Source organism: Triturus cristatus, chromosome 7 (genome assembly GCF_964204655.1).
Source record: "Triturus cristatus chromosome 7, aTriCri1.1, whole genome shotgun sequence".
In the NCBI taxonomy this organism is placed as follows: Eukaryota; Metazoa; Chordata; class Amphibia; order Caudata; family Salamandridae; genus Triturus; species Triturus cristatus.
The window spans coordinates 39836805-39980983 of NC_140590.1; the positions used below are offsets into that span (position 1 = coordinate 39836805).

The following is a 144179-nucleotide window of genomic DNA, read 5'->3' on the forward strand; positions in this document are numbered from 1 at the left end:
CTGAGTGTTACCAGTTTGGAGACTCGTGCATGTGTTAAACATGCATGCGTGCACCTACAAAAGGTTACAGGCCAGACGCCACATCATAGCGTGTTTTCTAATGTTAGTGGCGTCCTGCTTTGGTTGCCTAGTCCAGCCCTGATGGGGCAGTAGGAGTTCATCCAGTGTGGGAGGGATGCCAGGAGGGTGCCCACTGCATGGATTGCCTGGTGCTGGCGGGGGTGGGGGTGTCTGCTCCAGTGCAGGATGCCTGTGCAGGTGGGGTGTGGTGCTGTGAGGTGTTCTGACGGTGTGGGAAAGATGCCAGAAGGGTTCCTGCTGCATGGATTGCTAGGAGCTGGGGGGAGGGGCTGCTCCAGTGCCGGATGCCCATGCAGGTGGGGTGGGAGATCTGTTCTGGTGAAGGATGGCCGTGCAGGTGGGGAAGGGGGCTGTGAGTTGTTCTGACGGTGTGGGATGCCCATGCAGGTGGGGCCATCAGGTGCATGAATTGCAAGGAGGCTGGCAGGTAGGCTGCTCAGGTGCAGGTGGAGTGGGGGGTCTGCTCTGGTGCAGGATGCCCATGCAGGTGAGGTGGATAAGCCATCAGGCATTGAGCCGGTGTGGGAGGGACACCAGAAGTGTTCTCGCTGCATGGATTGTCTGAAACTGGCAAGATGGGGCCCATGCAGGTGGGACAGGGGGTCTACTCTGGTGTAGGATGCCTGTTCAGGTGTGGCGGGGGGCTGTCAGGTGTTCTGACGGTGTGGGAGAGATGCCAGAAGGGTGCCCACTGCATAGATTGCCTGGAGCTGTGGGTGAGAGGGGGTCTGCTCCAGTACAGGATGCCTGTAAGACCTGGGGTCACCGGGCCCTAAGGGGGTAACGTGACTCGAGAGGGTGGGCACCCGAAGGCTTAAGTGTAAAGCGACCATACAACACACACATCCCCTGAAGCAGGAAACACACACAATAATGGACGCCACACAGTAGGTTCAATGAAAATCAATCAAGTTTATCTAAGCAGTTAGATGTAAATACAGTTCATGAGATGGCAATGGGCGTTACTGGAATACATTAGCGTTAGATTCACCAGCATGTCATTATGATGCAATAGGCAGTACCTGAATACATTAGCGTCAGATTCACCAGCAATTCATTATGATGCAATAGGCAGTACCTGAATACATTAGCGTCAGATTCACCAGCAATTCATTATGATGCAATAGGCAGTACCTGAATACCTTAGCGTCGGATTCACCAGCAATTCATCATAGTTCCCTTGGCAATACCTGGCGAACCTGGGGGAGCGGTAAACACAGCGGTTAACCAGCGCGCTGCGCCCCTCCCACCACTAGCATTTCAGGGCACCACCTGCGGGCTTACCGCTACTCATGACTCCGTTGGCGCTTCAGAGCAAAACTGGAGATCACAGCGCTACACGGGATAATCAAGCATTAAGCACTTCAGAGCAGAACGTGAGAACACAGCGCTACTCGTAATAATCAAGCATTGAGCACTTCAGAGCAGAACGTGAGAACACAGTGCTATTCGTAATAATCAAGCATTGAGCCCTTCAGAGCAGAACTTAAGAACACAGCGCTACTCGTAATAATCAGCATTAAGCACATGGTACCCTGTACGCGGCAGTCAAGAAGCAAGGGGGCAATCCCACGGAGGGGAATCAGAGTCTCAGAGTGCGGTGCCGCTCCCGATCGACAGGGGGCGCACCGGGTCCTCCACCAGCCTCCCGGGGAGCAGGGGGGTGAGTCCCAGGCCTCTGCACGGCCACGCTACCTCCCAGCCCCCGGGGGTTACCTTGATCTCGGCGTCCTTGGGGTCGGGCAGTCGCTCGGGGGTTCTTCACCTCGTCGGGTCCCGCAGACAGTGCGCTCAGTGGCTGGGGCGGCGACGCGCAGTCCACCCTCGTCACGTGGGTGCCGGAGCCGGCTTCACGGCCTCTCACGACTCCTGCAGACGCTGCGACGGCAGCGACGGGGCCCCGGGCTTCTCCGCGGGCCCCGGTTCAATGGGGGCAGGCTTCCGGTCCCCGCACCAGGGGGGGTGACAAAATTAAGCGGGGGCGATGGCGAGCTCAGCGCTCAGCGCCCGATGTGGGACTGACTCGGGGGGATCCCAGGCAAGGTCGGGGAGCACGGGGGTCACAGCGCTAGTACTTGGTTGATCCCCCAGCAGTCCAGCAGTTACTTTCAGCTTAGGTTTCAATAGGGAACTTCAGCCTTAGGTTTCAGCAGTCAGTTTCAGCATGAAGTTCCAGCGTTTAGTTTCAGCATTCAGTTTCAGCATGAAGTTCCAGCGTTTAGTTTCAGCATTCAGTTTCAGCATGAAGTTTCAGCAATCTAAATGGCGCAGATGTCTCTGGCGCCCTTAGGGGTTCTGTTTCTTGGGGGTAGGGATTGAGTTGGTGACTAGTTCCTTCCTAGTCAGGTTTGGCAGATGGCCCCTGGGTCCTCCTACCGCTGGGCTAGATCAGTGGGCTGTACAGGATCCCTCACTCAGTTAAAAGGCAGTACCTAAGTCCTGTCACTTTCAGAGGCATAAGTCCCTGTCTAGGCCCTACCGCCTAAAACTCCTGCATGGATCCTCCAGGTCTGCTTTACCCCAACTGGCCAACTGACTAGAAAATTTTCCCTCCCTCTGTTAAGTAGCCCTAGGTCAGGTGACCTCTATCCAAGGCGGCAAAAGTAAAAACCACACCTCCCTTCTAGAAGGTTCCAGCACATTCCAGGAGCTTCCCCATACTACCTATGGGCCAAAAAATGCGGGCTGGTGTCGCAACATTGTTGTGGGGTTCCAGCCAGCTCCTGGCAGCTAGGGTGCTACTAGAAAGACCACTCTGCAGTAGCAGGGGCCTATGGCAGCCATCTTGGGAGAAGGGAGCACCTGCACCTTAACATTGATTGGCAATGAAAAGGCGCCCGGAGACCTAAATCCAAAATAAAAATGAGGCTGGAAAAAAGGAGGCAAGATCAAAAATAGAAGGGGAGACCACCCTAGGGCTGACAGGTCTAACAATGCCCATTCAGGTGAGGCGGGGGTCTGCTCTGGTGCAGGATGCCCGTGCTGGTAGGGCAGGGAGGGTCTGCTCCAGTGCAGGATCCCCATTCAGGTGAGGCGGGGGTCTGCTCTGGTGCAGGATGCCCGTGCTGGTAGGACAGGGGGAGTCTGCTCCAGTGCAGGATGCCCGTGTAGGTGGTGCAGGGGGGTCTGCTCCAGTGCAGGATGCCCGTGTAGGTGGTGCAGGGGGGTCTGCTCTGGTACAGGATGCCTGTGTAGGTGGTGCAGGGGGGTCTGCTCTGGTACAGGATGCCTGCGCAGGTGAGGTGGTGGGTCTGCTCTAGTGAATGATTGCCCGTGCAGGTGGGGCTGGAGGGCGCAGGTTTTTTGCCAGTGTGGAAGGGACCCCAGCACTTTTTATTTCACTTTCGATAGAATCCAAGCACGCTACTGTCTCAACACTATGTGCGAGAGTGAAATCTGGACACCAGCCAGCACTAGTAGAAACCAGGGGGTGCATTCTTCAAATTTGGTTTCTTTTTGTTTATATCTGATTTTGGAAGGAATGTTGAGTAGGTGTTCAGTATGAATGGGTGGCCCTGGGGAGCAGGTGGGGTCATCGGCACTCCTTTCTCTGCATCAGACATTTAGTCCCTCACCAAGAGCGAAAGTAGAACTCTACAAGGGTGAGATGTAGAGTCCGGGGATGTCTGGTGGGAGAGTCAAGAGGCCTTTGTATACACTGAACAGTGCCAGCCGTGGGCTTATAGCAGAGCTTGGCCCTGTGTCTCGTCCTTTGACAAGTTAAGCCCTGGGTTGGACCAGTTTGAATTGTTTGGTTTCATCGGGTTTGTGGCTAGCAGCATTTGGAAGGTGTGTCAGGAGAGGCTGCTGTTAATTAAAACACATCCACCTTAATCAAGAAGCTGTCGGGCCTGCTCCCCAGCCCCTCAACATAGCACGTCCCACAGTTACTTATGATCAAGGCCAGTGGAATTATTATTCTACGGCTGTGGATTTCCCCCCGCATAGTTATGATTTGCTGCATTTGCCACTTAATCGTTTATCTGCTCCATAATCCTCTGATTTGAACAAAAAATGTGTTTCTAGCTCAAAGATTACTAAAAACGTGGTGATGTGTTCCTACCTAGTGCAAGACACTTCACAAAGGTTATCTGGTCAACTTTCAGTTACTGTCATGCCTGGTGGACGGACGGGTGCGCAGGTCCAGTATATAAGGACTTGAAACATGAACGAACGCGCTTAGCGTTCTAGCTCCAAGCCCTGTTTCCGTCTTTGACTCCCTTTGCCTGACTTCCGTTACGAGACTTCCTGTTCCCGTCCCGGAGGCGTTGTAGTCCTGGATTGTTTCTCTAGCGAGTAGAGAGCAAAGTTTCACCGGCGTTTTTGTGGGTGTTTGTGATGCCGTTTTCAGTCCGTTGCACTTGTGCCTTGAGCTGCAGAGTTTCCCCGGTGTCTCCAGTCTTTCATCTCCGGGTCTCGCCGTTGTTACGAATTGCCTGCAGCATCGTGAAGCCACTCACGTCCTCATCACCTGAGTGAGTGTATCTGCGCCATTCCAACTTGGCAGATTCCACCTTATCCTAGTTCCTTGTTTGGTCCCCATGTTTTGTGTTCTTTACCTGATTGTAGGCAGCACCCCTATCTTTCCTATAGTCTGGTTTTTCTTAGTTTGTCATTATCCGTTCCTATACTCATGGGTCCAGTTGGTTGGAGGTTGAAGTAGAGTTGGGGTAGCCCTTTCTTCCGCGCTGTCTCCTGGCAGTCTTCTGCTAGCTTGGTTCTGTCGCCCCCTGAGAAAAAGGGATAGCTAGCGTGAACCACCGTGCCACAGTCTTGTCAACAACAACAGAACGAAAACGGTAACAGCGCGGGGCGCTGCTTTCATTTGTTCTCATTTGGATGATTAAGAGGGGGAAGTGAATTGTTATGTTTCTTTCTTAGGATTACAAAATACTGCAACACTAGCCACACAACAACTCCACTCTTCTTAGGAGAACCTTTACGAAGAACATGTGAGTTTAGCAAACTGGGAAGAGGGACAATACATACATTGGGGTAGAAGTAGTATTAACTGTCTGCTGCCTGTGCTATAGAATGTTCCAGAGTGAAGTCATCTTTTAATCCTGGTCGACATTCGATGTGCCTAAGCCTTGCAGAGTGCTGCCCCGTCCTGATTCACATCAGAAGTAACTGTGCTTGGTAGGCAATGACACAGAATGTATTTCCTGAAGATATAAGGGGGCTGTATGTTGTTTTTGGTTAACCCACTCTTTATGTTACAGCTGAGTGTTGCCAAGTCTCGAAGACCTCTTCACCCATCCATAAACCGGACCCCCCTCCTTCCCTTGTTTTGTTTCCCTGTTTTCCCCTGTTGAGTCATCCGATACTCTAGTGTTTGATAGAGTCGGAGAACCACAGGGGAGGATTGAGGCATACTCTACTGATTCCTGACGCTCCTGCAGAAAGACCTCAGATTCTTTACAGAACGCTAAGCCCAAAGTGGAGTATTCTGCCCGAGCGTCATGGAATTAGGTACAGTCACTTTAGCAGATCTCGCTGGTATGTTAGGCAACATACAAGCTGAAACTCAAGCCTTAGCAGCTCGAGTAGACGCCCTTCAGATTAGACAGGGGGCGTCGTCCATGGGAGGAAGCGGCGAAAGTCAGTCAGCAGTGATACAGGTCACGACACCTCCTTCCATTCCCCTTGCTCCGCCTGAGCGATTCACCGGTGACGCGGCTAGATGCGCTGCATTCCTAAGCCAATGCCAGTTGCATTTTTCTTGCAAGGCACATTGTTTCCCTTCTGAGCAGTCCCGGGTGGCCTTTGTGATTTCCTATCTGGGTGGTTCTGCGGCAGACTGGGCCATACCCTTGGTGGATAGGGATGACCCTTTGTTATACAGGTATGAGGCCTTTAAAACAGAATTTCGTAAATTGTTTGACAGGCATGTTTACACGACTGCAGCTGATACAGAGTTATTGTCATTAAAACAAGGCAACCATGATTTGGTACAGTATATTACCTCTTTTAGGAGGTTAGTAGTAGAAGCCAATTGGCCAGAGGAAAAACGCAGCACGCTTTTCTATAGGGGATTGAGGGACGACTTGAAAGATGCTCTCTCCCATATTGTAGATTTACCTGCATCCTGCTCTGATCTCATAGATCTGGTAGTCCAAATTGAACACCGTCTCCGAGAGCGGAAACATGAAAGAGGAAGATTGGAACCCCGATATGTGTTTCCCAAAGAAAAGAAGAGTGACCCTCCAAAAAACTTAGATGAAAGTGAACCTATGCAAATAGGAGTAGTGAGAGGCCCACTAACTCCGGAAGAAAGACAGAGGAGAAGGACAGAGAGACTATGCATGTATTGTGGTAAGGAAGGCCAATTCCTGAGATCATGTCCTGTCAAACCTGTTCAAGGCTCTAAACAGGGAAACTAGAAAGCTCGAGGTCTTCCGAGACCGGACTTTCGGGCTGTTCAGGATGCACGGTCTCTTCTGTGACACCAGAAACATTTCCCACCTCACATCTCTATGTCCCTGCCTATATTACTTTAGCTCACCATGGACTTCACGTTAACATCATGATTGATTCCGGGGCGTCTGGGAATTTTATGGATTCCGAATGGGCTAAAACCAATCTGATCCCGGTGAAAGAAAAGGAGTTAATTAATAGGGTGACCACCATTGACGGTCGTCCTCTTATTTCAGGGCCCGTCACGCATCACACCTCGCCACTCCATTTGAAGATAGAACCTCAGCATCAGGAAGAATTATCTTTTGATCTAATTCACTCTCCTCAAATACCAGTCCTGTTAGGGATCCCATGGTTGAAGCTGCACAACCCTTTAATTGACTGGGAGAATTCCACCCTGGAATTCCGGTCTGCAAAGACACAAGAGACCACGATAGCAAGCATACAAGAGAGCCCTATATCCAACTCACAAAAAATCGAACCCGAGCTGCCCGATTGTTATATGGATCTAAAGGCGGTTTTTGATCCCAGAGAAGCAGAATCTCTACCACCACATAGAGTATACGACTGCCGTATAGACCTAGAGGCAGGAGCTAAGATTCCTTGTAGTAGAGTATATTCTCTCACTGAAAAAGAAAACGCCTACCTGAGGGAATATCTTGATGACATGCTGGACAAGGGATTTATTAGACCTTCGCGTTCCCCAGCCTCCTCTTCGTTATTTTTTATACCGAAGCGCGAAGGAGGGCTACGTTGTTGTATTGATTACAGGAAACTAAATCAAGTGACTATCAAGAATAGGTACCCGTTACCACTCATCACCTCCCTCCTTGACAGAGTACGTGGAGCGCAGTTTTTCACTAAGTTAGACCTTCGGGGCGCCTACCATTTAGTACGAGTCAAGGAGGGAGACGAGTGGAAGACGGCTTTTTGCACCAAATACGGGCTCTATGAATATCTCGTAATGCCCTTCGGTCTTTGTAATGCTCCTGCAGCATTTCAGTTCTTCATTAACGAGATACTGAGGGACATGCTTGACGAATACGTCATAGCGTATATTGACGATCTTCTGATATTTTCTCCTTCTATGACGGAACATACCTTCCATGTACGCAGTGTGTTAGAACGCCTTCAAGCAAATAGTCTATACTGTAAGTTGGACAAATGCACCTTCCACACACAAGAAGTACCCTTTCTGGGCTTTGTTGTATCACCATGGGGATTGGCGATGGATCCCGGTAAGGTGGCAGCAGTTCTTTCCTGGCCCGCACCCAGCACAGTTAAGGAATTACAAAGTTTTTTGGGGTTCGCCAACTTTTATAGGCGGTTTATTATGAATTTTTCAGATTTGGTTTCGCCCCTCACTGCCCTGCTAAAAAAGGGAATCATGTATACCTGGTCTCGAGAGGCAGAAGATGCATTTCAGCAACTGCGGCTTGCCTTCACCCGAGCTCCTGTCCTTAGCCATCCTGATCCTGCTTTACCCTTTGTTGTGGAGGTGGATGCCTCTCAAGTGGCAGTGGGAGGTGTCCTCAGTCAGACAGATCCTGTCAGCGGGTTGAGTCATCCGGTAGCTTACTTCTCCCACAAATTTACTCCGGCGGAATATAATTACGCTGTAGGAGAAAAAGAGCTTCTTGCCATAAAAAAGGCATTTGAGGAATGGCGGCAGTATCTATTGGGTGCACGACATCAAACAACGGTCTATACCGACCACCGCAACCTGCAATATTTGAAATCTGCCAAAGCCTTATCCATGCGACAATTGCGATGGTCACAATTCTTCTGCGAATACGATTTTACTATCCAATACCGTCCTGGAAGAAGGAACGGTAAGGCAGATACTCTCTCTCGTTTCGGTTTTCACCTACCCGAGGGTCCCCGGGAATCCCCTAACATAGTCTCTGGAGATGCCTTCATAGGTGGGGTGCTTACAGAAGCAGAATTCCTTACTCAGGTCAGACAGAGTCAGGCTTCAGTTGAGATGCATCAGGTAGTAGGTTCCCAAGCGACCACAGTCCAGGAAGGGTTGGTTTGTGTGCAGGGAGGTGTGGTAGTGCCCAACAAGGACTTACAGACCCGTGTGTTAGAGTGGTACCATTCCCATGCTGTAGCGGGACATCCTGGGATTAAGAAAACCATACAAACCATACGAGCCAGGTTCTGGTGGCCCAATATGCTTCACGACATCACAACTTATGTTAAAACTTGTCACGTTTGTGCTCAGACCAAAGTCCCTCGTCACAATCCAGTAGGCCTACTTCTACCTCTTCCCTCGCCACCTGGTCCTTGGCATACCGTGTCCCTTGATTTTGTTGTGGACTTACCAGTCACTGAGAATAAGAACGATACCTTGCTGGTGGTGGTGGATTTATTCACAAAAACCGCCCACTTTGTCCCTTTGAGGGGTTTACCTACTGCAGTTGTATTAGCTTCAGTGTTCTTACGGGAGGTGGTGCGTCTCCATGGGTTCCCTTCTGTCCTAATTTCAGATAGGGGTACTCAGTTCGTGTCTCGCTTCTGGAGGTGCTTATGCTCCCTGACCGGGATAGACGTTAGATTATCCTCCAGTCATCACCCTCAATCCGATGGCCAGACTGAGAGAGTCAATCAATGCTTCGAACAGTACATCCGAACACAAGTATTACACTCTCCAGGGGATTGGGATAAGTGGGTGTGGTTAGCGGAGATTGCCTATAACAACAGTCCACACACATCCACAGGCCATTCACCATTCTATTGTTCTAGTGGAGTTCAGCCCAAGTTGCTACCCGCAGGGGTTTCCCAAGAAAGCCCTATCCCTGCAGCTAATGACCTGGTAATAAAATTGTTGGACATACACAAGAGTACCTTAGACGCATTGGAAGCTGCTAAAGTGCGGTACAAAGAAGGGGCGGATCTCCACCGACGACTAGAACCCATTTATGAACCGGGGGATAAGGTTTGGCTTTCCACTAAACATCTGGCATTGAGTGGTTCACGCAAGTTTAATCCCAAATACATTGGCCCGTATAGGGTTCTGAAAGTGATCAACCCCGTAGCACTACGACTTGAATTGCCTGCTTCCTTTAAAATTCACCCAGTGTTCCATATTTCCCTGGTTAAACCGGTAGAACCTGGTACTCGACTCCCGAAGTGACCAGCTCCGATTCAGTTACAGGACACGGAAGAGTATGAAGTTGAAGCAATAGTGGACTCTCGTGTAGTACGGAACGTGCTCCAATATTTACTGCATTGGAAAGGATATGGGGTAGAGGAACGTACCTGGGAACCTGCCAGTGCTGTGCATGCACCTAAATTGATTCGGCTCTTCCACTTGACACATCCGGACAAACCCAGACTCCCTTTGCCTGACTTCCGTTACGAGACTTCCTGTTCCCGTCCCGGAGCCGTTGTAGTCCTGGATTGTTTCTCTAGCGAGTAGAGAGCAAAGTTTCACCGGCGTTTTTTGTGGGTGTTTGTGACGCCGTTTTCAGTCCGTTGCACTTGTGCCTTGAGCTGCAGAGTTTCCCCGGTGTCTCCAGTCTTTCATCTCCGGGTCTCGCCGTTGTTACGAATTGCCTGCAGCATCGTGAAGCCACTCACGTCCTCATCACCTGAGTGAGTGTATCTGCGCCATTCCAACTTGGCAGATTCCACCTTATCCTAGTTCCTTGTTTGGTCCCCTGTTTTGTGTTCTTTACCTGATTGTAGGCAGCACCCCTATCTTTCCTATAGTCTGGTTTTTCTTAGTTTGTCATTATCCGTTCCTATACTCATGGGTCCAGTTGGTTGGAGGTTGAAGTAGAGTTGGGGTAGCCCTTTCTTCCGCGCTGTCTCCTGGCAGTCTTCTGCTAGCTTGGTTCTGTCGCCCCCTGAGAAAAAGGGATAGCTAGCGTGAACCACCGTGCCACAGTCTTGTCAACAACAACAGAACGAAAACGGTAACAGCGCGGGGCGCTGCTTTCATTTGTTCTCATTTGGATGATTAAGAGGGGGAAGTGAATTGTTATGTTTCTTTCTTAGGATTACAAAATACTGCAACACTAGCCACACAACAACTCCACTCTTCTTAGGAGAACCTTTACGAAGAACATGTGAGTTTAGCAAACTGGGAAGAGGGACAATACATACATTGGGGTAGAAGTAGTATTAACTGTCTGCTGCCTGTGCTATAGAATGTTCCAGAGTGAAGTCATCTTTTAATCCTGGTCGACATTTGATGTGCCTAAGCCTTGCAGAGTGCTGCCCCGTCCTGATTCACATCAGAAGTAACTGTGCTTGGTAGGCAATGACACAGAATGTATTTCCTGAAGATATAAGGGGGCTGTATGTTGTTTTTGGTTAACCCACTCTTTATGTTACAGCGGAGTGTTGCCAAGTCTCGAAGACCTCTTCACCCATCCATAAACCGGACCCCCCTCCTTCCCTTGTTTTGTTTCCCTGTTTTCCCCTGTTGAGTCATCCGATACTCTAGTGTTTGATAGAGTCGGAGAACCACAGGGGAGGATTGAGGCATACTCTACTGATTCCTGACGCTCCTGCAGAAAGACCTCAGATTCTTTACAGTTACCTGGGGGCAGAGGAGCATGATGGAGGGACGAGTCAGGATCGGACTGGCCTAGAGGGCAACCAGACATTTCCCGCTGGACGTCTCTCCCAGATAAGTGTAAGGGCCTGTTTCTTGGCTGTTTTTGGCCTGTTCTACGGCGGGATGGGCCGGTTTTTACTGTTGAATTCCCTGATATTGCCACAAACATTGCTTACAACAACCTCAAATTTACACACATTCCATGCCTTGCAAAACACTTCGAAACTCCTCCAATTTACAGACATGTCATGTTTTTAGGTATCTCATTCCCTATTTGGGGGTCACTTTTTTGGGTGCCCGTGCCTATGCCTGTTCTCTCTCGCAGTCCGGCACTGTAGAGGCAAAAGGCGCTACATCATTTATTAGGAACGCTTGCTGCATAAGCAGTGCCTTATTTGAGCCCGGGGCTGCCGGTGGGGGCCACCAGCACTTATTTTTGGAGAATGGCCTTTGTATTTCACCATTGGACATTTTCCAGAAGGAAGACAATGAGAGCCGGAGGAAGAGAAAAACAAGGGTCAGGGAGTGCCTAGAAGTGGCTAAAAAGGCATGAGACGCATTGAGGGCTACGCAGCCTTGGTATTCGGCGTACGGACATTCGATTGCACCAGCAGCGGCTTCTGAGCAGGGCTCTGGCACCGGCACTTTCTTTTACAAGTTAAGCACCGTGTATATGGCGCTGTACTGTCGATGAGTAAAGCGAACCGGAGGTAGGAGTTACTCTGGTCATTGAGTCTGGCCATGAAGGGCCCTTGGAGGATTCTCGGACTGGAACCACGCATGAGCAGTTGCCAGGGGCTAGACTATTTGCGACCATTCATCCCATCACCATATGGGTTTGATTGCCAGAAGTGTGCCTTGAAACCTGAGGCTGGCGCCGCTGCACAAGCCTGCGACTGCCAAAGTTGGTGAATTCCAAAAAGTAGTACCTTTTCAGCTTTTCAAAAAGTAACTCTATCGGTGCAGATCTGCTACACTTTTGGTAAACTAGTCACTATATATCAGTTTCCTCTCACAAAAATTAAAGGTCAAAAGTGCTTAGTGAAATGAGAATGAAAAGAAAAAACGACAGACATAGCACAAATGGCAAATCTGGGAATGCGCCAAAATCCATGAGTGGATGCGTGGGAACAGCCACGCTGCACCCACGCTGCACCCACGCTCCACCCACGATCCACCCACAATCCACCTACGCTCCACCCATGGAACGCTGCTCGGGGCAGAGTAATACAAGGGTGCAATTTGTGCTGCCCTGCAATACTCCAGATTTACCAAGCCACACAAGGTCAGGCAAGTGGCCTTGCGTGTCTTGATAAATCTCATTTAGGTTTTGCATCGCCCTTGTGCTCCTTTACTTGCAGCGACGGCCCCTATAAGGCGTTTTACCGGGGCGGTGACGTTCGGCAGAGGAGGGGCAGAGTGGGGGTTGCAAAATGCGGCATACGGCCGATTGCAGGTAAATTACGAAAAATTCGTAACTTACCTGCAATCAGCCGTATGCCGCATTTTGCAACCCCCCACCCTTCCCCTCCTCTGCCCCACGTCACCGCCACGGTAACACGCCCTATACCGGCCGTCGCTGTTTACTTGGCTTGATAAATCTGGCGCTAAATTTCAGGGCCACCCAGAACAAAGACATTACACATGTACTTGATTCCTATTTTGTTAGATAAGTAATTTATGGGAACAGCATGCTATACACGAAACTTACCACAAGGCGGCAGCAACGCAAAGCCCACGTTTCTTTCCAATTCACTCAAAGCAATGTTTTATATTAAAAAAACAGAAAAGTAGGAAACAAAAGCACAGACAGGCAGGCTTAGACTGGCACAAAAAATCGACCAGGAAGCTAAAATAAAAGTGGCCCTAATTAGCGAACCAGGAAGCTAAAAAGTGGCCACCGTTTACAAAAGTTTGAACTTGTACATAATGCAAGGGCAGTGTTGGGGCGGCCTATAGGGCAGTCAAACAGTGCCTGATGGTCTCGTCTGACAGACCGGTCTGTTGGCCGGCTACATTTAGCAGTTTGTGGTCCGACCCAGAAAGCAGGAAGCACCGTACACAACAAAAGCACACGCCAGGAAACACCGCACACAACAAAAGCACACGCCAGGAAACACCGCACACAACAAAGGCACACGCCAGGAAACACCGCACACAACCAACCAAGTCCCAATTAGGGAGCCTTTTTAAATGAATAAAAAACTTCCATTGCGGACATTTTTCACAAAAGACACCCTCCCAAAACCACAAAACGATGTATCAAATGTTGCGTAATTCCAACACTGTTTTTAAGCTCTTGATTTCAGGCTTTGGGACAAGACTTATGTGCCTCTCACACAGCGCAGCACGGCACCCATAGGTGTTGCACCGCGCTGTCTGACAGGGAGAGAGGAGAAAAGCGCCAGATCGCCAGAGATCTAGCGCTCTCCTCCTATCACCCTAGCGCCGGGGCACACTCAGGCAGCCGAGCACCATGCACACACCTTTGAGATCTAGCGCTCTCCTCCTATCACCCTAGCGCCGGAGCACACTCAGGCAGCCGAGCACCATGCACACACTTTTGAGATCGAGCGCTCTCCTCCTATCACCCTAGCGCCGGAGCACACTCAGGCAGCCGAGCACCATGCACACACCTTTGAGATCTAGCGCTCTCCTCCTGTCACCCTAGCGCCGGGGCACACTCAGGCAGCCGAGCACCATGCACACACCTTTGAGATCTAGCGCTCTCCTCCTATCACCTTAGCACCGGGGCTACTTGTAGGGACAGAAAGAATATATATATGAGAGCACATATATATGGTGTGCATGTGTACATATATATGTGTGTTGGACTTGGCTTTGCTGGGTGCGCGCGCAAACGCTTTACACATCGCCTCAGGGATAAGCCTGACTGCTCGTGCCAAGCTACCAAGGGGGTGAGCAGGGGTTATCTTTGGCGTGTAACTCCCCAGCCCTGACTAGAGTGGTGGTTTCTGTCTGGCTTTGGCGCAAGCCCTAGCCAACCAGAAATCGCCATTTCTAACAATGTGTAAATACACATATATGAGGTGTGCAAATGCATGTATATATATATATATATATATATATATATATATAGTGAAGGATTTTGTGGACATAAATATCGGCTCGGTCCCGCCGAAAAGGACGCACCACCCGTCAAGAGCGCCACAATGCCCCGCCATGGACCAAAGTTGCTTGCAGTCGGTAGACACACAGGGGCATTGGCTGCCACCTCGGACCAGCCGAGGCAGGGGTCCGCGCAGCCTTCAAAGTGGGCTTGCGAGGGAACATGTTTGGAAAACAGCACTCGGACATCCGTAAATCATGCATTCACCCACTGGAGGGTTGGAAATTTGCAAACCACAAGTCCCACAATGCAGTGGAACCAACACCACCGAGGGGGTCCAATGGGGACCAACAATACAAAATCAGCTACTTGTAGGGACAGAAAGAATTTGCAACAACAGTAATGCCGGACTACAGCCTTTGAGAAAGGTCGCTGAGACTGAAACGCGTCAGGTGCGATGTCCGACGAAAATGCCAAATAAAAGATTTTAGCATTACCAACTTGTGAGTGCGCCCTCCTTCCTGAGTGAAGGATTTTGTGGACATAAATATCGGCTCGGTCCCGCCGAAAAGGACGCACCACCCGTCAAGAGCGCCACAATGCCCCACCATGGACCAAAGTTGCTTGCAGTCGGTAGACACACAGGGGCATTGGCTGCCACCTCGGTTCCTTCCCCCATTTGCTTAAGAAATGTTCTGGCTTTCAGAAATGTATCATATGTTATGCTGAAGTAACTACGGCTAACCGCAATACGCATTGTTTCTACCCAAGGGAACCATTGTTCTTTATATATCAAATACCCAGGTTCCTAGGGACACAGGGTCACCCCATTTTGTTAATATACTTACATAAGGTGCATCAATCAATCTATCAATCAGGATTTATAAAGCGCTGCTAATCACCCAACAGGGTATCTAGGTGCATGTGTACATATATATAAGTAAGTGTGGTGCAGATCAGAGCTTCCGAATCCCCTCTACTTCCACGGACGGAATGATTTCACAGTCACACACGCATACACACATCACACGCTGGTGGGGCCCATTACACCAACATTCACCCTAAATCACTCTATCCGTGCCCTGTAAAAGAGAAAACACCTTTCCCATATGCTCTATCTAATCTGCCTGTACTTTGAGGTCAATGCGACCAGCTGATTGCTGTGGATCTAGCAAAATACATTTAAAAGAATACACAATAAAATCAATAAACATAACCAGAAATAATCACCCGAGACAGTAATTCAAACAAATTGTTCATTTATCTAAAATTTCAAGAAAAGCCAATTAAATACAAAATTCATTTCTCTCATATTTACCTATTCTGTCTAAAAGTCAGATCCTAAGTCAGAACCGGTCCTCTGTAGAAGATTTAGAGTCTTCTGTCGTCATGTAGAGTCATCGTCCTCTCCGTCAGCATAGGGACCTCGCATCATCAGCTCGGGAAGAAGTGGCGCTAGACCTCTCTAGTCTACTTACATTTATACTGAATTTTACATTCTAAAAAGTATCATTTCTTTATTCAGAACGGATGAATGGCGGAAATAATGTCATCTCGGTACTTTTTCGATATATTACGGAAGGTTCTCACATAGATTGTCCCAACTAATGAATAGCAAAATTGAATGTTCATGACTAATTCGCAACATTCACGGATGTCTCTATTTAGTTGATTTTGTTGCAAAAATGGGTGCACTCTCAGTTCATATCAACTTTTCCGTCTTTCAGGGGCTTTTGGCTGTTGTCCCAGACTTGTCATCATTCTTATGGCTTTTCAGTTCACCGGAGGTGCAAGGTCACAGGCAGAGCGAAGCCTTTCTGTAAATTTCCAGCAACTCCAATGCAGGCTGCAGGTGGCGGCCATTTTGTGGCAGGCCACAATGGACAACTTAAAGTAAAATGAACATAAAACAGAATTACTGCATAGAAATGATTAAACAGTGTTATTCCCCTGCTAATACCCTTATGTGTGTGTATTTATCTAGCCATTTGAGACATCAGAAGCCATTAATGCATATTAATTATAAGCGCAAAACACCATAACATCACATAAGCAACATCGTTTTCTGTCAGTTTGCTCACCAACTTAGTTCACTTATTATTTAGCCATGCAATAGCATTCCCACGTGTAATTCTCTTGTTAATAAGGTTGATTTGTCAATATTCGACAAACTTTTAATACTTTAATAATTAATCAGTAGTACTTTTAGTTATAACATGCGAAAATGAAACAGGTATTCCGGTTTAGAGTAAAAACCCTGCTCCATCAAGTGCACATATATAAGGTGTACCTATGCACATATATATATATATGATTATTCAACAACCAGTCCAATAAAGTGCACACTCGGGAAAGGATTTTTCCTGTAACACGTTTCGACTGAAAACCAGTCTGGTGTGATCAAGACAGGTTTTCAGTCGAAACACATTGCAGGAAGAATTAAAATAATTTCCGGGTTGCAATCCTTTCCCGAGTGTGCGCTTTATTGGACTTGTTGTGGAAGTTGAAGTCTGGTCTGTCCGCCGGCCCAGCGAACCACCTTTTCTGGTCCCTGGGTGATGGAGGGGACGCTTTGCGTCGTTGATATATAAAAACTTTGAGTGCACATATATAATACATGTGTACATATACATACGTGAACACACATATATAAGGTGTACATGTGCATGTGTACATATGCATACATGAGTGCACATATATATATACATATGTGAGTGCCCATATATAAGGTGTACATGTGCATGTGTACATATGCATATGTGAGTGCACATATATATATTTGTTGTACATGTGTATACATATAAATATGTGAGTGCACATATATAAGGTGTACATGTGCATGTGTGCATATACATACGTGAGTGCACATATATAAGGTGTACATGTGCATGTGTACATATGCATATGTGAGTGCACATATATATCTTTGTTGTACATGCGTGTGTACATATACATATGTCAGTGCACTTATATAAGTTGTACATGTGTGTGTACATATACATACGTGAGTGTACAGCACGAATAATATCTTTGAACTGCCCTTTGATGGCTGCTTAGTTCCTTGTCTTCGGTTCTGGGGGGTGTTGCAGGGCTCAGGGGACCCTCATGTTTCTTTGCAGACGGACAGGCTTCAGGCTCTGGGGTTTCACACTCCCCACTGACCTCTGCAGGTGCCTGAGGTCACTGCCCCTTATCTCCGAAGTGACAGGCTCAGACACAGCGCACATATGAGAGCTTTATTGAAAGCATCAAACAGAAACCACCAGAGACTCGTCCAGCCTGTAATCTCCAGGCCCGAGGGCTGCTTGGCGACTCCCTGAGAGGGTGGGTGTTGGCGCCCGGTGGGTATATAATGTCACCTCCGAGGGCGCAGCAGAGAGGCAGCCAGGTTAGAAGAGCAGGTACCCAGCGTCTTCACAAGAGAGCAAGCCAAGAGCGCCCCCTGCAGGAGAGCACCGGCAGCACCCGACCTCGGCACAGCTGGTGAAGGCGCATCTTCCACAGGGACGGAAAACACAGAGGTGAGCGGGCTTTCAAGGGCAAAGGGGGGCCGGCTCGGCTCGGCTCGTAGAGCCCAGGCACGAGCCGAGCCCTGAAAAACATGAGAAAGTCTCTTCAAAATGCAACGAGGTGTCTGACATGTGGAAGCGAAGACATGAATAGGTCCCATTATCGGCCTGCACTGAGGAATACTTGATAAGAGGGGAAGATTTTAAACACGAGCATTAGAGAACCCAGAGGCAGGACGCTCTCCATGTAAACCCTGCACACGCCCAGCAACTCTGCGTCTATTCACCCAAACACAATGGGGCGGTGTAACTGGTAGCCTGACCGCCTGAGTGTGAAAGGCTTCATTGAGCGATAAGGAAGAAATAGCAGTTTTGCTGAATTGAAACATTTCCCTAAGTTTACCCAATTTAAGCGAAGAGCAGATATTAGTTCAAGTTTTCAACTTTCACTTTCGTAAAAATCAGCCACTAAATGGGTTTATATTTGTATTTCCTGCAGTTTTTATTAGAGCTGGGCGCGCCAACAAATGAACAGGGAGAGCCGAGCCAGAGCCGAGCCAAGGGTTTGGCTTGGCTCCTAGAGCCTGTGCACCAGCCGAGCCCTGAAATTGTTAGATATGTAAATCATACGGCATGCATCACATAACATATGATAAATTGTCTTCAAAATAAATTTAAAAAACGGTATTTCTTTAACACGTGGAAGTTTTGACATTAATATGTCACTTTAAATCACTGCACCAAGAAGTACCTATTAAAAGGGATAGTTTAGTAGAAGTGATAGATTTAGTGAACTAAGAGGCAAGCCACTTGTCATGTCAGATTATTTTAGAGCAAGTGTAGTCCATTAAATCAAACACAATAGGTGTGTGTACTTCGGTGCACTGAAATCACATATCTGAAATTGCTTTCATATGCCATAACGAAGAAAGCGGCGGTTTGGTGATAAAAAATATTTGCCCAAGATCTCACAAATTAAGTATGGAAACTGCTATTTATCCAGGTTTTCTGATCTCACTTTGTACAAATCAGCTACTCCATGGGTATCTATTTGTCTTTGCTTTTTAAGTTAACGCACAAAAATGCCCCAAAGGTATTGGAGCGCTTCACGTCAACAATGGCTCCATCACACAAGGTACAGTAGTTGTTTGATAAGCACTGGAAGATGTAAGGAGTTTACCAGAATCACTGAATGTTGAGTCAGTCAACGCTGAGACTCACACCTGGCATGCCAGTTACCAAAGCCGGTAGCTGTGACCGTAACGCCACACCTCTAGAGGGAGGACGGCGGGCAGAAGCCACATGAAAACCTGGCTCATTATGGACTCCGGGTTCTAAGAGGACCTGGAGCTGAGCTTGAGCCAGGCTTCAGACGCGAGCCAGGCTCGAGCTTTCCGTGGCTCGCCCACGTCTGGTTTTATATAGCTCAAACCCAAGGGTATCGGAGCTCCTAATGTGAGCACCAGTTACATTACACCAGGTCACTCATTAGGTTTCGCCTAGACAGCACTACTCTGCACCACTCTGCTCTGTGCCACTGCACTCTACTCTGCACCACACTGCTTAGCACCACTCCACACCACTGCACTTTACCCACTGCACTTCATGCCACTGCACTCTACGACACTCTACTCTGCACCACTCTGCTCTGTGCCACTGCACTCTACTCTGCACCACACTGCTTAGCACCACTCCACACCACTGCACTTTACCCACTGCACTTCATGCCACTGCACTCTACGACACTCTACTCTGCACCACTGCACTTTATGCCACTGCACTCTGCGCCATGCACTGCCCTCTACGCTACTCTACACAACTGCAATCTACGCCACTGAACCACTTCACTTTATGCCAATGCACTTTATGTGACAACTCTTTACTCTAGACCACTGCACTATATGCCAATACACTCTACATTACTCTACTCGACTCTCCAACACTCTACTCTATGCCACTGCACTCTACTCTACACTATAGCACTCTAGAGTGCAGTGGAACTCTCTACTCTAGACCACTGCACTATATGCCAATACACTCTACATTACTCTACTCGACTCTCCAACACTCTACTCTATGCCACTGCACTCTACTCTACACTATAGCACTCTAGAGTGCAGTGGAACTCTCTACTCTAGACCACTGCACTATATGCCAATACACTCTACATTACTCTACTCGACTCTCCAACACTCTACTCTATGCCACTGCACTCTACTCTACACTATAGCACTCTAGAGTGCAGTGGAACTCTCTACTCTAGACCACTGCACTATATGCCAATACACTCTACATTACTCTACTCTCCAACACTCTACTCTATGCCACTGCACTCTACTCTACACTATAGCACTCTAGAGTGCAGTGGAACTCTCTACTCTAGACCACTGCACTATATGCCAATACACTCTACATTACTCTACTCGACTCTCCAACACTCTACTCTATGCCACTGCACTCTACTCCACACTATAGCACTCTAGAGTGCAGTGGAACTCTCTACTCTAGACCACTGCACTATATGCCAATACACTCTACATTACTCTACTCGACTCTCCAACACTCTACTCTATGCCACTGCACTCTACTCTACACTATAGCACTCTAGAGTGCAGTGGAACTCTCTACTCTAGACCACTGCACTATATGCCAATACACTCTACATTACTCTACTCGACTCTCCAACACTCTACTCTATGCCACTGCATCTACTCTACACTATAGCACTCTAGAGTGCAGTGGAACTCTCTACTCTAGACCACTGCACTATATGCCAATACACTCTACATTACTCTACTCGACTCTCCAACACTCTACTCTATGCCACTGCACTCTACTCTACACTATAGCACTCTAGAGTGCAGTGGAACTCTCTACTCTAGACCACTGCACTATATGCCAATACACTCTACATTACTCTACTCGACTCTCCAACACTCTACTCTATGCCACTGCACTCTACTCTACACTATAGCACTCTAGAGTGCAGTGGAACTCTCTACTCTAGACCACTGCACTATATGCCAATACACTCTACATTACTCTACTCAACTCTCCAACACTCTACTCTATGCCACTGCACTCTACTCTACACTATAGCACTCTAGAGTGCAGTGGAACTCTCTACTCTAGACCACTGCACTATATGCCAATACACTCTACGTTACTCTACTCGACTCTCCAACACTCTACTCTATGCCAGTGCACTCTACTCTACACTATAGCACTCTAGAGTGCAGTGGAACTTTCTACTCTAGACCACTGCCTATATGCTGATACACTCTACGTTACTCTACTCGACTCTCCAACACTCTACTCTATGCCACTGCACTCTACTCTACACTATAGCACTCTAGAGTGCAGTGGAACTCTCTACTCTAGACCACTGCACTATATGCCAATACACTCTACGTTACTCTACTCGACTCTCCAACACTCTACTCTATGCCACTGCACTCTACTCTACACTATAGCACTCTAGAGTGCAGTGGAACTCTCTACTCTAGACCACTGCACTATATGCCAATACACTCTACAATACTCTACTCGACTCTCCAACACTCTATTCTATGCCACTGCACTCTACTCTACACTATAGCACTCTACAGTGCAGTGGAACTCTCTACTCTAGACCACTGCACTATATGCCAATACACTCTACATTACTCTACTCGACTCTCCAACACTCTACTCTATGCCACTGCACTCTACTCTACACTATAGCACTCTAGAGTGCAGTGGAACTCTCTACTCTAGACCACTGCACTATATGCCAATACACTCTACATTACTCTACTCGACTCTCCAACACTCTACTCTATGCCACTGCACTCTACTCTACACTATAGCACTCTAGAGTGCAGTGGAACTCTCTACTCTAGACCACTGCACTATATGCCAATACACTCTACATTACTCTACTCGACTCTCCAACACTCTACTCTATGCCACTGCACTCTACTCTACACTATAGCACTCTAGAGTGCAGTGGAACTCTCTACTCTAGACCACTGCACTATATGCCAATACACTCTACATTACTCTACTCGACTCTCCAACACTCTACTCTATGCCACTGCACTCTACTCTACACTATAGCACTCTAGAGTGCAGTGGAACTCTCTACTCTAGACCACTGCACTATATGCCAATACACTCTACATTACTCTACTCGACTCTCCAACACTTTACTCTATGCCACTGCACTCTACTCTACACTATAGCACTCTAGAGTGCAGTGGAACTCTCTACTCTAGACCACTGCACTATATGCCAATACACTCTACATTACTCTACTCGACTCTCCAACACTCTTTCTATGCCACTGCACTCTACTCTACACTATAGCACTCTAGAGTGCAGTGGAACTCTCTACTCTAGACCACTGCACTATATGCCAATACACTCTACATTACTCTACTCGACTCTCCAACACTTTACTCTATGCCACTGCACTCTACTCTACACTATAGCACTCTAGAGTGCAGTGGAACTCTCTACTCTAGACCACTGCACTATATGCCAATACACTCTACATTACTCTACTCGACTCTCCAACACTCTACTCTATGCCACTGCACTCTACTCTACACTATAGCACTCTAGAGTGCAGTGGAACTCTCTACTCTAGACCACTGCACTATATGCCAATACACTCTACATTACTCTACTCGACTCTCCAACACTCTACTCTATGCCACTGCACTCTACTCTACACTATAGCACTCTAGAGTGCAGTGGAACTCTCTACTCTAGACCACTGCACTATATGCCAATACACTCTACGTTACTCTACTCGACTCTCCAACACTCTACTCTATGCCACTGCACTCTACTCTACACAATAGCACTCTAGAGTGCAGTGGAACTCTCTACTCTAGACCACTGCACTATATGCCAATACACTCTACTTTACTCTACTCGACTCTCCAACACTATACTCTATGCCACTGCACTCTACTCTACACTATATCACTCTAGAGTGCAGTGGAACTCTCTACTCTAGACCACTGCACTATATGCCAATACACTCTACATTACTCTACTCGACTCTCCAACACTTTACTCTATGCCACTGCACTCTACTCTACACTATAGCACTCTAGAGTGCAGTGGAACTCTCTACTCTAGACCACTGCACTATATGCCAATACACTCTACATTACTCTACTCGACTCTCCAACACTCTTTCTATGCCACTGCACTCTACTCTACACTATAGCACTCAAGAGTGCAGTGGAACTCTCTACTCTAGACCACTGCACTATATGCCAATACACTCTACATTACTCTACTCGACTCTCCAACACTCTACTCTATGCCACTGCACTCTACTCTACACTATAGCACTCTAGAGTGCAGTGGAACTCTCTACTCTAGACCACTGCACTGTATGCCAATACACTCTACATTACTCTACTCGACTCTCCAACACTCTACTCTATGCCACTGCACTCTACTCTACACTATAGCACTCTAGAGTGCAGTGGAACTCTCTACTCTAGACCACTGCACTATATGCCAATACACTCTACATTACTCTACTCGACTCTCCAACACTCTACTCTATGCCACTGCACTCTACTCTACACTATAGCACTCTAGAGTGCAGTGGAACTCTCTACTCTAGACCACTGCACTATATGCCAATACACTCTACATTACTCTACTCGACTCTCCAACACTCTACTCTATGCCACTGCACTCTACTCTACACTATAGCACTCTAGAGTGCAGTGGAACTCTCTACTCTAGACCACTGCACTATATGCCAATACACTCTACATTACTCTACTCGACTCTCCAACACTCTACTCTATGCCACTGCACTCTACTCTACACTATAGCACTCTAGAGTGCAGTGGAACTCTCTACTCTAGACCACTGCACTATATGCCAATACACTCTACATTACTCTACTCAACTCTTCAACACTCTACTCTATGCCACTGCACTCTACTCTACACTATAGCACTCTAGAGTGCAGTGGAACTCTCTACTCTAGACCACTGCACTATATGCCAATACACTCTACATTACTCTACTCGACTCTCCAACACTCTACTCTATGCCACTGCACTCTACTCTACACTATAGCACTCTAGAGTGCAGTGGAACTCTCTACTCTAGACCACTGCACTATATGCCAATACACTCTACATTACTCTACTCGACTCTCCAACACTCTACTCTATGCCACTGCACTCTACTCTACACTATAGCACTCTAGAGTGCAGTGGAACTCTCTACTCTAGACCACTGCACTATATGCCAATACACTCTACATTACTCTACTCGACTCTCCAACACTCTACTCTATGCCACTGCACTCTACTCTACACTATAGCACTCTAGAGTGCAGTGGAACTCTCTACTCTAGACCACTGCACTATATGCCAATACACTCTACATTACTCTAGTCGACTCTCCAACACTCTACTCTATGCCACTGCACTCTACTCTACACTATAGCACTCTAGAGTGCAGTGGAACTCTCTACTCTAGACCACTGCACTATCTGCCAATACACTCTACATTACTCTACTCGACTCTCCAACACTCTACTCTATGCCACTGTACTCTACTCTACACTATAGCACTCTAGAGTGCAGTGGAACTCTCTACTCTAGACCACTGCACTGTATGCCAATACACTCTACATTACTCTACTCGACTCTCCAACACTCTACTCTATGCCACTGCACTCTACTCTACACTATAGCACTCTAGAGTGCAGTGGAACTCTCTACTCTAGACCACTGCACTGTATGCCAATACACTCTACATTACTCTACTCGACTCTCCAACACTCTACTCTATGCCACTGCACTCTACTCTACACTATAGCACTCTAGAGTGCAGTGGAACTCTCTACTCTAGACCACTGCACTATATGCCAATACACTCTACATTACTCTACTCGACTCTCCAACACTCTACTCTATGCCACTGCACTCTACTCTACACTATAGCACTCTAGAGTGCAGTGGAACACTCTACTCTACACCACTGCAGTCTATGCCAGTGCAACATATACCACTCTACTGTGCACCAATGTACTGTACGGCGCCTATTGTACTCTGCACACTTCACTCTATGCCACTGCACTCTATGCTATTCAAAACTACTCTACACCACTCTAGTCTAAGCAACTGCACTCTATCCCACTGTACTCTACTGTGCACCCTTCTACTCTCTGCCACTGCACTCAAGAAAAAATGTGCTTCAGCAGTGTAGGCCTTAACATCGCACTAGTGTGTCATCCTCGCTCAATTTTCCCTAGTGCCACTGCCTCGAAGCCACAATCGATCAGAAATCCCCAAAGATATTGAAAAGGAACGTAATTATATCAGAAAACGTTTTTTTTCTATATATACTCTATTCCAAGCCCAAATTGTCAACAACATCCACCAAAAAGTCCAAAAATCAATCCTATATGTGGAATTTAACAGAATGAATCCTCCGGGAGTCTTGTGTATATGTCCAGAATCCAACTTTCATTTATGTTCAAGATAAACAGATTTTTCAATTAGCCCAAGCCAACACGTTTCAACCCTTTAGGGCTTAATCAGGGTTGAGTTTTCCATAGATTTTTTATTTGAGTAAAATTAAGCTTTAGCTTTTATTTCTTTAATTATCATCTATTCTTCTCCTGGGTGGTGTAGTACCCCCTATTTGATCTTGCCCATTCGTGTCCCAGACCTGAATGCCACAGGAAAAAGCACATATATGCCACTGCACTCTACACCACTGCACTCTATGCCGCTCTACTCTGTGCCACTCCATTCTACTCAATTCTACTCTGTCCCACTGAACCTATGCCACTTTACTCTTTGCCACTGCACTCTACGTCATTGCACTCTACGCTACTGCACTCTACTCTATGACACTGCACTCTAAGCTATTGCACTCTACACCACTGCACTCCATGCCACTCTACTCTGTGCCGTTGCATTCTACTCAATTCTACTCTATGCTACTGTACTCTATGTCACTCTACTCTATGCCTCTGCACTCTATGTCACTGCACTCTACACCACTGCACTCTACTCTGCACTACTCTGCTCTATGCCACTTCACTCTAAGCCACTTTACTCCACACCACTGCACTTGATGTCACTGCACTCTATGCAACTCTACTCTACTCTGCACCACTCTATCTACTCTGAACACTTTACTTTGTGCCACGGCACTCTACACCACTCTACTCTGCACCACTTTACTTTAAGCCTCTTCATTCTATGCCACACTCTTCTGCACCACTCTACTCTACACTACTGCACTCTACTCTGCACCATTCTATTCTACGCCACTGTTCTCTATGCCACTGCACTCTACATCACTCTACTCTGTACAACTGCACTTTACGCAGCTACAATGTATGCCAATGCACTCCACTCTGCTCCACTCTACTCTATGCCACTGCAATCTACACCACTGCACTATATGCCACTTTACTGTACTCTACACCACTGCACGCAACTCTACTCTATGCCACTCTACTCTACTCTGACCACTTCACTCTATGCCTTGCACATTACGCAACTTTGCTCTACTCTGCACCACTCTACTTTGCGCCACTGCACTCTATGCCACTCAACTCTGCACCTCTCAACTCTATCCACTATACTCTACTCTGCACCTCTCTACTAGAGGTCACTGCTCTCTATGCCACTGCTCTCTACACAACTCTACTGCACACTGCTCCACTGCACTCTATGCTACTGCACTCTATTCCACTGCACTCTACTCCACTCTAATCTACTCTGCACCACTCTAATCTATGGCACTGCCTTCTACTCCACTGTACTCAATACCACCACACTCTACTCTGTACCACTCTACACTATGCCACTGTACTCTACGCCACTGCACTCTACATCACTCTCCTCTGTACCACTGCACTCTATGCACTGCATTCTAGGCCACTCTACTCTGCACCACTGCACTCTATTCCACTCGATTCTGCACCACTCTTCTCTATGGTGCTGCACTCTATGGCACTGCACTCCGCACCACTACACTCTACTCTTTACAACTCCGTGCCACTCAACTCTATGCCACTGCACTGTACACCACTGCAATCTATGCCACAGCAATTTACACCACTCTACTCTGTGCCACTGCACTCTACTGAGCTCCGCACAACTGCGCCTATGCCACTCTGCTCTATTACACTGCACTCTTTATGATGCCGCCAGGTTATGGAACTCCCTTCCCCTCCAGATCCGTCTCGAGGCTAACCATCTGACCTTCCGAAAACAAATTATAACCTTATTGTTTCCCTAATGCTGTTCGGAGTTTTGAATGTACTGCTTTCAGCGCTAGGATGTTTTCAGGTAGCCACACACTTAAGAAATGCTGATTCATTCATTCATTCACTCTATGCTACTGCACTCTACATGACTGCACTCTACACCACTGCGCTGTATGCCACTTTACTCTACACCACTAAACTTGATGTCAGTGCACTCAATGCAACTCTACTCTACGCCACTCTACTCTACTCTGACCACTCCAATCTCTGCCACTGCACTCTACGCCACTCTACTCTACCCCCAGGACTAGTTCTCCTGTGCTTCTGCACCGCCCTGCTTCCTCCTCGTTTTTCTGATTGCTTTCTCCTACATTTGCCTTGTTATTTACTTTTTCTCCTTCCTATCCCCCGTTTCTGAGTGCTTTTTACTACTTTCTCCTTCCTCCCCATTTGTTTGAGTGCCGTTCCTGCTTTTGCCTCATTTTTACTGTGCTTTCTTCTGCCCTTTTCTATTTTTTACTGCTTTCTCCTTCCTTTCACCTGTTTTTCTGAGTGCTTCTCCTGCTTTTGCCTCATTTTTTTCTGCTTTCTCCTTCCTTCCCCCCCATTTTTCTGAGAGGTTTTACTGCTTTCCCCTCGTTTTTCACAGCTTCTCTTTGTTTTTTCCCTCATTTGTCATTCCGGCCTGTCGCCCATTTTCCCCGCATTCTGCCTAGCCCCGCCCACCCCCTCCCGGTATCTCTCCCTCCCCCCAGGGCCTACTTAATGGAGGCCGCAGCACCACCCCATTGAGTAGGCCTAGCTCTACCTTGCTGCTGCACCGCCCTGCTTCCTCCCCTTTTTCCTGAGTGCTTTTTCTGCGTTTTTTTCTTTGTTTTTTACTACTTTCTCTTTGCTTTTCCCCATTTATCTGAGTGCTTTTCCTGCTTGTGCCTCGTTTTTACTGCTTCCTCCTTCCTTTCACCTGTTTTTCTGAGTGCTTTCTTCTGCCCTTGTCTATTTTTTACTGCTTTCTCATTCCTTTCACCTGTTTTTCTGAGTGCTTTTCCTGCTTTTGCCTAATTTCTTTCTTCTTTCTCCTTCCTTTCCCCCCATTTTTCTGAGAGGTTTTACTGCTTTTTCCCTTGTTTTTCACAGCTTACCTTGTTTTTTCCCCTCATTTGTCACTCCCGCTTGCTGCCAATGTTCCCACCTCCTGCCTAGCCCCGCCCACCCCTCCCAGCATCCCTCCCTCCTACCATGTCCTACCTAATGGAATACGCAGTGCAACCCCGTTTGAGCAGGCCCCAGGACCTAGCTTTCCCGTGCTCTTGCCCCGTCCTGCTTCCTCCCCGTTTTTCTGGGGGCTTTTACTGCTTTCTTCTTCCTCCACCCCCCCATTTTTCAGTGTGCTCGTACTGTTTTTGCCTCGTTTTTTACTGCTTTCTCCTTCCTCCACCCACCCCCAGCACCCCTCCCTCCTCCAGGATCTACTGGATGGAGGCCGCAGCGTGACCCCATTGAGCAGGCCTACCCTTGCTGCTGCACTGTCCTGTTTCCACCCCTTTTTCTGAGTGCTTTCTCCTGCTTTTGCCTCGTTTTATTTGTACTTTTTACTTCATTTATACTTCCCTGCCTAATTTTTTACTGCTTTCTCCTTCCTCACCCACTTTTTTCTTCTGCTTTTGCCTCATTTTTCACTGCTTTCTCCGCAAAGCCACTAGCAAACCCAGCGCCTTGAGACTTTCAAGGGTGATATGCCCCGCTTTATAAATACGGATTGATTGATTGATTGACTTTACTCTGCATCACTGTACTTTATGCCACTGCAAGCTATACCACTCTACTCTACTCTGCACCTCTCTACTCTACTCTGCACCTCTCTACTCTATGCCAGTGCTCCCTATGCCACTGCACTCTACGCCATTCTACTGTACACTGCACCACTGAAATTTATGCTACTGCACTCTATGCCACTGCACTCTACGCTGCTCTAATTTACTCTGCACCAGTCTACCCGATGCCGTTGCCTTCTGCTCCAGTGCACTCAACGCCACTGAAATCTACTCTGCACCATTCTACTCTGCGCTGCTGTACTCTATGCCAATGCACTCTATTCTGCTCCACTGTACTCTACACACTACTCTACTCTGCACCATTCAATTCTATGCCACTGCACTCTATGCCACTGCACTCTATGCCACTCTACTATGTGCTATTCTACTCTATGCCACTCTACGTTTTGCTACTACACTCTACCCCATTGCACTCAACTTTACACCACTACACTTTACATCATACCGCTCTACTCTAGGCTACTGCACTCTATGTCACTGCACTGCACTCCACGTCACTCTACTCCCCTCTTCACCACACTATTCTATGTCCCTGCACTGTATCCAGTCTACTCTGCACCACTTTACTCTACATCACTGCACTCTACTCCACTGAACTCTACACTCTAGACCGCTCCACAACACGGTGTAGAGTGCAGTGACATACTCTACTCTGTGCCACTGCACTCTATAAAAACTGCACCCTATGCCAGTGCATTATACAACACTCTACTTTGCACAACTGCACTCTATGCAACTGCAGTATACAACACTCTACTGTACTCTGCAGCACTGCACTCTATGCCAGTGCACTTTGCTCTGCACCATGCTACTTCACACCACTGTACTCTACGCCACTCTACTCTGCACCACATCAGCCACTGCACCTTACATCACTGCACTTCATGCCACTGCACTGTACAACACTATTGTGCACCACTCTACTCTATGCTGCTGCATTCTGTGCCACTGCACTCTGTGCCAGACTACTCTAGGCCACTGCACTCTACGCTACTCTACTCTGCACCACTGTACTCTATGCCACTGCACTTTATGCCAATGCACTTTACGTGGCACCACTCTACTCTAGGCCACTGCATTGTATGCCACTGCATTCTATGTTACTCTACTCTGCACCACTCTACTCCACCCCACTTCACTCTACTCCACTGCACTCTACACTCTACTCTGCACCACTGCACTCTATACCACTGTACTCTATGCCAATGCACTATACTCTACTGCGCACCACACTACTCTACATTCCTAAAAGATCCATGTGCTCCTCTTCTACATCCAAACTTGTAATACCCAAGGTCAGAAGAGCTTATTTGGGAGGCAGAAGCTTTGTAGCTTGCACAACTAGGCTGTGGAATTCCATGCCGCTGTTCTTCGTGACTTTATTCCCCTTCTCCTCTGTTTTCACAGGTTCTTTCTTCTTCCGAGTTTCCAGAGCCTACACATCTTTGGGTAGTACAGGTTTTACAAATCAAAATTTCACTTCAATTTCACATTACATTCTACTCTGCACCAGCACACTCTAAGACACTCTACTGAACTCTGCACCACAGTGCTCTGCGCAACTGCAGTCTATGCTACTCTAATATACTCTGCACCACTCTATTCTATGCCACTGCCCTCTATGCCACTACATTCTACTGTGCACCACTTTACTCTATCCCAACTCACTCTACACCACTGCACTCTACACAACTCTTCTCTGTGCCACAGCCCTCTAATCTACTTTCCTCTGTGCCCCTGCGCTCTACGCCTCTCTACTCTATGCCACTGCACTGTATGCCACTGCACTCTACACCACCCTCCTCTACTTTACTCCACTCTACTCTGAACCACTCTACTCTACGCCACTGTACTCTGCGTCACTATACTCTACTCTGCACCACTCTTCTCTATGCTACTGCTCTCTATGCACCTGATCTCTATGCCACTCTACTCTACACCACCCTACTCTATGCCACTGCACTCTATGCCCCCTACTGTACTCTGCACCACTGCACTCTACACCACTACACTCTATTCCACTGCACTCTATGGGCCCGATTCACAGAACTAACTTAAGACAAAATCCTAAACTTACTACCATTTTGGTATTCACAGAAGGCACTTACTCATTTTGGTATTCACAGAAGGCACTTACTCCTTTCGTTATTCACAGAAGTTAGGAGTCCTAACTTTAGGACTCCTAAATGCCTTCTGTGAATACCGAAAGCCTGAAAATTAGGATTGTTCTCAGTTTAGTAGTAGTAAATTTAGGAGTCCTAACTTTAGGACTCCTAAACTGAGAAAAATCCTAATTTTAAGACTTTCGGTATTCACAGAAGGCATTTAAGAGTCCTAAAGTTAGGACTCCTAACTTCTGTGAATACCGAAGTGAGTAAGTGTCTTCTGTGAATACCAAAATGAGTAAGTGCATTCTGTGAATACGAAAATGGTAGTAAGTTTAGGATTTTGTCGTAAGTTATTTCTGTGAATCGGGCCCATAGTCTCTCTAATCTACTCTGCACCATGTTCCTCTATACCACTGCCCTCTACTCCACTGCACTCTATGCCACTGCACTATATTCTGCACCACTTTACTGTGCACCACTCTACTCTATGTCACTGCACTCTAGGCAACTGCCCTCTACGCCAATCTGTTCTACATCAATGCACTCTATGCCACTGTACTCTAGGCCACTCTAATCTACTCTGCACCACTCTTCTCTATGCCACTGCCCTCTACACCACTGGACTCTACTCTGCACCTCTCTACACCACTGCGCTTTAAGTCACTGCACTCTACAACTATCTACTGTACACCAGTCTATTCTACACTGCACTCTATGCCACTGCACTTTTCACCACTCTACTCCGCACCACTTAATGGCACTGCAGTTTATGAGACTGCAATTTATGCCACTGCACTCAACAACACTCTACTCTGCACAATTCTACTCTACACCACTGCACTCTACGCCTCTGTACTCTCTGCCAGGCTACTCAAGGCCACAGTACTCTACAGTACTCTACTCTACACCACTGCACTCTATGCCAATGCACTATATGCCACTCTACTCTGCACCAAAGCACTCTACGCCACTCTACTGTACTGTTTACCACTGAACTCTACGTCGCTGTACTCTATGCAGCAGCACTCTATGCCACTGCACTCTACTCTGCACCAACCTACTCTATGCCACTGCAATCTTCACCACTCTACTCTGTGCCACTGTAATTTATGCCACTGCTTTCTCCTTCCTTTCCTCCTGTTTTTCTGAGTGATGTATCCTCCTTTTCCCTCAGTTTGCATTGCTTCTACTTGTATTTTCCCTCCTTTGCTGCTCCCACCTGCCACCTGTTTCCCCCCAGCACCGCCCACTGCCTCCCAGCACCCCTCCCTCCTCACAGAACCTACTTGATGGAGGCAGCAGTGCGACCCCACTGAGCAGGCTCCAGGCCTGCTCTTACATGCTGCCGCACCGTCCTGCTTCCGCCCTGTTTTTCTCAGTGCTTTCTCCTGCCTCATTTTTAGGTCGAGCATTCGAGACCTCTTGTATATACTTTAGTATATACCTAGTATATACTTATATGTGTGTGTATTATGTGGGCTCTCGAGCTCAGCCCTAAGACTTGTCTGCTTCCGCTTAGGGACTTTTTTTTCTGCTCAGCTGCCTCTATTTAAATGTCTTGATTGAAAACGACCAGCAGAGGTCAGTAAAATACCAGAATCACTTTAGCATTCTCTAGATTCCAGTCCATAGAAATGGTCTTCCATGAGCACTCACGGACAATATTTTTTTCACATCTTGTATTTTCAGTGAAATGACCACCGAAGGCCCTGATTTTATATTAAAAACAGAGCTTTGGACTATACCATTTCCTGCAGAAAGGCAATATTTTTCTCCATGTGTTCCCATACCTGGCGTGTCACGCAGTTTGGTGCTTACTTTCCCTCCATGTTAAAGAACAGTAGATGTTTCAGCACCCAGGCGTATGTGCTGCATAGCTAAATACATATAAGGTCTCAAAGGCGAAACCAATTGCATTGCAAATGCTTCTTTTACTTCTTTCTACTTCCTTTCCACATTTTTCTGAGTGCTTTCCACTGCTTTTGCCTCGTTTTTTACTGCTTTCTCCTTACTCTCCACCTTTTTTCTGAGTGCTTTCTTCTGCTATTGCCTCGTTTTTCACTGCTTTCTCCACAAAGCAGCTAGAAACTCCAGTGCCTTGAGACCTTCACGGGTGATTTGCCCCACTTTATAAATACTGATTGATTGGCTTTACTCCACACCACTCTAATTTATTCCACTACAATCTATGCCACTCTACTCTGCATCACTCTACTATATGCCACTCTACTCTGGGTCACTGCATTATATGCCATTATATTCTGCACCACTCTACTCCATGCTACTGCACTCTACGCCACTGCATTTTACTCGGCACAACTGCACTCTATGCCATTGCACTCTACACCACTCTACTCTACGCCACTCTGCTCTATGCCACCCTGCTCCACCGCACTCTTCTCTACACCACTGCTTCGTACCACTCTACTCTATGCCACTGCACTGTACTCCACTGCACTCTACCCCAGTGAACCATACGCCACTCTACTCTACATCACTCTATGCCACTACACTCTACTCTGCACCATTATACTGTGCATCACTGCACTCTATGCCAGTCCACTCTACTCTATACCACTCGCCTCAAGCAACTCCATGCCCCTCTATGCCACTCTACTGTACCCCCACCTCCAAGCCCTTGCACCCTGCACACTCCCTACCCTTCCAGGATGTCACACTATGGGCTCATTTAGAAAGAATTGGCGTAGGGCAGCCTCGCAAGTCATTTTGCTGCACTGCCTTACACCAATTCAAAAGGGCAGAAATGCAGCTTATTTACAAGATACAGTCCACTTCAGTCCTTTCTACCTAGGCTGGCACACAATTTGCAGCCAAGCGTCAACGCGGCACCTTTGCACCATGGTGCAAGGGTGACTGTGTTGTCGGCAGGATTGTTTTTGTGCAGGAAGGGTTACCTTCCTGCACAAAAACAATTACGAGAAGCATTTTCCTTGTTCTATGTGTGCTGTAGAATGCAGCACATGTGGAAAATAGAAAAAAGGAGGATACATGTAAACATTTCTCCTAGTTATGCCTACTCTCCGGAGCCGCACGGTTTTGGCACTGCCCCAGGTTTACTCGATATTGTAAATCTGGGGCAGCGTCAAAGTCCATGGGTGTTGCGGGGGAACGCCATCTGCAACAACCATGGAACGCCTCTTTGGTGCAGAGTAAGGCAAGGCAGTGACTAATGCTGCTTTGCCTTACTCTATATCTATGAAGCCACGAAAAGCCACGCAAAGTGGCTTTTCGTGGCCTCGTAGATATGGGTTTGCACACTGCGCCTCTGGAGTGTCACAAAAGTGACAATCTGGCAGCACAAATGTGCCGCAGGGGGCTTGGAAATAAGCCTCCATATCTGTAGCCATCAAGGGGTCAGTCTACGCTGCCCCACCCTCCCTTGCACCCCTTCAGCCTGTCTCACGTCACGATCATCTTGCTGGCTCTGCTCATTTGCAAAAGGCCTGCGCCGCCAGAGCGTCACTTTTTATGAAGATCCAGTGGTGCCGGAGTCTCCATGATATCTTTGAGGCGACGCAAGGCCACCCTTCGTGGCTTTGCATGGCCTCATAGATATGGAGTAAGGCAAGGCAGTGCAAAGAGCCACCTTGCCTTAATCTACATGAAGGAGGCGTTCCATGGGCATTGCGGCGTGTTTTCCGATGCAACACCTATGGGTTTTGACACATTCCCAGATTTACAAGGATCTGCAAACCTGGGAATGCATCAAAATCATGCGCATACCAGGAGGGGCATTTTGCAGCACACATAGAAACAGGAGAATGCCTCCATTGGTTGTATGTGTGCAGGAAGGTGCCCCTTTCTGCACAAAAACAATTGTGTCAACAACACAGACACTCTTGCACCATGGTTCAAGGGTGCCTGCGCGAGGCACCTCTTTGTGCACCGGCGTAGGAAGGATGCGCTGGATTTCATTAACCCCTTCCCTGCTCATGACGGAACCACTCCGTCATGAGCCACGGTTGCGCTGTGCTCATGACGGAGTGGTTCCGTCATGCTGCTGCCGTTGGCCGCCGCTCCGCCCACGCGGCGCTAATTCCCCGCCTGTGCGGGCGATTAGCGCAGTGGGCGGAGACGTGACGGAACCACTCCGTCATGAGCACAGCTCAACTGTGGCTCGTGACGGAGCAGTTCCGTCACAAGCACAGCGCCACCGCGCTGCCCCCAAACCCCCCCCAGCGCCGCGGCGGAATTCCTGCCGCGGCGAAGGGGTTAATACAGCACACTCCTGCACTTTCCTTTTGACTCAGGGCAGTGCACCTAGTAGCCTTGCGGCTCTACCCTGCACCAAAAAGTTGTAAATGAGGCACTTACAGTCAAGCCAAGTGGCCCTCCCCTTACATTTCCTGGCTGGTCCACCACTAGCTGCCACATCCTGCTAAGCAGCTCACATCCACCTTACCTCCCTCTATTCCCCCACCCATATACTCTTCCTTCTAATCACACCAAAACTTCCTGTAACAACCTTTGCTAATCCCTCGCACCTCAACTCTGCTCCTTTTCCTCTTTCTTTCCCCTCTCCCTTCCCTTACTTATTTTGACTTAACCTTTTCTTTTGTCGCTACCACCCACAACCTTGTATGTCTTGTACACATGACTTACCAAACTCTGTGTAATTAACCCTTGCTGTAACACTGCCTATGTACAGCCCTGAGGAAGCCCTCGGCCTGATAGCCAATTAGGGGGCAAAACACGTGTTGGCTGTGCCATCCCTTTTCTTTTGTAGCAGACGAATAAAAGCACGAATATCTTACCATCATCATCTGATCTACTTGCATCAATTGGATATTTCATCCTAATTAACTTAAAACTTATACTCTTGCCCGGACACACCTACAAAATCCTACTTCCAATTAGGGGGATAGGGGCCTCTCCCCCTGGTTCTGGGCCAGAACCAGTACAAGAAGGATACATGCTTATTACATGACTAGTAAGGGATGAGGATCTTTTTCCCCTCACCTACATGCAACAACCCTTAAGGTCACATCCCCGAAAAATCAACAAGCTTTATTCAAACGACGGATTTCATCAGAAAACACAATTCTCCAATAAACACTAAAGACTAAAAAATTTAACTCTGATCACATGGCTTTCTGCCAAGATCGACGAGCACAACGTTCAACAAGGGTTGAGGAAACCTTTTCCACTGAACCAGTAACCAATAGAAGTACAAACCCAAAACCTAACTCAACATCGGCACGGAGTACATTCCAAAACTTGGAACGTGCAGTTAAGAGAGAAACTAGCAAATGGTGGGAAGCAGAATCCCTCAAAAAATATCTTGAAGCTGACCGAATCCCACGGGGACTTAGAATACTTATTTTTCCCCCATCTGACACCACTAACCCCCAATACATAAGCAAATGGGAAGAGAATCTCAAGGAATACTCTAATAATATGATTAGACAACTAATCAATCACTCACAAGAAGAATACAACCTTGCTAAAACTGAAGTAGACAATCTCAGCAAGCACATTGAAGATTCTAACTGGGGAGATCTCACAAGGAAGAACTACGAGATACTCAACCTAATAATTGACGAATTTGAAGAAGACATCATCAAAAGAAAGAATCGCAAATTCAGAAGGGACCAACTGGATTATCAATTTGGAAGAGTGTACACTTTCGCAAAAAAATACGACGCTAAACCTCAGGATACACCCAACACCAATACCGCGGAACAACCATCTGGAGCAACCACCAGCTCAGACATTGACTCACCAGCGCCAGCACCAGAGGGTGACAACTCAAGATGCAAGGTCAATTTTTTAGAGGAGGTACTACGCTATCGACTCGGTATCAAAACATCAAAACATCAAACACCACAAATATTTCAACCATGGGAGGTTCCCAACAATTTGGACGCCAACAGACGCCAACAATAGGCGTCACTACGAGATCAAGAAAAAAGGAGATGGAAAGAAGGACATAACACCACTAAACCTAGTTAAGAACCTATCCCACATTCAACTATCAAACCAGGAAGCAAATATTCTTAATAAAGGACTATCCTTCTGCCCAACGGCCCCATGGAATCTAACCATAACACGAATAGATCTGTTTAAATTCATCCGCAGATTGAAACTAAAAGTGTTCTTTGCAAACCAATATATGAGACATGAGCCCCCTGTAATAACAACAACATCTGAACTATCGATTCAAGAACTAGAACACGTGGACCTACTGACCCATCTCAGTGAGGCAAACGACGACCCAGATACATTGACCAGAACAGCACTTGAACTTGGAATTGACACGAATCTCTCAATTGACAGTAGATTAACCAAAAAATCTACCTTCTTACCACAACTACCCGCAGGTAACAGCTTTGATGCCTTCCATCTAGCAGTCACACATGATCTAGAACATGAATACACCAAATACCGAAGGAAATCAAAATATCTACCACAAAACATCACACAAGAAGAGAGGAAGGCTATTAAAAACCTTAAAGAAAGAAAAGACCTGATCGTTAAGGAGGCTGACAAAGGTGGAAACCCAGTAACACTCCATATTGATGACTACATCCAAGAGGCGAACCGACAACTTGCCAACAAGGCCTGTTACGAACTCCTCACCAAAGATCCCACGAAAGACATACTCAAATCAATCATCAGCATGCTTGACAAATGGTACGCCTCAGGACTCATATCACAATCAGAAAAACTATTCCTGTATATTCCATACCCCACCATGCCCACTCTATACCTCCTTCCAAAGATCCACAAGGGCATCTACCCTCCACCAGGAAGACCTCTCATAGCAGGTATTAACTCACCGTGCTCCAGGTTAGGGGAATATGTGGACAGAAAACTACAAGGACTCATGAAGGAGAGACCATCCTTTATCCAAGACACAAAAGATATCCTGGACAAACTTCAAGATATCACCTGGGAACCAGACTTCATATTGGTTTGCATAGACATTGTCAGCGTCTATACATCTATCCAACATCAGGACGGACTCAACGCAGTGCAACTATCACTATGGACACAATCGGCAAATCTACTAGAAAGTAACAAAATGACCCTGGAAATGCTTAACTTCTGTCTGAAAAACAATGTCTTCAGCTTCAATGGAAAAATATACCGACAGATACGCGGTACGGCCATGGGAGGCAAATTTGCGCCGCCGTACGCATGCATCCTAATGAGCCATGTGGAGAAATTCTGGCTGTGGGACCCAGAATTTGCAGAGTTCACCGCCCATATCGTAATGTGGCGGCGCTATATAGATGACATCCTATGTATCTGGCAAGGAGATGAGACATCGCTCAAAAGATTCTTGAAGCAACTAGACAAAAACCCATGGGGAATAAAAACAACCCACACCTTCTCTAAAGAAGAGATCAACTTTCTAGATGTAACACTTTATGTCAAAGACAACACCTTACAAAGTAAACTATATCGGAAAGAAACAGCAGCAAACTCCATTTTACGCGCTGACAGCTTCCACCCACGACATAACATAAGGAACATTCCAAAAGGAGAACTGCTAAGAACACGCAGAAACTGCAGTGAAGACGAAGTTTTTAAAACGAAAGGAGAAGAAATTGTATCAAGACTCACACAACGAGGATATGAACAATCAATGTTAAAAAACACAATGACCACAGTGGCCAAAATAGAGAGGAAACAGATGTTCAGAAAAAACAAAGGAGAAAAAAAGAACGACTCAGCAATACGCTTTGTAACTGACTACAACATCGGCCATCACCAAATCAGACAAAGCCTCAAAAAACATTGGCACTTGTTACAACAAACACCTAACCTCACTCAAGACCTCAAAACATACCCAGAAATCACATTTAGACGTGCACCAAACCTGAAGGACATGCTCTGTAAATCAGAATTTGAAGACAAACGGAACATAGTCACTACATTCTTAGACAGGCCTCCAGGATTCCACACCTGCAAAAATTGCAGCATCTGCAAACTAAGCTGCAACAAAACGACAAGAGTACCGATAACGCAAGGGAGAGAATTCATCATAAAAGAATGGATTGACTGTAATAGTAAATTCTGTATTTACGTGATAATCTGCCCCTGCAACCTTCCGTATATCGGCAGCACAATCAGACCATTACGGACCGGGATTCAGGAACACTACCGCAACATCCATAAACACACTTCAGGCCATCCACTCACCGAACATTTTGAAGACAGCCACCCTCACAAAAAGGACTTCCGCTTCTTTGGTTTGGAGATTGTACACCAAACTAAGAGAGGGGGAAATCGTGAACTCAAACTACGGAGACGCGAAAGTGAACTAATCATGAACTACAAAACCACAAATCTGGGGCTTAACAAGGATGCGGAAATGCATGTATGGTTAGGAGATGATTAGCTGCTCCTTGCTCCCCCATATTGGTTAAAGCGCCTCCCTTAGCCCAAGGGCACCATCACCTCACTTTCCCTCTTTGCCTCTCTTAACACCTTCTACCAGAGGCTCTCCCCATGTTACCAGAGAATACACAGCGTGCCTCTTTTGAAATGCCATTTATTCGAATATGGGTCCATGCCAAAGACGCAAACTATACGATTATTTGGCGTTATTATGCTCAACTGGATATTAATATGCCACTTTTTTTCACTTTTAGTGGTAACTGATATATGTCCTGAAAATACAGAACACTCGTAAAATTCTATATGTATTACATGTCTGACGCATCATTGTTTCTAAAGGTGCCATTTAGCTTAATATGTCTACCAGCATGCCTGTCTCTTCCAAACATTTTCCCCATTCTAACATGGCGGTCGATAAATACCGTCCCGCTCACCCCCCTGTTAATTTTTCTTTCAATAAACACCCCATTCCAATATGGCGCCCAGCGCAAGCACCTCGTCTCTTCCGGGTTATTACCCGGAAGCTCTTACACGCGACTCCCATATCACTGCCCGCTGCTACCGGCTTTACATCACTACCAAAGCCGCAGAAACCCACTGAACCTGGCATTAGCCGAGACCGGAGGTAAGAGATACATCACTACCCCCTTCATGTCCTACCAGACTTCAGCCCATATGGTACGATTTTACATTTTTGTTCTTCATTGTCCTTTTCCCCTTTTTAGAATCTTCGGGTTCACAAACCCTTTCCTCTTACAAAGATACCCCATTACATGACTACCCGGTAAGGGAATCTTGATCTCACTGTGCACTTTATACGATATTGCTCACTTATTCAGCAAAGTGCACTCATATGTTTTGCATTTCTCAAATACTCCCCAAATACATCCGAATTCCGCTAAGGTTTGGCATTCACGTCCTACTTCACGACTTACAGTTTGTCGAGCATCTAAGAGCACTTTCCACACTCTGGGATAGCTCCACTTTTCAAACCACGTGTTTTTTTCCGTGTTTTAGACCTACCACCTACCGATGGGTTTTTCACTTCATAATTACATTCCCAATTAGTTATTGCATGTTACTGCATTCATCCAACCTAAAAATCACGATGTATCTTGACCGATGACGCGCTTCTCCCTCGGCTCACACTAGTCACCGATTCCTAACTTTTGGCGCCACGCACCTATTTACCCGCGTTTTCGCTAACAACCCGTATTAGATGTAACTAATGTCAATTTCCTTTCTTTCATCTCATACCCGACCCGGCTACCTTGACGCTGCAATCCCATTCTTACTGTAAATATATGCTCACTTCTTACAATTGTATGCCGATTGACATCTTGCCTCTTACTTAACGTATACTCGTAACGCTGGATTCAATTGTGGCTATCTGTTTTTTTCACTCATTTCTATATAATTTGTTTTCTGAGTTTCATGATTGCGTCATCACTATATAACTTTTGGAACCCACAATGACTTGTCTTAAAACTGTTGACTCTCTCGACTACCCTGCTCTTATATGACATGCAATTCCTTTACTCTCCCTCCCTAAATGACCGCTTGACTTCTAATCTAAAAAATGTTTCGTTATTATGATGTTTTCGTAAATGTGCACCTTGTCAACCGGTAACTGTTTTGATTTTGTTCTGCATACGCGTGCTGCCCCGAATTGGGGCTCCTTGACATTTTACACTATATTACTTTCTTCAATCTCTGATGCCATTATGTTTCAATTTGACTGTGCTTAAACTATCGTGTTAATGCTAAAATTGTTTTGTATGACATGGATTCCTGTAAATGCCAACCTTCCCCGCTTAATATAACTATCTACTTTTCTTTTTCACCTTCAATACGATTAAATAACCGAATCACATCACCTATTCTTTCCTTGCTACTTAACTACATTTTGCACAATTGTTCTAATATACTCCTTTTAACCTCCACCTTACCTCCCTCTATTCCCCCACCCATATACTCTTCCTTCTAATCACACCAAAACTTCCTGTAACAACCTTTGCTAATCCCTCGCACCTCAACTCTGCTCCTTTTCCTCTTTCTTTCCCCTCTCCCTTCCCTTACTTATTTTGATTTACCCTTTTCTTCTGTCGCTACCACCCACAACCTTGTATGTCTTGTACACATGACTTACCAAACTCTGTGTAATTAACCCTTGCTGTAACACTGCCTATGTACAGCCCTGAGGAAGCCCTAGGCCTGATGGCCAATTAGGGGGCGAAACATGTGTTGGCTGTGCCATCCCTTTTCTTTTGTAGCAGACGAATAAAAGCACGAATATCTTACCATCATCATCTGATCTACTTGCATCAATTGGATATTTCATCCTAATTAACTTAAAACTTATACTCTTGCCCGGACACACCTACAAAATTCCACATCTGCAAGGCATCTAAACAGAAGGCGAGACTTCAGGTGACAACCAGCGCAGCGGCAAGAGGCCAAGTAAATGGGGAACCCGGCACTATGCAACGCAGTTAAAATAACAAGCTCCTTGAGGCAGGTCCGCTTCTGTCACTGGGTGATCTTTAGGCGCCGCAGTTTCATTCTTTTTGTAATAAGGTGGGGGCTGGCTTAGCTGGGGGGGAGGGGGCACCTTTTGTCGAGCTGCTAAAGGCTAACATTTGACGGTGGGCGCGGACACAGGCCCAGCAGGTTCTATGAGAGGACGTGGGTGTCGAGGGGGGGGCATGGAAAGTGCACTCGCAAATGTCAAACTGTATTAATTTTAAACAAACCTTTATTCGGTGCCGTTTGTTTAAAAGACTCAGCAATGACGTTGCAGAGGGTGTCATGATTGACGGGTCAGCATTGTGTACTGGAAGGGTGAGGGAGAGAAGAGGCTGGGGGTGTGGGGGCGTTGCTGGGATTGAGGGCGTCAGAGGTGGGGCACCTGGCCTCTCTCAGGGGGCTGGGTATGGGTTCGTCGCATCTGGCCTCTCTCTAGGGACTGGGAGTGGGGGGCCTCCACCTGGCCTCTCTCTAGGGACTGGGAGTGGGGGGCCTCCACCTGGCCTCTCTGTAGGGAGTGGGCGTGGGGGGCCTCCACCTGGCCTCTCTCTAGGGAGTGGGCGTGAGGGGCTGACACACCTTGCCTCTCTGAATGGAGTGTGGGACTGACACACCTGGCATCTCTGAAGGAGGAGGGGGTGTGAGGCCATCGCACGTACCTGGCCTCTTGGAAGGGGGGGCAGTGTGGGGCTGACACACCTGGCCTCTCTCTAGGGGCTAAAAGTGTGGGGCAACACACCTGACCTCTCTGAAAGGAGTGGACCGTGTGGGGCCTCTCTCAAGGGCGTGGGAGTGTAGGCTGACACACCTGGCCTTTCTGAAGGGAGTGAGGATGTGGAACTGACACACCTGGCCTCTCTGAAGGGAGTGGGCGTGTAGGGCTGGCACGCATGCCCTTTCTGGTGCTGACACCCTAGCCTCCTTGAAAGGGGCGTGAGCCTGACACACATAGCCTCTGTCAATGAACAGAGAGAGTGGGACTCACACAGATCTGGCCTCTCCGTAGGGGTTTTGAGTTTGGATCTGACACACGTGGCCTCTCTATGGGGCGGGGAGTGTGAGGTGGTGTAGAACGGAGTAAGGAGGAGGGGCATAGAGTGGAGTGCTGTAGAGTGGCATAGCGTGGAGTTCAGTAAAGTGTGGTAGAGTGGAGTAATTTGGCATGGCGTAGAGTGGTGTGCCGTATAGTGGAGCAGAGTGAACTGGCGTAGCATAAAGTGGAGTGAATTAAAGTGCAAAGTCTCACAGTGTAGAGTGGAGCGTGGAGAAGCATAAAGTGGATTCAAGTGGCATGGAGTGTCATAGAGTGGCATAGAGTGGCGTGTTGAGAGTGGAGTAGCATAGAGTATCATAAAGTGGAGTGTCCTAGAGTGTCACAGAGTGGCCTAGAGTGAAGTGCCATAGAATGGCCTAGAGTGAAGCTGCATAGCTAGTCGTAGAGTTGAGAGGAATACAGTGACATGGAGTGGAGTACAGTGTCATATAGTAGAGTGTTATACAGTGCAGTGGCATGGAGTGGGAGAGTATGGAGTAGCGTAGAGTGCACTGGCGTAGAGTTGAGTCGAGTAGCCAAGAGTTAAGTGGCATGGAATGTCATAGAGTGGAGTGGAGTGGAGTAGAGTGGCATGGAGTGGCGTAGAGTGAAGTGGTGTGGCATAAAGAGGAGTGGGGTAGGGTGGAGTGGATTGGCATAGAGTGGAGTGTTGTAGAGGGGACCGGCAAGATTAAGACGGATAGCAGTGAGCGTTGGGAAGCAGTTGTGCGTGTAGCGAGGGAGAGTGGAGAGCGGAGGTTCTGGCAGGGTGATCACGTAAACCGTCCCAGGAGTGTCCCAGGAGTGTGCTGGTGCATGGAAGCCCGCAGTGTGAGTGGTGAAGTTGCACAATGGCCCGGGGTATCCTGGAGAACTGCATTATGCCTCATGGCCCATGTGTTAACCGCGCCGGGTGAGAGCTAGAGAGAGGCCGGCTATACAGGTTGTGGCAATCAAAAGACAGCTGAGAATGACGCGCTGCCTGTGAGGCTCTCAAATAACTCACACGGATCAATATTAGCATTGAAAACAGGGTGATAATAGGCGGAAAAGTGACCGGATTGGGGTGACTGTTGAGACTGATGAGATAGTGCGCAGGTGGGATATAAGGCAGCATCATCAAGGTTCTGTGTTTCCTGCGTTTCCTGCGTGGGGGGGGCTGATAACATTGACGCTTTCTACCTGAAGGAGGTCTGTGTAGGACTTTTAGTCCCAGGAGCCCAGTGATTGCCTCACCTGAATTTGGGCCTCTCCAACGCCCACTGACTTCCAGTTGGGAGGCTGCTTTGTCGGCGCGCTGGAGAAAAAGTCCGGGGCAGGGGCGGGACCTTTTAAACGCAAGTTTGTGCCCCAGTGTTAGGGGTTGTGTGCATTACCATATTAGTATAATCTGTGCTCTTGCATTGTTTATTTGATTATGGCAGGTAGCCGCGAATCAATTGGGAGAAGCTCTAATGCTGGGCCATTAGATAACTTTATTATAAGAGTTACTGCGGTCCTGGAAAAAGAGATCGCATTAGTGGAACGCCGAGTGTCTCTTGAATTGGAGTATACTAAACGTTCCTCGCTGGGGAGATTGGCCAGAGTTCCCTCCCCGGTTCAACTTCCACCTGATGGCCTAATTCAGTCCCACCCGGTAGACTCAGTTCTGTCCCTATCTAATCAGATTGTTCATCCAGCAATTGAGGGACTACCACAGAGTTCTGCTTCAAACCCTGTGACATCACGGGTGTCAACGAGATCTACACCGCAGTTGTTACCAAATAAATCTGTGCCCTCCCCCCTAGGTGCTCATGCAGGTAAAAATAAAACGGGGTGGAGGCTTATTGAGACAGATAAATGCGAAAGCTGGTAAATCAAACAATGGTACCAAAATAGGGTAAGGGAAGTATAGTGACCCTCCTGATCCTCTACCAATAATGCCACCCCGAGCTTGGTGCAGATACCGCCACCCAATGAAACAAGGGATGTTCCATCTCCAAATTTAGGTGCTAGATTCTGGGAAGAAATGGAAAATGTGGTCTCTTCAATTGTCTCTCCTCTAAATGAGTGGCTTATGTGTATTGAAGAGCAACTTCGAGCCATTGATATGAGGGTGGGCTCAAATGTTGATGCGGTGAATATATTAACAACAAAGGTGGAGGGCCCGATTCACAGAACTAACTTAAGACAAAATCCTAAACTTACTACCCTTTTCATATTCACAGAATGCACTTACTCATTTTGGTATTCACAGAAGACACTTACTCACTTCGGTATTCACAGAAGTTAGGAGTCCTAACTTTAGGACTCCTAAATGCCTTCTGTGAATACCGAAAGTCTTAAAATTAGGATTTTCTCCGTTTAGGAGTCCTAAAGTTAGGACTCCTAACTTTACTACTACTAAACTGAGAAAAATCCTAATTTTAAGGCTTTCGGTATTCACAGAAGGCATTTAGGAGTCCTAAAGTTAGGAGTCCTAACTTTACTACTAGTAAATTGAGAAAAATCCTTATTTTAAGACTTTCGGTATTCACAGAAGGCATTTAGGAGTCCTAAAGTTAGGAGTCCTAACTATACTACTACTAAACTGAGAAAAATCCTAATTTTAAGGCTTTCGGTATTCACAGAAGGCATTTAGGAGTCCTAAAGTTAGGAGTCCTAACTGTACTACTACTAAACTGAGAAAAATCCTAATTTTAAGGCTTTCAGTATTCACAGAAGGCATTTAGGAGTCCTAAAGTTAGGCTTCTCAGTTGATCACAAGGGTGCACAGGGCCTCGCGGTGATCTCGACGGCACAGGGTCGCCAAGGCTCGGTGCTTGGACCAGGTAGGCAGGTCCTTGCGGTGCTCGTGGTAGTCCCAGGTGGCAGATGTCGCGGTGTAGAGAAAGGGGGAGAGGCACACAGGTTCTCTGGGGATCAGCGTCACGGAATTGCGTCCAGCTACTTCTCCTCTTCTGGGGGTAGGTTGCGCCCACTGTTCCTGGGGCGCAGTTCAGGAGGCAAGTTCTCTAGCAAGCCCTTGGAGATAGTTCAGCACAAGTTGAATCAAAGTCTTTTCTTTTAAGTCTTTTCCTCTCCTTCCAGCAGACAGGCACCCACTGCAGGCCAGTCTCTCAGGCAGAGAGACAGTATTCCTCCTTCAGCTTCTCCAGGTCCTTCTCCTTCAGGCAGAGGTTCGTCGTTGCGTAAACAGTTTCTGATTTCTTAGGAGCCAGGCTCCTACTTTTATAGTGCGATTCTTTTGTTCTTTAGCGCCAGGGGGCCTGGGCCTGGCTCAGTCCAGTTTTTGAGCACTTTGTTGTGGTGACTCTGCTCTTTTCCTTTCAGTAGCAGGGCAGAGACATCAGCCGCTCCACAGGGGGCGGAGCCGGCTTTGTGCTGTCAGAGCACAGGTCTATTCAGAGTCAAGGGTGGACTCCTCCCACCCATCCTGGTGTAATCTCTCTACCCACCACCTGGCAGCCAGCCTGTCTCTGGGGATTCCCCAACCCTGCTCCTTACTGTTGCTAGGTAGAACACACACACACAGCAGAGGCGGACTGAAATGGCCAGGTCAGTAAATACTAACTTTCTAAAAGTCGTATTTACAAACGCAGGATATTAAAATAAACTTTACTAAAAGAAGTATTTTATTATTCTGAGTTCAGGCATACTAAACATATCTTTCTACCATGCTCTATGAGTCCACTGGGATTATAGGGTGTAGTAATTCCAGTAGCCCATTCTGGCCTATGGAGAGCAGGTAGCCTTCAATAGTGAAAAACGAAAATGGCTGTAATTCACTATTAAGACATGCCACACACATCAGGGCATGCCCTGCCTTATGCCTACAATGCACCCTGCCCTTGGGCCTACCAGAGGGGTGACTAATATGTAGTTAAGGGAAGGTTTGAGGACTGGCAAGTGGGTGCACTTGCGCAGTCAGCGCGACAGTACCAGACTGCGCGCAGGTTCTGCAGTGGCAGATCCTAGACACATTTTACTAGGCTGCTTCTGTGGGTGGCACAACCAGTGCTTCAAGCCCACTAGCGGCATTTGTATTTACAAGCCCTGGCACTCCTGGTGCACTTTACTAGGGGCTGACAGTAAACTAAATAAGCCAATCATGGACACCAATCAATGTATACACTTTACAAAGGGAGCACTTGCACTGTGGCACTGATTAGCAGTGGCCCAGTGCCCTGAGCAGCTAACACCAACAAAACACAATGAGGCACATCAGCAAAAAGTGGAAGGGAAACTCACGCCAAGGTGCCAGGTCTAACACGTGTCCCCTCCAGCTGAAATGTGGGGGGAACTACCCTACCCCAGGGAGTTCCTCTTCACTAAGGCGGAAAAACCTGGACAGACCGTGAGCATTGGCGTGATCTGTGCCAGGGCGATGCTCCACCGTAAAGTCCATACCCTGTAGGGAGATGGACCACCTCAACAGTTTTGGGTTTTCACCCCTCATTTGCATCAACCATCTGAGGGGCCTGTGGTCGGTCTGAACCCGGAAGTGAGACCCAAACAAGTAGGGTCTTAGCTTCTTCAGCGCCCAGACCACAGCAAATGCTTCCCGCTCTATCGCACTCCACCTTTGTTCCCGTGGAAGTAACCTTCTACTAATAAAGGCTACAGGTTGGTCCCAGCCCTCCTCAGTCATCTGTGAGAGAACAGCCCCTACACCATGCTCTGATGCGTCTGTCTGCACAAGGAATTCTTTGGAGAAGTCAGGAGCCAAGAGCACGGGCGCCGTGCACATGGCAGTTTTCAGGGTGTCAAAGGCCTTCTGACAGGTGTCAGTCCATATCACTTTTCTGGGCTGCTGCTTCGAAGTCAGCTCTGTCAAGGGGGCAACGATGCTGCCATACCCCTTGACAAACCTCCTGTAGTACCCAGTGAGTCCTAAAAAGGCCCTCACCTCCGTCTGGGTCTTTGGGGGCTCCCAAGCCAGGATGGTTTCTATCTTGGGTTGTAGGGGCGCCACCTGGCCGCTCCCCACCTGGTGTCCCAAGTACACCACGGACCCCTGCCCGATCTGACACTTGCTTGCCTTGATCGTGAGGCCTGCCTTGCGCAGTGCCATCAACACTTCCCAGAGGTGGTGCAGGTGTTCTTCCCATGTGCCACTGAACACTGCGATGTCATCCAGGTATGCTGCGCTGAACTCGGTCAGTCCAGCCAACACCTGGTTGACCAACCTCTGGAAGGTGGCAGGGGCATTCTTCATCCCAAATGGAATAACCCGGAACTGGAAATGCCAATCTGGTGTGGAGAATGCGGACCTCTCTTTAGCCCCATCAGTCAAGGCGATCTGCCAGTACCCAGACGTTAAATCAAACGTGCTGAGGTACCGTGCAGCCCCTAACCGATCGATGAGCTCATCAGCTCTGGGGATGGGGTGCGCGTCAGTCTTCGTGACTGAATTGAGTCCTCGGTAGTCCACACAGAACCTGAGTTCAGGTGTGGCACCCGGCGCTGCAGCCTTCGGGACCAAGACCACTGGGCTGGCCCAAGGACTGCTGGGGGACTCAACCACCCCGAGAGCAAGCATCTTTGAGACCTCCTCTTTGATGCAGGCTCTGACCCTGTCAGTTACCCCGTAAGCCTTGTGCTTCATAGGTAAGCTGTCTCCTGTATCCACATCATGGACGCACCAATCTGTGATACCAGGAACCAGGGAGAACAGGTCAGGAAACTGCCCCAGCAGCTGGCGACAGTCATCCTGTTGCTCAGGGGTCAGGGTGGGTGAGAGGTTAACTCCATCCACTGACCCGTCCTGCTCTGAGGCTACCAAGAGGTCAGGAAGAGGTTCTGACTCCTCCTCCGTCCCATCATCGGTGGCCAAGAGCATGCCCACTTCGGACCTCTCCAAGTGGGGCTTAAGGCGATTGACACGTAGGACCCTTAAGGGGTTCCTAGGAGACTTCAAGTTCACCAGGTAGGTGACAGAACTCTTGCGCTCCACAATCTCAAAGGGTCCTGTCCACTTGTCCTGGAGTGCACAAGGCTCCACAGGGGCAAGCACCCATACCTTTTGACCAGGTTGAAGCTCAACCAGAGTGGCATTCTGGTCGTACCACTGCTTCATTTCCTCCTGGCTGGCTTCCAGATTTGCCTCAGCAAGTTGCCTGAAACGCCTAGTCTGGTTCCTGAAGGCCAGCATGTAACTAAATACATTCTGGGGAGGTTTCCTGGGAGATTGCTCCCAGCCTTCCTTGACCAGACTCAGAGGTCCACGTACAGGGTGGCCATACAGAAGCTCAAAGGGACTGAACCCCAGAGACTTCTGTGGCACCTCACGGTACGCAAAGAGAAGACATGGTAAGAGGACGTCCCACTTACGCCTCATTGGTCCTTCAAGGCCCATGATCATGCCCTTTAGGGTTCGGTTGAATCGCTCAACCAACCCATTTCCTTGTGGATGGTAAGGGGTGGTGAACTTGTATGTCACACCACACTCTTGCCAAAGGGATTTCATATATTTCGATATGAAATTGGGCCCCCTATCGGACACCACCTCTAGAGGGAATCCTACTCGTGAGAAAATTCCCATCAGTGCTCGTCCCACCACGGGGGCCGTCACTGTCCTCAGAGGGATGGCTTCAGGGTACCGGGTGGCATGGTCCACCAAGACCAGGATAAACCTGTTGCCCATGGCTGTCTTGGGGTACAGTGGCCCCACAATGTCAATCCCCACTCGCTGGAATGGGGTACTGACTACAGGGAAAGGTTGGAGTGGAGCTTTCAGCTTCCTTCCACTCTTACCACTTGCCTGGCAAGTCTGGCATGTCCTGCAGTGAGTATCAGAACTCCTGCGCATTTGGGGCCAATAGAAGTGGGTGACAAGCCTTTCAAAGGTCTTGTCCTGCCCCAAATGCCCTGCTAATGGCACATCGTGAGCCAGCCCCAGTAGGAAGGTTCTGAACTTCTGGGGTACCACCAGCGCACGGGCTGACCCAGGTTCAGCAACCTTAGGCTCTGAGTATAGGAGGTCGTTCTCCCAGTAGATCAAGTGAGTCCCGGACTGATCACCATTGGCCTGGGCTGCAGCCTGCTGCCGCATACCCTCTAGAGAGGGGCACTCTTTCTGCTCCCTGCAGAATTCCTCCCTGGAGGAGCCTCCTTCTTGCTGCCAATGGGTCAGCTCAGGCAGGTCCCCCAGTTCGGCTATCTGTTCCCCGGTAGGCTCCAGGGCATCCCCCTCAAGGTCTGCTTCCTCCTGGGCCGTGGGAACTTCAGGAGCCGGTTTCCCGTGCCTCCTGCGCCCTCTCCCTAAAGCCGGTTCCTGGGCCTCTCCCTCAGGCTCCAGGGTCCCTTCAACACCCCTACTGGCTGCCATTGACCGGGTCACGCACGCCCAATCAGGTAAGCCCACCATCCGCAGGTGAGCTGTCTTCTCCACCTTTTCCCAAGGGGAGCTCTCCAAGTCATTACCTAAGAGACAGTCTACAGGCATGGCAGTTCTCACAGAGACTTGCAGAGTACCAGAGACCCCCCCCCACTCGAATGGAACCTGAGCCATTGGACAACGACTCTCCGTGTTGTCAGCATTGACAACCCGACAATAGGCATGAGGTACGACCTGCTCTTGAGATACCAGGTGCTGCCGCACTGCAGTCACGCTGGCTCCTGTGTCTCTAAGAGCCTCCACCTTTCTACCATTGACGGTCACCACTTGCCCATATTTTTTAGTGTTAGAGGGCAAGACGGCTTGGGGGACCATCTCACTCTCTCCTAGCGAGTTTAAGGTCATTTGGACGGGGTCCCACCCACCTGTGACTTCTACCTCCTCCCCAAAGGCTACTGTAGTCACTTGTTTCGGTAGAGCACCAGTGGGTGCTGGTTTTACATACTGGCGACACTTGGGATCACTGGCAAAGTGACCTAGCTCACCACATTTATAACATTGAGGTGGCCCCTTTGGAACAGGTTTACCTGTCGGGGCCCCTGTTGGCTTCGGGGTCGGGGGAGGCTGAGAACCCTTCTGCTGGTTCCCTTGGGGATTACTTTGGGGGCCTTTTTGGAACCCTTTCTGTTTTCCCTTGTCCCCCCCACTCTTCTGCTGGGGACCCTGCCCACCCTTGGCGGAGTCTCCCACGGGACCCTTGTGGACCCTGGTGCTGAGCCAGCGGTCCGCCTCCTCTGCAAGCTTCCTAGGGTTAGTCAGCTTGCTATCTATCAGGTGTTGGCGTAGCTCCGGAAAAAAATTACTGGACAAGTGCTCCCATGCAATTAAATCAAAGAGACCTTGGTAATCATCTACTTTACTACCCTTCACCCAGCCATCCAGTGCTCTGCAGAAATACTCCACATACGTACCCCCCGCATTCTTGGTACACCCCCTGAACCTCTGTCTATACATTTCAGGAGTTAGCCCATATCTGGTCATTAAAGCTTCTTTCATGTGGGGGTAAGAATTCTGCATGTCTGAGGGCAAATCTAAAAGTGTGTCCCGCCCCTCACTGAGGAACCGTCCCCACAACCCCGCTCCCCAGTCTTTCTCAGGGACCCGGTGGGAGGACATGGCTACCTCATAGGCCCGGAACCATTGCCCTATGTCATCATTCCTGTAGAACTCTTTAACTACATCCTTTGGTATGTACACCCTTGACTCTACCTGCACCGGCGTTGCGCTGCCACCAGAGGGAGTGTTCTCCAAACTTTTCTCTTTTATCGCCAGTTCCCTCATTCTGGCGTCGTGCTCCATCTGTAGCTTTCTTTCTTCGAGAGCCATCTTCTTGCTCTCTAGCTCCATTTGGCCATTCAATTTCAACTTGGCCAAAGTAACCTCATGATCTCTGGCGGCTTGTCTGTCTGCCAGCTCCTCTGGCGACAGACCTCTGCCAGCACTGTGGATGCTCTCTGCTGGCTCCACTAGGTCAACTTCAGGTACAACATTCCCAGCTCCCTTCCTTGATTCCACCCAGGCTCTCAGTGCCGTCTGGAAGTGCACCTTGTTTGTGCATCCTTTGCGTGGAACTTTGAATTTCCTGCAGAAATGTTGGAGTTGGTCTCTTGTGTATTTTCCCAGTTGGGACTCGTCCCATTCCAATTCTGGCCTTTCAGAGGTTTCAGAGAGCGATTTCTCAATGCTGTTTGAACCCGGCATGGTTTCAAACACAAGGGATCTTCTTAGCAAGTGAAATTAAAATTAAAAAGTTCTGTGGCTCAAGCTACTGGACTGTCCCCTGTGCAATGGCTAGTAATCACTGCGCAGACACCAAGAACGCAAATCCGTAAATCCGCACCGCTGCCACCAATGTTAGAATCCGGGGTCTCTGGTTGGCGCAGGTATGCACTTGCGACAAGCAGGGACCCTTTCCTCTAAGTCAGGGCAAAGGATCACCTCTTTAAAAATAACCCCTGCTCACCCTCTAGGTAACGTGGCGCGAGCAGTCAGGCTAAATTTCCAGAGGGCATAAGGTTAAGCGTTCAGGTTGTCCCACACAATAATCACCACCCCACCACACAAAAGACACAAGGCTGTATTTATCAAAAATAGAAGTCTTTATATAAAAGGTTTTCTTTCAGGCAGGTTGCAAAAATACAGTTCTCTTGACGAAATAATCCAGTTACTCTTTAAATGCTTAAGGGCAGTCCACAGGTTTTAAAATGGCACAGTTCTACTTGAAATAAGTTCTTTGGGTGTTCTGCGCACTTCGTAACGCCTTTGGGATGCTTGGTACAAGTTTTAGAGGTGCCTTGCCGTTTCTCACGCTTCTCGCGTGAGCCCGAGTACGCTTGCCGTTCCTCACGCTTCTCGTGTGAGCTTCGGCAATAGCTTTCACTTGGTACGAACCGTACAAGCACCAGTACGACTCATACGCGGGCAGTACGGGTCGAACTACGGCCCCGCAATGATTTCACAGGCAGGTTCGACTCAAACCAAGGCACTCCAGGTACGACTCGAACAAAGTATGTTCCAGGCAAGTACGGCTCGAACTGCGGCACCACAATAATTTTAAAGGCAGGTTCGACTCAAACCAAGGCACTCCAGGTACGACTCGAACAAAGTACGTTCCAGGCAAGTACGGCTCGAACTACGGCACCACAATACTTTTAAAGGCAGGTTCGACTCAAACCAAGGCACTCCAGGTACGACTCGAACAAAGTACGTTCCAGGTACGGCTCGAACTACGGCACCACAATACTTTTAAAGGCAGGTTCGACTCAAACCAAGGCACTCCAGGTACGACTCGAACAAACAGCGCACAAAATCCCCAAATACTTCCAATGTCGGTACGGCTCGTACGAAGGTCAGTACGGGCCGTACTTTCGCGCGCACAGTCACAATTACCTTTGTTCTGCACGGGGATGGTCACGGCGGCCTCGGGTGTCCACGGAGCGGTGTCCCACGTCGCGGTGTCTTCCCTCGCTGTCAGAGGGCGGCGGTGCTTCGTGGGGCACCCGAAGACGGTCTTAGCCACACGACCAAGGGCAGAGGAGGGGAGAGCAGCCCCGGGGCAATTCTCAGCGCGTTTGCAGCGCGATCGGCTTCTCAGTTGATCACAAGGGTGCACAGGGCCTCGCGGTGATCTCGACGGCACAGGGTCGCCAAGGCTCGGTGCGCAGGCCTTCAGGTGCCTTTCTCCGCGTTGCGAGCTACGGCTCGGAGGGGCTGGTACTTGCGGTGCTTGGATTAGGTAGGCAGGTCCTTGCGGTGCTCGTGGTAGTCCCAGGTGGCAGATGTCGCGGTGTAGAGAAAGGGGGAGAGGCACACAGGTTCTCTGGGGATCAGCGTCACGGAATTGCGTCCAGCTACTTCTCCTCTTCTGGGGGTAGGTTGCGCCCACTGTTCCTGGGGCGCAGTTCAGGAGGCAAGTTCTCTAGCAAGCCCTTGGAGATAGTTCAGCACAAGTTGAATCAAAGTCTTTTCTTTTAAGTCTTTTCCTCTCCTTCCAGCAGACAGGCACCCACTGCAGGCCAGTCTCTCAGGCAGAGAGACAGTATTCCTCCTTCAGCTTCTCCAGGTCCTTCCCCTTCAGGCAGAGGTTCGTCGTTGCGTAAACAGTTTCTGATTTCTTAGGAGCCAGGCTCCTACTTTTATAGTGCGATTCTTTTGTTCTTTAGCGCCAGGGGGCCTGGCCTGGCTCAGTCCAGTTTTTGAGCCCTTTGTTGTGGTGACTCTGCTCTTTTCCTTTCAGTAGCAGGGCAGAGACATCAGCCGCTCCACAGGGGGCGGAGCCGGCTTTGTGCTGTCAGAGCACAGGTCTATTCAGAGTCAAGGGTGGACTCCTCCCACCCATCCTGGTGTAATCTCTCTACCCACCACCTGGCAGCCAGCCTGTCTCTGGGGATTCCCCAACCCTGCTCCTTACTGTTGCTAGGTAGAACACACACACACAGCAGAGGCGGACTGAAATGACCAGGTCAGTAAATACTAACTTTCTAAAAGTCGTATTTACAAACGCAGGATATTAAAATAAACTTTACTAAAAGAAGTATTTTATTATTCTGAGTTCAGGCATACTAAACATATCTTTCTACCATGCTCTATGAGTCCACTGGGATTATAGGGTGTAGTAATTCCAGTAGCCCATTCTGGCCTATGGAGAGCAGGTAGCCTTCAATAGTGAAAAACGAAAATGGCTGTAATTCACTATTAAGACATGCCACACACATCAGGGCATGCCCTACCTTATGCCTACAATGCACCCTGCCCTTGGGCCTACCAGAGGGGTGACTAATATGTAGTTAAGGGAAGGTTTGAGGACTGGCAAGTGGGTGCACTTGCGCAGTCAGCGCGACAGTACCAGACTGCGCGCAGGTTCTGCAGTGGCAGATCCTAGACACATTTTACTAGGCCGCTTCTGTGGGTGGCACAACCAGTGCTGCAAGCCCACTAGCGGCATTTGTATTTACAAGCCCTGGCACTCCTGGTGCACTTTACTAGGGGCTGACAGTAAACCAAATAAGCCAATCATGGACACCAATCAATGTATACACTTTACAAAGGGAGCACTTGCACTGTGGCACTGATTAGCAGTGGCCCAGTGCCCTGAGCAGCTAACACCAACAAAACACAATGAGGCACATCAGCAAAAAGTGGAAGGGAAACTCACGCCAAGGTGCCAGGTCTAACATGCCCTATATAGTATTTATTGTGAATGCAATAGCTAATGGGGCACGCATACCAGATTCATGGCGGGGAGCCGAGATCTTGCCAATTTACAAGAAGGGTGACCGCTCCAATCCAGGAAATTACCGTCTGATCAGTTTGATCAATTGCATACAAAAAATAGTTGCAAGGATGGTTTTCGCGAGAATACAGAGTTGGATGGAGCTTGACGATATATTGTCCCCACTACAGGCTGGGTTTTGACCATGTGTAGGCCCCATCGAGCAAGTCTTTAGTTTTTTATTGATTTATTGGCGTGTGGTGAGCTTGGGTGGTAGTACCATCTATGCTGCCTTCATTGACCTCAAGTCTGCGTTCGATTTGGTGCCTAGGAGTAAGCTATGGAGGGCATTGAGTGAAATGGGGATGCCTTTGGATTTACTGGCCTTAGTTATCAAGCTACATGAGGAAAATTTCGCACATGTTCGCGGGGGTCTACAAGGGCAGGTTACAAACAAATTTACTGTGTCACGCGGGGTTAGACAGGGGTGTGTTCTAGCGCCAACACTCTTTTTGTTGTTCATCAACAGGGTAATGGAGTACTTTTCTGCTTTTCCAACGGATGCTCCATCCCTGGATGGCACCAAAGTACCGTTACTTATGTTTGCGGACGACACTCTCTTGTTATCTAAAACCCAGACGGAATTGCAACGGGCACTGAACAAATTTGAAGAGTTCTGCTCTGACAATGATCTACAGGTTAATGTTGATAAAACCAAATTCATGATCCTCTCTAAGAATAAGCAAGTGGATGGCTCTGTAACTATGAATAATACCAAGTTAGTCCAGACCAATGTAATGACCTACCTAGGAATTACATTGGAGTCCAAATTAAAATGGAAACCTCAGATTGATGTTTTTTCCCTCAAGTTTGCCCAGTTGACAGGGTGTTTAATTAAAGAACAGCGATCGTCCTTGACCAAAAGGATAGGTCCTGCCCTTAAAATTTACAATTCTAGGATTAGCCCTGCGATCCTGTATGGAACAGAGCTATGGGGCTTCTCTGACCTATCCATGTTGGTTAAGGTTCAAAACAAATTCTTGAGGAATCTGATAGGTCTTCCTGGTTCTACTCCATTAAAGTCCCTCTTAATGGATTTGGGATGTTATTCCATTGAGGATGTGGCACGTTACAGGCCGCTGGCTCTTTGGCGGCGGATATGGATTACCCCAGAACTTGATCTATTTGCCAGGGCAATCCTGGATGTTAGATCAGTAGCAGGTTCAGGAAACATCCCATGGTTTAAGGAAGTTAGAACGCTTTTGGTGGATATGGGGATGAGTAACCTGTGGTTAGATCCTGTTAATAGCCAATTTCCTACAAAAAAGGTTTTTTAAAGAAACGTACTGGGCATTAGTGTGTCACAAATATATAATGAAGACTGAGGCTACTTCCCTGACTGGACTATTCTTCGAACACAAGATCGTCCCCCTTATGGAGGACTATTGGGACATTATCACTAGGTCTTGTGATCGTAAATTGTATCAACAATTTAGGGTTGGTAGCCTTCCCATCAAAACCTTCACCAAATCTTGGAACGGCCTGCAGGATGATGTCTGCAAATGGTGTATGGGCCATAAAGAATCTATCGCCCATATATTCTTTGTATGTCCAGCCTACACTGCCCCACGTAACAAGTGGCTGATACCTATTTGTCGAAACCTAGGCACACGTGTAGGTTCTGAAGCGCTGAGGATTCTGAGAACTAACACCCAGGAATCCTTGGTTATAGCGGTTGCTAAATTTCTCGGTTGGATGTGGATTATTAGGGCCGGGAATATACAAACAACAATAACCTAATTTGGGGTCTTCCTGATTGTTGCCGATAGAGTTGTTTCTCTGCTCTCATTCTGACAACTGACGATATAGATCTGATAATAATCGTGTAGTTTTAACATACCGAGAATTTTTATTAACAATTTTTTATTTTTATATTTGTTTTTAAAGAAATCTGGACCTTATTGTATGGTATTTTTAATCAGGTCTAATATGCTTTATGAATAAACTGGATTACATTGTATGGTATTTTTAATTAGGACCGATTGTCATTTTTATTTATTCTCTTGTTATTGTTACGTCTTTTAAGATGAAATATCGAAATAAAGACTAATGAAATGAAATGAGAGTGGAGTGTCGTAGAGTGGAGTGGAGTGTCATAGAGAGGAGTGTCATAGAATCAATTGTCGTAGAGTGAAGTAGCTCCGTGTGGAGTTGTGTGTTGGAAAGTTGAGCAGAGTGGAGTGATGTAGAGTGGATTACAGTGCTATAGAGCAGAGGGGCATAGATTGGCATAGAGTCAAGTAGATTGGCATAGAGTGGACTGGCATAGAGGGAGTATGCATGGTGTGGTAGCGCACTGCCATTACACACAATACATTTTCAATTGAAATGACCATTGCACGTGCACATACATAGTTTTAGTGATAAAACTATACAGCACACAAACGATAATACTTGGAAATGGCATCAACTAGTGTATTTATTTTGTTTTGATCATATTAAAATATTTGTTTTCACCACACTTCAGAATTACAAAAAAATACACTTCATTAGTGCCTTGCTAATTCTGATATATTCTGAAATAGTTGCACAGTGCATTAAAAATGTTTAAATGTTGCTGTATGCAGGAAAAAAACCTTTCCTTTTCTACCCCCAGTACCCAGTAAGATTGTCACATAAAGCCTCTCACTTTGAAGTCAGAGAAAGAAAAGTAAACACCAACTTCTCTCGGAAAACAGAGCCTGGTGTTTGACCGCTGTCTTTGAATGCACAGCAAATGTGACAGGATAAGAACACAATTTAAAAGCCTGTTTACAGAAAGGGAGCACTCATGGAAGAATGCAAGAAAGTTGATAAACAGGCTATGCTCCAAGGGAGTGAAAGGCATGCTGGACAGCCTAAAACAAACAAAGCCAGCAAATAGAAAGCAAACAAATCTGAGTTATAAACCACATAGCCAATGGAAAGCAATGGTTGGAATGCATTTCCAAAGAAGTTTTCAAAATGTCCACAAGAAGTCTTTCGCAATCAGCTGCCCTGTGTGGTAGGCTTTGATCTAAAAAGCACTATATCTAAGAAACTGCTATTCACAGTTGGATTTTGCCAGTGCTGAGAGCAGCCACATCTGTCGGGATAGGATGCTGGCAGCTGGGTGGCAGATTTAAAGAGCTCACCACAAGATGCAGTCAATGGAGATCCCTCCCTTGGACCATCAATCAATCAATCAAAGACATTTCTAGAGCGCGCTACATACCCGTAGGGTCTCAAGGCGCTGGGGGGGGGGGTGCCGCTACTGCTCGAACAGCCAGGTCTTCAGCTTCTTCCTGAAGGAGAGGTGGTCTTGGGTCAGGCGCAGGTCGGTCGGGAGGGAGTTCCAGGTCTTGGCGGCCAGGTAGGAGAAGGACCTTCCTCCTGTAGTCGCTCTTCGGATGCGGGGGACGGCGGCGAGGGCGTGGCTGGCAGATCGGAGGTGGCGTTTGGGAGCGTAGAAGTTGACTCGGCTGTTGAGGTAGCTCGGGCCTTGGTCGTGTAGGGCTTTGTGTGCGTGGGTGAGGAGGCGGAAGGTGACTCTCTTGCTGACGGGGAGCCAGTGGAGGTCTCTCAGATGTCCGGAGATGTGGCTGGTTCGTGGGATGTCGAGGATGAGTCTGGCTGAGGCGTTTTGGATCCGCTGGAGTCTCTTCTGGAGCTTGGCGGTGGTGCCGGCGTAGAGGGCGTTGCCGTAGTCCAGTCGGCTGGTGACGAGGGCCTGGGTGACGGTCTTCCTGGTCTCTGTGGGGATCCACCAGAAGATCTTCCGTAGCATGCGTAGGATGTTGAAGCATGACGAGGAGACGGCGTTGACTTGCCTGGTCATGGAGAGGGAGGAGTCCAGGATGAAGCCCAGGTTGCGTGCATGGTCTGTCGGTTTGGGTGCGGTGCCCAGGGCGGGAGGCCACCAGGAGTCGTCCCAGGCGGAGGGTGAGGAGCCCAGGATGAGGACCTCCGTCTTGTCTGAGTTCAGCTTCAGGCGGCTGGTCGTCATCCACTCGGCTACCTCTTTCATCCCTTCTTGTAGGTTGGCTTTGGCGGCGGCGGGGTCGTTGGTCAGGGAGAGGATCAGCTGGGTGTCGTCGGCGTAGGAGATTATGCTGAGGTTGTGTTTGCGTACGATGGCCGCGAGGGGGCTCATGTAGACCATGAGCAATTGAGACAGTTGTTGGTGTTACTTTTTTCCTGCCCAGAAGTTGGGTGTGCTGGGGCAGTTCAGACCTCCCAACAGCTCCCAAAGGTCCTTGGGCAGCTGAGCTGAAAAACTCTTTATCGAAATGTTCTCCTCTGAAGAGTGCAGTCAAGAAGGTGCGATGTGTTAGAGGATGCAGGCAGATGGCCAAAGTCCCAGTGAAGCGGATTAGGCAGGATGAGGGGCTCATCTAGGGAGACAGCAGGCAAACTACAAAAGGAGGAATCTGACACCTCCACTCGCTGTCACTAGAGCCTTCTAGACCAGGACGCTTTGGGAAGGAGGGGAATGAAAAGCAAGCTTTCTTCTGTAGATTGGCATTATGCCTGCCACATAACAGCCTTAGTTGCACGTTACCCTCGCCTTTGTAAGTACTTTGAAACAGCACGACTAATCTCCGTGTCACTCTTGTGCGGGGCACCCTTCCTTTCAATAAAGGAGTTTAAGCAGCATGAGAGGTGGTTCGTAAGTCAACAACATTTCTTTTACCTCCTGCCTCCAATTTAAACCACTCCGCACACATTTACCTAGCACTCTATTAAAGCGCTCTACAACTCCACTCTCATGCGGATAATATAATGCTCTTCTGTGATATTTTATTCCCTAAAACTTCAGAATTCTGTCAAACCCCTCACCCCGCAGAGACTGAATGGTGCCAATGGTGAGTTACTACTTCACAGGAGATCCTTCCCTCTTAAAAATATCTTCACAAAACTCACTAGTTTGGCAGCAATAATTTCCTTCAGGAATGCTACTCCTGCAATTTGGAGTAATAATCGATCAGTACAACAGAATACTTGCCCTCCAGCAGCGGACACTTAAATAGACCACAAACACTCAATAAACGCTACCAACCACGTATCATCCTTCACACAACCCTCTCCCTCTGCTAAAAGCCTCAGGAGTTATCCACATTCACAACCTTTCACGCCAGGGACATACCTGATGTTGAATGAATATCCCTGGAGTCCTCAGATTCATGCAACAAAACAATCTATAGCTCTGGTTTTTAGAAAAACAAATCCACTAAAGGTCTGTGATCCGTGCGAAGTTCAAGCCCCCCAAATGTGAGTCCTAAACTCTTGTGCACCCCATCAACAGGTCAATGCTTCCTTCACTGCGGTGGAATATGTGCTCTCAGCATCTCTCAGGGTTTGTGACGTGAATCCTATCATTCTCTGGGATTCACCTTCCGCCAGCATCAAATCCGCACACAATTCTCATATGAACTGGGACTGGTGGGAGATATTGTTTTGCCCTGTGGATTAAATAGCTTGAATATAACAGCACCAGTAGTGCATTTTGTATATCCATAAGGCTTATTGACACTCCAGCGACCACATAAATATTACACCTTTCTTCATCAACACTCGCAGACGTTGAGGGCAGTTGGAGAAATGGTTGACAAATTTAGCAAATAATTTTGCAAGGCCCCAAAAAATATCAATTGAACTACGTCAACTGAAGAAGGTGCCCTTAGAATAGCTTTCATTTGTTTTTGCTTCAGCTTTACCCCATTACAAGACTATGTGTGGCCAAGATATTCCACCTCCTTCACACAAAACTTGCATTTGTCAATACCCACAGTGAGACCTGTATCTTCCAAATTTTCAAGCGTGTTCCATAACACTTTGTCATGCTTTAACTTATTTGTGCACCACACCAGGATATTTTCTTGGAAAAACAAGACATTCTAGAGACCAACCAACAACTTTTGTATGATGCGTTGGAAAACTACAGAAACAGAGGCTAGACCAAAGGGCAAACACACAAATTGAGATACACATTCAGGGGTAACAAATAAGGTGAGGTGCTAAGAAGACTCAGGGTGTAAATTTACCCCATGATAGGCCCACCAAAGATCTAATAAAGAGAAATACTGAGCAGTTTTCACACACATCAACTTTTCATTAAAGTGCAGAAGCAGGTGACGATCAAACCAAATGCTCTAAAATCAACATGCATGCAAGTTTTTTCATTGGCCTTCTTGGCCAAAACAATGGGGTAAAGCCAATCAGAAGATTATGTGTATATACACTGTCATCAGTGATGTAATTTGAGATGTCATCAGTGATGTCACTGACCATGTCATGAGTGATGTAATATGTGACGTTATCAGCAGTGCATTGCGGGGGCGTGAGTTATAGTTAGCTCAAATAACTATAGCAGCCAATTCCCTCTGGTTTTGTACGAGTGAAATGTCCAACTAACTATAACATCCCTGAAACCTGTGTTTTTTTCAGTGACAGTCCAAGATTTATTTAATGCTAATTACTAACTATAACGTCCCTGAAACCTATGTTTTTTTCATTGAATTTCGAACGTTTTTTAAATGCTAATTTCTAACTATAACGTAGTAGTCGCATTTGCAGAGTGGTGCAGAAAGGGGGCTGGGCCTCCGACCAGCGCTCAGAAATTCTGCCGCGTTGGACTTCCAGGAGGTACCAGGAGGGCTTCTTGGCCCCCCAAGTCCCTCAGGAGTAAAGTGGACTTCATCCCCCAACCCGTAGTGTGCCAGGAGATGCATTTGCAGAGTGGTGGAGAAAGTGGGGAGCAGCATCCAAAGACCTCTTAGCAATACTACTGTGTGGGACTTACTGGAGGTAACAGGAAGGGTAGTTGGCCCCCAAAACCAACCTTGCGGGGCAAGCACCCCTGCTATTACCTCCAGTAAGTCCCACATAGCAGCATTGGTAAGTTGTCAAAGAGGGCCACGTCACCTTTGCCCACCACTCTGCAAACACGCTCCCTGGTGCGCTCTTGGATGGGGATTAAAGTCCGCTTTGCTGCTGTGGGTCGTTAGGGGCCAACTAGCTTACCTGACACCTCCACTAAGCCCCAGATACTGGGATTGCTGAGACGTGGACACAGGCCACGCCGCCCTTCTCCACCACTCTGGCAACGCTCCTTCTGGCATGCTCTTGGTCAGGGGATGAAGTCCCCTTACCTCCTGATGGTCCCTGGGGGCCAACTAGCCCTCCTGATAGCTCTAGTAAGCCCCACACAGCTGGATTACTGAGAGTGGTCCGAGGCCACGGCCCCTTTTAACACCACTCTGCAAACGCGACTCCTGGCACACAGCTGCTCAGGGGATGAAGTCCACTTTAGTCCTGAGGTCCTCAGGACACATGTGGACCTCATAGCCCCACCAGCAATGCGCCAAGAGGCGCGTTTATAGAGTGGTGTAAAAACCTCTCCTCGGACCACCTCTCAGCAATCCCACTGTGTGGGGCTTACTGGAGGTACCTGGTGGGCTAGTTGGCCCCAAGGACCCTTAGGATTCAAGGAGACTCATTCCCCCAACCCAGAACGTGCCAGGAGGCGCATTTACAGAGTGGTGCAGGGAGGGAGCGGGCCTCCAGCGAGATGCCGGTTTCTCTCTTCTTTTTCTTTTTTTAGAAGGGGGGCTGTGTGGCCCCCCCTTCCATTATTATTTTTTGGGCCCTAGGGACCCCATTCCCCAGGGCCTGAGCCATTTATTTATTTGTTATTATGTTTTTTAAATGGGAAGGGGGGCCCCCCTCCTGAGGTCAATGTTGGCCCCCGGGGACCTCATCCCTCGGGGCATGGACAATATTTTATTTTAAAAAAACTACATTTAAAGGAGGGGGGCTTTTTTGGCCCCGGGGACCCCATGCCTTTGCCTCCTATTTTTTTTTTACTTTACAGGATAGGGGCCTCGTGGCTCCCCGCCCCTTGGCTACTTTTGGCCTCGGGGACCCCAAACCCGGGGCCTGGCCTCACGTTGGGGACCACAGGGGGAGCCCCAATGCCCCTGCTTTCCCAACCAGCTCCCCGCCTCCTGCGGGAGCTGGCATTGCTTTTGGACAAGGGGAGTTGCAAACATGCAGCTTATGTTATAGTGCCCACTCCCAGTCAGGTGGTTACTTGCCCCTCCTCCATCTCAAGGGTGTGTCAACATCTCGCGTTAACCCTGCCAGGCAACAGTATGCTGGTAGTTGGAGTCCTCTAGGGTTGAATATTGAGTAATTAGGACAAACCCAAATAAATATTTGATGACCAAACCATGGAGGATTCCTAGGTTTCTTAATTGCAGGAGTGACCATGTGTTGTGCGTGCTGCGGTGCACGTGCCCCATGGTCTACTTGGGCAGTACCATCCATATGGCCCACATAAGAATTCTTCAGCATCTGAGAGCAGTCAAGAATAAGGACCAATCTTATCCAGTTGCCCGTCACATAAATGAAGTTCACAAAGGTAGGGTTGAGGATTTACCTTACTTTGTGATAGACTCAGTACCCAAAAAGAGAAGAGGAGGAAATCGGGAGGCCGAGCTGAGAAAATTGGAGTTGCGCTATATTTTAATGCTCGACTGCAAAAGTATGAATGGTGTGAATTCAGATGAAGGATTAAAAGTCCATTTACTTTAATTGGAAGTACTGAGACGAGTTCCCTAGATCTTATATCGTTAGGGCATTGATAGCTGCAAATCATAGCCCCATTCAAGCGCGAACTGAGAAATGTGAATCTGTAGAACACTTTTATATGACTTTGTAATGAATTTGTATAGTGTGTAAATTGTATATAGACAGGTGTGTGATCACAAGTTGGATGAAAAGCCCTGAAGTGTTTTTAAGATTAATTACAGAAGAACGCGCATGAACCCCCCCCACTTTTTTAAAAGGGTATGGTTAGGTATATTTTATTGATTTATCAAGTTCAATATTGCGTTTGAATAAGTGGAACTTTGCGAGTTTGCACATAGGCAGTATGGAGTTAGGGAGAGAGCAGTTGCACTTTATATTTAACTGCAGCCATTACTGTAATTTAATTGTGCACTTGCACTTTATCTTCATTGGCAGCTGTTATCAAAAATTTGCACTTTTCCCAAATAATTTGCTATTTGCACTATAGTGACATATAGACTATATGGTCTAATAACACTATGCGATTTTGCACATAGGCAGTTTTTTATTGAGGGAAGAAGCACTTGCACTTTATCTCCAACTGCAGTCATAATTATATTTTCAATCATGCACAAGCATTTGGACTGGCTGGAGCGAAGGTGTCTCCTAGGAAGGTACTGTGAAATAAGGTCATGGCTAATAACCGGACCTTTGTGCCAGAAGGCTTGGTGGGTTATGCACAATGCCTTGAAGGCAATTCTTTGCCGAACCGGGAGCCAGTGGAGACTACTCAGCCCCGGTTTGGCTGAGACTCTCCGAGGCAGCTGGTGCAATGCGCGAGCCGCACAGTTTTGGACGATCTGCAGCTTGCGCAGTGTATAATGGGGGGCACCAAGATAAAGGGCGTTGTTAAAATCCAGTAGAGACTGGATCAAACCTTGAACAGCCACCTGCTTGGCCTCCATGGGTAGGAGTGGGAGCACTTTTTTCAGCATCCTAAGTAGGCAGAAGCAGGTTGCAGAGAGCCTGATGGCTTGGGAGTCAAAGGTTAGGGATCTGTCCAGCCACACCCTCAAGCTTTTGATATTATCCTTGGGAACAGGAGGGGTACCTAGGCAAGGGGGCCAGAAGGGGTCAAAAAACGTGGGAGCTGCGGGGCCCATGAGCATCAGCTCAGTTTTGTCCCCGTTAAGCTTAAGGGAGGATGTCGTCATCCAGCTTTTTACTTCCTCCAAACAGTTCCTCAGGCCTGTTTGTGCAGATTGACCATCCTCCTGTGCCAAGGAGACCACTAGCTGGGTATCATCCGCATAAGATATGACCTTAATGCCAAACGGACGAACAACCTCAGCTAGTGGTCTCATATAGATGTTGAATAACGCAGGGCTTAAAGAAGAGCCCTGCGGAATCCCACAGCTCAGAGGTTTACTGGAGGAGACCGTATTTCCCTCGAAAATCTGGAAGGACCTGTTGCTCAAAAAAGATTTGAGCCAGAGTATTGCCCTACCCGAGATACCGACGTCCGAAAGGCGGCTTAACAGCGTATCGTGACTGACCGTGTCGAACGCTGCACTGATCCCCCTCGATCCAGGATTCTCCTGGCTTCCTCGGTGACAGCTAATAAGGCAGTCTCCGTCCCGTGTTTCGGTCTAAAGCCCATTTGAGTTGTATCCAACAACTGGTTGTTTTCCAGAAAGTCCACCAGGTGAGTGTTGATATGCTTCTCCAGGGTTTTGGACACCCAGGGGAGCAGGGAAATGGGGCGGTAGCTACAGAAGTCACCGGGATCAAGATTGGGTTTCTTCAGTAAAGCACGTACCATAGCCTGCTTCCAGGGGAGTGGGACTATGCCAGAGGTAATGGAGGCATTAAGAAGGTTACAAATAATGGGGAGAACAGCCTGCCTTACCGAGAAAATTACCTCTGGTGGAGCTGGGTCGCATGGGGAACCTGATTTTACTAGCCGAGCCAGGGTTTCCAGAGAATCTGGTTCTAGCGGGGGGAAATGATCCAGAATTACCGTGGGTTGAGGGGAAGTCAGCCCCGGGCCTGGCCATGTAGGGGTGGTGGGGCGGGGATCCAAGGTAGAAAACGAAGAGTAGATTTTGAGAACTTTTTGGTGGAAAAATTCTGCTGGGTCATTACAGTGAGCTAATGTATTACTTGGATGTATGAGGGGTAGAGGAGGTTTCGTAAGGCTCTTTACAATCTGAAAAATTTCTTTGGGTTTCGATTTGGCCTGCATGATTTGTGAGGAGAAGTAGGTGGTTTGGGCAGCTTTTATCTCCTCTTTATATGCCCTAATGGCTTCTCTATAATGGATTTTGTCGTCTGGGGAGTAATCCAGACGCCACCGTCTTTCTATTTTCCTGCAATGCCATTTTAAATCCCTGAGTTCCTTAGAGAACCAGGGAGCAGTTTTTTGTGGGCGCTTCGTGGTGATTTTACGGAGAGGAAGTGCAGCCTCCAAAGATTTCGAAATCCAGTCTACATATTCCTGATTGGCCGTGCAGGGATCCACGTTGGGGAGGGGGCGAGAAGTGATAAGACTATTAGCCCAAGACTCTACTGGGAGTCTAGCCCAATATCTAGCGGTCTTTACACTGGGAGATGGAAGAGGTGACTTGTGAACAGACCATGTAAAAGAGACAAGTGAATGGTCAGTCCATGGACGACAAGTCAGTTGTTCCACCTTAAGCTCGGTGCAATTGCTGAACACTGGACCCAGGAGATGGCCCTTGATGTGAGTAGCTGAATTGACCAACTGCTCCAGCTGTAAAGCAGCTAAGTCATTCGTCAGCTCAGTGGCAGTGTGGTTATTGGCGACATCGAAATGCAGATTAAGATCGCCAAGCAATGTGTAGTTGGTAGAAGTTGTCACCAACTCGGCCAGAATTGGTGGGAGGATCTTATGAAATTGCTTTAGGGGGCCCGGAGGCCGATATATGAGGATGCCTGAAAAGCAACTGTTGGGAGAGAATTTGATGCTGAATGCGAGACTTTCGCAGTCAGGGATTGAGTCAGGGGTACAGCGACAAAGGAACTGGTCTTTGTATATTATTGCCAAACCACCTCCCGTCCCAGCCATCCGATCCTTCCGTGTGATTTGAAAGCCCGGGGGCAGGGCTGAAACAAGCCCGGATCGGAATCAGGCGTCAACCAGGTTTCAGTAAGAAAAACTACATCTGGTCGACGTTCCTCCAGCAAGATAGCAATTTCCGTCCTGTGCTTGGGTAGAGATCTACAATTTAAAAGTAGCATATTTTAATCCCGCTTGTTGTCATATTGCTGGATGGTATTTAGCTTATATTTGTACTCAGGGCAGACCGCAGGCAGGTCCAACGCTTGGAATGAGTGCAGGCAATCTCCATCCCCAATAATCCTCATACTGAGGAGGGACTCAGAGTTATAATGTCTTATTTGCCGGACAAAAGATGCAGGGGTTGTGGCCTCCGGTCCCGAACGGGTGCGGACGGGCGCAGACGGGCTTGCCTTTAGCGCTCCTTTGGCGCGCTGTCGGCGCGCCCGCTGCGCGCACGCGTTGTCTTGCTATTTAAATATCCCCAGCCTGCCAGCGACTAGAGCGCTGTCCAAGCCCCCACCCAAGATGTCCGCCAGTAACGCCTGTCTGGGTCCTCCTACACCGCGAGAAAATGCGATGTGATTCCGGACCCTAGCAGTAGCAGCGGATTAGCAGCAAGGTGAGTCTGGGCAATGGCATAAAAACGAAGATAGAAGTTAAAATTACAGCAGTACAAGTGCAAACAATAGAATATATGTCTCAAAACCTCCTGGCTTCCGCCTCAGGAGTAGGCTCTAGTCTGCCAAACCAACCAACCTAGGGGGTCCAGACTAGATAGATTAAAGTTGTCATGTTTAAAAAGTGAGTGTAATTCGTCCATGAAATAATTGATAAAACTGCTCCAGTTCTGATACGCAGCCAGAGCAGGGATAGCAGGGGCATTCATTTGCTTAGAAGTTGTCAAACCAAAACAGGTAGCTTGATAAATAGAGTCTTTTAAAAATTATGTTGAGATGAGGCATGCAAGGTGTAACGCCTCCGTGCCTCGCACCTGCCAAGATTTAAAACCCCAGACAGATTTAAGATCAATTGTTGACTACCACAGCTCATAGCCCCCAACTGTTAAATCATCTATGAAGTATTTAGAATATAATTATTTAGTGTGGTTGAGCATCACTTTGGAATTAGAAGAAACATTTAATTTAAAATAGTACGACCCAGGGTTTTGTGTGTCAAAATCTGTATAATAGGTGAATTTTTTCAAAAACTTTTTAGAGCTGCCTCCCAAAGGAGCCGGGCAATGTTCCCTTTGTGTGTAGTTAAAAACATTTCTAAATGTGTTAGCTTTATGCAGATAATGATGATCATAGTGCTGATAGCAAAATAAAACTGCATAATTTGCAGTATTCAAATGCAAATCTTCAGCATCAAAGGCAGCATAGTATTTTAAATCTGAAAACAATGATTGTATGGCTTGTACATCCCAATCATCTGATCTTATGTTATATTTCACGACATCACCCATTGAAACACGAAGTACATTTGGGACATTAATTATCTATGTAGGGCTATGAATTTTAAAATCTACAGCATCCCAAACTATGCCGTCGACTATTGGCCATGCAGTGATGTTAACAAAAGTCTGGTCTCTTTTCATGATGTGAGAAGAAGAGTACGGAGCCAAAGTTCCATCAACCAGTTTAACAGCAAAGCGTTCTGGAGATAGTGGTCATTGATCAGAACGAAAAAAAAATTCACAAAACCAATGGACATGAACAAAAACATTGCGATGAGCACCAACCAGATGTAAGTCCAAGGTGCAAACAAATAAGTGCGTTTAAACCAGGCGACAAAAATGGAAAATTTGGAAGGGGCCTGTGATGATGTGGAATGTGAGTCAAAGGAAAAATCTGATTCATTAATGGCCTCAGGTCACAAGCCAGGCAATGACACTGTAGTGGGATATGCATATTCAGTTTCTTCATTATTTGTTGAAGCAGGCAGTAACAGCAAAGGATTGTTAACAGAATCAAGCTCAATGGCAGTGTCATCCTGTGTGGTGTTAGAAGCAGGCAAACCTGGATCTCCAGATACTGTTGTTGTAGACATAGCCGGTGTGATGCTATTCAGTATCGGCCAGATGTTGTAGCTTGACATTGTCAACTGAGATGTATCGGTTGTCTTTTCGACCAGGAAGTGGTGGTAAAATGACTGTACGAGTACCCTGCACACCAAGCACTGGGACCGGTGTTCGATAAGAGGGGCCAAACTCTTTCTTGTTCTACACCTTCTCTCGGACCAGGTCTCCAACTTTTGGTAGCCAGCCGACTACCGGAATCTGCAACGCAGCATCAGTAGGTGAGGGCAAATGTTCCTTTGCAAGGCTGTCACGGGTCTCTTGTAGTTTCTGTAATACAACACAATTATTATCTACGTCAAAGGATGCGGCAGACGCCGCAATGTCTAGACCATCAAGGTCGGGCACAAACATTTTCATGCCGAAGAGCATTTCGTATGGGGTCCGCCCACCCAGAGATCTTCTAGTGACATTATTTAGTGCACATTATACGCTATACAAATGGGCGAACCAGTTCCTGCCAATCCCTATGTCCCTAGCTGTCAAGGATTGCTTTAAGTCACGGTTCATTTGTTCCACAACCAAATTGCCCTCAGGCCTGTATGGATACGAAAATTTGACCTGCACCCCCAAAGACTGCATGGTATCCTTGTATGCCTTAGAGGCGAACGTGGGACCTTGGTCCGAATGGAAGGTGCCACATGCAAAAATTTCCACAAAGACACACAAATCCCTGATGACAGTTCGGGCATCAGCACTGCGTTGTGGCCAAACCCAAAGAAAGCGTGTGCATGAATCAACTGCAACTAAGATGAACTTATAGGCGGTATCTGAAGAAAAAGGACCGCAGTGATCTAAATACACACAACCGAAAGGCTTATTAGAAATGCATAGCTGTTTTTTTGGTGGGCGCGTTGCCATAGACGGTTTAATCTGCTGACAAATGTCACAAGAAAGCACGTAATTACGGGTTTGTTTATATAAGGCGAGCCACCGGTAACGCTGCTGCAAGATAGAAACAGTCCCAGACACTCCAGCATGCGCCGAGGCCATTCCTTTGTGTGCGGCTGTTGTCAGTGCAGGCCTGCGGTCCACGTTGGGAATCAACCTGTCACCAACGTCGTTAATTCTCACGTAAGGAACATTATCAGGACTTAAATGATAAGAGTATTTGGAAGGGAAACCCAGCGGATAATTATCACCCTTCTCTGTTGCAGCTATTGCTGCCAAAATGTCATTATCAATCTTATTCATGGATCTCGTAATTGCTGCAACTGAACACGTGGCTACTTCTGATTTGGCAGCTTCATCTGCCAAACTGTTGCGAAATGCGTGTACTGCTACACGCTGATGACCAAGAGTATGAATTACTTGTGTGAGAGGCAGACGGACTCTGAGATCTACGACTCAAACCCAAAGCATTTTATATTTAATTGCGCTGCCCTTAGAATCACGATAGTCATTTTGAGACCAAAAGAATAAGTTGTCATTGTAAGACTGAACACAGTAGTAAGAATCGCTTACAATTAAAGTAGTCACTTTTGGATCCGCAAATTCCAGAGCCAGTACCAAAGCGCACAACTCGGCTAATTGTGCGGTACAGTCACCTAGTGCCTGTGTATGGACAACATTGGACTTGAACTCTCCGTTCACTATGGCACCTGCCACTATAGCACAGGACCCCGAGTATGAATGTTTAGACCCGGTTGCCGGTTGTGCTGAACCGTCAGTGTATATGATACATTGGTACTGCTCAAGTGGGCGCATCAACAGAGGAGTAGGATGAACAAATTCATACTGCAAAAACTCCTGCGTTCGCAATGAAGAGTCAAAAATAAACGTGACATCCGGAGAGGTCAACAATGTGGCCCACTGTGAAGAACCGGGACCTTATGGGCCTGGCGGCGCAGGGTACGCCTTAATCTCCTGAGTTCACCTGCTTTGTCAAACAGAGACACGGGACACTCCGTTAGGCGTAGAAGATAAGGTTTATTAGCTGCAGCTAAGTACAGTTGTCCCAGAAGTACATTAGGTATGTTCTTAGGAGACTGCCACTTTACTTCGTGGCGCACAATCTTTTATAACACACATATTCACAAAGAACACTCCCAATGCATACAGGGTTAACCAATGAGAAGAATGTGAAAACAAGATATTAAGTAACTCAAATAAGCCTCTCTTCCAACTGTGTTTGTCACCCTTCCCCACAAGTTAATCAGTGGTAGTGTTTATAATTCGACTTGCAGGTGGCAGGACACATTTGTATGCCCCGGAGGACAGTTGTGAAATGAGAGAATATGAGTAAAGAATAGCGAAGGCCAGAGGATAAGATAAAGTCAGGAAAGAATGGTGCGAACCAACAGATAGTCGGGACAGGGATCAGTCAAACCAGACGAGGATTAGTGGAGTCGGCCAGACCCTGACACCAGCTTTAAACAGAGGCAGGAGGTTATTTGACACTTTGCAGTAGGAAGAGGGAAAACAGCACCTCGTTCACCGTGCTGCCTGAGAGAGGGCAACACAAAATGGCGGCTGGACACAAAATGGTGGCTAAATACGAACGGGATCGGTAAACTGAATTACCTCAACTGTATCCAACGGGGATGCAAAGCCTTTGAGTTCGTACACTTGCCTTTGTCACCGCTTCAAGAGCGGGACATGGTGTTACAACCAAAATCTGATCCCTTGTGCCAGTGCGCATTCCTTTAGGATCACCATCTGGACAGATGTCAACATTTTTTCAATGGTGGAAAACCTCAATTCTGCTGAAGTGTACAAATGTGACTTGTAAGCAATAGGCACTGTGTCTCCTTCATTAAATGTCAAGTACGTGAAACCCACATGGCCTGGGACTATTCTTATCACCAGGTTAGTATGGTTATCAGGAGTCAATAAGAATTATAATTCAATAAGATCAGACTGCAAAGACTGCAGTATAGTGGAATGTTCCGGAAGCCAGCAGGACTTTGAAAAAGAGGGTTGTATCAAAGCATACACGGGCTTGATGCGCTCGGCATAATCGGAGATGTAAGTCCTACCGAAATTTTAAAAACCCAGTAAAGACTGTAATTTTTTCAGTATAGACGGAGGGCGCAAACGTGCGCATTTTTCCAAGAAGTGAGGCGTCAAGCCTCTTTCTTCATTATTGAGCTTGTAGCCCAAAAACAACACTGTGTGCTCTGCAATGTGTGATTTCGCAAAGTTAAACTTGTAACCGTGGTCTGCAAACAATACTATGATGCGATCCACGCGACAAAGATGCGGCCATAACTCGTTGTCTGTCAGATAAATGTCATCAACGTACGAGTAAGCGTCTTCATCTATGCTGTCTAACAAAGAGACAAATACAGGTGGCGAAAACAGCGGGGCTATTTTTGTAGCACATTGCCAAACGCGTACATTTTTTTTGTTTTCCGCCGCTGTGAAGGCGCTCCATCGACTGCTTTCAGGGGATAGATTGTGCGTGTAAAAGCTGTTGGAAATGTCAAGTGTCGACTTATATTTTTTACGAACAAGACTGTCGACTAACGCTGAACTATGGGTATTCTGCACTGCACAAGTCCGACAATGTGAGTTCAAATGTCGGTAATCCAAAACCAAGCGGTCCGACCTTACATTGCTACAGTAAATAGAGGGTTATTCATTGGTGAAACACATGTCTCAAGTACTCCCTGATACTCCAGTTGATCCGGAATATCTGCTACGGGAGCCTTTGCCTCCCGCCGGAGGGGATATTGGGGTTGTGGCTGTGGCATACACAGTAATGGTTTCTCATGCGGGGGAGAACCTTTATCCCAGCCCACCTGATTTTGGTACACAGCCGGTGCAAGCACCAAAGCCCACTCCTCGGCAAAAGCCTTTGTTTGCTCCTTGGATACGTTATGTGAAAAACTGGGGAGTATCACCTCCTCTCCACAGGGAGCGGCTAGAACAAAAGGCGGCGGCCAATCTTTTTCCACCAAAAGTATGTCATACGAAGAAGTTAGATTTTCCCAAAAAAATCCCTTTTATTACATGTTGTATGTCACCTTCAATGAAAAGAATTATGTCATATAATCTGTTAGGGTCAGCCACTCGGGTGTCAGCTGTTTCAACTGTGATGAAAGTTTCAGTTGCTGTCACCTCCAGAAATGGACGCAGTGCTTGCCGCACTATGGTATCTTCCGCTGCGCTGTCTAGCAGCGTTACTGCCCATGTTAGGTTCCGGAGCCGGGTCCTCACCGTCTGTTTCATATCTCTGTTAATGCGGCAACTTTCTTTTTCTGAAAAAGCGGGCGCTGACCAGGAAAATTGTCTTGTTTCCCTTTGCCGTCAGCCTGACGAGGCGGCTCACGTCCTTGCGGGGCAACTCGATCTCTGCCGCGATCCTTGCGTTTCCCTCCACCGGCTTGTGAGCCTGATGCTGCCTGTGAAGAACGAGGAGAATGCTGATCAGGAACCTGGAAACTGTCAGGAGACCTAATTCTCGCGCCGTCACGCAAATCATAAGCGCACTCAGAAGGTTCGGGAACCGGTGACGCTGCACGCGACCCCTGTGTCTGTTGTTGCTTCCCCTGTTTCTTATTTTTCCAATTCTTTTTAGGAAAATTGGTACGGTCGTCTTTAGCAGACTGAGCCATCTGTGTCTGCTGTTGTGGTGGTATTCTAGCGAAAGACTTAACACCCAAACTATTGCGCCCAATTGTTCTTTAAGGTTCTGCAATAATTTATGGTAATTCGCTGGGTTTCTCCTCATCCCGGACAAGGCGCAAAGCATTAGACACTTGAAAGTTAACTGCATCTCCCTTGACATTCGAAATTGACTTATTCAGAAGACGCACCGGTGGGAATTTTGCCAGAGATTTAATAGATCGACCTAGGATCACCAGGCACACTGCCTAAAGAAGACTAAAGCTCCTTATTAAATACGATGCACCCAAGAAGATCTAGGCCGGATGGCCATATAAGGGGGCGAAATACATGTTGGCTGTTTGTCACCTTTGCCAATTCTACTCAGAATTCTCAAATCACCCTCATATAAAGATTTTTCACCACAAAACCAGAGTATTGGAATTTTTCCTGAATCAAAACGATTACGCAGACTTGTCCGGACATCTTGTTCTTGAAACTTCGGGTATTAAGTCTTTCTGCAGACTAATAGCAAGAATCCTGTGTTTCTCCACAGGAGATGTATTTGGACATACTGCTTCCAGCTGGTCAAATTTCTCCACAAGCCAATAAGGTAAATCTTCCTTATTCTGAGGACGCTTGCACATAACCGAATTAACCATAACTGGACTAATAGTTAGTCCAACAGGTCCAGCTGGTTGCGCAGCAGCCCTAGGTGCTCCCATCTGAAGATTGCATGAGACGTATTGTACTAGAGCCCTGTGCACCGCAATCAAGGAGGTGTGAAAGATGTGCAACTTGTCTACAGTGACCACTAGATAGCGTGGATGTGGTGTGTACCCAGCAAAAACTGGCCAAGTGACCCCTGGAATTGACAAAGGGCCTAACCAGACCGGGGTCACGGTGTGGGGTAGGGCTTCATTAAACCAAATACGGTGTTGCCATGCTGAAATCGGAAACCTCCAGAGGGACGACTCCTGGTGGCCCCCCGCCCTGGGCACCGCACCCAAACCGACAGACCACGCACGCAACCTGGGTTTCATCCTGGACTCCTCCCTCTCCATGACCAGGCAAGTCAACGCCGTCTCCTCATCGTGCTTCAACATCCTGCGCATGCTTCGGAAGATCTTCTGGTGGATCCCCACGGAGACCAGGAAGACCGTCACCCAGGCCCTCGTCACCAGCCGACTGGACTACGGCAACGCACTCTACGCCGGAACCACCGCCAAGATCCAGAAGAGACTCCAGCGCATCCAGAACGCCTCAGCCAGACTCATCCTCGACATCCCACGTCACAGCCACATCTCCGGACACCTAAGAGACCTGCACTGGCTCCCGGTCAACAAGAGAATCACCTTCCGCCTCCTTACCCACGCACACAAAGCTCTCCACGACCAAGGCCCGAGCTACCTCAACAACCGAATCAACTTCTACGCTCCCAAACGCCACCTCCGATCCGCCAGCCACGCCCTCGCCACCGTCCCACGCATCCGCAGAACCACTGCTGGAGGAAGGTCCTTCTCCTACCTGGCCGCCAAGACCTGGAACTCCCTCCCGGCCGACCTGCGCCTGACCCAAGACCACCTCTCCTTCAGGAAGAAGCTCAAGACCTGGCTGTTCGAGCAGTAGCGGCACCCCCCCCCCCCCCAAGCGCCTCGAGACCCTACGGGTAGGTAGTGCGCTCTATAAATTTCTTTGATTGATTGATTGATTGAGAGTTGTATATGGCCGATACGCTATAGGGGTTGCAGTGTGAGTTTAGGTATGGAACAAATTATCATCACCATCCACTGCTGGAAACGTAACCCAAGAATAAAACACCTCAAAGTGGTGAGCCGCATCAGCTCCTACCACAAAAATGAGTGAGACACCCGCGTTGGGCACTCCATAAGCAGTCAAATGATGATGGAGCACCCCGCAGCTGTGTGCCGAATATCTATTGTGCTGAATATCGATTCGGCCATATCAAGAAAAAAAGAACAACCTAATGAGTGGCAGCGCAATGGGGAAGTAACTCAAAAAGAACTATAAAACCTTTTGATGGATCAAGCCTGAAGAAAAACCTATAAAAAATATCAATATAGGTAGTTTATGCCGTCACAGCTGTTTACCGGAAAACAGAATCGAGGGTATCATGGACAAGCACAAGTACTACTAAAGTGCTTCGTATTTAAGAACCAGATCAAACGTTAGGTGCGCCATGTTGCAGGGATTCTGCACATATACAGAACTATGCGCAGGAAACTAGGACCTCAGTGTGTAGTGGTGTACCAAAATACCCGCCTTGGGTACCCAGATCCCCTATCCGACTAACTATAGTGTCATTCGTTCCCCATGCTACAGCGAAGCTACCAATGATTAGATATCCTAGAACATGCTACTCCGTTCCTCTCAGGATACATGGGAACAAGAACACTATTTTGTTCAAACTCTCGTACTTGTCCACAACATGAGTAAATAGATTTGAAGTATAGTTTAAAACGTTTATTGTAACTAACATGCTCTATAATGCAGCCAATACTAGCAGCAAAATGCATAAGATCAAACAAATCAGCATAGTTACAATTCCATATAGAACAAAAGGGGAAATCTTATTATAATTAAAGTGGAAACAGGACTATAGCGCCTTGTCACCCTCCCCTTCCTAGAAGCTAGTTTATTATAATTAAAGAAGACCTCCAGGCTTTGTCAGGGGAGCCCATACCTCCAAGGTCAGATGCAGGAATTTACATCTCCGGACGAGCACAGCTCTTCTATCCTGGAAAGCGTTTTCTCCAACTGTCTTAACATGCATGCACAGCAATATTAAAAGCACCAGATTTCCAGGGTTGCAGCTGTGTTCTGTGTTATGGCTAGAGACGTGAGACTGACCAAAGCAATTCAACAGAGATCATTGTGTTTTTTACCTTGAACACGCTGTGCAGACGAGGAGCAGAGTGTTCAACTAAATATATGAAATGCAGACATTTCTCATGTGATAGCGAGCAAGGAAAGTGTTTACGAGAAATGTGCCATGTAGTAATGTGAGCAAAAGCAGCAAAATGGCGGCCAAGCATTGACTAACTTATGCTAACTTAGCAGCGTCCGATGGTGTATCCATATCCTCACTACAAGTATGCGCTGCTCTTTTATCCTCGCACTTTCATCCATCCTTTCCCTACCTAGTGCGTCTTGAGCCATGTCAACTGTAGGTCACAAATTCGAGCACTAAGCTCTTTTTGCTATTTCGACTTATACGCGATTACCTGGCCACGAAATGTTGCCTGAATGGCCACCCATACCGAAAAGGCTGTGGTCCATTTTTTATTTAATTAAAAGAACTCCTTGATGAATATATGCATTCCCAACAACCAAGCCTGATCTACCAGAAGAGTTTTATCAAATTGCTACCTTGGTCTTACAGTATTTACCTATTCATATTACTGGTGGATACATATAATAGAGTGATCTGAGAAGCCATTGGCCAGTATATCCGTATCCCTCCAGCCAAGAATCTGTGTCACTAAAAATAAATCAAGTCATGATGCAGTATTAAATTGGCAGGACAAACACGTGTATTGCGCCATCCCTTAATGGTCCACTCGCTAAGGATCAACCAGAGTGAAATCCTGTTTAACTGACGCAAGGGTCGAGGCAGTTTGGGGTTTTAATTCTTTTTGGATCTTGTTCGAGATATCTAGCATGAGATCTTAAATAAAGTTTAAGTCACCTTCACATATCATGGGCCCTTCTGCCTCCATAGCTATAATATAGAAATCCCTCAGGGGGCTTACGTCATCTGGTATTGGGCCATAATAATTCATGAGATTGAAGGAAAGAGCTTGTACTCGCACCTTCTGTCGAATCCAACTCTCCTGCTCATCCCTTATCACTTATTTCATCTCTCAATCTATTGATCTAGCCAGATATATTGCCACTCCATATAAAACTATCCTGGCTGATGCTAGATATGCATACAAATATTTCTTTGGGATAGCAATCTTGGGACTATTATCTTTGAGATGGGTCTCTTGTAAGACGATTATTTCTGCGTTGAACGAGGACAACCAGTTCATTATGGTCCCATACTTCTGACTATGTAAAACTCCATTATCATGACATGAAGTTGCCCCAACATTATAGACTATTACACAATCGGAATATTTATTGCCCTAACTCCTCCACTGCATCCAGCTACGCAAGCTAATATAGCCTTTCTGCCTTCCATACACCTAGGGCCCTATTCACAGAACTAACTTAAGACAAAATCCTAAACTTACTACCATTTTGGTATTCACAGAAGGCACTTACTCATTTTGGTATTCACAGAAGGCACTTACTAATTTCGGTATTCACAGAAGTTAGGAGTCCTAACTTTAGGACTCGTATATGCCTTCTGTGAATACCGAAATGCTTAAAGTTACTCCTAAACTGAGAAAAATCCTAACTTTAAGACTTTCGGTATTCACAGAAGGCATGTAGGAGTCCTAAAGTTAGGACTCCTAACTTCTGTGAATACCGAAATGAGTAAGTACCTTCTGTGAATACCAAAATGAGTATGTGCCTTCTGTGAATACCAAAATGAGTATGTGCCTTCTGTGAATACCAAAATGGTAGTAAGTTTAGGATTTTGTCTTAAGTTAGTTCTGTGAATCAGGCCCCTAGAACTCATCGCTTTCTGATGTATCTGCTCTTTTTTTTACACTTAAACGACGAGCCACTCTACCCGGCCCCACCACACCCTCCCAAATTGCAACCCCCCTGTGATCTTCGTCTCCACCTCGACACTCTCTAGCCTTAAGTGTACAACACACGCCTAGGTCTTGGGTTAGAATAGTATCCCCCCCTCCTGGGCAGCTATTGCACACTTCACCTGACTCACTTGAGCCATTATCCAATGGAGTAGCAGGGAACTATTAGCTATCTGCAAAGACTTCTCATTGTCCATCTGCCTTGCGTCCAAATCAGGGGAGGAACTTAGAAACTCTTCATTGGCCTCGGCTAATTGCTACAGGGACTCTGCGACCAAAGCAGTTTTCGCCATAATGACACTCTGTATGCTTTCTCCCTGGATTGAAAGCTTTTATCTCTGAGATGAAGTGAGGTGTGGCTAAGAGTTGTGTCTCTTAGCTTTCTGGAGTTGAGGTGTCAGGCTCGTGGTTACATTGTTGCCCCCCCCCCCCAGAACAAAGCTGCCGCATGTTAGACTAGTGCAAGAACTATTTTTCAGGGCCCATTCAATGCATCTAATCTATGTTAAAAGCAGATAGATGATCTACGTTCCTGGAGATTGCACCAAGCAACATAATTCAGCAAATGGCGGTAGGATAGAGAGGAACCTACCCAGCGACCCTTAGCCAGTAAGTGGAAGGCACACCGCTGCTACTACTCACAGAGCTCAGCACTTACACCCCAGTGAGAAACCTGGCGACTCCTTCCGCATCGCATCGTAGAGCAGCACACTTCAAACCGGCCCAAGGCTAGTGCGACTACGGCAAAACGCAGCATGTGCTCCACGCTGCCCCAATGGAAATTCTTCTGCCAGACTGGGGCCCTTTAGCAGCCAATGGCCAGCTGCCAATGTCCAGCTCTTCATCCACGCCACTCTCAGCGTCTGTGTCCTCACCGTTCCTGGTGTCCATGACCTGGAAACAAATACAGCATAGCACCAGCAGTAGGCAACACTCCCCACCCCACCACAAAGCATGCATGTTCTACGCATAAATAAAACACATCACTCAATTTTTGTTTGGGTAAAAACTGCTGCAGGTTTATTACATACACCGTTATGTAAAATGGTGGGTTATCTTACGGGCGATCCAAGGGCAGGCAACCAACTGGGCCACCTGCCCGCCTGATGAGCCAAGCAGCACTGGGGCGAACCCCATCTGTGCTGCCCCTTCGGTGATCCTCTTCCCGGATCACGGTCCCTTATTACTCACGCCCCTCTCAGGGCGGAGCGTAGCAAGGCAAGCCCCCGGTTGTTCAGGCCCACAACCGCCCGAAGGACTAACGGGGCGCCGACACGGTTTTCCAGGAACCTCCCATGAGGCTTCTGGGCTCTGGCACCCCCTATGGTGCCGCGCAGAGGTACCCTTCGGTACCCATTTGCTTCCAGATTGCCCTGTAACTCCGCCTGCAACGAAAAAGAGCAACATTACAACATTCTATGCCTCCCCCGCTGCTTCCACGCCGGGTAAGCGGTAGGGTGGGAGACGGCGTGTCCAGGGTGCAAAGAGGAAGGTTAGTGGGTGGGGGAGGCCTATATACCCCCTCGTTCCTCGCGCCCCGGGAAATGACACGCCCTGCGTGCCGCAGCACCCTGGCTGCCAGGGTAGGGGGACTCCTCCCCGAGGGGTCCCCACACCAAGAAGAGGGGGGGTTGGCTGGTGCCTTGTTGCCACTATAGGCCCGCCCTCCTTAGGGCACCCTGCGGGCGCCTCGGGCAGCCGCATAGCACCAGCAGTAGGCAACACTCCCCATCCCACCACAAAGCATGAATGTTCTAAGCATAAATAAAACACACCACACAATTTTTGTTTGGGTAAAAACTGCTGCAGGTTTATTACATACACCATTATGTAAAATGGTGGGTTATCTTACGGGCGATCCAAGGGCAGGCAACCAACTCGGCTGCCTGCCCGCCTGATGAGCCAAGCAGCACTGGGGCGAACCCCATCTGTGCTGCCCCTTCGGTGATCCTCTTCCTGGATCACGGTCCCTTATTACTCACGCCTCTTTCATGGCGGAGCGTAGCAAGGCAAGCCCCCGGTTGTTCAGGCAGACAACCGCCCGAAGGACTAATGGGGCGCCGGCACGGTTTTCCAGGAACCTCCTATGGCGTGTCCAGGGCGCAAAGAGGAAAGTCAGTGGGTGGGGGAGGCCTATATACCCTCCCGTTCCTCGCGCCCCGGAAATGACGCGCCCTGCGTGCCGCAGCACCCTGGCTGCCAGGGTAGGGGGACTCTTCCCCGAGGGGTCCCCACACCAAGAAGAGGGGGGGTGGGCTGGTGCCTTGCTGGCACTATTGGCCCGCTCTCCTTAGGGCACCCTGCGGGCGCCTCGGGCAGCCGCATAGTATGGGGGAGGCCCATGAAGTGTGCTCATCAGCGGATCATGTGGTATTCTCCCGCTGCCCTGGATCAAGCACCATTCAGACAAAATGATGTTTACACCGCCTATAAACCACCATAATCTTGCCTTATTTCCAGCATTTTATGTAACACATGTTATGAGTATTGTCTGAGTTTGTAATGCCTGCAATGGAGATTGAATAAAAAACCTTTTGCAGGAGCATAGGAACAATGTGCACGACCAGAACACAAGTATCACACGTGATTCTGTACTATTTATTAGCACCAAATACTTCTTCCCATAAAATGGAGGCACATAATGCAAGAAACTAGCATGTTATTTCATTTTGCATCATTTTGTGGCATTTCACATACTTTCTTGAAAGGAAGTCGCACAAATTTCGCCCAGACCTACTATCCTTTGAGACAACATGTCCATTTTGACAAAGCAGTAACAGTTATAAATCTTGTGTTATTCTTGTGTCCTTTCACAGAATCTGACATGAGTCATCCAATCAGCAGCCAGCCTCAAAGCTTTAGCACTCAGAGGAGCGATTGGCACTCCGAGGTGATGGACTGTTTTGACGACATGGGCATTTGTGAGTATTACACACTGCACAAGAACAACACACTTACACAGGCGCATGTGCACGCTGACACACACACACATGAGCATTTGTGAGCATCACAGACTGCATATACATGAAGCGCACAGGTGAATGTGCACTTTGGCCCCTGCAATACCATAGTGAGTATCACATACACAGGCACTCGTGCACTCAGGCACACACACATGGGTATCATAGAGTATCACACACTGCAACACACATAACAAACAGGCGCACACGTATTTAGTCACACATACATGAATGTCTGAGTATTGCACACTGTGCACATGTACACAGTTAGACACATGCACTTAGGTAGACACATAAGTATCTGTGAGCTTCACGCCTTGTACGCATACAACCCGAACACATACAGATACATGTTTACCCAGGCACACACACGGGTATCTATGAGTGTCAGACCCTGCGAACACATGACACGCACACACAGGCGCACGTTCACTCAGGCTCACACATGGGCACACCTCTGTTGATAAGAATTGTGTCCACTCAGCGTTTCCCATCCCACCCTCACCCCCTTCGAAGCCAGTAGGGGCTCGTGGAGGGAGTGCTGCGGGGCGGTGGGTGGGGGAGGGGCAGTGTGGTGAGTAGTAAACTCCGGCTCATGGCCCACCGGAGTAATGCAAATAAATAAAACGAATTTCATTGCACACGCTGAAACGCCAAATGGCGATGCAGCGCGCGCAATGAAGTTTGTTTTATTTATTTATTTATTTATTTACATTACTTCGGTCGGCCGTGAGCCGGAGTTTAGTACCCCCAACCCTGTCCCTCCCCCGCCCCACCCCGCCGTCCCGCAGCACTCCCTCCACGGGCGCTACTGTTCGAAGCCCCCGCTGTACCAGACACCAACAAGCTGCCAACCGGGAAGGGCTGTTTCAGTTTCCCGGTTTGGTTGGGATCCTAGTGCCAGGTGTGGTGAGCATGTTAACGATCGCAAACCCTGCAATTTGGGTTTGCACACGTGAAGATGCTTTTTCTTATTTACTAATTACGTTTTAGTGATCATAAAAGTGTTTCAGACTCCTAAGACAGGATTTCGAATGGGTACTGAATCGTTATCTGGAAGGGACGCGTCCCTCCCAAATACCGATCTGTACCTTTCATGGCAGAACTCGAGCAACTAAACACAAAGGAGGTGGTAATCCATTTTCAAAAGGGAAGGGGTCCCACATAAGCCCCTTGTTAATGTAAAAATAAAGTACACAAGGAGGCCATGGGCCACATTACCACTGCCTTCTTTTCAACAAACAAGAAAGCAAATAAACTTTTATTTTAAAATGCGGCCCCATTTCTGTTAAAGAAACGGTTTGCCTTATAAAACAAAACAATCACAGACATGCTGGTCTTCGGTGGCAGCAGCATTGGCCCAGCCCTCTGATCTACCTCTGTTGACCGCTGGACTGCACCAGGATTGTGGGCATACCCCTGGGGCTACAGAGCCCTTGGTTTGATGCAAAGCAGACCTCTTGAGGCCCTCTGGAAGTGAAGCTGCAGCATGTTTGTGTGTGGGTAGAATGGAAGGAGGCCTGAAAGACTAGTACATGAAGCTACTCCTGTGCAGTGTCCTGACCCCGCTCTCTTTCTAGGTCTCTGTGGCACCTTTGTACCCTGCATCCTGATGTGTCAAGTCTCCAAGGACTTCGGGGAGAATCTCTGCCTGCCTTGTTTGCCAGGGTCCTCCCTTGCCCTGCAGACCGCCATGAGGGAGCGCTGGCGCATTCCGGTAAGGGGGCACCCTGACTGATCCTGCCATCTCAGGGGCTGGTATTCTATGGCACAGTAATGATTAGACATGTGGGTGGTTATGCAAGGACTGTTATAAAAATAGGAGAGAGTGGGGGGGGAGATAGGGCAAAAACAGAATGGTGAACGTGTGTGCTTTTTAAGGCGTGTCAGTTATACTTGTATATGTGTGTATCACTGTTGACCTAATTATGACTTTTGGAAGAGTGGTGGCGCAACAGTGTTAACTGGCGTGCCACTGCTCCCCGGAAGGTTGCTGCTGCCCACCCACCAGATTACAACCAATTTTGTGGTCTGGCAGGCAGGCAGGCGGCATGGTGGTCCCACTGCGGTGTGTCTTTCGAAGGCGGCAGTGCCTTTAAAAGACGCACCACAATGGGAACACTACACAGGGTTCCTGCATGGCATGGGCTCGAAAGTCCATGCTGTGCAGGAACCTGGGTGCCTGCACACAGGGGGGCACATGTTGTGCCCCCCTGCATGCATCCCCAGGCTGAGAGGGCACAAGGGGCCCTGTAGAGCCCACTTTCTTTCAACACTTTACCTCTGTCAGTCCTGAAACTTGTAATATGCTGAGGGATGCCAAAGCTGCACTACTTGCATATTACAGAGCCGCTGACGGATGCACCCTGGCACAGCCTGCAATGCAATTATGGTACGGCTGCCTAAGTCGTAATAGGAGGGTCTGACTGCCGCTGCGTCTGTGGCTCAACTGCCACTGCCACGCCACCATAGGTCTGGCAGTCCTCAGACTGCCAGCCTTGTAATCAGGCTCTAAGTGTTTGGGTGAATGTTTAGTTAGTGGGTGTGTGGGTGCTCACATGTGTGCATGCATATGGTGGTGTGTGTGCATGTGTGTGCATGTGTGTTTGTGTGCTTTAGGAGTGTAAATATGTGTTAGGATGTGTATGTCTGCTTTTCTGTGTGTTCTAAGGTCTTTGTGGCATGCCTACACATATACTCTGAGAGTGCCTCCTCTTCACAACTTGTGCTGCTGTGGGGCTTTCACAGGAGTGGGGGTCGCATTCTCTTGGCTTCCCAAAGTGCCTCCCCTTTAAAACACACGTGGTGCTGAAGGGTTCGGACTGAAGTGGGGGTCTTACTCTCTTAGCATCACAAAACACCTCCCCTGTGTGGCACACGTGGTGCTGTGGGGTTCAGACAGGAGTGGAGGTCTCACTCTCTTGGCTTCCCAAAGTGCTTTCCCTTTAAAACACACGTGGTGCTGAAGGGTTCGGACTGAAGTGGGGGTCTTACTCTCTTAGCATCACAAAACTCCTCCCCTGTGTGGCACACGTGGTGCTGTGGGGTTCAGACAGGAGTGGGGGTCTCACTCTCTTGGCTTCCGAATGCTCCTTCCCCATACAACATATGTGGTGCTGTCGGGTTCTTACATGACTGAGGGTCTCTCTCTCTTTCCTTCCCAAAGCGCTCCCCTTTATAGCACACGTGGTGCTGTAGGGTTCGGATTGAACTGGGGGTCTCACTCACTTAGCTTTCCAAGCCACCTCCCATTTATAGCATATGTGGTGTTGTGGGGTTCAGATTGGAGTGAGGGCCTCGCTTGGCTTCCCAAAGGGCCCCCCCCCCCATTTACAACTCATGTAGTGATGTGGGGTTGGGACTGGAATAGGGGTCCCATTCTCTTGGCTTCCCAAAGCGCCCCCCTTTATAACATTATAACACACATGGTACTGTGGGATTCAGACAGGAGTGGGGGGTCTCACTCTCTTGGCTCCCGAATGCTCCTCCCCCATATAACACATGTGGTGCTGTCGGGTTCATACATGAGTGGGGGTCTCACTCTCTTGGTTCCCAAAGCGCCTCCCTTTTATATCACACGTAGTGCTGTGGGTTTCAGACAGGAGTGCTGTGGGGTTTAGAAAGGAGTGGGGGGGCTCACTCTCTTGGCTTACCAAAGCTCCTCCCCTGTATAACGCTTGTGGTGCTGTGGGGTTCGGGCAGGATAGTGGGTGTCACTCTCTTGACTTCCCAAAGCACCTCCTCTTTATAACACACATGGTGCTCTGGGGTTCGGATGAGAGTGGGGTCTCACTCTTGGCTTCCTAAGGCCAAGTGGACCTGAGCCCATTTTTGATAACCTGGATGTTCTTCATAAACCGTATTACTACCAGGGGTCATAATGCCAGAGCAGCTTTGCTCCACTCTCAGAATGACAAAAACACACAGAGTAGTGTCTTCTGAGTTAGCGACGATGGGACCCTTTTGGTCCCTGAAAGACTCTGTAGAACAGTGACGTAAGTGCTTGGGTGTGGGATAGAATTCATGCTGTAGACTGTTCCGTTTACGCTTACATGCTAAGGAATAAAGATGTGTAATACCAAGCTCCATTTGTGGCGCAACCATTTACATGTACCTGGGCTGGGAAGAACGCTACAGCTGGCAACAAGACAGGGGATTATGTAAACCCCATGACCCGAGGAACAGAGAGTGCTCTCCCAGAGAGTGCTCTCCCAGAGAGTTTCCTGTGGTCCAGCAAACTGCTCCTGTGTGCCGTGTGTTCCTCAGTAGGAGTAAAAATCATCAGTTTGCATATGTGGCGTCAAAGCGCCTCCCCAGCCAGTACAAGGCCAATGAAGAAAAAAAAGGTTTACTGAAAGTTTGTTTGTCATCGCCTAGAAATTTGCTGGTAAAGTCAAGACAAGAGATACTATGCCGCAACATAACAGAGGCGTCATTCATACAATACGACAATGCTAAAGACAACAACAACCAGGCACGAAAAAGCGCTGAAGGCATTGATCACCGAGTGCAAGGAACAAAACACTAAAGGTAGCAGAAACCATGTGCAATGCAAAGAGGTGAGAGCACTGAAGATCCCGTGCCGGAAGCAAAACTGCTACTCACCACCAAAGAAGGCAGTGCCTCACTACTAGAGAGGTGACAAGATGACCCAAATGTAAGCACACGGCTAATTCTTAATGAAGGTGCCAGCCCAAGTGGGCAGCCAACACTGTAGGAGCAGGCTACTCTCTCACCAGCAGAATATTTCCGAGGTTATGATGCAGCCGCCTTCTTTAAACCACCGCCTCCCTTTGATACTGCCAAAAATCTGAATATTGGTGACAGATGGACTGCTTAGATCAAAATCTTTGTGTATTTTATTGATGCCCTGCAAAAAGCAAGTGAAAAAAAGAACATTACATTTCTAAAGAATTTGGCAGGTGAAGGAGTCAAAGACGCGAGAAAGAACATACCACACAGTGGAGAAGTGACGTACTGTCAAATCAAAGAAGTGATAAAGAACATACCACACAGTGGAGACGCGACGTACCGTCAATCCAAAAGAGCGATAAAGAACATACCACTCAGTGGAGAAGTGACGTACCGTCAAACCAAAGAAGTGATAAAGAACATACCATTCAGTGGTGAACGGACAGATCATCAAACCAAATAAGCGCTGAACACCAAGTTGAATGCTGTTGGAGGGAGGACCACCGGGGAGTCGGGGGGACTACTCCGGGGCCCCTTCCTACCGCAAAGTTATAGCCGAGCGCCGCCGAGAAGCCTCCTAGGAGAGGTCCTTCTCCTGTGATCGTACTAGGCCCAGTAACACCACTACACAGGACTCCGTATCAGTTGCTTATCTTGGTACTTTATCAATGGTAGCACATTCAATATATTTACAGGGGGATCGAGTGATCCAGAAGAGTCTCAATGTCTTTTGTAGGGGTAGGGTAGCGGGACAGTCTTAGTACCAGCCTGGTACGGGGAGGCTCTGCGCAAGACCTTGCGTGCTGGTCTCAAAGCAGCTCGGACGGGGGGAGCCGCGACGGTGTCTGCAGGGCTCGGGTGGTAGTTCCGCTTGGGTCGAGCCGCGACACAGTCAGCAGGGCTCCGGTGGTAGGTCCGCTTCGGTCGAGCCGCGACGAGGTCAGCTGGGCTCTGATGGTAAGTTCAACAAAGTCGGGCCGCGACAGCGTCAGCAGGGCCCCAAAGGTTCGTGAAGGTCTTTTAAGCACGATGGAGCCGCGACGTCGTCAGCAGGGCTCAGAGTGTAGTTTCAGGATGAGTCTTTCTCCGTAGGGTCAGCCGCGATCCGATCAGCAGGGCTCTGGACTCCGGGATACAACTGCCGTCTTGTTGCCGGGTCGTCCCAGATATAGGTCTGGAGCCCTTTGATGTCCGAACCCTTGCGCCCGGGGGGTGGAGAGGCCAGGTCGGGAGCGGCCAGACACCCAGCAGGAGAGGCGTCAGGCCCAAGAGAGCTGTGGGGCGATCGTACCTAGGTGTGGAAGGACGGTTGGGGGTCCCATCGATACTGCCCTCCGCCGGGAGTGGGGAGGTGTTCACGTGGTATCCCCCTGGCCAGGGGTTGGCGCCCTGATGTCGGGCCTCGCTGGGACCGAGGCCGGGTGGAGCGGGGTCACGTAGGTGGTTACGTAGAGTCACGTACAATCCAAAATGGAGGTGCATGGGACCTCGTGCGGCTTAGCGAGGGGGAACAGGACCACGCCACGAGGCCGGCTCCAACAAATGCACTGCCAAATGCCGATTAAGAAAGTTACATTTTTAGTCAGGAAATAGAGAGAGAACTGGTAAAACTATTAATGGGTTTGTAGAAAGAGTTGATTCGCTCATCAAGCATTGCGAGTTCGATGAGTTCAATGATGAAAACCATGCGTCTCAGAGTAATAGATGGTTGTCTCTCCGATTCCTTCAGACAATGAATGCTGAAAGAAACACTCAGCTTGATGCGAGTACTCATGGCTGCTAGTACAGAAGAAATAACTCACAGACAAGCAGCTAACATGCAGGCAGGAACAGCCCAAATGAATCAGCGCTGAGTGAGAAAAATAGCCAAAACAAAATGGAGAAGGCCACAAAGTAATGTCTCCAAAGAAAAAATAATTTGAGTTTTTGATGTGGATTTTCCTTTCCACATGAAGGTCAATGTTCCGCCATTGGACAGATATTCAAAGGCTGTGGGAAAGAGAACCTTTTTGTAATGGTTTGCAAAGAGAGGGAAAGATCAAGTGCGTCATGTGGAAAAAACAAAATGGAATAAAGATGAAGCACGTCACGTTGAGAAAAAAAAACGGATGCCAGAAAGTTCTTCAAATGTTCCATTCACGCCCAGAAGGCCAAGCAGCAACCTCAGAAATGGCAAGTAGAAACTGAACAACGTTGATTGTCATCAAATTCCTCGTCTAAAGGTTCGTCACCGTCATTGTCGAGCGACAGAGAGGAAGTTGGGTGTAAGATCTCAAATGTTGACCATTGAACGACATGTGCATGTAGGATTAGCTTCTTGCAAGGTAGAATGCCAGTTGAAGCTAGACAGACAAGTGAAAGCACGAAATCCATTTGGACACTGCCCTAGGATCACATCGAAAGTGAATGGGTGCGCCTTACCTTTCATCATAGACAGAGGCGCTTCGATAAACATTATGCCAGTGGAAAAGTACAACGAACTGTTTCCAGTGCCCCGTTTAACCATGTTGAAAATCAAAGTGTTTACGTTAGCTGCTTGAAGCCACTGTAAAGTCAGTGATAGCTCGCACTTCCTGGCCAGTACCCCTGAGCACAAGTGAGACCTCACCCCCCCCCCCCCCCCCCCCCACCCTGGCCAGTATCCCTGAGCAAAAGTGACAGCTCACACCCCCGGCCAGTACTCCAGAGCAAAAGTGAGCGATCACTCTACCTGGCAGTACCTCTGAGCACAAGTTAGAGCTCACACTCCGAGGCCAGTACCACTGAGCTCAAGTTAGAGCTCACACTCCGAGGCCAGTACCACTGAGCACACGTGAGAGCTCACACTCTCTGGACATTACGCATGAGCACAAGCGAGAGCTCACACCCCCTGACTGCTATCCCTGAGCATGAGATAGAGCTCACACCCCCTGGTCAGTACCCCTGAGCACAAGTGAGAGGTTTGTATTAAATGCTCATATTCTGTTGCCTCAATTTGTTTCTCCAAGTGAATTATTACACGGAGACCATTACTGATCGTACTGTGGGGTCTAAGGCTGGCTGATGTCTCAGGGACACATATTTCTTCATTCAGTTTCCCAGGCATTCAGTCCTATCTAACAAGCGAGCAGGACCTTTACAAATCTGTTTCTGAACTCAACCTAAGAACAGAACAAAACTGTGACTGCTGCCAGTGTGACCCAGGTTCAAGTTTGCAAGCAGTTCTCCCTGTGCACTTTACAGGTGCTGCATGTGTCACTGTGTGTGGGTGCATGTGTGTTAATGTGTCTGTGTGTGTGTGTGCAAGTGTACTAATGTGTGTGTGTGTGTGTGTGTGCGTGTGTGTGTGTGTGTGCAGGTGTGCTAATGTGCCTGTGTGTTTGCAAGTGTACTAATGTCTCTATGTGTGTGTCTGTGTATGTGTGCGCACACAGGTGTGCTAATGTGTCTATGTCTGTGTGTATGTGTAGGTGTGCTGATGTGTCTGTGTGCAGGTGCGCTAATGTGTCTCTGTTTTTGTGCAGGTGTGCTAATTTGTGTGTGTGTGTGTGCAGGTGTGCCAGTGTGTGTGTGTGTGTGTGTGTGTTTGTGCTAGTGTGTGTGTGTGCAGGTGTTCTAATGTGTCAGTGTGTGCAGGTGTGATTGTTTGCGTGCAGGTGTGCTAATATGTCTGGTTCTGTGTGCAGGCGTGGTAATATGTCTATGTGTGTGTGTGCAGGTGTGCTAATGTGGCTATGTCTGTGTGTATGTACAGGTGTGCTAATATGTCTGTGACTGTGTGCAGGTGTGCTAATGTGTCTCTGTATATGTGCAGGCGTGCTAATTTGTATGTGTGTGTGAGCAGGTGTGCTAATATGTCTGACTGTGTGCAGGTGTGCTAATGTGTCTTTGTTTATGTGCAGGTGTGCTAATTTGTGTGTGCAGCTGTGCCAATGTGTATGTGTTTGTGCTACTGTGTGTGTTTGTGCTCCTTTGTGTGTGTGTGTGTGTGTGTGTGTGTGTTCAGGTGTGCTAATGTGTCTCTGTGTGTGTGCAGGTGTGCTAATGTGTTTGTGTGTGCAGGTGTGCTAATGTCTTTTTCTTTAGGGGTGCAGGTGTCTAATTTGTGTGGGTGTGTGCAGGTGTGCCACTGTTTCTGTGTCCTGGCATGTGCGAAGTGTCTTCAGTTGCGTCAGGGTTTATAGCTGCAAATGTGTGTATGAGTGCAGGTAAATCAATCTGCTTGTGGTTGTGCTGTAGGTTGTTGTGGTGTGTTAAGATGTGTTTGTGCATGTTTAGTTGTGTCAGGATGTGCCTAGGTGTTTTGAGTGTGGCTTCTATAAATATGAGTATGCCAACCTGTGTCAGTAATGGGTAGTTTTGGTCATGGTGTGTTTGTGATGTTTTTGCAAAGGCAGACACCCTGAAATATGGCTGTTAGGGAACCGTTTCAGAGGGGTGGGGTGAGAGTGAAGAGGGAAGCGGTGCCTGGATGGGGAGGGGTGAGGGTGAGGAGGAAAGTGGTGTCTGGAGGAGGTAGGGGGAGTCTGGAGGGTGCAGTGGTGTTGGAACAATTTTCAGAATGTGGGTGCTGCCAACAATGTTACATCACAGAAGGCAGGGACAGGATGTGGTGTTAAAGCCACAACTGTCTGCTTTGGCATTGGCTCACCATCCTGTGCTTGGAAAAATCCCTTAATCTCCCAGGCCCATATTTATAGTTTTTCATGCAACACAACACAGGAAGCCACCTTGGTGCATTGTGTGAAAGAAAAGGGGCAAGAATGCCCTGTATTTACCATTACATGGCACATTCCTGTAATTTCCTAGTGCTTGCGCACATTTGGCTGCCTAACACCAATGCAGGCACCCCTGTGCTATGTTTTGGTTAGGGTGTGTTTGGGGTGTTTGTGCAAAGGTGTGTGCAAAGGTAAACAGGCTGAACTATGTCTGTTTGTGAACTATTTCAGAGTGGATGGTTGAGGGTGAGGAGTGAATATGTCGGGGAGGGGGGTGTTGGGTGTGGGGTGTTGAGGAAGCAGCAGAATATCTTCTGGACAAGATCATGCTCTTGTAGGTTAACTCAGTGTGTAATAAACCAGCTGCAGTGAAGAACAGGACGAAGAGGGCGGGGAGTGACAAAGCATGATGGAGAGAGGAGGAAGAGGTTGAAGGAATGAAAGCGAGAGGGAGAGGGAAGGAAGGGGTGAGAAGAGGTGTGAGAAAAATGATTGAGAGGGTGAGGGGGAAACTGAGTGCAAGGAATGAAAGAGAGGGAGGAGGGAAGGGATGCCTGCGAAGAGGAGAAGGGACCGTGCTGAGGGAGAGGAGGAAGAAAGGAGTGGTTTAGAGGTACAGGAAATGGGTTAGGAATGAGGAAGAGAGAGGAGAAGAATGAAAGGTCTGAAAAGAGGACGGGCAGTGACAGGATGAAGGGAAAAGGAGTGAAGAGATGAAAAGGATACATGAGGGGAATGGAGGGAACAGAGAAGGTGGTGAAGAAGAAGGATGGGGCAGGAGGTAAATAAGGAATGCAGTCAGGCACAGCTGAGGGAGTGTGGCAGCAGTGGGGTACACCCAGTGAGACACCACTGGAGAAAGGGTGTGAGCAGTGGAGTACACCTGGTGAGACGCAGCTGAAGGAAGGGTGGTAATAGTGGGGCACACCCACTGAGACGCAGCTAGAGGGGGTGGTGGCAGCATTGGGGCGCTCCCAGAGAGACACAGCTGGAGCAGGTTGGCAGCAGTGGAGCACACCCAGTAAGATGCACCTGGAGTGGAATGGCAGCAATGGGGCAACCCAGTGAGACACAGCTGCAGGGGATGGTAGCAGTGGGGCACACGCAGTGAGATGCAACTGCAGGGGATAGCAGCAGTGGGGCACACCCAGTGAGATGCAGCCGCAGAGGGTGGCAGAGTGGGACACACCCAGTGAGACGCTGCTCAAAAGAGGATGGCAGCAGTGGGGCACAGCCTGTGAGGTGCAGCTGGAGGGAGGGTGGCAGCAGTGGGGCCCACCCAGTGAGATGCAGCAGGGTGGTAGTGATAGAGATCAGGGTGTGTATAATATTCCCACTACCACGGATAGAGTAATCTCACAGTTACACGCACATGCATACATCATACGCTAGGGCCCATTTCACTACACTAACATACGCTCAAATACTCTACCAGCAATAAACCTGTGGAAAGAAAAACTCCTAATCACCCTGCATCTATATCGAGGTCGATAAGACCTGGTTTTTGTGACTGTCCTTAAACATAATCTATACAACATATACAGCAATGATCAAAAATGTAAACCCAATAATTGACAAGAAAGAATATCCAACACCATGTTTAAAATTATATTGCTTTATCTAAAATTAGTCAAAGGAAATCAATCAGAGTAAATCATTTTCTCATAGTTACCTATTCTAGCTAAATGTCAGAACGGGTCAGGACAAATCTCTCGGTAAATGTCTCTCAAGACGAAGTCCCTTCAGCATCGATCCTCAGCAACGCAGATTCGGTACGCGGCACAGGCAAAATGGCAAGTGGCAAAAAACCCTCTCTAGGCTAACATTTCTTATAGTGTCTAAAACGATGGAAAGATACATTGGAAACATAGAAAAAGTTGTAATGTCCGCCGGACCTGCTGAGCAGAGCGAGAAGGAAAGGATGTAACATCGCTACATTTGAAAATCTCCGCTCAGGAAAAGTTCACATAATAAAGACTACGGAACAGGAACCAAGAAATAAAAAATGTATCTTGTTAGTTCTACTTCTCCTCGGCAATCGAGCCACAGTTCAGAGTTTTTCTCTAAGGCTCCTTTGTTTCCCAAGGCTGCCAAGGACATTTTCATTTCACTTGGAGATCTCCCAAAACTGCTGCTGTCCTTATGGAAAGTTTTCAAACAAGCAAGCAAGGACCATGGTCAGTTAGCTTCAGGACCATTTCCAGCAGGGGTCTCCCTCGTCACAGTTTTCATATTATAAATCACAGCCAGGCTTACAAATCGGCCATCTTTTCTAGGCCATCATAGGCCTCAATAGACCATCTTAATTAAAAGAAACAAAAACAACGTTACCACAGCATAGCGATTAAACAGTGTTAACCCCACTAATACCCTTATGTGTATGCATCTATCTAGCACTTGCAACATAGAAAAGCATTAATTCGGAAAGCGTTTTGTGCTCAAAAATAAACAGCACATAGCAACGTTTAAACATGAAAACACGCACATTATAATTAATCAGCACGTTTATGCGTACCCTCGTGTAACTCTCTCTCTTATTAAGACAAACGGATTGATTAATATAAACACTCTTGCACAAGACAAATAATTAATTATTAATTATTAATAAATTAGTACAACGAATAGACATGCCAGAGCTTCAAAAGCCACTGAATTTTCAAACTGAAAACTCCGCTCCAGCAATCCCCCCTTTGGTGATTTTATCACCAAATAAACCCAAAAAAAAAATTAGTGAAACTTTAGTCCCATTTTAGGAGAAATCGGAAATGTCTTTTTCCCCTTACACAACATTACACACCAGTCACTCTTTCATCATCCCTTTTTGTCTCTAAGTAAACACTCTCCCTCTTTTCTTCTAATTCAATTTCTTGAGGTTCTCTTTTCAACCTCTTATTTTTCTTTTCTTTATTCAATTTCTTCCTCCCTCCCCTGTTTTTACAACACACACACACCAATCTTATTATCAATAAAGCAATAATTATACAAGTTAAAGGAAACAATATTCTACCTATAATAGTACTACCTATTTTTGCAATAAAATCCTTAACAGCTATCATTTTATTAGCTATTTTAGTCCATAAATTCTCAGCTTCAAGTGGTACTAATTCTTCATGCAAATCAGTAATATTTTTGATATAGACCTTCAGGTCTTTACTTTCGTCGTAAGTGCAACAATGTTGAACTTTCAGCATTCCACAGACTCCACCCTCTTTGGCCAATAGAATATCAAGGGCAAGTCGATTTTGCATAAACATGGCACGTACGGCACTTAATTCCGTATTCACCAAAAGAAACCCTCCAGCGGTATTTGTCGATAAGCGATCAACCACTGTGGACAGTTTCCGAATTCCATAAGCATTTAAAGAAATTCCCACTGCTGGAATCAAAACCCCAAAAATGTCACCCACTATTTCAGACCAAGTTTCTCTCTTAAAACGCATTAGTAAATTAATATGTTCTACATCTGTTATTTTATCTATATGAAAAATCTTTGGAAAAACCAGGCCCACATAACACGTGCCATACCAATGGTCAGGCAACTTGTAATAAGCCTTGCTCCCACAAACATAGTACACTCCTGGAAAAATTGTATCTTCTCCACCTCTGAAACCCCAACCTGTTGCAATGAAGTATGTATCATGGCACTCACTAGTCCCAACAAAATATGTATCATATTGGGATTTCCTTCTTGTAATGCAAAGTTTACCTTTCTGTGGTGCATCTAAAGCTAAAGTTGGACTAGCCCCATTCTTCAACTCTTTTCCCATCTCAATGTCCCAAATTGTCTCACTCACTCTATATTTTCCTGCTTTTTCCTGCATGTTCAATCTCCTTTCTTCTACCATATCCAGGAAAGCTTTCTCCTCTCCTTTCAAACTGCAAGTTAAATTATTCTTAAAAATGTAATCTAATGTTAATCCTTTTTCTTCAATAAAAATCTCACCAAAAGTATTAGCTTCTTTAGCTGGATTCAGCTCTTTGTTCATTGGCAAATGCCCAAAAATACTATCTCTGTTAGACATCTTATAATCTACTTTCCCTAACAAATAAAAAACACTACTTACAATACTACAGGAAATACCATATGTAGCTGGTAAATGATGATAAGTAACACCCTCTGAAACGGATGCAGGTAATTGCATACAAACGTAGCAATCCCTTACTTCCATTGTTTTCACATATTCATATAACAATTTTGAAAAAACATTACTAGAAAAGTTATTAATTGACCTATCTTTGTGTATGTAAGTATTACTAATTCTAATTGGAACTACTTTTTGCGAATTCTTCTCTACATTTGTCACATTCTCTGTATACATCTCAAACTCTACTTTAAAAGTAACTAATAAAACTAAAACACCCCATAGAAGCATTAATAATCCAGTACAGCAGCAGCACATTCTACACCACCTTTTAAAGAAGGCACATCTATTTCTATTATCCTCTATGTTAGCCATTTTATTACTTTAGTTTAGTCTCTACTACTCCACTACTATTGGAACTCTTCAATTCTTCAGTAATTCTTCAGCTTTCAGTTTTTCCAAATGATCTTTTCGTTCACTTAATCCAAGTGAATCCTCCTTTATTCAGTTTGGATACTTGTCATTCTTCACTTCAATTTCTTCAACATCAAATTGTATTAGATCTCCAACATCAAAATCCTCAGTACTCGACTCTTCTCCAATGTCAGTCAAGAGTACTTTCAGAATTTCACCAGTATCTTCCTCAACCACTTCTCTCAAGATCTCTTCCGGATTATCTCGAGTCACTGTTCCTTCTTTTCCTCCTTCAGACAGTGCCACATAAGACCATTCCGGTGATCTGTACTTTTGGTTGGGTCTTCTTACTCTTTTTATTTCTACTGGTTCTTTTGATTCCTTTGATTCTTCTCCTTCAGCTTTTGAAATTTGACTTGATACTTCATTCACTTGTTCAGCTTTCGATGTACTTGCTCTTATTATTTTGTATCTCAGCCTCTTAACTCTGTTGTTAGGCCAACGATCTCCTCTTAACACCTTTTTCGGCTTTATTTCTTTATTACTTCTTTCTCCAATCCAAGTTCTCTTTCTCAGAACTCGACCCTCTGTTTGTTCATTCTCATCATCTGTTTCAAGTGCCTCTTGTTTCCGTTTTCCAGCAGCTTTCTTCTTTTCCACAGATTTTTTCACCACTGTTTGAGATCTCCCTACTTTTGTCCCTCCTCGAGTCTCCGACACGCAATCTTCTTGCTGTCTACTTGTCCCTTCACCTGGCTCATCAAGAATGTTCCCTACACCTCCTCGGGGGTCTTCCACAATCTGTCCCTCTCTATCTTCTTCTGACCCTACTTCTTCAAGTATAATCTCAAGTGGTTCTTCAATCTCCTCCTCTTCTGATTCAGGAGTAGTCTCTGTGAAATTTCTCTTTTCTTTTCTTTTTCCTTCACTGCTTTTTGAAACTTCAGGCTCTCTTACAGAATTTGATCTCTTCTCTGATACTCGCAGTGGTTCATTCGAAGCTTTTCCTACTTCTTTCCCCACTGATTCTGTATCTTCATCATCACTGGAATCTGACTCTTCAAAATACTCTTTACCAGTCCCTTCTTTTGGGTTTGGAGCTCTCAGAGTATGACTTGCATGTACCCAGTGTCTCACTCCAGCACACTTTACTGCAGTCGTCGTAGTCAGAATAACTTGTCTCGGCCTTCCCCACCTTGGAATCAAGCAATTTCTTCTTCTGTGTACCTTAATCCTCACCCAGTCTCCTGGACTCAGATCATGGGCTTGCTTCTTCTCAAGTGTGGTAGCTTCTTCTCCAACCTGGTGAAACACAGAATGAACTGCGTCAGCCAGGCCTTTACAGTAATCCAAAATCATGTCATCAGTTATTGTCACCAACTTATTGACAGGCACGAATGCATGGCGCATTGCACGTCCCATGATTATTTCGTGCGGACTCAAACCAGTAGTTCTATCTGGAGTAGATCTCATAGTCATCAGAACTAGAGGTAAAACGTCTGGCCATTTCATGCCAGTGGCTAAGCACATTTTTCCAATCCTATTCTTGATTGTGCCATTAATCTGCTCAACCACACCAGAAGCCTCTGGTCGGTATGCACAATGTAGCTTCTGCTGTATTTTCAATGCTTCACAAATCAAACCCATAAGCTCATTTTGAAAGTGTCCACCTCTATCAGACTCAACTGTTACTGGAAACCCGTACCTAGGAATCAACTCCCTTAACAGTAACTTTGCCACTGTTAATCCATCATTTCTTCTAGTCGGGTAAGCTTCCACCCACCTTGAAAACAAACAGACTACCACTAAAACATACCTCAGTCTGTTTACTTGGGGCATTTCAATGAAATCAATCTGCATTCTTGTAAAAGGACCTCCTTCTCTGCCTATTGTCCCCAGACTCACCACTGTCTTTTTTCCAGTGTTAAATTGCTGACAAACTAAACACCTTTGACAGATGCTTTCTGCAATTGTCCTAAACTTTGCATTGTACCAGGTCTGCTTGAACGACCTAACCATCGCATCCCTCCCCAAATGTCCCTGGCCATGATACATCCTTGCCATTGACGACAAGATGGAGTTGGGCATTACTGGTCTGCCATCTCTGTAGACCCAAACATGGTCTGTTTCTCTTGGAGCACATCCTGCCTTAATCCAATCTTTTTTCTCTTCCTCTCCTGCCTCATCTTGCAACTGTTTCACTTCATCCCAGGTTTCTAAGACATTAGTAAACATCACAGAGAGTAAAGACATTTCCCCCTCTCTGTCCCGATTGATGGACTGATTTGTCTTGGCACAGTATTGCGCAACATCGTTGGCATAACGGTTTCCGACCGTTATAAAATCCTCCCCTTGTCCATGGGCAGCACATTTTACAACTGCTAACTCCTTAGGCAGCTGTATCGCCTCAAGCAATTTACCAATCATTTCAGCATTCTTTATCGGAGTTCCACCCGATGTCAAGAAACCTCTTTGTAGCCAAAGCTGGCCAAAATCATGCACCACTCCAAATCCATACTGACTATCAGTCATTACAGTCGTCCTCAAATCTTTCCCAATTTCGCAAGCTTTTGTCTATGCCACCAATTCAGCAACTTGCGCAGATTTCACTCCTTTCAATGGTGATGCTTCCATGACCTCTGAAACTTTGCATACCACATATGCTGCACATAGCACACCATCATCATTTCTCAGGCATGAACCATCCACAAACAACACATGATCACTCTCATGCAAGGGTAAATCCCTTATGTCTGGTCTCGGTTTTGTACAGTACTCAAGCACATCCAAACAATCATGATCATCTTCCATTTTCACACCCACATTTTCAATATCTGGCAAAAGTGTCGCTGGATTCACATTTACACATCTCTCAAGAGTCACATTTGATGCTCCCAGAATCACTTTTTCATATTTAGTCAACCGACTATGTGACATGTACTGAGTTCTGCTTCTTGTCAAAAGAATTGCCACATTGTGAGGTACGAATACCCTTACAGGATATCCCATTATGATTCCCTCACTCTGTTCCAGGCTTCTGCATGTTGCTGCCACAGATTTCAGACAACCTGGTAAACCCACAGCTACAGGGTCAAGTGTCGATGAGAAGTACGCAATAGGCCTTCTCAGTAATCCATGTTTCTGAATTAACACTGAAAGTGCACATCCATTCCTCTCACTGCAATACAACTCAAATTCTTTCTCATAGTCAGGCATACCCAAGGCTGGAGCCTCACACATTTTATTTTTGAGCTCTTCAAATGCTGCCATTTGTTCTGCATCTAGATCCAATGGATCTATCATTTCACTTTTTGTCAGTTTAATCAGTGGCTTTGCTATCAAGGAAAAATTAATTATCCACTGACGACAATAACCCACCATACCCAGGAACATTCTCACTTCTCTCTGGGTTTTTGGAGCTTTCATTTCTCTGATTATTCTGATCCTGTCATCAGTCACTTTTCTCAGACCCTTTTCAATATTGTGTCCAAGATAATGCACCTCTTTCTTGCAAAATTGCAATTTGGCTGGAGATACCTTTAACCCTCCATCTGCCAGATGATTCAGTAAAGCTATGGTATCTACTTCACAAGCTTCACGTGTCTTTGATGCCACCAGTAGGTCATCAATATACTGCACTAGCACTGAACTCTCGGGCATGATCAAACTTTCCAACGATTTCTTCAATAACTGATTGAATATCGAAGGACTCTCCGTATACCCCTGTGGGATACGACACCATGCTAAAATACGCTGGCCAAACCTAAATGCAAAAATCGGCTGGCTATCATGATGCAATGGAATTGAAAAGAACGCATGACACAAATCAATCACTGTATACCACTCAGCATCATGTGGAATTTGATACAGGATCACTGATGGATTTGGCACAATAGGACAACATGCCACCACAATTTGATTAACTTTTCTCAAATCCTGTACAATCCTAAATTTCCCATTGGGCTTTTTTAGTCCCATTATCGGTGAATTACACGGACTACTCAGTAGTTCTCTCAGGACTCCTTGCTGAATCATTTTCTCAATTATAGGAGTTATCCCTTCAATTATTTCTGGTGTCATTTTGTATTGAGGAATGTTAGGATATGTAATTCCCTCTTTTACTGCAATTTTCACTGGATCTACATTATTCATCAATCCCACATCCTCTCCAGTAAAATCCCAAACTGCCCTTTTCACTGTGTCTCTCAGCTCTCGAGGCAAATCCTCCGGATTAAACACAGCAAATGCATCAATTAACTCACTTTCTCTATTTTCTAGAGTCACTCGGTACAAAACATCCTCATCTGGTGAATCAAAAGCTATTCCATCCGGTGTACAAAAAATTGTACAGTTCATTTTGCACAACAAGTCCCTACCCAATAGGTTCACTGGACTTGTGTCACAGACAATGAATCTGTGCATGTCTGAAAATTTCCCTATCTGTACTCTTACAGGTTCAGTAAGACGTGTTCTGATTTGCGTATTGGCTACACCAACTACTTGGATTGCTTCATCCGAGAGAGGAAGATTTCTAACATCTGTTGACCTGACAGTTGATCTTGTCGCACCTGTGTCTACCAAAAAAGTAACACTCTCCTCATTTATTTTCCCATCCACAAATGGTCCTGCCTGGTCTATTTCTAGAGTTGCACCAAGTATGCACTCTTCTTCCTCTCCTCGGCACCGTCAATAATCACCCTCAGATTCACTCCCTTCACTCTTTAACAAGTACTGTTGTACTTTGTTAGAACGTCTTGGTTTGTTTACCTGCTCATCATTGTAGAATCCTGAATCCTGATTATACTTTTGTAACCCTCTATTCTGCGGCAAGGGCGGTTTTGGCTCTTGACTCTGCTGTCTCACAACTTTCTGTTGTTGCTGCTGTTGATTATTTCCTTCATTCTGCACCTGTTGATTTAAGGGTTTATTTTCATTACTTACTAATGGTGGATTAGGACATTCCGATCTCCAATGCCCCAATTGGCCACAGTTGTGACAAGGAAACTTTTTTTTCGCTTCCTCAAGACTTCCCTTTCCTTTCCCTGCATATCTAGGTCTATTCCCTGCATTGTTTCCTGGATTATTCGCTTGTTCCACTAACTGTGCTTCCTGTCTCTCCGCAACTTTCACTTGTGCCCACATTGCTTTCTCTTTCAGCTTTCTTTGTTTTGCTTCAATTTCATCACTGAAGTATTTTGCATGCCTCAGGATCTCATCTACTTTCTTACTCTGCCAATCCACTGTGTGCTCACGAATTCTCTCACCAATTTCAGGTCTAAGGCCATATACAAATCTGTATACAAAATGACTCAAATCTTTGTCACCCAGGTGTTCATCTCCACTGAATTGTTTAAATGCCAGTATCAGCCTCTCGTAAAAAGCATGAACTGATTCTTTCGCTTCCTGTTGTGTTCGATCTATCTTTACCCAGTCTGTCTCTCTTGCAGGAACTTTACTCTTCAGGTATACCATCACCTGATCATACTTTCTCATTACCTCTGGATCTGGTGCCCCTGTTCTTGGGTCTCTTGGATATTCCTCAGTAGGCCAACTCACAACTATTTTACACTCAGTCCACAAGTCTGCTGGAACAATTATATCAAACAGACTATTCAAGTCAACCCACAGCACTTTTGACAATTTCACAAACCTATCTACCTGCCTATACCACTCGACGGGCTTTTCTCTCAATCGAGGGAAATCATTCGTGAATGATAAAATATCCTGTCTGGTCCATGGAACATGTACATATCCTCCTCCAGGTATTTCTCTCATAGGATAATTATCCACTGGTTTCTCCTTTTCTCTCACTGGAAATGCTGAATAAGTTGTTCTATCTTCAGCCTCATCTCTTTTCTTGTACCACCTATCCTTCCACTTTTCTACATCACCCCATCTTCGCAATAATGCTACCATTTCCTTAATCTGTCCTGTTCTACCAGTAGCATTCAAATTCTCAATATCCTTCTCTGTAAAATCCATCCTGTAAGTTCTTTGTAAAGCTTTCACTTTATCAATGTCAACTCCCTGCTCATTCGCTATTGCTCTTAGCCTGTCATGTGTATTTCTTGCTCTCCAGGTAATATTTTTGCACATGAACATTAGCTCACCATCATGATGACTCTTCAGAATCTCTGTTGGAACTGTTCCTGTAACAAGCTCTTCTAGTTCTACACGTAACCTAGCTACATCAATTACTTGTGAATCTTTATCCTTTTTCTGTAGAACCTTCATCCAATCATTCAAATCTTCCACTGTTATTTCAGCAGTTTTTCTCACTGGAACCACTCTCTTCTGCGGTTCTAAAATTGGCATCCCTGAACAACTAGCTTCACTAGCATCCAATATTTCACTACATGTGTCATGTCTTGATTGTCTCAGGTCACTTCTTTCTGCTCTTTTGCCTGAATCTCCTGAAGGACCAACTGAATTTGTCAGATTATTCCCAACATATGGAATCACCAGTCCATTCTCACCTGTCCTCTGTTTGTCAAACACAGGCATAACCGGACCTATTGTTACAGGCACCGTAACAGCTTCTAGATTTTTCGTTAACTCCCTAATCTTCTCTGTCAACTCTGTTGTAGTTCTGGCTAATTGTCTGGCATTCTCATCAAGGTAATGATCACTTCTTACCTCAGGTGTCTCATTTTCTGTCTCACTAACACAAACTGTATCTCTTATCGGAGAAACAACTGGTGTACTTTTATCCGGTTCTGGTCTATATGGAGGTGGTCTCTTGTAAATCATGTCATTCAAGACCTCATCCTCATACTCATTAACTCCATATTTTCTCATTTCTGACTCAGGAACCCTTTCTGCTCCTCCTTCAACTGTCCTCATCGGATATAATCCCTCTGACATACTAACATCTCGCCACCTTTTCATTCGATCATGATGAGTCTCACGATCATGTCTCCTCCCAAACATGTACCTATAGTACCCTCCAGACCTCTGTTTTTCTCGCTCATGAACTTCCTCTTCCCATTCCACTAAAGCCTCGAACTGTGTAGGTCTCGGTTTCGGGTCTAGACATAGCATCTTTTCCCGTAAATTTCTCAACACGGCTAGATTAAATGAACCATGTTCTGGAAATTCTAGAACACCATCTTCTTTAGTATACCTAACCCAATTCTCCAACCATATACAGGTATGAAACCCATGTCTTGCAGCCATGAAGGATGCAAGTGTTTTCGGTGGAGGTAACAACTCACCCTCTCTTGTTTTAACATCTTTATCCTTGCTAAACCACTTTTTAATTTTACCAAAAAATGTTTTCTTCTTTTTCTCTTCTTGGTAATACATTTTAGCGTTTACCAAAAAAAAAAAACTCTCTACTCTTTCCGTATTATAAATATACAATACGAATTTTCAACCAATTGCAGCGCGACTCACACTAACGCACCAATCCTGGAACGTCTACGTCACTAAATAGCCCTTCCAATCCTTGCGCGGCTCACACTAACGCACCAATCCTAGCGCGAGCACTATTCTGATCTACCATCCAATCAGAGCGCGGTCTTTCTGACGTCAACAGTCGCTGCAGTCGCTTGTCTCCTGTCTTCTGTCACTCGTCTACCCCTCCTTTACAAAATCTCTCAGTAGACTTCGTGTCAGAATTTCTACAAAATCTATTAGTTACAACATAAAAACATCTCCATTGTCTGCTTCGCTAACCACAGAATAGTAAAGAGAGTCTATTTCACAAGAAACCTCTCATTGACACAGTAGCACTTCCTCTACTCTGCCCTACTAACATACATTCATTAACTGTTTCCTCTAGGACTTGTCCAAAGAGTCTTACAATCAACTAAATGTACAAACATTCACGCACATTCATACAAGGAAATATAGTACATACACACAGAATCCTGCTTCCCGAGAACAGACAATCTGCTCCACTACAGAATTATAACATACATCAACTAAACAGCTTTCCTCTGTTCAGTTTCTCAAATAAGCTCAGAGAATACCTATTACTCCTCCCGCGATAAGCTTTAACGGAAATCCTTACGGATCCCTGGGACTTAAGACCAGAGTTTCACAGATAACCTTCACTATCATACACACTCCTTATATACCAGAAATATCTAATAGTAACATACGACGATGTCACTGATTCCGAACCCAGACAATGTGACGCGCAACTTCAATTGTCACACGTTATTCCTTACAATTCCGTCTTTCCCGAGAGCAGCATATACTTCCCTCTGCCCTACTACGAAACTGCTACCAGCTTCCAAGTTCCAGAAGCACTACATATAACACAACATTACGACTCCAACATATAGTATTAGTACATATACCAACATAAACCAATAATCAATAATCAATAAACTAATGTACAAGCAATCTTATCAGATCAAGACAATCATCAAAAACCATCCTACTCTGCTACCAGGAAATTGATAGAGATCAGGGTGTGTATAATATTCCCACTACCACAGATAGAGTAATCTCACAGTTACACGCACATGCATACATCATACGCTAGGGCCCATTTCACTACACTAACATACGCTCAAATACTCTACCAGCAATAAACCTGTGGAAAGAAAAACTCCTAATCACCCTGCATCTATATCGAGGTCGATAAGACCTGGTTTTTGTGACTGTCCTTAAACATAATCTATACAACATATACAGCAATGATCAAAAATGTAAACCCAATAATTGACAAGAAAGAATATCCAACACCATGTTTAAAATTATATTGCTTTATCTAAAATTAGTCAAAGGAAATCAATCAGAGTAAATCATTTTCTCATAGTTACCTATTCTAGCTAAATGTCAGAACGGGTCAGGACAAATCTCTCGGTAAATGTCTCTCAAGACGAAGTCCCTTCAGCATCGATCCTCAGCAACGCAGATTCGGTACGCGGCAAAGGCAAAATGGCAAGTGGCAAAAAACCCTCTCTAGGCTAACATTTCTTATAGTGTCTAAAACAATGGAAAGATACATTGGAAACATAGAAAAAGTTGTAATGTCCGCCGGACCTGCTGAGCAGAGCGAGAAGGAAAGGATGTAACATCGCTACATTTGAAAATCTCCGCTCAGGAAAAGTTCACATAATAAAGACTACGGAACAGGAACCAAGAAATAAAAAATGTATCTTGTTAGTTCTACTTCTCCTCGGCAATCGAGCCACAGTTCAGAGTTTTTCTCTAAGGCTCCTTTGTTTCCCAAGGCTGCCAAGGACATTTTCATTTCACTTGGAGATCTCCCAAAACTGCTGCTATCCTCATGGAAAGTTTTCAAACAAGCAAGCAAGGACCATGGTCAGTTAGCTTCAGGACCATTTCCAGCAGGGGTCTCCCTCGTCACAGTTTTCATATTATAAATCACAGCCAGGCTTACAAATCGGCCATCTTTTCTAGGCCATCATAGGCCTCAATAGACCATCTTAATTAAAAGAAACAAAAACAACGTTACCACAGCATAGCGATTAAACAGTGTTAACCCCACTAATACCCTTATGTGTATGCATCTATCTAGCACTTGCAACATAGAAAAGCATTAATTCGGAAAGCGTTTTGTGCTCAAAAATAAACAGCACATAGCAACGTTTAAACATGAAAACACGCACATTATAATTAATCAGCACGTTTATGCGTACCCTCGTGTAACTCTCTCTCTTATTAAGACAAACGGATTGATTAATATAAACACTCTTGCACAAGACAAATAATTAATTATTAATTATTAATAAATTAGTACAACGAATTTACATGCCAGAGCTTCAAAACCCACTGAATTTTCAAACTGAAAACTCCGCTCCAGCAGTAGCACTGGGGCACATCTACTGAGACACAGCTGGAGGGCGGGTGACAGCGGTGGGGCACACCCAGTGAGATGCAGTTGGAGATGCGATGGCAGAAGTGGGTCACATCCAGTGAGACACAGCTGTAAGGAGGGTTGCAGCAGTGGGATACACCCAGTGAGAACCAGCTGGATCAGGGTGATGGCAGCAGTGGGTCACACCCAGTGAGATGCTGCTGGAGGGAGGATGGCAGCACTGGGGCACATCTAGTGAGACACAGCTGGAGGGCGGGTGACAGCAGTGGGGCACACCAAGTAAGATGCAGTTAGAGGTGGTCACGGCAGAACTGGGGCACACCTAGTGAGAGGCAGCTGGAGTGGTGGCAGCAGTGGAGCACATCCAGTGAGATGCAGCTGGAGGGGGTGGCGGCAGCGGGGCACACCTAGTGAGACAAAGCTGGAGAGGGGCAGGAGTGGGGCACAACAAATGAGATGCAGCTGGAGGGAAGATGGCAGCAGTGGGACACACCCAGTGAGACAAAGCTGGAGAGGGGCAGGAGTGGGGCACAACAAATGAGATGCAGCTGGATTGAAGATGGCAGCAGTGGGACACACCCAGTGAGACAAAGCTGGAGAGGGGCAGGAGTGAGGCACAACAAGTGAGATGCAGCTGGAGGTGGTGCTGGCAGCAGTGTGGCAGCCACTGAGATGCAGCTGGAGGGGTTGGCAGGAGTCAGACAAACCCAGAGAGATGCAGCTGATGGGGGTTTGGCATCAGAAGAGAACATCCAGTGAGACGCAGCTGGAGCAGAGAAGCCGCTTGTTGGCATTGACATCAGGGGGCTCATCCAGTGAGACGGAACAGGATGCGGGGTGGCAGCAAGGGGGCACACTTGTTCACCTCCTCTGTTTCCTTCCACAGGGCTCCATCTGCCGAGACTTCTTCTGCCAGTGCTTCTGCGGGCCCTGCGTGCTGTGCCAGATGGCGAGGGAGCTGGAGAGGAGGCATTGAGGCCACCAATGGGCCGAAGGGGAGCCTTGGCCACCTCTATCCGAAGAATGGGTGTCTCCTGTTGATTTCTGACCCAAAATGTCCACTGTGCCAAGACTTGCTACCCACAGGTCCTTCCTCATCGTGAAGAAATGAATAAAGAGTAATCTAGAAGCCGGCATCTAAAATAACGCTGTCCTTCCCTGGGGGTCAGACAGGGTACCCTAGCCCTGCCCTGGCTACCCCTAGTCCCAGGGTCCCCATGCTGAGGCAGGAAGTGACATTGAGTCAGGTCCAGGAAATCTTTCTGTTCCTTCCCTCCCCAGCCCGTCAGAGTACATACAAGATTGTTGAGGGAGCAATCATAATTACGTCTTTGGGAGTATATACTTGTGTGATGTCACTTCCGGCACTCTTGACATTTGGGTGAATCGGGGTCCACGCTCTCCTCTCATCAGAGGGGTTCACTGTTTGATAGAACCCAGTGGGGAAGTCCACACACTACCTTAGAGGACAAAGCAATGTGAGGGACCGAAGGAAACACCCCCACAAACTGCGTCCTTGCCTCCAGTAACCATTAACCCACCATCCTCTTAGCGTTGAGAAACGGGCAAACTTCCAAGACCCCTACTCACCCAGTACCCACTGAAGCACCTTTCCCCCTTAATGTACAGATATACTTCGACCTGTACTACCAAGCTCATACTCCCCCATAATTCCCCCAGAACCCTGAATGTACAGATACAGACCTGTTTACAGGCCATGAATCACTCCTACCTCATTATTGTATAGAAGCAGACCTGTTTACAAGCCCCTGGGCCCCGTGAATCACTGCTATCTCATTACTGTATAAAAGCAGACCTGCATACAAGCCCCTGGGCCCCATGATTCATTGCTATCTCATTACCATATACATGCAGACCTGGATAAAAAAAACCTGGGCTCAATGAATCTCTGCCATCTCATTATTGTACACATGCAGACCTGCTTACAGGCCCCTGAGCCCCATGAAGCACTCCTATCTTATTACTGTATAGAAGCAGACCTGCTTACAAGCCCCTGGGCCCCGTGAATCTCTCTTATCTCATTACCGTATACATGCAGACCTGCTTACAAGCCCCTGGGCCCCGTGAATCACTGCTATCTCATTACCGCATACAGGCAGACCTGCTTACAGGCCCCTGAGCCCCATGAAGCACTCCTATCTCATTACTGTATACATGCAGTCCTGCTTACAAGCCCCTGGGCCCCGTGAATCACTCCTATCTCATTACCGTATACATGCAGACCTGCTTACAGGCCCCTGAGCCCCATGAAGCACTCCTATCTCATTACTGAATACAAGCAGACCTGCATACAAGCCCCTGGGCCCCATGATTCATTGCTATCTCATTACCATATACATGCAGACCTGGATAAAAAAAACCTGGGCTCACTGAATCTCTGCCATCTCATTATTGTACACATGCAGACCTGCTTACAGGCCCCTGAGCCCCATGAAGCACTCCTATCTCATTACTGTATACAAGCAGACCTGCTTACAAGCCCCTGGGCCCCGTGAATCACTCCTCTCTCATTACTGTATACATGCAGACCTGCTTACAGGCCCCTGAGCCCCATGAATCACTCCTATCTCATTACTGTATGGAAGCAGACCTGCTTACAAGCCCATGGGCCCTGTGAATCACTCCTATCTCATTACTGTATAGAAGCAGACCTGCTTACAAGTCCCTGGGCCCCGTGAATCCCTCCTATCTCATTACTGTATACAAGCAGACCTGCTTACAAGTCCCTGGGCCCCGTGAATCCCTCCTATCTCATTACTGTATACATGCAGACCTGCTTACAAACCCCAGGGCCCCGTGAATCCCTCCTATCTCATTACTGTATACAAGCAGACCTGCTTACAAGTCCCTGGGCCCCGTGAATCCCTCCTATCTCATTACTGTATACATGCAGACCTGCTTACAAACCCCAGGGCCCAGTGAATCACTCCTATCTCATTACTGTATACATGCAGACCTGCTTACAAGCCCTTGGGCCCCGTGAATCACTCCTATCTCATTACTGTATACATGCAGACCAGCTTACAGGTCCGTGAACCCCATGAATCACTCCTACCTCATTATTGTATAGAAGCAGACCTGCTTACAAGCCCCTGGGCCCCGTGAATCACTCCTCTCTCATTACCGCATACAGGCAGACCTTGACCCACGGCATTGGAGCGCAGGCACATTCAGTCTTGGTAGGCACTGGAGTCCTGTCTCAGGCGGCACTTACAGGAGAAATGGGCTGGCGCAAGCTGCCTCCTGACCAGAGCCCCTGCACCTATTTTTAACAAATTAACCACTTGATACATAACTTATTAGCCTCGGCAGCTCCATTATATACCGATGAAGGCCTGTTTTCCCAGACTCTGCTATCATCGTGCTCTCTGGGACTCTTTAGCACCCCCCCCCCCCACACTTTAATATGCAGATAAGGACTTCAAACAGTCTGTTCTTTACTAGCATCCCCTGAGATATGGAGCTGCTTACAAGGTCCTCTCCTGCTCCATCCCTTAAAACACCCACTCTGCACCCCACAGATGGAAACCCCACCGCTGTACAGGACGTCTGATTAGGAAAGCTTCTGGTAGTACTTTCATTTTATGCAAAACTGTTGTCATGTTCTGACTGATGTCACGATATGCCTTGAAAACTATTCTTTATTCATGTCAATAAACTCTTTCGGAAGATCCCGGTCTGTGTTTTATTGGTTTCCGAGGCACTGGTGAGCCCTAGGGAGAAAGACCCGAGGCAGACTGCACCCCACTGTCTCCTGGCTGGAGCACAGGAAGCAAGTGTCAATGCTTCCCTCAAACTCTAAGACCTCAGTGGGAGCCAGTGGCACCCCAGAATCCACCGGAAGGGAGAGCAAGGAAGGGGGAAAGAGAGATAAAACACAGGTGCAGTGTTGAGAGCTAACAGTGACTTGGAAACACAGTAGTGTCGGGGTAGGGTTCCTCAAAGATACAGACAGGACCTCTGTAGAAACAGATCAAACTACAGCGAACGACATAGAAAATAACTCCACAGGAAGAAATGAACACGCAGTGAGTGACACAGACAGCAACTCCGCAGGAAGAGATTAGCACAGTGAGTGACACAGACAGCAACTCCGCAGGAAGAGATTAACACAGTGAGTGACACAGACAGCGCCTCCGCAGGAAGAAATGAACACGCAGTGAGTGACACAGACAGCAACTCCGCAGGAAGAGATTAGCACAGTGAGTGACACAGACAGCACCTCCGCAGGAAGAGATGAACACGCAGTGAGTGACACAGACAGCAACTCCGCAGGAAGAGATTAACACAGTGAGTGACACAGACAGCACCTCCGTAGGAAGAGATGAACACGCAGTGAGTGACAAAGACCGCAACTCCGCAGGAAGAGATTAACACAGTGAGTGACACAGACAGCGCCTCCGCAGGAAGAAATGAACACGCAATGAGTGACACAGACAGCAACTCCGCAGGAAGAGATTAACACAGTGAGTGACACAGACAGCACCTCTGTAGGAAGAAATGAACACGCAGTGAGTGACACAGACAGCAACTCCGCATGAAGAGATTAACATAGTGAGTGACACAGACAGCGCCTCCGCAGGAAGAAATGAACACGCAGTGAGTGACACAGACAGCAACTCCGCAGGAAGAGATTAGCACAGTGAGTGACACAGACAGCACCTCCGTAGGAAGAGATGAACACGCAGTGAGTGACACAGACAGCAACTCCGCAGGAAGAGATTAACACAGTGAGTGACACAGACAGCGCCTCCGCAGGAAGAAATGAACACGCAGTGAGTGACACAGACAGCAACTCCGCAGGAAGAGATTAGCACAGTGAGTGACACAGACAGCACCTCCGCAGGAAGAGATGAACACGCAGTGAGTGACACAGACAGCAACTCCGCAGGAAGAGATTAACACAGTGAGTGACACAGACAGCACCTCCGTAGGAAGAGATGAACACGCAGTGAGTGACAAAGACAGCAACTCCGCAGGAAGAGATTAACACAGTGAGTGACACAGACAGCGCCTCCGCAGGAAGAAATGAACACGCAATGAGTGACACAGACAGCAACTCCGCAGGAAGAGATTAACACAGTGAGTGACACAGACAGCACCACTGTAGGAAGAAATGAACACGCAGTGAGTGACACAGACAGCAACTCCGCATGAAGAGATAAACATAGTGAGTGACACAGACAGCGCCTCCGCAGGAAGAAATGAACACGCAGTGAGTGACACAGACAGCAACTCCGCAGGAAGAGATTAGCACAGTGAGTGACACAGACAGCACCTCCGTAGGAAGAGATGAACACGCAGTGAGTGACACAGACAGCAACTCCGCAGGAAGAGATTAACACAGTGAGTGACACAGACAGCGCCTCCGTAGGAACAGATGAACACGCAGTGAGTGACACAGACAGCACCTCCGTAGGACGAGATGAACACGCAGAGAGTGACACAGACAGCACTTCTGTAGGAAGAGATGAACACGCAGTGAGTGACACAGACAGCAACTCCGCAGGAAGAGATTAACACAGTGAGTGACACAGACAGCACCTCCGTAGGAAGAGATGAACACGCAGTGAGTGACACAGACAGCAACTCCGCAGGAAGAGATTAACACAGTGAGTGACACAGACAGCACCTCCGTAGGAAGAGATGAACACGCAGTGAGTGACACAGACAGCAACTCCGCAGGAAGAGATTAACACAGTGAGTGACACAGACAGCACCTCCTTAGGAAGAGATGAACACGCAGTGAGTGACACAGACAGCAACTCCGCAGGAAGAGATTAACACAGTGAGTGACACAGACAGCACTTCTGTACGAAGAGATGAACACACAGGGAGTGACACAGACAGCGCCTCTGTAGGAAGAGATGAACACACAGTGAGTGACACAGACAGCACTTCTGTACGAAGAGATGAACACAGTGAGTGACACAGACAGCAACTCCGCAGGAAGAGATTAACACAGTGAGTGACACAGACAGCACCTCCGTAGGAAGAGATGAACACAGTGAGTGACACAGACAGCACCTCCGTAGGAAGAGATGAACACGCAATAAGTGAAACAGACAGCACCTCCGCAGGAGGGGATTAACACAGTGAGTGACACAGACAGCAACTCCGCAGGAAGAGATTAACACAGTGAGTGACACAGACAGCACCTCCGTAGGAACAGATGAACACGCAGTGAGTGACACAGACAGCACCTCCGTAGGAACAGATGAACACGCAGAGAGTGACACAGACAGCACCTCCGTAGGAAGAGATGAACACGCAGTGAGTGACACAGACAGCAACTCCGCAGGAAGAGATTAACACAGTGAGTGACACAGACAGCACCTCCGTAGGAAGAGATGAACACACAATAAGTGAAACAGACAGCATGTCTGTAGCCAGAGATAAACATACATTGTGTGATACTACAAAAAAAAAAACTGGCTTTGAATTACCACCGTGCCCCTGACCTGTTCTTATAGGATTAACCTGTGATTGACGTGAAAAACTTAATAAAGAAATGTAGGAAAAAAAAGAACAAAATTGGGTGTGAAATACCACGGCATCCCTGACCCCCCTTTAAGGGACTGTAGTTTACCCAGAATGCAGGGACACCTCATCAACAAGCGCGTTGAGTGGGGTTGTGCGGGGCTACAATAACCTGGACTTTCACGCTCAAGTGTTGGTGCCCTGAACCACAATCAGGTATCCCTGGTTGAGAAAGTCAAACCTTGTGGAACTAGGCCAAAGCCTCAGTTTATGGCGCCTAACGCCAGCATTTACATTTTCTGGACATTTGAGTAGTTCTTCAAATACGCACATGAAAAGAAATCATCACTACACATACACGGCGATGTCCGCAGTCATCAGGGTTTCCTCCTACAGGGAATAAGAGAGCTGCCATTACTGTAGGTTTGTCACGCTTGACTCTTAAAGGGTTATTTCTCATCTCTGGGTTTTCTGTGTCTTTTGAATCAAATGTGGACTGAACCACCTCCTTCTTCTCCAGCAGAACCCAGAGCTTCCGCCTTCCCCCCGAAGCCACCGAGATCATCTGCGGCGTACCCCAGGGCTCATCCCTCAGCCCGACATTGTTCAAAATCTACATGGCACCTCTTGCATACCTCAACAGACGACTCAGCTTCTACACCCCCAACCGCCAGCTCCGCTCCGCCGACCTCGCCCTCGCCACAGTCCCCCGCATCCAAAGAGCGACCTCCGGCAGCAGATCGTTCTCCCACCTCGCCGCCAAGACCTGGAACACCCTCCCCATCCCCCTATGGCAGACCCAGGGCCTGCTAACCTTCAGAAGACTCCTCAAGACCTGGCTTTTCGAGCAGTAGCACCACCCCCCCCCCCCCCCAGCGCCTTGAGACCCTCACGGGTAAGCAGTGCGCTTTACAAATGTTCTGATTGATTGATTGAATGTTTTTGGAAGCCTTTAAATTAAAATGGTTGCTCCAGTTGTGACAGGAGTAAACTACAGGGAGGCAGTTATACAACATCTCAAGAATAGAGGTGTCCACGTTGCGGGGGCAGCAGTTACATATGTAACACCTGTACATGCAGCGTATGCCTTTATAGCTTAATACTTGTGGGTGGAGTTTGAGGCTATGGATGCAACGTCAGGCTTACAAACCGACAGCACCACCTGCACATTTTAGGGCACACCAGTATCTGGGAGACCCTTTGACTTACCAAGAGCACCAAAATTGGTCTGTTGGTGAATTCCTTACAGTATGACGAGACATAACGAGAAACCGAAATTGGAGTAAAGAGAAACGAGAAAGGTTGGTATGATAAAACACTAATTAAAAAGAAGAAAGTAGCAGGACTTTCTAAGAAACATGCTGTAGCAGCTACAGATACTTCTGCAGAACAGAACTTGGGCGAGAACGGTTCTAGAAGAAACAACAGTGCATCAAACTCTCGAGAGGTTTCTGGTGGCAAGTCCAACTGATGATTTCATACAGATTGACACTCCAGATAAACATGTAAATCCTCCTGATACGGTCTATAATTTACGCTTTCCAATTGAGGGAGATCTAACCGGCTTCAGTTTCCATGGAGAGCCGTACTCATTCAATCATTCACCGAGGTGGTATAAGAACATCCCGGGCCTACTCTCAGCACGCATAAGTGATTGGATAGTGATAATACTAACATCACACGGTTACAAAATTAACTTCGAAAAGTCTAAAATTTCCTACCTGATGATGACGATATGAATTAACCAGTGAGGGTAAGGGAGTGGCATGCATTACCTTCAGAAATCTGCTACAGCCTCTTGCAACATTGAAGTTAGAAGTTGACCTGGGTAAATCCTTACGTATCTTACAGGACGTAAGAATATAAGAGGTCAGAGAAAAGCTGTGGAATTGTAAGCATACTGATGCTGCCACAGGCAAAAAGAAGGTTTCACCTTCTACTGATGGATGGGTCCCAGAAGTAGGGGGCCTAGTTTGAGGAAAGATCCACAAGAGGCAAGCTTTTGGGCATCTTACAGACCACCTGTTCTAGGTATTAAAAACTAAACAAATGGTTCAAAGAGGAAAAGAGAGGTGTCCGTTGCCCATGTTAAGAAGCACTATGAGGCTGAGATTCTCTACAGCAGTCTCTCCTGGACATCAAGAAATATTCAGAGAAGAACCTGTCCGACTCTCCAAACTGTGAATGAAATACCCCTAGAAGAGTGCAGTAGCATCCCTAGCTTGAGTACCCAGACGGAGATATTTGAACCTATTGTGTGTCCAGCTTTACACCGGACAACGGATTCCATGGAAGTATGTGATGCTGCTATTTCTACCGTTGCTAATGTTCTAAGAAACACAGTGGTTTATAATGAATCCCTGTATAAGTCAACATCAACCAAGATCGCGCCTTTTCGAGAACGCTCTATTAAAACAAATCTGAATTCTACACAGAGAACTTTTCATCACAGTCCCCAGTCACTCTACGCCATTGATTCCTACTTGCTTTTCATTGGTTTTATGACAGGTACATGAAACCGCTGTGGTCCTATGGTTAGATGGCTACAGGAGTGTATGTTTTTAGTTTACCCCCTATATAATTTCACACGGTGGGAGCTTTGTAAAGCTGCGCCTCTTAATATTCATCCTAATTTCTTAAAGAAATTTCCCTATATCCAGAGTGAGGACAGGTCTCATCCCTCAGCGTTCTATTTTTCACAGCATCCACAACAATTCCTTAAAAACCTAATTACAACTTACAGACTGATTTATTAAGAAGAGTTCAATCAGAATTTGGCCATACAGGGATATGAGTATTGGTAAGGAAATATTTATGAGGAAAGTGCTTGTGGAACCAAGTATTGGCAAGTTAAAGTTATTTTTCTGAATGAAACTATCCAGCAGGCATCCTTTAAGATTTTTTTGAAAAAAAGTCAGTTCAACACTATTCACCAACTAGTGAATACAAATAAACAGTCCCAACTCTGAAATAAAAACTATGATCCAAAATGTAACTTATAATACCACACAACTCCCTCTTGAAGATTATAGCCTTATAGCCCGCCGTAGCGGGCTATGCCGGCTATTAAAGGCCCGCTGCAGCATTAAAGGCCCTGAGCCGAAGGCGAGGGACTTTAACAAGGGAGCCAGACTTTAATAGCTGGTATAGCCCAGCTATGAAAGGCTATACAGGCTATTAGAACAGTCTGCCACTAGAGGGCAGAATGTTCCAACAAATAAAACAAAGGCCTCTCAGAGTTCGAGGGGTTTAAATCCCCTCAGGCTCCGAGGGGCCTTTGAAAACAACATTGGAATGTTGCTTTGAGGGCCTTTACCGGCCCGTAGAAGCAGGGAGCACTCCATTGTCTACAATGGAGTTCCCAACATTCCAATGTTCTAATAAGCCTTATGGCCCTATGATTCTAATACGTGCATGCATCATTTCCTTAATACCACCCCAAGTCCAAAAGCTAGTTTCACTGACCTCTGGTATAACAGGCTCATGCCTGTAGTTGTTACTAGATACAATGTGGGTAAGCTGTGCCAATGTTGGTTAGCACATTCCAGTGTTCCAGATGTGAAGGAGTTTTTATCCTGAATTAAAGGAAATTCAGATTTACTCTTTGGACCACGTCCCACTAGAATTAAACAATTTATAGTGACAAGAATATATCACATTTAGAATGAATTGAAGAAATACTCTGAAAGAACAGCTGCAGAAAGAATTTGTTAGATAAAAAAAAAACATTCAAGCAGTTTTTAGTATTATTAACAATGGCATGCACATACTTTCTAAAAGAGAGTTCGTTAAATAAAGTTGTGACCTCAGTACTGGATCTCCTTAAAGGAGACTTAGGTCTAGTAGAAGGTGGCCAGGCTCAGTTAAGAGCCACATCACAACTTCAATGGGTTTTATAGCTCTTAGGTCAGGCTATGTGTCCCGGCAACTTCTAAATGAAATGACATTTTTGAGCCCTACAACCTAATGTTAACACAGAAAACAGTTGCTAAGAAGGAATTTACCTATAGTTTGTTAAGCATTAAGCTAATGGAGGAAACCTCGTTTTCTGTTAGTGAAAATCCACCAGTCCCATTGGCTGATACATTGAGTCATTTCCCCGCCAGTCACAACTTTTCATTTTCATGACAGCCAGAAATATACTTCATTGAGCTGGTACAAGAAATGTTTAATTCACATTTGTTTCATTGGTGGAAATGTCCTTTCTCCTACATGTGATGAATGAAGACGTCCCTGTGTTTATCAGTGTTTCCAGCTGCAGAAAGCATCTAGGTCAGTCACTGCTGTGCACTTTCATTTCTTTGCATGGCATGTGTAACTCTTTGATGCCTGGATTCAATCACCCATCGCTACGCACCGCGCATTCTTAAATAATGGTTCCTATTGAATGTTCACCAACATCAGCTGCTGCAGTTTGGAACCCTGACAGCTTCATTTGATTACAGATTCTAAAACATAGGGGCATATCAACAAGGGCTTTATCTCTGCTTTTTTGGCTTTAAAAGCCAAAAAAGGAGAGATAAAACTAGCGCCCTATCAACAACAGGGTGCTAACATGCAAATTTGCATGTTAGCACCCTTTTACTCTACGCTTCCCCTTGCATCTCTAATGAGATGCAAAGGGGGCGTTCCAGAGTAAAATAATAGGAGAAATGTCGCTAAGCGACATTTCTCCTATTATCAAGAATGTCGCTAACCCTGTTAGAGACAAAAAAAGCAGCGCTTACCGCGGTTAACGCTGCTTTTTTACGTCTGCTAATTTTCTGACTTAGCCATGATATCCTATGGAAGGAGGATATCATGGCTAAGTTTGCCTGTCCCTATCAACAAGGTAACGTGAGATTATCGCTGGGTTTCCAGCGATAATCTCACGTTAGCCTGTTAGCGTGAGGATTTTTATCGCTATTGAGATAAGCGTTGCTAATAGCACGCTATCTCAGCGATAATAATTCACGCTAGCCGTCGATAATTATCCTAGCGCTAAGTGCGCTTAGCGATAATTATCGCCGGTTGTTGTTGATATGCCCCCAAGTACCCACCATCTCAACATGTAATGAAAGGTGTCCCTTGGCCTAGAATTGTTATGAAAGAAATGCGTTTGGACACAATTAGTAAACTAGTCGAAGTTTTACTGCAAAAATAGTACCTCGTGACTTCTGTGGCAGAACCCTGTGATTTTCAGAAAACCAGAATTGTTTTCGAAATACGGAGGCTGTTACAAACACAATACACAACTCATTTTGACGATTTTGTACACACAGATTTTAATGCTTCCAGTGCACCAGGCATTGTGCCCCTTTTCCAGAGCATCGGCTCTTGGGACTGGATTCAAAGCTTTATTCGGACCGATCCCATGATTTTTCCACTGCATATTCTAAGTCTTATATGGTTCAAGTGTGCTTATGTGTGACATGCCATGCTTTAGGTGTCCCAGTGTGTGAAACATCATTGCAATTAAAACCATACAGAAAAATTCCCGTAAAGCTAATGTCAATATGTCAATATATCTTTATTCGATTCATACAGAGAATCATAAAAGCACAAAATAGACATAAAATACATAATTTAAAATGAGCCATTTGTAATACAAAATTTGATTAAGAGACCATCATACAGCAAAGTACAAAAAAGACCAATGGGAAATTACAAGTCCAGGCTAAGTTATCCATAACGCTTCCTAATCCGGAGCGATGCTCGTATGAAGTTCAACATAGCACAACAAACTTCAACAGAAGATAGTGACAGCAAGTAATCATAGCCTTCATTATAAGTACATGGTTGTCGCCCCTTCAGGATAGGCTTACTGAATCTAATCCTGGGTTCTTGGTATAAAGTACAGAAAAGGACAACATGTATAGTACTTTGTCTAACACTATTGTTGCAGGGACAGGGGGGTAGCCTCTCACACCAACCCCCTTGTTTAGGGAAGGCAAGAAGGAAGTGGAGTGTATTTAGCCTAAACCTTGTAAGATAAAACCGCCATTGGACATTTGTCGAGAAAGTTAAATAAAACTGATGCTGAACCTTAGATACACAACTTGTTGGGCCTCCCAAGCTAGGTATATCTAAGAATTTCCAGTAACATGCTTTAATTTGGGCTTTCATGTTTCCCTGAATATTTTCAGGATTTTCATAAACATGGCCCAAACCTATCATATGCAACATGTCACTAACATATGACAACCAGGGAATCTGTTTTACATTATCCAGGCTCATACAATCTAAAAGAATTTCTCTAGAGAGTTGGAGGTTGTCCGATAGCCATATTTTGCACCAAAGTAATAAAGGCGACAGACGGATAATATCAGTCACTTTGGTCATTCCCATTTCATTGTGGCAGAAGATGTTTGATGAACCCGATGGAATCAATATAACCCGTTTTAAAAATTTGTTTTCCATCACCTGTATGACTGAAGGATTCTCAGTCCCCCATACTCCTGCCCCATAAGTGGCCACAGATAAACATTTAGATGTATATAGGGTTTTGAGATGCGCAACAGGTTTTTGACCCAACTTGCCACAAAAACGGAAAAGACCTTCTATAGCGCGTGTAGTACTCTGGACTCGAGTTTTCATTAATGGAGCCCAACTTAGTTTACTGTTGAAGAGATTTCCCAGGTAGTTAAAATTATTCAATGGTAAAGTCGTTCACCATAAGTTTCCTAGATTTTGACCCTTTTGGGCCACAGACCATAGCAAAAGCTAATGTCTTGATTCACGCCTCTCGATGCCATATGAAGCGCTAGAAATAAGCGCCATTTTATCTTAAAATGTACGTGCAGCACCCACCATCAGCACCCTCACACAGTGCACACAGTCCTACGGTATAACCATGACAGCTGCTAGTCTCTCCTTGGCCCCTTATCATCTGTCCAGGCTGCAGACACGTGGCAGCTAAAGGCTGAGGGCCAGATTCACAGAACTAACTTAAGACAAAATCCTAAACTTACTACTTTTGGTATTCACAGAAGTTAGGATTTTGTCCTAAATTTGACTTAAGACAAACTTAAGACAGACTTAAGACAAACTTAAGACAAACTTAAGACAAACTTAAGACAGACTTAAGACAGACTTAAGACAGGCTTAAGACAGACTTAAGACAAACTTAAGACAAAATCCTAACTTAAGTCTGTCTTAAGTCTATCTTACGTACGAGATCCGGAGACCAATTAAGAACCCCTGATCCTGGAAGTGGTCTGCTTTGGCGACCTCTCCGGCATTCAGGTGAACTGGGTGAAATCCATATTTCTTCCCCTGACAGAAGGGATTGCTCAGTTCAAGCCGGACTACCCACTACAGTGGCCTGAGGGTCCAGTTAAATATTTAGGCATATGGGTAGGTGAGCAGAAATGCTGAAGAGATATGGCAATGCAATTATGGGAAAGCCATGCATTGGCTGGAGTAGCGAATACCGGTTTGGTCTAAATTGCCCCTGTTTATGGCAGGGCGCATAGCTATTACAAAAATGGTAGTATCACCAAAGTTTATTTATTTATTCATGAGCATTCCAATTCCACTTACTATTAGCTTTTTCAAGCAACTTCAATCTAACCTGGCTGCGCTCATATGCAGGCAGCCGCGGGTGAAATACGAGCTATTAACATTACCACAGTCGCAGGGGGTGTTGGGTGCACCGTATTTTCAATTCTACGCACTTTGTACACAGGCACACGTTGCGATCTGAACAGATAGAGCTTCTCCTTGGCCACTAACCACAGCTTTGTTTCTCCCTTACAAATTGCCCGCCCCCGACATAGCAACTATTCAATGCATGCGCTGGGCATGGAAGGGACTCGGAAGGGGCGTGGGCACTACACAGCTCTATGCTCTGTCAGTTCCTGTAGCTAATCACCCCTCGCTACTTCCTTTACAGGATAGAGGTGTAATCAGTCACGTGAAGAGGTTGAATATCCATACATTTGCGGACCTGTATCCAGATGACCACTTCCTCGAACCCTAGGGGTATCCAGCACGGTTCCACTGCCGCCCCTAGACGCTCTTCTTTATTTCCAATTACGGGCAACATGTTGTGCACTTCATGACACCTTTCGACACCCCCCGAGGGCACTGCAAGTCCTGGAGTACATTTACACACCTCCCTTGCAGCCTTGCAGCGCAAGATGATTACGTCCCTTTACCACCGCATGCACCAGACCGCGCCAGCGATTATTCCAAAGGCACGCGAGGCCTGGAATGCAAATTTAGCGCTCATTCTGTCCGATGTGCAATGGTCGTATTGCTGCAGTCAGCTGGAGATGCTGTTTCCCAATTACCGATGGTGCTTCATTCATTTTGAATTTTTACACAGGCTCTACCGCACACACACACAACTATTTCAGATGGGGTTGCTTTCTGGCTCCCATTGCCTGCGCCGTCATGCAGCACATGCTCATTTCATGCACATTGCATGGCGCTGCCCTGCAATTGAGGTTTACTGGGGTGAGGTTTTTCACATATTGGAAGGCTGTTGGAAAACGAGGCAGCATCTGTGAGGCCTGCACAAATAACATGACTACATTTGTCCTTCACTGGGAACCAAACACCCCATTGTAGCGGCTGACTCTCAGAGGGTAGCGTTGCAGAGCAGTCTGAGGCTTACTCAAGGGAGGTGGTGTGGGCTAGTAATCGCCATTTGCAGGTGCGCAAAAATAACACTCAATAATTGATTGTCCAGTCTGTACTTTGCTTTATAAAAGTAGGAGTACATTTATTAAACACACACACTACTCAATATCATGCATCAATTTATAAATACTGAAATACAAATTATGACTAATTCCCGACTTGGTCTCTTAAGGTTGACCTTAAGAGACCAAGTCGGGAATTAGTCATATTTTGTTTAGACTAATCTGGTTTTTAGACATGACACCTGGTCGATTCATAATAAACATATTTTTTGACCACGTAGCCATTTTTAAAACACGATCACATTAGAGCACTGCACTTTTTTTGAATCCTTCAAAAATATTATTGCACACTTTGGCAGGAGATTTCTCTGTTCTGGGATCAGTGGGACGGGTACCCAGTAGAGCCGTTCGGCTCAAGAGTGTGGGCCCTGACCTCGACCCCGTAGAGTCTCAAATGACGAAGCTCCGCCAACAAGGGTGGACTGATGGACTCTTAATCACCCCGCCAAGTGATGTACTAACTATTTGAAGAGGTGTGCACGGCATATACAGCAGTATGCGGTGTTGTGTTCTTTATTGTTGAACTTAAGACCTTCCGTGAGTGTATTTCAGTATTTTTGCGGGGATCGAAGGTTCTGTAGTCCCTAAACTAGTTCCCCTAGGACCCTTTTGTATATTATTGTGTTAGTCAATTTATAAATATACATAAGCTGATGGAATTACTTTCTGACATTGCATAACATCTCCACCCCTCCCGCAGGGGGGGGGTGGGGTCTAGCACCACCGCTCCCATGTATGCACATCAACTTGCCCCCAATGCAGTTAGTTGAACATAACCTGGAGCGAGGGCCTTGCGCACTGGCACCATCCCAGTGGCGACCCACCCCATTACCTCAACAAGCATTAAAAAGGGGTAAACCTGCCTTGGTGACACATGACCCTGACTGAGCATCTCCTACTGACCATAAAGTATGCACCTCTATATCTTAAGGGCTAGCAGTCTGGGGTCTTCACCTAAGCGCAGCAGCAAGAATCCATGTTTACGCACACTTTAGAATGACAGTACTCATCACCTTGGTTGATCATTTGAATGCATTGCAATTACAGCCCCTAAGGGCATCACAGATGAAATCACAGGATTGCGCATATACAGTCAGACACCCTAGCAGGACTGTCTGGCAACATAACCCCACTTGGCTTATGACATCTCCTTACACATGTGACTTACAGTCCCTTCAAAAGAAGTATTCCTGGCAACTACACTTCTCCTGCAGTGTACCTCTTCACTTTAAAAGGAATCCCAGGTAAAAGCATGGGATTATGGACATACATGAATTCAGAAGAAAGTGATACCTCTCACTTCCAAGTTGGAGGTGCGCACAATTATACTTGGACCTGTTCAGGTCTATTCACATTCAATCTGTTCAATAAAGAATTCCATCCAATTCAATGCAATTTTGCTTTCATTTCTTTTATCTCTCTTCTGTTTTTCAAATTGTAATATTTGCTCATCTCTTTAGTAGAGAAACATATTCATTTTACATGTTCACACTACCCAATGCATTTCGGGTCAACAAAAAATACCCTTCTTCAGGGATCTGAAACAGAAAAAATGAAGGAAATATAATGAGCGATTCAGTCCTATATTCATACTCTTTCAATATTAAACTCTGTCTAATATATAAATGAAATACATTCAATGAACCTTAATGCCATCTGTTCCCTAAGACTCATATGTGGTAAAGTTTTCATTGTTCTATAAATTGGTGAGGTCTAAAAGTCTACTCCTATCTGTGTCATAAGAAAAAAACCAGTACCTGTATTGCCCTATAACTACTAAATAAAAAAGGTGAAGAACGGTCTAAATCAAGTAAAACATGTGCTTACTACATTTCAGTAACGGTTTACTGTCGTAAACAATTGGTGAATAATTATTTAAAAAACGAAGACTATGAGTTAACGTGACAATACTTCACAAGCCTTTGGGTTACTTACTTCCGTGTTTAACAAAGGTTCCCGCCTCTCCCTCAATCCGAGTTCCGTTTACGTGTAAGTCTGTGTCTCCGGTATTTATACGTGACTTAATTGGTTGAGAGCACGCTGACGAGTCGTGCTTACAACCAATAGCATGCAAAGGTTCACGGAACCTATCAGTTACTCATTTCCGTGTATACAATAATCCCGCCTAAATCTCAACCTATCAGAGTTCAGTTACCAAACCCACGTGTGTTGCTTAACTAGGTAGAAGCGCGCTAACTGGTCGCTCCTCTAAAAAGTTTAAAAACAATTTATATCATGCTTGTGATGATTCTACACAAAAAGCAAATATTGTGAAAAAACGAACCAGTGTTATTGAATTAATTATGTGATCATCCAGTGCAAAATCAATATTAAACAATGTTCAAAAAATAATCAATGCAGTTTAGTGATGCCATCAGCAAATGTCCTGTTTGATCAATCATATTCAAAATGTGCTGTCTATGCAGGAAATCAAACGATTATTCCTCTATGGTTTACAGAAAACAGGATAGTTCAATTCTGTCATTAATTCCTGCCGGTTGCATGCTGGCCATTTTTCTGATCCAGAAATATTCTGCTCTTAGTCTCTGTTTGTGAGTGTCCATCGATGAGTTTGGTTTGATCACTTCTAGTATGGTAAATTGTAGTTGTGCAATATTATGACCAGCCTCTATCCAATGCATAGCCAGTGTGGACTTTCGATTTTTATTTCTTATGTTGCTTTTATGTTCTGTAATCCTGATTTTTATTTTGCGTTCTGTCTGGCCCACGTATAGTTTACCACAGGGACATTTTATTCCATAGATAACTCCTTTCGTGTCGCAGGTGCTGCAATGTAGGAGTGGAATCATTTGTCCAGTCATCGGATGTCTGAATTGTTGACCGGTTATCACATTATTACAATGTGTACAATTTTCACATCTTTTCATGCCTTTATAAATCATCTTTTCACCTTGATTTGATTGTTTCTTAATTAATTCTTTCAAATGTTTTGATCTCTTATATGCAAATGTAATTTGATTAGCTACCAGAGGTTGTAAATCTGGTTCTTCTGTGATAAGTGACCAATGTTTTCTCATGATGGTTGTGATCTGTTTGGATTGGACTGAGTATTTTAGTACGCATACTGTGAGTTTTTTCTCCAATTTTTCTTTTTTATTGAGTAAAAGTTCTCTGTCCATGGACTGAACTTTATTCTTTGAATGTTGTAATATACTTTCAGGGTATCCTCGTTTTAGATATTTCTTGATCTGATTATCGATGGTGGAGGATAGGTCGTTCGGGTCTGATGTGATTCTCTTGAATCGAATAAATTGAGATAGTGGTAGATGTGTCTTCAATGAGTGGGGATGAAAACTGTCGAAATGTAAACTGCTGTTCCTGTCTGTTTCCTTTGTGTGAACATTGGTTGTTATTTTGCCATCTTTAATTGTTATTTTCACATCCAAGAATGCTAACTCATTGATGTTTATTTGGTAAGTGAACTTGATCCTATCGTGTATCTGATTCAGTGCGTGAATGTTTTCAATTAGTTGATCTTTCGTTCCTTTCCAAATTAAAAAAATATCATCTATGTATCGTTTAAAGATCATGATGCCTTCCTTCCAATGTGGGTTATTCAGTATGTGGTCATGTTCAAATTTTGCCATGAAGGTGTTGGCGTAGGACGGTGCCCCCGCAAAACCCATGGAAGTTCCACTACATTGCTCGTAAAAGTTATTCTCCCATTCTAAATAACTGTGGAATAACGCAAAATGTAATAATTCCATCAAAATTTTTTTTTCTGTTCCTGTGATGTCATTTTCCAGTAATCTCCATTCCATTGCTTCTAAACCCTCGTGGTGGGGGATAGAAGTGTAAAGTGCTGTAACATCAATAGAACATAGCCATATTTGCTCATCTTTTGGAATTATCACTTCGTTTAGAAGGTTTAGAAAAGCAGTTGTGTCTTTAATGTAGGTGCTCCAATTTTGAACCAGTGGTTGTATGAACCAATCTAAGTATTGACCTAGTGGTTCTGAGATTGATCCGCAAGCTGACACGATGGGTCTAAATGGTGGTGTGGTGGCATGTTTATGAATTTTCGGGAGCATGTAGAATTGAGGTCTCCTTGGATACTTAATGTTTAAAAAGTGAAAAGTCTTTTCAGTTATCCATTTCAACTTTAGGGCTTTTTCCAAAATTGATTTCAGTGTTTCTGCGAAAACATCAGTAGGATCTTGTTCAATTTTACGATACGTGTTGGTATCCTGTAGATGTGTGCGTACACTTTCCGTGTAAAATTCAGTGTTCATCACTACTATAGCTCCTCCTTTATCTGCATCGAAATATTTACAACAGGAAAGATTCTCCCCATGTCTTATGAGTGGTTCCTTCACTAGTCAGAATAATGTAGGGGGCTCTGATCATTGATTTAGATTCATTTATCATGTTATTAAACACATGGAACAAGCAATATCAACATGGAAACCTGTTTCTTATTAAAGTCTGGTGTTTACTTACCCTAAAATGAGGAAATGGCATAGCTGTTCAACAGTAATAAAGTACTAACCAGGGGCATAACACAGGCCCCCGCAGCCCCCGCGGTGCGGGGGGCCCCCACGCTCCAGGGGCCCCCTCACTTTCAGCGGAGGGAGACGGCTGCGCCTGCAAGCAAGCCTCTTCAGTCTTCGCAAATAACAAGCATTTGCAATGCAATAGGTCTCGCATTAGGAAAGTTTGAGCTTTTTGTATTGTAAATTGACTCATTTTTTATTTATGTGTTTAGCTTTCTCATGTACAATGTCAATAGTTTTAACTGTTGCAAATGTGACACCTATAGCATTTGTAATACAATATGTGTTGTATTTACATGACTTAGATGTATTGATATTACAAATAACAATGGCTTTTAATTTTTGCAAATAATTAATACTTAAATAAAAGTTTATGTAAATTATAATGGCAATCGTTACGTTTGTAAGCGCAGAAAGCGTGCAGGGTTAACTTATTATTTTGGTTGTTTGAGACTCAGATCTGGGCAAAGCTGCAAGAAAACACGGCGGGGGAGGGCAGTTGAGAGATAGGCGAGAGGCATGTGTGTGTGGCAAACACTGTTGGGGCGCGTGACATATAGATCTGGGCAAAGCTGCAAAAAAACATATGGTAACTTAAATCCTTAGACGCAGAATTAATGGAGCTCATGTTATCGACCTTAGAAGGATGAAAAGGGAATGAGCGCGGCCCATGTTAAGTTTGTAAACGCAGAAAGGGTGCAGGGTAAACTATTTTTTTGGGTTGTTTGAGACGCAGGGGTGCGTGTGATCAGTGCCTGTGTGTGTGAGCAGTGGGGCTGTGTGTGTGAAGTGCCTAAAGTTGCAAGAAAACATATGGTTATTTAAATCCTTAGACGCAGAATTAATGGAGCTAATGTTATCGACCTTAGAAGGATGAAAAGGGAATGAGCGCGGCATATGTTAACTTTGTAAGTGCAGAAAGCGTGCAGGGCAAACTTATTATTTTGGTTGTTTGAGACTCAGATCTGGGCAAAGCTGCAAGAAAACATGGAGGGGGGAGGGCAGGGGAGAGATAGGCGTGAGGCATGTGTGTGTGGCAAACACTGGTGGGGATCAGAGCGTTCTGTTGCTGCCTTGCCTTGTATTTCTATGGTTCCTTAAACCCTTAGAGGCAATTCTTTTATTTTAACTAAAAGGATGGTAGTTAAATGGTGGCTACGGAGAAGCTGTGTGCTGAAAGGCAAAGAGAACACGGGCATGAAAGTGAAAGCGAGGATGAAAATGGAATGAGTGTGGCAGGATGGTCGTTAAATGGTGGCTACGGAGAAGCTGTGTGCTGAAAGGCAAAGAGAACACGGGCATGAAAGTGAAAGCGAGGATGAAAATGGAATGAGTGTGGCAAGATGTTAGTTAAATGGTGGTTACAGGGAAGCTGAGTGCTGAAAGGCAAAGAGAACACGGGCCAAAGCTGGAAGAAAACACGAGATGCGAGAGGCATGTGTGTGTGGGTGGGGCTTAGAGCATTCTGTTGCTGCCTTGATGCCTGTGTGTGTGAGCAGTGGGGCTGTGTGTGTGAAGTGCCTAAAGTTGCAAGAAAACATATGGTTATTTAAATCCTTAGACGCAGAATTAATGGAGCTAATGCTATCGACCTTAGAAGGATGAAAAGGGAATGAGCGCGGCATATGTTAACTTCGTAAGCGCAGAAAGCGTGCAGGGCAAACTTATTATTTTGGTTGTTTGAGACTCAGATCTGGGCAAAGCTGCAAGAAAACACGGAGGGGGGAGGGCGGGCTGTGTGCTGAAAAGGCAAAGAGAACACGGGCATGAAAGTGAAATCGATGGATGGCAATGCGTCCGTGAGACTAGCCCTGTGGTGGGAGGGACAGTTGTGAGAGGCGCCATGAGGAAACAATCTCTCGGCATGCTGTGGCGGGGGCGGGGGAGCGCATTCCAGGCGGGGGAGCGGACCCTTTTAAGTATGATGCCGAGGCTGTGGCTACACGTGCACGTGCCAGTGGGCTGAAGCGCTTCCCCAAACGGATTGCATAGCGGCACGATGCACGTGATTGTGCGCGTGCTCGCCATGCAATCCACTTTTGAGAGCACTTTGAAATGCCCCTCTTACTAGAGTCTCGCATAGCGATTGCGTAAACGCAATAGCTAGGCGAGCCCTAAAAAGCTTCCACTTAAAGCCCTGGTGACCCCATGACAATGTTACTGCTCCTGAGTTTCAAAAAGGGAAGGGAAATCCAGAGATCAAATGACTCTCTTTAAAGGATTTTCCTTCCCCTACACCGCTCACATTGCATGACGTCATGCCGTAACTTCGTCATGCCGTAACTTCTCCACTCGTGAGAAGTGAGCAGTGTCCACAGGATCTTGGAAAAAAAGGATACAAATTAGGCATGGATGCCTTATGTGGAGAAAAGGTTATGGAGGCCCAAGAGCGAACTACCCCAAATAGCCCCAAAAAAAAGGCTAGGGGGAAAAGGCCTAGCAGCAAAAGGGTTAAATGGGCGGTTATGTCTCCATACATTGTATGTTCATTTTAGTTATCTGTTAAAAGAAATACAAAATTCAATTCCCTTCAACCTTTATCCCATCCCTATTTTCTGACACATCCCAAGCGTTTCTGACTATGAACTCCCACATATCCTTTTCAATCTTTCTTCTCCTTTTATCAAATTCGTCTAACAGGCGTACATGTCCATTACTTCCAGTAACTCACAGCTTCCCTAGTTACATTATTCTATCCCTCCTCAAAACAAAGCATCATTCCATTACAACTTTATTAAATGGACATCAAGAAAATTATGGAGTGCTACTGCACCAGAGTAGCAGAGTTTTAACAGGGGTGTTTGGCCTCATGCCGATCTGTTACTGCTGGTGAGCACAGAGCCATCACAACTTCATCTACCTGTGGCAAGACAATCGATCTATTGTGAGCATATTGGCTAGGAACCTAAGCAGCAGTGTGCTCAGGAATCTTCTAAACTGTATGCATCATGCCTGAGACAGATATGCCACACTGCATGATGTATGAGCATAATCATTGCTCCCGATAGCCCAGGTCTCAAAGGACAACACTGCAGTTAACAAACTGTTTTAGAAGGGACAATGCCCCAGACAGAGGATAGTCCCAAGTTCCTAGACATCTGACACTCCTTTCAGAACATCATTGTGAGAATACAATTCTGGCCCATGTCTAGTTTTACTTATGAGGAAACAAAAGAAAGACTGCAGAGTCTCCAAACTAAGTCAATACAGGACATAATGAAACCAGGGGAGTGTGCCAACCACTTCGCAATCAATTCGGACATTTTTACAGAAGGGTCCAATCAAATGAGCATCATTTCTGTAGCCCAGTTGCACAAAAAGCTTTGCATAATCAGTGGGAGTAGCCAACATTGCAATATTCGTGCTTGCCTTTTTGTCTAATTGTAGTTCCTTCCCAGCAGACCAAATTAATTTAATTTCACACATTACTGGTGTTTGCTCCACAGAAGGCATGCTCAACTGCTTTGCGGTTTACACTCTACTCAATTATACAAATCCACTGTGTAATGCATTCCAGAGTTAAAGCACTGGAATACTATCCAGACAAGGAAACTCGAAGTCCAATGATCAATAGTGTAAGATCTGGAATCGGTTAGTAGATGTGTCCACCTGAGGATGACTCACTATCAAAACATGTTTTTTTTTTAAAAAGTTTTCCCAAATATGAGTGTTTTCCACATAACGGTTCTAAAATGCACCATAAGGAATTAAAGCAGAGCTGGAGTGGTCCTACACTTTAAGCCCTGGAAGACATTACAACAGTGAACTAAACTGACTGAGCACTGTTGTGAGTTTACTGATACAACAGCCTAAGTTTTATGCCCTGCCTCAGAGGCCTGTCGTAAAGCTAAATGTAACATGTAGAATTGTACATGGGTATAAACACAACTATTTTCAGCTACAAGCTCAGAGTGACACCTTCGGTATACAACAGTCAAATAGACAGCAAAAGCTTTCCGCTAAAGAGCACCGAGACCTGTACGAAGCATTAAATGCATTAAAAGCCACAAGATGCTGCAAAATGTAAATATTACCTGGACCTCAAACCTCATCTCCCTCAATTATCAACTATTAAGCACCCTTAATTTCATTCTTAATGTACACACCACTCAATCCTACCAAGCATCCTAGCACAAATACTTCAGCAGCTTGCTTGGTAGTTGGTCGCAGGGCGTTGTTTAGAAGTCCCTTCCGTACATGTCCCCTCGATAAAAAATCTTAACTGCTACTTTAGTAATGCATAACTTATCCTGCGTATTACCTACAACTGAACACACGACTGGATGACTCTCCCAACAAGGCTTTAAGTAGACAGAGAACAAGAGCGCACTGAAGCGGACGAGGAGGGAGTGGGAGGGGGGAGTGGGGGCGGGCACAGTGGTGCGGGCCGCAGTTGTAAAAGGCAGGGAGAGGGTGAGATTGAGGAAGGGAAAGATAGGGATCAAAGGAAAAAACAAGGGGGTGGCAAATGGTGTTCACTTTGATGTCCTCAATGGCCGCGCGGCTCACTGAGGACATCAAAGCAAGGGATCAGGCAGTGCTTTTCAGGCTGCCAAATGGTGCGCGCGCCCCGGGCACATGCACTGTATTTGGAGGCCTGAAAAGCACTGTTTGCACTTCCAAAACTCGCTTACTATAAGTCTCGCCAGAGCAGCGCTAAAGCGCTGTCTCAGACGAGATCTAAAAAGGTGCTTCTGCGCGCACGGCCTCCCCAAGTCCCCATAAATTAAACTGTGCGCGCACGCCACGGTGACGGCCTCTCCAAGTCTTCCCTCGCTTTCGGTTTCGCTCCTCAGTTAGTGAAAACCGAGACTTCAAGAAACGGGTATTACCCTCTCTTTCCTCTTTTCGTTTATTTGCTCCCCTGTGAAATGGATCCAAAAAAGAAAAACATTTTTGATGGAAACGTTCTCTTTTTCTGACCCAAGTGTAGCATCGGGTGGAGAGAAATAAAACATTCCAAATGTGAAAAATAAATAACTAATGAAAGCAAGACAGAGTGGTTGCAAGGTGGCCAGATTTATTTATTTACACCTAAACACATTAGCGCCACTTGTTTGCCAGTGAAGCGCTACTTTTGTTTACTCCTCTCTCTTTGAACAACATAGTTTTCCCTGGGTGGAAAAGTGCACCTTGCCTGGAGGTACTGAAATACCTGCTTGATGGGTGAATTGGAAAACAAAATGTGTACAGCGACTGTGTGTTTACGAATGTGGTCTTTTTAACCCATACTGCCTATGTTTTGAAAGAATATAAGCAATGGGCACTGAAACGGGTCCCTTACGGGCCCTGTAGTCATGGCCTTACCTTTTCACGCAAAAGCACTCACTAATTTCTGAATAATGAGTGTAAAAGGAAAAAGGTAACCATGTTCTTCCTGCTTACATTTCACATGCATTACTTAATCTTGTATTCCCTATGAGTGTTTGCTTTTTCTAGGATGTTGTTAATTTTTTTAGGCAGCATATTGCTCTTGCCTAGTGCATAATTAGAATCGAGTCACATCCAGGTGTTTATAGCGTGTCAGTGCAGTGTTTCTCTAAGTGGGGCAGTATGGTGTTCAGTGGGGGAGAGGATGTGGCACTATGGTCAGAGCTGCTGAAGTGGAACTGGTGAACCAGGTTCAGCCTTAATGACGAGGCTCCCAGACCACTCTCCTGAGAGAGCACATTCCCCTGCTAGACCTTAGAAGGTCCTGCTAGACCTTAAAAGCCCTGGTGTCTTAGCACCTGCAGGTGGACCCTAGCGGTGGCAAGTGTGGATTAACCTTGAAGGCCTGTCCACCACTATCCATGAAGTTCACCTCGAGTCTTGGGGACAGACCTATGAGGCAGCACACCATAGAGTGGCAGTGACTCTGTCACTGAGGTCACAGGACCCTTGAGCAGGATGGCTCTAGGGCAGTGCAACCGTACCGGGCACTAACTTCAGGTGGGGGCGTCGTGTTTGTAAGTATATGGTTTTAAAAGCACTTACTGCCTCCTTCCTGGCCTCCAACATATTTGGGCAACAATAAAAATGTCTTGATAACTCCAGTGATAAATGTTCTTAGTAGAGAGAGATGGTGTTTTGTCTAGTGGAAGGTTTGACTCATGAAAGGAATGGCAGAGGTGTAATGTGCATGCTGCTAAGAACATGTGCCATGCAGATCACAAAGTGCACATAATGTGAATAGGTCAGTGGGTCACTGCTTTTGTCAGAGAGACCCTATTGTTACTTGCAGTTAATAAGTTAAAATCCTAACATAGAACAGTGAGCTATTAACTGTTGTGTAAGAGCTGCATGCAAACTCCAAGGTATAAATTAGAGCGTTATGTTTTTTCCCCAGTCTTCGATTATCCTAATGTTGCAAAAAAGGGTTCATTTGGGTAGAAATCAATTTTGATTATTAAAGAGAACCCCCAACCATGGTATTATGTTTTTAATTCTGAGTTTGTGTTTCTGCAGACCAATCACTATTAAACTATGCTGCGACTAGTATGGTTGTCATGTGACTCCTACACCTTGTAGTCCTTTGTCTTATGTAACATTTCCTACACAGTGATTTACACACATATGAATGATTGTCTCTGTGTAATATGTGTGATGTAAAGTGCTCTGACACTTTACACTGGTATTAGTGGTGCTGTAAATTTTCTGATCATTTATCATTTGAAATGTTTACACATGCTAACAGTCTCTGCAAAGATTTTTCCTTATTTGTACTAGTGGAACATACAACTGCAGCAATGAGAAAGGTGACCAGTCAACCTTTGCAACGGGCCCTCCACTTCACAGCAGCACAAGTCACATTTTTTAATAACTTTTGATGTGTTTGAGCTATAAACAATTTATTAGTTAAAATCGTCAGATTATGCAGCAGATGATGTATTATGTGGCAAATATGACAAAGCCATAGTTATGTGGAAAACATTTGGAAACTAGGATATTTTGCCATTCATGTTTGAACTGCTCTTGTGGAAAAAGGGAGAAGTGCTGATGACAGAAACTCTATGGCTGGGAGACAAATGGCTTGCGATTAGGATAATTGGGACATTCTGTGATTGGAAACGTATCCCACTTTGTGGATGTATTTTAATGTCAATAACACATATTTAACCTTAAATAAACATGTGTATCTATTGGTTAAAATAAATAATGTAATAAGCTGTAACCGGTTAGTGAAATGGGAAGCGAATACTAAAAATTGGGATATTTTGCTCTGTCTGCCACATCTCTCACTCCGCCCACTGACCCAAACCATTGGTTATTCCCACCCTCTGATTCTCCTCCCACAGTTCCCCTACTTTTTTTCCCCCACTTCGACCACTGCCTGACACTAACATGCATTAGAGACAACTGTGGGCTTTTACCACTGGGTCTCTTAGAGAATGACACCTCAGGTCCTACACGGGGGCTAAACATAGCACGTTTCTGGGTTCTCTGCACAACGTGTTTGCTATTTGATGCCAGACTTCTGCAGCTTGTGTTGAGGAAATTAAAAATCCCCTTGTGCTTGTATAAAACATAGCTGCCAAGTGTCATTGGCACCAAGTCGTGTCCATTCGTAGCTTTTATCCAACAACACTTTACATGCTGGAATGTGTAGTATCCTGCATTTGTAATGCAATGTATGTTACACCTTCTGCTCAGCAAAACATCCTGAATTACAACCTTGCAGCGTGGACCTCCTCACTACAGAATGTTTAACCCCTTACTTAGATGGTCACAGCACAACTCCCAGAATGCAAGGCGCTGTTGTCTTAAAATCCAGGCCTGGCTGGCGGTGTCACACGTGACAATAGAGCTATTTGGAGGCAATGGTGAATCTGTAATTTAACAAGCGTGTCTATACTCTTAGGGGCCGATTCACAGAACTAACTTAAGACAAAATCCTAAACTTACTACTTTTGGTATTCACAGAAGTTAGGATTTTGTCTTAAGTTTGTCTTGAGACATACTTAAGACAGACTTAAGACAGTCTTAAGACAGTCTTAAGACAGACTTAAGACAGTCTTAAGACAGACTTAAGACAGTCTTAAGACAGACTTTAGACAGACTTAAGACAGACTTAAGACAGACTTAAGACAGACTTAAGACAAAATCCTAACTTCTGTGAATACCAAAAGTAGTAAGTTTAGGATTCTGTCTTAAGTTAGTTCTGTGAATCGGGCCCCTTAGTAAATTGTAAATACCACCAGTGTTGACACACTGAGGTCTGAGGCCTTTGTTTGATATGAAGTAAGGCCCAGTCTGGTGGTTCAGGTCAGTCCTTGTGAGGGAAGCTGCTGGATTTGTTTTTACCATGCACTTTGAAAGTATTTTCACCTTGATGCAAGAAGAAAGTTGGATGGTCTTACAAAACATGCTTGATTTTTAGGTCTCGCCTGATCCAGCGCATGCGCTGGTCTGGCCGAGACATTTTGTATACGGGCTTTTCAAAGTGCTGCCGTGGCCTAAAGCTTCAGTACACGTGAACGTGCACGCGCGCACCGCCATGTGTCTTTCCCCCGCAGCACGCAATCGCGATCACTTTCACTTTCGCGGCCGTGTGGCCAAAGCAAGTAAATTTTAATGCTTTTGTTATTTTAATGCTGATTTTGCCTCTATTATAATCACGCTGCCTTCACGCCGACGTTACTGTCCCTCCTCCCCGCTGCAGCAGCTGTGAGGCAGCGCCATACGAGGGTGACTCCCGGGGACAGGGGGCCGTGTGTGTGCCCTCCTGTCTCGGCGTGTTTATTTTTTAATTAATTAGCTGAACGATTTGCGCGCGGGCCGCTTTTACTTTTGCGGTCCTCTGATTTCTGCCTGCTGTGCATTGCCGCGAGGCAGGGACAGCCCATGGGTGCACAGGGAGCGGCAGAGCTGCAGCAGCCAGGCCATCTAAGCAGGCACGGAGCTCAGAAGCGCACGGGCGACTCCAGGTCTTCAGCCCCCCCTGCACAGCGCCTCGATTCCTTCCCTTATTCAAGGTTTCATGCAGTGTGAGGCTGCTCTGTGCTTAGGGCAGCGGCTGCGGTGACTGTCGCACACTGTGACCTTGGTGACTCGCACAGGGTGCGGTGTGTGCCACGAAGCCGAAAGTGGTCATCAGCGCTTGGAGTGCAGGTGTGTGTGGGAGGGGCCGAGTCTGGGACAACGACACTCTGGGAACGGCGTCACTTCCTCATACTTTCCAGGTTTCGCTCCATTGTGGCGATACCCCCGCCAAACCCCCCTCCCCACCGCTCTCAGGCCTGTCCAGCCCCATGCTCTCTGCTCTCCGCAGTCTCTTGCCCCGGGCGAGCTGCAGAGCCTCGGGAGTCACTTCTTCACTGCCCGTTGCCAGACAGGCCCCTTAAGTGGCTTAGACCCTGTTTACTGCTCCTACAGTGAGTGGGGGCAGGGGAGCCAGCCTCCACTGTTGTTGGACCCACCACTATCCACACACAACCAACATGCACACTAACCTGCTGTTCGTTTTCTGCCTCGGAGCCACACATTACGCAGCATTGCATGAACACGTGGAGTCATGTCTCGCTCCCCAGTGTGCTCCAGAGCCGGTCTCTTCTGCTATCCCAGAACTCCCAATCATGCTCACCTCCCCATCAGACTTTCCCGCTCCCCTCCCTACCTGAGGCCCTCTGTTCATCCCTTCCCCTCCTTCTGCAAAACTTTCGGAAACTTTCTGGTGAGTTTTAGTGTCCTAACTTTAGGACTCCTAAATGCCTTCTGTGAATACCAAAAGTCTTAAAGTTAGGATTTTTCTCAGTTTAGGAGTCCTAAAGTTAGGACTCCTAACTTTAATACTATTAAACTGAGAAAAATCCTAATTATAAGGCTTTCAGTATTCACAGAAGGCATTTAGGAGTCTTAAAGTTAGGAGTCCTAACTTTACTACTCCTAAACAGAGACAAATCCTAACTTTAAGACTTTCGGTTTTCACAGAAGGCATTGAGGAGTCCTAAAGTTAGGAGCCCTAACTTTATGAGTCCTAAACTGAGAAAAATCCTAACTTTAAGGCTTTCGGTATTCACAGAAGGCATTTAGGAGTCCTAAAGTTAGGACTCCTAACTTCTGTGAATACCGAAATGAGTAAGTGCCTTCTGTGAATACCAAAATGGTAATAAGTTTAGGATTTTGTCTTAAGTTAGTTCTGTGAATCGGGCCCAATGCCTTTTACTATTATAAAAGGCATTGCCATTTACAATGCCAATAGCTCAAAATCTCGCAATTGCGAGACCTATTGCATTGTAAATGCTTGTTGTATATTGCTGGACTGGTGGTTGCTTTATTTTGCACTTTGAAAGTATTTGCACTTTTTCTTTTGCTTTACCAACTACAGTTTGTATAGATAGTCATTAGGTACTTGCGGATATGTTTTTATTCTACATGCAGTGTTATTTATGGTGTTGCTTGCACTTGTCTGTAATACTTGTACCTTAAATCTTGTATTTAGCATTGTTTACACTACAGAAATGATAAATTAAAACAGACAAACATCTGCATCAATGTTCTGAAGCATCCAAACAGTTTTCTTCCTCAGCCTTGTTTGCCTGCCTGTTTTGCAATGCTTACTAATAAAGACATTATGATTGAAATTGCTTCCTCAGTTCATGTTATTATCATGCACAACCCTTGACAGTCGCTAGTGTGTGGCATGCAGATAATTCACCAGTCTATTTCTCTTGACTTTCGCAGGAGCTATAGCTTGTGTACTTTCTCATGTATATTGTCAGTCGAGTTTTTATGGAATTGCAGGTTTGGGTTGGTCTTTCAAAGTGTCAAGGTATTGTCAATTCTATTTCAGACCCTTCATAGTTCTTTGTTCTTCAGCTAATGGCAGTTCCTGAGACAATAGGATCGCTCCTTGGCATTGTTCTGATTGCTGCCTCAGTTAAATAATCTGTTTTTGACAGTATTGTTACAAATGGCATAGTTTATATGTCAAGAGTGTTTCCCACTTTCTCATTAGAACTTAGAGAAAGACAATATAGAGGCATTTCATTTAAATGTTGGAGGTTTCAAATCAAAATATGCTAGATTTCTGGGTGGTAGGGCAAAGTGGTAGATGGTGGGCCGTGCCGCAGGGGGAGGGGGCCCCCTCCATGTGCTTTGCAGGGGGCCCCCTCAAGTTTTGTTATGCCACTGAGTACTACAGTTGAGTTGTGAGTCTTAATGCCTGCTGCTGGTGGAGAGCATGAAAGGCAGGTCAGGAAGCAGTATTACCGCTGCCATTTAAACAGGAAGAAGAGAACTGGAACTACAGCTCCTATGATCTGTGTGTCCTTGAAATGAACAGTCATGAGCAGAAAGGAGACATTTGCAGCAGTGTGTTTATTGTTTGAATGTCTCTATTTTAATGGACAAAAGCAGGAATCGCTCTGTGTGTTAACACGTATTCTGCATCACCGCCATTTTTTAGCACATTTCTAGCCTCATTTTGATGTGTTTGATTTACCACCTCATGTACTGCATTTATTCTGGATCTTTGATATCAATCCTACAAATATCGATTTACATATACATCAGAATTTTAATATCAATTGCAAAAATATCACCCCCTATACTTAACTAATAAAATTACTAATATTGAAAACACAAATATAATTTACAATCAAATGAAATTTTATATATTGATACAAATATCGGAAGCACTAATATTGTAACATAACACATCAAAAATAATGTTTACCACTAAATCGATCACAACATTATCGCCAGCATAACTACTAAATCTTTACAAATAGAAGCAATAAGACAAATACCTGGGCGGTAAATTTTGTTCCGCTCGCGGAATTTGCGATATTTTGACATTTTCGCGTTCCGCGGAGAGCGCGAAAATGTCAAAACTTTCGCAACCTGCCACAAAACGGAAGTATTTTTCTTGTTCGCGCTTTAAAAATGCATTCTCGTGCACGCGATCGCAACTTACCGGGTCCCTGCGTTTGGCGACGAGTTTTCCTATCCGTTCGCACGCACCACAAGCTGTTGGATTGTTGGTAGCCAGTCGCGCTATCCTGCGAGAGTTTGCGATCGCGAACACGTCATTGTGATCGCGAACAGGAAATAAGCATTGCGAGCAAGATGGCCGTGCCCATTAGCGACCGCATGGGCAAGTTGGAGATATATTTCCCCGCGAGCACGCAAAACACATCGCGAACAGGCGGGAAAAACAATCTCCGCATCTTCGCAAAAGTTTCACATGCTCGCTCGCTCAGATTATGCGCAATTTCGTGATAATTTGCGAAAGTCAATTTCGCAAATTCCGCCCACCCCTGCTTAAAACAATTACTTAAAATAACCCAAGACTTATAATAAACAACTATAGTAAACAAGCAGACTGAAACTCCCACAGCCTAGAGACGAACCAGCTTGAAGAAAACAGGAAACCGCGAGGCTGCGCGGGGTCAGCAGCCGAAATCAAGAAATCCGATGTGCGCCATCAGCGGAAATCAGGAAGATGCAATATGTGCTTAGACACCTGCTGCAATGTCAAGCGGCGGTCTCGAGCTATGTGCTCGTGGAAGCCACCCGGAGAAAGGTCTCGCGCAGCACCGCAAGCACAGCAAGGAATCCGAATGCGTGCCGCGCGCTGAGACCGAGGATGACACGGCTCGAATAGGGCAAAGCACGCACCAGCGGGAGAAGCGGGATTGCAAAGCTTCATTGGGCACGCGCGCTAATGGTAAGGGTATCTTAGCAAAATAAATGATATAAAAATTGCAGTCAGGTACCGAGAAATAAACGTGGAAAGCACAAGTGCCCCAAATCCCTTCAGTCAGAGGAGAGCAATTTCAAAGCAAGCAATGAGACGTATAAAAGCTGGTGGGTCCGGGAACAGTCTATGAGCCAGGAAGGCAAATGTCAGCACAACCCCACTCCTGGTACCAGATGAAGTATCGGGGTGGCTGACAAATGAAGCAGGAGCCGGTGGAAGTTCAAAAATGAAGGTTTATTCTAATGTAAGTCTCAAAGTAGAAGAGCCACAGCTATCGCCTGTTGCTCAGGAGAAAGCCCACAGAGTTCTGACCCTTCTCCTGGCAACTAGATATAGTCTCCAGAATGGATCATCACCGCATCATAGGGAAACAAGAATATAGAGGAAATAAAATGCATAGTAAAACGATACATAATAACATAAACATATCAAAAGTATAGAACACTGCAGCTCCTCATCACCACCCATAAAGACCCATGCGCTGGCCCCTAAGCAATCGTGACGCCACTCCTAGTGCTCACCTCACCTGAATTTTCCTCATCCTTGGCTCCATCCCCTCTGCATGGAATGACTCCTGGTGGCCCTCCACCCTCAGAAATACCCCTACACAGACAGACCACGCTCGAAACCTCGGCATAATGCTAGACTCATCACTCAGAAGGAACCGCCAGATCAATGCCGTATCCTCGACCTGCTTCAACACCCTGTGCATGCTTCGACAGACTTTCAGATGGATGCCAACCGAATCCAGAAAAACTGTCACACAGGCACTTGTCAGAAGCAGACTAGACCACGGCAACGCTCTCTATGCCCAAATCTACAAGAAACTCCTTCCCAAACTCCAAACTGTCCAGAATATCGCAGCCAGACTGATCCTCGACATCCCCTGTTGCAGTCATATCACCCAACGCCTCAGCGATATCCACTGGCTTCCAGTTGAAAGAAGAATAACCTTCAAACTTCTCCCCCATGCATGCAAGGCCCTTCACAACACCGGACCCACATACCTGAACAGGCACAACTCCTTCCATGCACCCAAAAGGCACCTCCGATCAGCCCAGCTCTCTCTGGCCACTGCCCCATGTATAGACAAGACCATAACGGGAGGAAAGTCCTTCTCCTACCTCACAGCCAAAGCCTGGAGCATCGTCCCCCTCCACCTCCGGCAATCTCCCACATTGCCCCAGCTCAGGAAGGACCTCAAGACCTGGCTCTTCGGGTGACCCCAGCACTCAACTGAGCTGCCCCTCCTCCTCCAGTGCCTTGAGACCCTCATGAGTCAGTAGTTGCGCTTTACCAACCCTGCTTGATTGATTGATTGTTCACCTGGACGCCCCCATTTGCCTGCTGAACTAACCAGCTCCAACGTACCTTGGCTGCACGCAGGGCTCTGCTTGAAATACCACAAGTAGAGTGGGGCAGACTCAGCGGGTCACTGGAAATTGAGCAAAGTTTGCAGCGGGTAGAACGAAGCAAAGGGCAATTAGTGGCCCGTGCTGTCGGGGCAGAAATCACATAAAATCACACCAACAGGTTGACTGCTCCACAACGGGCTCAACCCCACACAAGTTTCCACAAATGCTGATGGCTTCAGAGACAGCCTCTGAAGGCAAGGTCCCAAGGAAGCCTCGAAGAGGAGCTGGTCTCAACCGTGCTCATGCCTAAGCAGCCTGATGAGGAGGTGACTTACTGGGAACAGGCAGCGGTAGTAGTCACATTAAGCGGCCTATCGAATGGTTATCATGCACAAAGACTAAACCTCATAAATTAATGCACCCTAAAGAAGCCCTAATAGCCGCTGACTGAGATGGACAGGACCAGGGGACAGCCGGGCTTGGGTTGTGTGGTCAAACCCCGGTGAAAGCCTGCCTACTTTTCCAAATACCAATCAGATATTGACCAAGCCGCAATCAAAGGCCGGTCTTTCCCTGGCTCTTCCAAGCGGGTAGTAGTTTGGCGACTTACCCCCTAGCCACCCCTATCAAGATGAGATCCTTAAGGACCCGGAAACCTTTACCCCACAAAGCCCAACTCAGAGGAATGCAAACTAAGGCATCAAAGCAATTAAATCCCCTGATGAAAGAGTTCCTCTATGGTGCCCTCCTGTGGCATCGCCAATAGTAACCTTCTTTGAGCAAGTCAACCCAAACCACAAATTTGCATTCCTCAAGGACGACATGTCGGCAATATATGCAACACCCGAGGATACTCCCGGGCTGCGTCATCTCTTACCACCTCAAAAAAAGGATCAAGGTCACAAAAGTGGTTCATTAGGTTTACTAAGGGAATCGTGCTTAACAGTGGTTTTCTAGGCACGCCATTTACAAAAACCTGTTTGTACGAGCGGAAAGTTCCCTAGGTCGGTGTTCGATCCAAAAACGCCATTCTGGTTGAAGCCTAGGTCCACATACTGATCAATCGCACTCCAGCCCACATACAACTAAGACTTTAAAATCAAGATAGTCAATGTTACGCTAACCAAGGAATCGTGGCTGATAATGAGGCGTTAAACAGCTTATGGTCGCATTTGATCTCTTCTCAAATAATTTGGACCTAGTACAGGCACTCGAAGTTAGGATGATTAACATAGACAACAACTTCAGCCTAGCACCCGTGCCTAGTACAACAAACAAAAACTCTACAATGAAAGTGAAGGTGGAAAAAACAAGCACTTGCAATGCAATCGGTCTCGCCTTTGGGACCTTATATGTACTTAGTTATGCAGCACATAAGCCTGGGTGCTGAAACATCTACTGTTCTTTAACATGCAGGGAAAGTAAGCACCAAACTGCGTAACATGCCACATATGGGAAAACCCATTTGTTACCTACGGCTAGGGGAATTTATTGCATGCAGTCTTTTCACTGCCTAAGAAACTGGACTGCCTCATGCTTCCACGGAATCGTAGCAGAACAGGGAGAGGGTGTGGCATAACAAATAAAGCTGCCATCTTTGAAACCAGGGAACCCGGTTGAGTCCCGGCATCTGCTCAATCTCCTGGTGCCTACAAAAAAAATTAACATGTCCTTGTGTGATATAACTGGTGCTCATGTAAAGTCTCCAATACCGTAGGCAAAGTTTGTGTTATCTCAGTATTGCAAAAAAATAACCAGCATTTGCAATGCTCTCAGACGGGGCACTGGGAGGGCCTGGTTTCATGATTTACATAAAAACCATAATGATAAAATGGGTGCCGTGCAACAACATCATGCACGGTGCCCGTGCATATTAAGTGGGTGCCTTGATTATGCGCGGTGTCCGTGCATATATTAAACAAATGACGGGCTGGTTGTAAAATGAAAGTGCGCATCGCACGCTCAATGTTGCAGGAAAGCATTTCGGGCCCGATTCACAGAACTAACTTAAGACAAAATCCTAAACTTACTACCATTTTGGTATTCACAGAAGGCACTTACTCATTTTGGTATTCACAGAAGGCACTTACTCATTTCGGTATTCACAGAAGTTAGGAGTCCTAACTTTAGGACTCCTAAATGCCTTCTGTGAATACCGAAAGTCTTAAAGTTAGGCTTTTTCTCAGTTTAAGGGTAGTAACGTTAGGAGTCCTAACTTTAGGACTCCTAAATGCCTTCCGTGAATACCGAAAGTCTTAAAGTTAGGATTTTTCTCAGTTTAAGAGTGGTAAAGTTAGGAGTCCTAACTTTAGGACTTCTAAATGCCTTCTGTGAATACCGAAAGTCTGAAAGTTAGAATTTTTCACAGTTTAGGAGTATAAGGCAAACACAAAACGCCCCACTGAACAGCGCACTATGGTCGGCACTACAAAGGGATCCACAGTCGGCTTACCACAAATATTTGAATGATTCCATCAAACAGATGCATTTAACTGAACTGTGAGGCACGAGTGTGCCATGCGATGCCTTCAACAGGATGACGACCAAAGCTGTGAGGTTTCAGGAGTGCCTGGAAGACCAACACACATTGAGCTCACTGTCACATGCCTGGATGTTGATTAATATTCATGACACCCTGACGCCGGCGCCATACCTAGGCACCCTTTTCCCAGCAGAGATAAAGTGCAGACTCATGACCTTGTGTTTTGGCAAATTACCAGCACTGGCCAGTCAACCAACCTGGGACTACAGTGGACCCACAGGATGTCGAGTTTGTAAAGCACAAAAGGAGGTCTTTACCCACCTACTCTGCATTTTTTCTCACCTGCACAATCTTCTAATATCAATATTCAGAAAGAGTTTTAATGGCAGAGGCATTCCAACATGCAGAGAAGCAATAACAGTGTGTCTCAACCCAGGGGACCCACTGCTAAACTTCAAACTGGTGACATCTTTGACAATGGCGCTCATCTGATATATCAGAAATCGATTTCACTCATAAAGTCAATACCGCTGTCAGGTGACAGGTTTGATGCCAGCGGTTCGGACAACCTGTTAAGGTTGTAATCTCTCAAACTGAGCCTATAGTTAACCTGGCCCTGCCTGTAGTTGGGCTGTGTTATTTACAGTTGCACTAATACAGATTCGTTCTTGTTTTAGAATTGTTACCTTTTAAGTGTCATTCTATTAAGAAAGCCAGAGTCTTCATGTTTACAAAGCACACACACTTTCTCCCTTAATTTATCATTATATTTTAAAGAATGAAGTCGTATTAATTGTAATATTGTCAGGGTTTTAATTATCTGAAACAAAGATGGATTGATTGATTGATTGATTGATTGATTGATTGATTGATTGATTGATTGATTGATTGATTGATTGAAGGATATACTGATCCATCACTTATAAAAGAATATCTAAAAGAATATTGGAATCCTTTAGATACTGACAGGAGATCCACCAGAGAGCATGGTGACTGCTCCCCTAACAGAGAGTCTTACAAAATCTAACAAGCATTTGCAATGCAACAGATCTCACATTTACAAGAGTTTAAGCTATTGTCATTTACAATGGCAATAACTCAAACTTTTGTAAATGGGTGACCTATTTCACTTCCAAGAAGCGGCTGCCGATGTCTGGGGCTGCTTGAAAGTGAAAGCGTGCATGGTGGGGTAAGCACATCGTGCCTGCAGTAGGAGAAACTCATTAAAGAAAATAGTGCTGACAGACTAAATAAGACATACCGTGTCACAACAGAAGTAAAAGGGCCAGTTGCCATGGAAGGTTACAAATGCAGACAACGTGGTACCAAGGATGGACCAACAAGCCTAATAACAACTCAGAAGCCAGCATTTTCATTGGACAATGACACAAGCCAATTAAAAATATGGACGCTGAGTGGGCGGGGCTTCAATGCCATACTCTACTAGTGCATGCCTTGCAGCCTCGCATGCGCTGCCCAGGATCAACTGAAAAATATATTACATTAACCAAAAATTAAACAAACACCCCCAAAAAACATAAACTTCAAATACATATATTTAAAAATACCAAAACAATTATTGTTAACTTTAAACATTAAAAAATGGATTAATACAAATTAAATATATGCTAACAATATTGATCATATATAAATAAAAGAAACTACATATTATACTGCAAAATAAAACATAAATTAGTGTTTACCACACAAGGACTCAACTGATCAAATAATGCAAACTTTACTATACCATCCAAAGAAATAACACTGTAAACAACTTTAACTAATAAAATCAAACAAACAATTAGGCCAACAATATAAAAGGCACACTAATTAAAACAACTAAATACTGCAAAAACGATCAACACTGCAAGAGGAGGAAACTCTTCCAGATTCTCACAAGAAATGATTAAGACCAGAAATAAATCATCTTAACAAGTACAATTTTAAGTAAGTAATATATATACTTCAAATAAAAACTAAATGTTATTAAACTAAAATATATAATTAAACAAATAAATTGTAACACACTCTTTAAATTGTATCTTTTCACATAGACAAGCATGCGTATATATTCATCTAAAAACTCTCCCAACCAGCTCCAAAAGTAAACCTAACTCCCTAAACCTCAACAAACTTTCAACAAAATAACATATTTAATTAATGTAACTTTTTTTCTCTTTCAACAGAAAATTCAGCACCTGCTCCATGTTAAAAGAGGTAAATTAAAGCTTCAAAACATCTCAACAAAACATACAAGTGCATACATAACAAGTAACTGCATCTTTTTATTACTAATAAAAAAGATACAAGATTACATTTCTAATATATTTATACTGTGAAATTAATTACAGATACAATGACAGGAGAGGATAAATGTATAACTGCACAGAAAGGGAAACAATTATTAAACCATATGGGTTACACCTACAGCCAACAGTAACCGTAAACTGTAAATGTACACAACATTATTTGAATGCATGCTATGGAAGGGCAACTACAAAAGAAAATGTTAGAAATGTAAAAGAGCACAACCACCGCCCAAATGTTGCAGACATATAAGTCTTACTAGATATAAAATAGAAGAGACATCTTAAAAGACATAAGAGAGGCAAGCACTAGCTCTCAAGAGCCTACAGGCAAAATCCTCAAAGACATAGTGCCTCATTTATGGGATTTTACCGTAGGAAAGTGCCGCAGGCTTTCCTGCTGCGCTGCCCAACGGTAAAAGAAAAGGTCGGGAATGTGCACTATTTATCAGATATGGTGCATTCCTGTCCTTCCCCCCTGCACCGGCGAACAATGGACTGTCGTGCACCAACGCAGGCACCTTTGCACCATGGTACAAGGGAGCCTGCGTTGTGGGGATGATTATTTCTGAGCAGGAAGGAAAACCTTCCTGCACAGAAACAATCATAAGAGGCTTTCACCCCTTTCTATGTGTGCTGCAAAATGCAGCACACATCAAAAAGAAAAATGAGGAGAAATAAAAATATTTCTCCTCATTGTGTCTCCCTAAGGCCTCCCCTGGCGAGGGGTACATTTTTGGTGCTGCCTCAGATTTACGATTTCTCGTAAATCTGGGGCAGTGTCAAAAAGCCAAGGAAGTTGCTGGGGATGCCCCCAGCAACACCCATTGCACGCCCCTTTAATGCAGAAAACTGTGTTAAAGAGGAGCCATATTTACAAGGCAGCATTAAGCCAAAAAGAGTGGCTTAGTGCCACCACGTAAATAAGCTTCTACGCCACGGAACGTCACAAAAAGTGGTGTTCTGGCGGCTCAAGTGGCCTCAAAAATGAGACCCGTACTACCCAAAGTCCCCATTCATGTAACAGGCCAACTGCCACTTATCCCCACTTCAAAACTCTTAACTGCACGCACTAAAAAAGCCACCAGCGATACCTCGCCTGCCCCTAGAACATGCCAGGACAT

General features: G+C 46.3%; 1 protein-coding gene across 1 annotated transcript; it reads left to right on the forward strand.

Moving 5' to 3' along the window:
- The first annotated feature begins 17526 nt into the window (after nt 1-17526).
- Nucleotides 17527-108111, forward strand: LOC146808756 (cornifelin homolog A-like). Its single transcript, XM_085614234.1, has 4 exons — nt 17527-17659; nt 80704-80808; nt 82428-82564; nt 105415-108111. Exons 2-4 carry the CDS (start codon nt 80712-80714, stop codon nt 105502-105504), a joined length of 324 nt encoding a protein of 107 aa, XP_085470360.1. The 5' UTR covers nt 17527-17659; nt 80704-80711; the 3' UTR covers nt 105505-108111.
- The last annotated feature ends 36068 nt before the right edge of the window (nt 108112-144179 follow it).

Coding starts and splice junctions, on each gene's coding strand:
- LOC146808756 (XM_085614234.1), top strand. CDS start 80,712: ATGAGTCATCCAATCAGCAGCCAGCCTCAAAGCTTTAGCACTCAGAGG. Junction 80,809..82,427: donor TTTTGACGACATGGGCATTT/GTGAGTATTACA, acceptor CTCTCTTTCTAG/GTCTCTGTGGCACCTTTGTA. Junction 82,565..105,414: donor GGGAGCGCTGGCGCATTCCG/GTAAGGGGGCAC, acceptor TTCCTTCCACAG/GGCTCCATCTGCCGAGACTT.